Raw genomic sequence first — 121896 nt, 5'->3', positions numbered from 1 at the left:
GTACTGAGTCCATCTGCCAATCTGGGAGACACAGGTTCGATCCTTGACCCAGGAAGATCCCACGTGCCTCGGAGCAGCTAAGCCCCTGTGCTACAGCGACTGAGCCTGTGCTCCACAGCCCGGGAGCCAGCCACGCAGCTACTGAAGCCCGCCCCCCAGAGCCTGTTTCCACAAGAGAAGCCTGCGCACCACAACTAGGGAGAAGCCGGGGCAGCAGGACCCAGCAGAGCCAAAAATAAATAAAAATGTTAACAATAACAAAATGAATGCAAGACTTGAATCCTCCCTAAATCTTCTCTGTGAGATGGGCCTCGCGCACCCGCTGATCTTGGAGGGCCTTGCAGGTTTGTCTCCACCCCTTCCGCAACCTCGGTTTCTCCACTTCCTAGAGCAGCATTGAGGTCCAGAGGTCTCAACGATCCCCTCTGAAGGTAATGTTCTGCGTGCCCCGGGCCTGCCAAGCACGCCCCCACCCATGGGCCCCCACGGCTCCAGCCTGTAGACACAGGGCCCGAGTCCTCAGTCCGCCTAGAAGGGTTGTCCCTTGGAAGCGAGTCCAGCGCGTTGTGGGCCCCGGCGCTGCTGCTGCTGCTGTTCCCGCGCTTGTGACCTTGGGCCCGGCTCTTCCCCTCTCTTCGCCCCGGGGGTCAGGTTGAGGTCATCTCGGGGCCCCTTGCTGCCCGGGTTTGCACGCCAGCCCTGAGGCCACCTGACTCCTGCTGCCTTCCATCCGCTTCTCCTTTAGAGCGTGCCCTGAGGGCCGCCATCCCCGCCGTTTCCCGGTGAGGCTGAGTGGGAAGCAAGTTGCCGGGGCCAGGGAGGCTGTCGCGGGGGTGGGGCTAGCCAGCTGGATGGAAGATGGGGGGACCAGTGCGCGGCCGCGGGCAGGACGCAGGCCAGGCGCCTGGGTGCGGAGGATGCGCGCGCGGGCACGGCTTCCTCACCCCGCTAAACCCGGGGCGCCTTCTCCTTCCACCCTGCCCCTGCAGACGCGGACCTAAGGCGTGGGCTCCGCGTCCGCGTCGACCCCACCTGCCCCAGAAGTTGCCCCCTCTTCCCTGGGCGGGGGGCGCGGGGGGAACAGGGACTACCGTCTGGACCGCGGGGTCCCCGCCTGGCCCTGCCAGTCGAGCCGTGGAACCTAGTCCTCCCCTTCTCGGGTTCTCAGTTTCCCGGCCGGTAAAGTGGGGCGCAGAGCGCCCGCCTCCGGGACCTGTTGTCGGAGTGGGTGGGAGAGAGGCCGGGTGGGGACCTCCGCCGCGCCCGCGGCCCCGGCTCCGTCCGCAGTGAGGGGGGAGCGCGCCGGGAAGGAGGCTCCGCGGTCACGTGACGCCCCCCCCCCACCCCCGCCCCGAACTGCTGCGGCGGCGGCGGCGGCGGCGATCGCGGAGCCGCGTCCGAGCAGAGCTGCAGCTGCAGCCGCGGGGACCGGAGCACCGAGCGCAGGACGCCCCCGGCCCAGGCCCGCGGGTGAGTGCGCCGCGCTCGGCGGACGCGGCCCTGGAAAGGAGAAGGGATGGACGTGGCCCGGGCTGCTGGCGGGGGCGGGCTGGGCAGGGGGATGGGGGCCGCCGGCGAGGACCCGGGGGGCGGGGGGAGCGGCCAGCGGGGAGGGGGCGCAGGCAGGGGACGGAGAGGCAGGCCTGGGGTCAACCGGCTCTGCCCCCTTCCTCCCGGGATGCGTCCAGGCCGCGGCTAGTTGGGGGGCTCGGGTCCCACCCCCCTGCGTAGGTGGGGGGTCCGTGTTCCTCTCACCCTGGGGAGGGGGCGCAGAGAAGTGGGTGCGTTCTCTCAATCCCTAAGGAGGGGCCCGCCCAGCCGCGACACCCCCAGGAGGAAGCGCTCCGGTCCTCAGAGGAGGGAAGTGGGGGTCCGACGACCCCAAACTGAGGGGGCAGTGATGTCCTTGCTTCCCACCGCCTCCCCACCCCCGAACCCAACCTCGTCCTCAAGCCGCCGCGGAGCAGGGCCCCCGCGTCACGCAGTCGGGCGCCCCCTCGTCGCCTCCCCTGGCTCCGCGGGATCTGAGGACTCGGTGGGAATGCACAGGGTGGGAAGCCCCGCAGACGCTTTGGTGCCAACCGTGGGGCGCCAGGGCTTGGGGAAGATCTGTGTTCACACACGCACGCGCCCACCCAGACACCAGCTCAGGGGGTGCGCGCCCGCCCTCTGGGCCAGCGAGACCCCGATCTGTGCGTGACCCCGAGTTTTTGTCGGGGGTCCTTCCGCGAGCCATGGGGTGGGACCGAGAAGGACACGCCACCCTTCATTCGTCGGCGTCTGACCCATCCTGTATCCTCCTCCTTCTCCAAAGTCAAGGAGGAGGGAGCCCAGGGAGGAGCCGGGTCTGAACGGATCAGGGAAGTGAAGGAAGGGGCAGTATTTCTTCCCCAGGCTCCTAGTCCACCCTGCGGCGGGGCTGTGGGCCCTCCTTGCCCAGGGGGCGGGGAAGAAGAAGCCAGAGAAGGTGGGTGGCCCTGAGTTTCCCAAGCTACTGAGACAGAAACCCGCCACAGGGTCCCCTGAACAGGGGAAGGGCAGCAGCTGACAGGGAAGTCGGTGGTCATGCCCAGCACGCCCGGAGACATTCCCGACTCCTGCATCTGGGACCTCAGTCCGAGGCCCCCCTCCCCTGGCAGTTGGAGGGTCTGGGGGAAGCAAAGGGGGCATCTTAATGGCCTCGGAAAGGATTTCGGGGTCACAATTAATTCTCAAGTGGCAGAGTGTCTACCCCACCCACAGCAATATTGTTAAGGTGGGGAACTGAGGTCTCCATTGCACAGATGAGGAAACTGAGGCTCAGAGAGGCTAACTGAACCGCCCAAGGTCACAGAGCTGTCTCTGGCTGGCCTAGCATCAGCTCTCTGACTCCTGGTCCAGGCAGAGCGCCACAGTGGCGGGGTCGAGGCAGGGTGGCGGGATGGGGTGGTGATCCCCTCTCCCGTGCTGCCTGGGGGAGGGGGAAGGTGCATCTGGATGGAGGAGGCGAAGCTGGGTCAGATCCAGGAGGACCTCACCTTTCTTCAGGGTCCAGAACTTCCCCGCTTCCCAGAGCTCTCCGCCGCCCCTGGCTGCAGCCGTGATGGTGAGTGTCCCCTTCCTGGGACCTTCCCAGCTTCCAGCCTTCTGTGCTGGGTGCCTGCCTGGCAGGGGTCTCTAGAGACCTCCCTCTATCCACCCTCTACCGGCTGTGAGACACGATCTTTCTTTTGGCCTCTGGTCTTGGCTGGGCTATCTCTGCTGTTCGGACCTCACCACCGCCCCCCCAGCCAGGTCAGTACAAGCCTGGGGTACGGGAACCCCGAGATCCCGCTCCACCTCACTCTCCCCCTGGCCCCACCCCTGCCCGCTGTCCTGTTGCAGATCTGGAGGCCCTGTGCAGACCCCCCGGGGCAGGTCTGTGTCCCACACCACCTGTCTGTCTGTGGAGGCCTTTGTCCTGGCCATCAGACACCACTGGGCAGCCACCCGGCTTCACACAGCCAGACACAGGTGCCAACACGCTCCGATCCCACGAATACCCGAGAGCCAGACCCAGGCGGGCAGGCCCCGCACACGCAGGCCGAGATCCCCGCCTCTCGGTCCGACCCGCACCGCAGACGAGAGCCAGGCCATGCAGACGTGCAGAGGAGGGTGTTGTCGGCCAGGAGAGGCCCCTCTGGAGGTCTCGTCCTCAGGCAGATAAGGACCCCGTTATCTCCTCCAGGGCATACGCAGAGTGCACGCACAGAACGAGCACACCCTTAGGAGGAACCTGGCAGATAGGCACGGGAACACACCCACACCCGGGCCCCCGTGGGGTTCACATGCGTGCCCGTCATCAGCTTTTGATGCGGGGGACTTGAACTGGGTACCACCCCGGCAGGCAGCCGCCCCAGCCTGGCCTCCGCCCGTCTTCTTCCTTCTTTTCTGGGTCACGTGAAGCCTGGTCAGGTGACCCTGAGAATCAAGAAACCAGCTGGCGTGCCCCTTCAGTGGGCCTTCCTCTCCTGCCCCCCTTCCCCTCAAACCCACGTCCTCTGGGGCCAGAGGAGCCTCTCCTTGAGCTGCCCCTGGATGTGCTATTCCCTAGGGCCCCTCCCGAGGCAGGACACCCCACAGCCCAGGCTCCAGGCAGCTCTGGGGTCCCCTTTCCTTTGCCAGTTTTCCAGGAGACCTGGCCAAGTCCTGCTTTCTGCTTTGCCTTCCCCGCAAGGCTAGGGGCCAGCTGGGGTGAATGGAGGGGAGTCCGCCAGCTTGCCCTCTTCTCACCCCTGCCTGCCTGGGTCCTGGCACCCTGGCTGAGCCTCTGCGAGCCTGGCATCCCTGGGTGGCAGCTGCTGAGAGGTGCTTCTAGGGCTCGGATGTCTGCAGGGCAGCCTGATGTAGGCAGAGGACAGCAAGGGACTCAGGGCTTTGCCCTGCTCACTTGGGCGCTCACCCCGGGGCTGGCCAGGAGCTGGCTCTGAGTCCAGGCCTGGTCCTGCCTCTGGCTGGCCGTGTGGCTCTGGGAAGTCACTTCCCCTCTCTGGGCCCATCTCCAGTTCCAAGAGGCAGCTCCACCTGGCAAGGGAGTGTGAGGTGTGAGATGGCAGCCCTGTGCCAGTGAGGAAAGTTTGACTCTGCTGGGTAGAGTGGGGGGCAGATGGGGACCCCTGGCTAAGGACCTCCAGCAGATGGAAAACTCTGGGACCACTCTACGTCAGGCGGGATGGCAGCCCTGTGCCAATCAGGAAAGAAAGTTTGACTTTGCTGGGTAGAGGTGGGGGCAGGCGGGGACCCCTGGCTAAGGACCTCCGGTGGGTGGAACACTCTGGGTCCCCTCTGCGTCAGGTGGGGCTGGCAGTCCAAGGAGCTCCCGGGGCGGCCACTCTGGGGTCAGCAGGGGAACCCGAGGGCAGGGGTTGCTGCTGTGGTCTCCATCTGTGCATGTTTTTCTGTGTGCTCTATTTTTAGGGCTGCAGGCTCGTACAGGCAGTGACTCAGAGAAGAAGGGAGAGGAGGCGGAGGGGTGTCGGTGAGACACCCCAAAACAGAGGGGGTCTGCCGGGGCACCAGCCTTCCCCACGGGCAGAGAGTCGTCCAGCCTGTGATGCCCTTGCTGTGTGCTGGCTGGCACAAGGGCTGGGCCCTCCTTTGCACACTCGCGAAGCGTGTATTGAGTGTGCTGAGTGTGTAATGTGTCCCGGGGTCGGTAACAGACGTGAGCTGGGTGTGGCATCCTTCGGTCCCTGACACAGCCCAGGGTGGAGCTTCTGTGGACACAGCTCCGACGAGGAGGTGAGGCTCGAGGAGGTGAGATGACTCGCCTACTCCTCTAGTAAATACCCTGCCAGCCTGGGGCCACCCGCCCTGGGGTCCCTTTGGGAAGAAGACCTGAGTTAAAAATCTGACTTTGCCACCAGCTAACCACCCAACTGAGGGCCCTTTACTCCATCTCTTTGAGCCTGTTTCCTTTTTTCTTTTTTAATATTTATTTATTTTTGGCTGGGCTGGGTCTCCATTGCTGCCCTGGCTTTTCTCGAGTTGCAGCGAGCAGGGGCTGCTCTCTCTAGTTGTGGTGGGTGGGCTGCTCCCTGTGGGGGCTTCTCTTGCCACGGATCACAGGCTCCAGGCGCGCGGGCTTCGGTCGTTGGGGTTCGCAGGCTCTAGAGTGCAGGCTCAGTAGTGTGGCTCACGGGCTTAGTGGCTCCACAGCACGTGGGATCTTCCTGGGCCAGGGGTTGAACCCGTGTCTCCTGCATCAGCAGGCAGGCGATGCCACACCCAGCTCACGTCTGTTACCGACCCCGGGACACATTACACACTCAGCACACTCAATACACGCTTCGCGAGTGTGCAAAGGAGTGTGCAAAGGAGGGCCCAGCCCTTGTACCAGCCAGCACACAGCAAGGGCATCACAGGCTGGACGACTCTCTGCCCGTGGGGAAGGCTGGTGCCCCGGCAGACCCCCTCTGTTTTGGTAGTTCTTTACCACTGAGCCACCAGGGAATCCCTCTTCTTTTTTATTAATTTAACTTTTGATTTTATATTAGAGTATAGCAGATTAACAATGTTGTGATAGTTTCAGGTAAACAGCTAAGGGACTCAGCCATACATACACTGCGAAAGGAAAGGACCGCCCCCTCCAGTAGCCTTGCCTGAAGAGTCCCATAGACCAGGGAGCCTGGTGGGCTGCAGAGAGTCGGACACAACAGAAGCGACTTAGCATGCATGCATACACACACATGTAAACACTCTCCCCCAGACTCCCCTCCCATATATTCTATATACCGTGGGCCATACAGGAGGTCCCTGTTGATTATCCACTTAAACATTATCCATACAGCAGTGTGTACATGAGACTCTGTTTCTTTATAAAGTGGGGATCACCCATTTCATGTATCTGAGGGGGTTGTTTCGAGGGTTAAGATTAATGTAGGCCGACACCCAGGGCAGTGCCCAGCTTATCGTGGACATTTGTTGGGGACTCAGAGGAAATGCGCTGGGAGTTGCCAGGAGTTCAAGTCCAGTCTCTGCTGTGTGACTCTGCGCAAGTCACTGGCTCTCTTTGTGCCTCATTTCCGTCTTCACAGGACAGGAGTGATAAGGCCTGGTCTGCCTGCCTACCTGGGGGTGTTGTTTATGCAGATCAGATATGATGGCTGGGAGCTGCTCTCAGGAGATATGAACGCACAGAAGGAAAAACAAACCCTAGAAACATACGGAGAAAAAGATTTCAGAAAAGAAACTTCAAATATTTTATTGCAGCAAGAAAAAGTAAGCCTTTTATTTAACATCTGGGGGAGATGGGGGTGGGCAGTGGGAATTGTTTCCATAATCTCACATTTCCGAGGCAGTTGGCCTTCGCCTTGTCATGTGAGATGAGTAGGTCTCCCCCTTGGGGAATCAGTGCCTGGCACCTAGTAGGTGTTCGATAAGTGGTCATGGTGGCTGTGAGTGGAGTTACTAACCGCCACAGCATGAAAAGTGGCAGTCAGGACACCGGTTTGGCTTCACTGCGAGGTGTGTGTAGGGGTGAGTTGGAGTCAGGTTCTCAAGGGCCTTGAATACCAAGCTGAGGAATTTTCTCTGCAAGCCAATGGGAAAACCACCGGCGGGACTGACTGAGCCTTCTGTGGGCAGGCCTTGGATAGGATCTAGTCCAGCCCGGTTCTCTGCCCTGCCCCTGCTGGGTGAGTATGGCTCTATTGCCTATTTCTCTGGGTCCCCTTTCCCTCCTGTATGCAAAGGAGGGAGCTCCAGCCTCTTCCATCCCAGCGACACGAGAGAGGACCAAGGCACCAACCAGTCAGTCAACTAGGGGCCGTCGTCTGTGCCAGAAATCAGGAGGCCTGTATCCCCCTCTGACCTCATCCCACTAGCGGTGTGACCCTGGCCAGTGCTGGCCTCTGTGAGCCTTCCTTTCCATCGCTGCAATGGGTGGGTGCAGTTTCTGCCTTTGTACCGTGGCTCAAGTGAGGCGGAGAAGGAAATAGCAACCCAGTATTCTTGCCTGGAGAATCCCGTGGAGAGAGGAGTCTGGTGGGCTGCTGTCCACAGGGTCGCACAGAGTCAAACACGACTGAAGCAACTTAGCAGCAGCAGCAGCTACTGAGGCGGAGCTGGTGACCGTGCTCTATGAGCCTCAGGTGTGCCCTGTCGCTAGGGGAATTGCGCTTTCTTGCCACTATGCGTTCCCCAGGCTCCCCTGAGAATCTGGGGGTGCTGGGATCTGCGGGGGACAGTGGGTGAGAACAGACTCCTGCGTGGCCAGGGAGGCCATGACCTTCCCGTGGCCACATGCCTGCCGCAGCCAGGCCGTTGGGGCAGTGGGCAGGTGAGGCAGGTGGTCTGCCCCATCCCTGCTCAGAAGCGAGCCCTTCCCGAGACCCCGCTCCTCTGAGCTGGGACTTTGGGGAGTGGGTGGAGGGTGACCTTGGGGACTTCTCTCTGCTTGCACCAGAACTGTTGGGGCAGCTGCAGCTCCTCTGTTTGGGAGGGGCTGAAGGTCGAGGCCCAGGCTGATGGCAGGCTCACCTCTCATGCTGCTGCCGCATCCCCACCTTGGGGTCCAGAGAGAGGTCACCCACCCCAGCAGCCTCATGATAGCCCAGGCAGTGGGCTACAGATGCGGGAGGGCTGAAGCTCTGGGTCAGTGGCTCCAGCCTGGCCCAGTCTCCCACCTGCCTCCACCTAAGATGTGGGAGCTTTTCCAGGTGCATAGGGGTGCCCTTACGGCCCCTTTCCCAGGGCTTCAAACACCCCCGAAACAGGACTGCAGAGCCCCGGGGGACAAAGCACTCACCTGTTTCAGTCGCGGCCAGGGCCCCAGACCTCCCTGGCTGGAGAGATGTGGCCCTCCGTGGTTCTCTGAGGGGCAGAGAAACCTGGCACCCTTGCCTCCCACCCCTGTCCCCAGCTGCACCGTTGGGGTCTGCCCTGTGTTAGCCAGGGTGGGGAGCTGGCTGGCTGAGGGATTCCGGGAGCATTCCTGGCAGGGGAGAAGCAGAATTGGGGGTGAGTGATGACGGACGGTGGAGGGGGGGCCTTCACTGGGTGCTTACAGTCTGCTGGGCCCTGTGCCGAGCACTTTCCATGGATCTGTCTCTTTCATTCCTCAGAACCACCCTCTTTAGGCGCACTGAAGCTCAGAGAGGTTAAACAGTCTGTCCAAGGTCACCCAGCTGGCGTGTGGCTGGAGCTGAGACTTGAATTAACGGCTGTTGGATTCCGTTTTTAGCCACTTTGGTGTACTGCATGCAGAATTCGATGGGGAGGGGGCCTGAGGCCTAGTTCTAGGCAGGGGGTGGGGTAGGGCTCAAACCCTGGGGCTGCCCCACCTTCGGGACCTAGCCCTGAACCTCCCAGCTCCCTCCCATGCCCTGCCCTTTCCCTTCTGTCTGTGGGGCTCAGCATCCCAGGCTAGGTTGGGAGAAGAGGACAACTGGGGAGATTTGTTTGCAGAGGTTCCCAAGGATGTCCAATCCCACAGACCCTGGATTCCCCTGCACACCGCACCCCTGCCCCCCACCCTGCACTAGTCTGCATCAACTCCCAGCTCAGAAACTGAGAAATCCTCAGCATCAGAGCTGGAGAGGAGCCCGTGGAGATCCGCTGGTCCAGCCCCCTCATTCTACAGATAATAATTATGATGATTGCAGCCGATGGCGGCAATTCACAAAGGGCTTTCACTTCTGGGCTGCCTCCCATGTGCGTGCGCCGGAGCCCTTGGGGCTGGCGGGGCGCATGTGGCCTTTGTTAGCTTTCTCACCGTGTGGCCAAGGAAACTGGGGTTCAGGGAGAGGAAGAGATGGACTCCACCCCTAGATCTGGCTTCCTCTGAGCCCACTGCACCGTCCCATGTCCCCTGAGACCCACAGCCCACGTGGTGTGGCTCCATGACTGCATCCTGCATTGGGGACAGTGTGTAGGAGGTGCATTTGCTGGGGGGGGGGTCTGCTTCTGTGAGGTCAGCGTGGGCACCAGGCAGGTATCAGGTGTGGCTCGGGGACTCTCAGAGCTGCCCGCCCTCCTCCCTGTTCAGGGGAACACACACCCTCTGTCCAGGTGGAGAGTATACATTGAGGGCAGAGCTGTTTTCTAGGGGCCTCTCCAGGCTGCCCCCCCTTAATCAGACAGAGCAGGCAGCTTGGAGAGCCCTCCTTTCACGGAGAAGGGAGCTGGGGGCTGGAGGGGTGGGGAACTGCCCATGGTCCCGCTGGGGCAGTGGCAGAGCTGGACCCAGGTCCTCCTGACGGTCCCCTGTGTGGCTGTGCTGATGCAAGTCCCAAGAACAGGACAGCCTGCACTTACTGGGTGCCTACTGTGTGCCAGCGTTGGGTGCTTTACACTGAACTCTCAGAACAACCCCCTGGGGTAAGTGTTGACACTATCATTCTTTTTTTATTTATTTAAAGAGTATGGTCTCCCAAGCGTTCATTCAACAGACTGTACTTTTCATATTTTTAAAGAAAATTTTTAATTAATTTATTTATTTTAATTGAAGGCTAATTACTTTACAATATTGTAGTGGTTTTTTGCCATAAATTGCCATGAATGACGCTATCATTCTCATTGTTGTTGATCCGTCGCTGAGTCGTGTCTGACTCTTTGCAAACCCCCCATTCTTCTCATCACCGCCCCCTTTTATAGATGAAGAAGCAGAGGCTTTGAGAGGTTGTGAAAATGGCCCAAAGTCACAAACTAGGAAGTGTCAGAGGAAATAATTCAGTCAGGTCCACCTGACTCCCAGCCCACACTGATGTCAATCCCTGTATGTAGTCCGACAGGAATAAAATTTATTTTGTCCTTCCTTTTGTTCATTGCCAACCTAGGACCCCATTCATTCCCTGAACATTGATGGAGTGCCTTCTATGCCAAGGAGACCAGAGAGCTGATCTGGGCTCAGAGGCTGGGGGTTGAGGGTCAGAGGTTAGGCAGTAAAGTAGAAGGGTCTCCAGACCCTTCTAAACCAAGGATGGCCACCCTCCCTCTCCATCTGTCCCCATGCCAGCCACAGACCACATGTTGGTAACCTCTTTCTCTGCCCATCATTTTGCCCATGGTGTATGCTGTAGCCTGATTTTTCCTTTGTGAGAAATGGAGGTGTGACTCAGCAGGGGCTTCTGGATTTCATACACCTCGGAAGACTCTGTGGGCAACAGCAAGGCCAACCACCACCATGCTAACTCTTCATGGGCACAAGGCACCATGGCGACTCCTCTGCCTCTGTGCCCCACCTTGTATGATGGTCACCATCACCTGTGAGTCAGGAGCTGGTGCTCGCCCACTGTCCAGATATGAGAACTGAGGCTTACTCAGGCCTGGGCTGGACCCCACTCTGTCAGGCTCTCAAGCCTGTGTACTTATCCCTGGCTCACATTGCCCTGCTCTGGATCCAGACTCTGTGCCCAGGCTGTGTGGTTGTGCGTTTAGAAGCCTGGTTCCTAGAAGGCAAGCTTCAGCCAAATACATGTTGAGTGTGCCTTGGGAAGCGCTTTGTGGGACTAATGCTTGTGAGGATGGAGAGACTGGGTTTTGTTTCTTTGAGGGACGTGGGACCCCATGCAACCACCCCCACCTGCCCCCCTGAGGCAGAAGAGGCTTTCAGGTGTCCAGGGTGTCAGGGCCAGGCGGCGTGTGCTGTCTGAAGGGCTTTCTTCTTGGCTGAAATGTCCCTGAGACTGACTCAGAGCGGAGTCACCTTGGGGAGGGGGGGAGTGGGGGGGGGAGAGGTCTTTTTTATTCTATTTGACTTGGGTCTTAATTGGGGCTTCCCTGATAGCTCAGCTGGTAAAGCATCTGCCTGCAATGCAGAAGACCCGGGATTGATCCCTGGGTCGGGAAGATCCCCTGGAGAAGGAAATAGCAACCCACTCCAGTACTCTTGCCTGGAGAATCCCATGGACAAAGGAGCCTGGTGGGCTACAGTCCTTGAGGTCCCAAAGAAAGGCCTGTGGGTGTGGGATCTATCTCCCTGACCAGAGATCAAACCTGGGCCCCCTGTACTGGGAGCTTGCAGTCTTAGCCGCTGGACCACCAGCAAAGTCCCAACCTTAGGGGATCTTCACAGCTACTTCTATTTCCCTGGCCCTTGGGCAGGCAAGCCTCTTAGCCTCTCAAAAGGCCTGTTTCCTGGTCTGTGAACTGGGGATAATTTACAGGGTGGTCATGCGGACTGAACTAATCACAGTGCCGGGCACATGGCCTCAGGGACTAGCAGCAGCTCTTCCTGAGCTGGGATGCTCTGTGTGATGGGGGCTGAAGTCTCCCAGGAGAGAGGGGGGTGGGGGAGAGAGATGGGGGTGGCAGGAGAGAGCTGGCTCTTTGGGCCGGCCTCAGTTTCCCCATCAGCCATGGCTGACATAAAACTCTTGCATAACCAGCCTCGGGGGGGGGGGGGCTCTTGTGATCACAGAGGTCCCGGGGCGCGTAGGTGCGTCTCCATGATCTGCACACCCAGGGGTCGGCTCCGGGAGGCGAGGGGGCGGCGGGAACACGGGGGGGCGGCGGGAACACGGTGGGCGGCGGCACAGGTGCCACCATTGTGGCCCGCAGGTGTGTTATTGTGGGCCGGGAAAAGGCGCTGGCAGTTCGAGCCGGAGATTAGCGGGGAAAGCGGGTTCGCGGGCCGCCTCCACTCACGGGAAGCAGAGGAGGGCGCGGGTAATCGGCGCGCGGAGCGGGGTGCAGGGCGCATCCTCCAGGCCCCCTCGGGTCCCCGCCCTCCCCGGAAGAGATGCCCGGGGCGCTGTCCCTGGTCCTGGAGCCTGCCCGTTTCCGTGCTGGCCAGTGGAGGGCGCCCGGGACCGCGGCGGATGCATGCTTTATTTTCCTGGAATGGTATTCCCAGATAATAAGCCTACCCCCACACACAGTTTAAAAAAACCAAAGAACAAACTGCCCTCAGAGAAGTAAAAGCCCTCACTTCCATAGATAAAGACTCTGGCGTGATCACACCAGGGGACCTAATGAATTAACCAAATGCTTGCTTCTGCTTGTATATTAAAAAAAAAAGTTTGGATTTAAGGGTAGAAAATCTTGTTGTGGTGCCTGACTTTTAGTTCAGAATGGCTCCAGTTGTTACATCTCTGGGAGACTCAGTGTGTATTCAGTTCAGTTCAGTTCAGTCGCTCAGTCGTGTCCGACTCTGCGACCCCATGAATCACAGCACACCAGGCCTCCCTGTCCATCACCAACTCCCAGAGTTCACTCAGACTCATGTCCATCAAGTCGATGATGCCATCCAGCCATCTCATCCTCTGTCGTCCCCTTCTCCTCCTGCCCCCAGTCCCTCCCAGCATCAGGGTCTTTTCCAATGAGTCAACTCTTTGCATGAGGTGGCCAAAGTACTGGAGTTTCAGCTTTAGCATCATTCCTTCGAAAGAACACCCAGGACTGATCTCCTTTAGGATGGACTGGCTGGATCTCCTTGCAGTCCAAGGGACTCTCAAAAGTCTTCTCCAACACACAGTTCAAAAGCATCAATTCTTTGGTGCTCAGCTTTCTTCACAGTCCAACTCTCACATCCATACATGACCACTGGAAAAACCATAGCCTTGACTAGACGGACCTTTGTTGGCAAAGTAATGTCTCTGCTTTTGAATATGCTATCTAGGTTGGTCATAACTTTTCTTCCAAGGAGTAAGGAGCTGCCCTGAGGGGAGCTCTGAACATAAGCTGTCTCTCTTCCAGTTCAACTTACCACTTCTGAACATGGGCAGGGAGGGCCATGCTCTTAGCAGGGGGCAGGACAGACAGGCTGGCTGGATCCCAGCCTGTAATGTGTGGGAGGGGGTCTTGGCTTCCCCTCTCTTAGGGAGGCAGGAGTTCACACCACTTGATCTCTACCTCTAGTTCTTCCCAGTAGTTGGCTGAGCACTGGGGGTGTGTGTGTGTGTGTGTGCATGTATGCCTGTGTATATTTTGTGTGATCTGAGTGTGTGGGCCTTAGTGATTTCTCTGCATGAATCTGTTGTCATTGGTGAGTATTCATGTGTGTGTACAAACCCAGCCCTAGTCAGCGGGTGAGCACTCACCAATTTGGGACCTCTGGGTAGGAACTTGACTTGACCTTTGTACATGTGTGTGCGTGTGGGACTGTGGGGGCTGATGTTCTGCATGCCTTAGACCTTGATATGATCTCTACAGGCACGAGTTAGGCATCTCTGTGCCCGGTACAAGGACAGGCGGCACGTGTGACCTGGTGAGGTTTCTGTGCAGGTGTGCACAGCAGTCCACACAGACTCTGTCTTGTTCATCCTCTGCCCCTAGTTCCTGAACAGCATCAGACACACAGTGTGTATTTGAGTAGCCAGAGGTCTCAGGAACTCACTCAATGGGACGGGAGGCTCAGAGTCAGGACGGTTTGTTGGTTCAGTAACCTCACCAGACAGCTGCCTGGGGACAGGCATGCCCACTCCTCCTACCATCCGTTCCCAGGGCCTAGGGACCCTCCAGGAGACTCCCTTTCCAGGAGCTCAGGGTTAGCAGCATCTTAGGTTTGGGTGGGTGCAGCTTGGCTAGAAGGGCCATGAGCGAAGGATGCTTTGAACCTATGAAATTCTCTCAAGGCAAATGTATTTTTCCGTGATTATGTCTCTAGTCCAACAAAGTGAGAGTGATGAGTCAACGGAGACCCAGAGAGGAAAACTGGTTAACATAGGAGGCTGCCTGGCCAGGCAGGAAGCCAAGCACTGCCCTGCCCCCTGCTCAGGATGCTGTCCCCGCCACCTGCCCCCGGCAGATACCTGAATGGGAATGACAGGGGGCAGGGAAAGCATGGAAGGTCACTGGGGACCCACTGGGTTTCCCCGGGGGCTTAGATGGTAAGGAATCTGCCTGCAATGCAGGAGACTGCAGTTTGATCGCTGGGATAGGAAGATGCCCTGGAGGAGGGCATGGCAGCCCACTCCAGTATTCTTGCCTGGAGAATCCCAGAGACAGGGGACCCCAGCGGGGTATAGCCCACAGGGTCGCATAGGATCGGATGTGCAACTAACGCTAAGCCTAGCTGGCGAGAATCGGCCCCACCAGCCCCATCTGGAGCCCAGGCTCTTCTCTTCCCAGGAGGCTGCCCCTCCCCGGGCCCTCACGTGTCCCTGTGGAGTGTTGGGAAGGCAGCACTGGAGGCAGGGGGTGGGACTTTCAGAGTTCAGCCCGGGCTGAACTTGGAGAGGGAGCTCTGCGTCCCGCCACCCCTGTCTGCTTTCCTCCTCCTTCACACTGTCTGGCACCTGTTTGAACAACTAGGGTGCAAAATCAGGGTGGCCCAGAAGAGGAGGCTTCTTCTGAGAAGGAGGGCCTGGTCCCTGGAGGGCAGCCTGGCTCTGGTTTCTAGGAGAGAGGCTGGAGGAAAAGGAGGAAGGCGCTCCATCCCCCTCCCTCCCCCAAAGATGACAGTGACTTCCCCGAGCCAGTCTGCGAGCCCCAGCTCTGTGCTGCCTCCAGAGGACTGAGCACCCTGTCACAGGCGAGTGTTAGACACGATACAGGGAGGCAATGCCAGAGCCAGGCGGGGCACCCCCCTGCCCTTCCTGCCTCGTGCCTGTGTGTCTGTCTTAGACGTTGTTCCACATGCCCACACATAGATCCGCCCACCCACCTTCTTTCCAACAGCTGCATATACTGCATGGTGCCAAGGGACCTTAATTTACTTATCTGGTTCTCTCTGGATGGCCATTAGTTTGTTTTGGAACTCTTACTAATACATATTTCAGTTCAGTTCAGTCTCTTAGTTGTGTCTGACTCTTTGCGACCCCATGGACTGCAGCACGCCAGGCCTCCCTGTCCATCACCAACTCCCAGAGTTAAACTCATGTCCATGGAGTCAGTGATGCCATCCAACCATCTCATCCTCTGTCCTCTCCTCCTCCTGCCTTCAATCTTTCCCAGCATCAGGGTCTTTTCAGATGAATCAGTTCTTTGCATCAGGTGGCCAAATTATTGGAGTTTCAGCTTCAGCATCCGTCCTTCCAGTGAATATTCAGGCCTGATCTCCTTTAGGATGGACTGGTTGGATCTCCTTGCAGTCCAAGGGACTCTCGAGAGTCTTCTCCAACACCGCAGTTAAAAAGCAACAAGTCTTTGGTGCTCAGCTTTCTTTATAGTCCAACTGTCACATCCATACACGACTACTGGAAAGCCATAGCTTTGACTAGATGGACCTTTGTTGACTAGATGGACCAAAGTAATGTCTCTGCTTTTTAAAATGCATCTTTGCTAACTCAAAAAAGAAAATAGTGATTTCATGTAGTCCCGCCTAATACAGATGATGCTGGAGAGTTTTATTTAACAAATGCATTTGACTCAAATACTATTCTCAATGCTTTTAAAGTATTAACTTAGTTAATCCTTGGCAAAACCCTTTGAAGTAGGTACTTTTATGTTCATCATCAACCTTATTTTGCAGATGAAGAGATTGAGGCACAGAAAGATCAAGTGACTTGCCGAAGGTCACACAGCTGACAAGGCGGAGAGCTGGGATTTGAACGCTGAGGAGGGTCATAAAAATGAGGATATAAGCCCTTGTTTTCCTGTCCCTTGTCCTTGGCTGTCCGTCTTGAGAGTCACCTGTGCTCATGTAGTGGGTCAGTTCTAGGAGGTGCTTCTGCAGGTTCAGAAGAGGCATTAGGTTCTGCTGTGGCCAGAGGGACTGGGGCTGGCTTGGGGATGCCCTGTGCATTGTCGGCCGAGGGACCGTGACACCTACCCCACCCCACCCCAGCTCTTGCCAGTGAGCCAGCTGCAGCTGGTCAGCACCCAAGAGTCCGGGCCCACACTGGGCTCTTTGTCTTCAGTAGGAACGCTGCAGCCCCCACGGCCCCTCTCAAGGGCCCACTGTCCCAGCACCAGCAGGGCCTCCCGGGGGCCCAGCCCGGCTGGGAAGCTTGGCACATCGCAGGCCTCCTGGTTACCCTGCCAAGCAGACGCGCAGGGCCCTTCCCACTGAAGGGCCTGAGGACGCCTTCCCACTGAAAAGAGACTGGCGAGCGTGAGGGCTGTGTCCAGGCGGGTGCCGCACCCGGGATGGGGCTGGAGTCCCGGGTCCCGCCCTGAGGTTGTGAGTGCTCCTGTGACCCAGGCCCAGTGCCCAGTGTTTCCTCCTCCACCCCCTGCAGCTGTGGGGGTGTCCTGCCACTCCCACCACTGAGGAAGCAGAGACTTCCTCTTCGGGGCAATCTCAGTGCACCTAGGGTTGCCCCTCTGGAGCCGACCAGGCTGCCCCGTGAGGAGTGGGCTTCCCACTCTGCCCAGGAACCTGCAGCCCTGCCCAGAGCAGGAGGGGCCTGGCCCCAGCTCCGGAGTGCCCTGCCAAGGGGACCCTCCTCTGAGAACCCACCAAGGGGGTGGTTCCTGGATAGGGAAAATCACATGGGCCCTTCCCAGTCTCCAAACTCTCAGGGGGCTCTGGAGGGTTCTCCCGCCCACCGGTGTGGAGAGGAGAGGGGGTCCAGGGGGCGCAGAGAGGAGGGCTAGGGCAGGGGGAGTTCTCCAAGAGAGGGGCATTTGCTCTGAGCCAAGGTCTCCGTTTCTTCGTGTCTGAAAGAAGGAGATGGCTACACTCACAGCCCTGCCGGGGTGAGGCAAGCCGTGCAGTCTTCTCCCCAGAGCCACCGTTTCCCAGTGGAAAATGGAGCTCACCGAGCCGGGGCTCAGGGCCCAGGAGGAACGGTTCGTGAAAGGCCTTTTAAGAAGCCCACCACCCTATGGTTGTGCCCTTGGGTGTCCTTTCTCTTGTCTCCCCCCACTGCAGGCTCTTTGAACAGAAAGCCCCATGGAGGTTCTGGGGGCCTCCCTGGGTGTGGGATGGGGGGTAGGAAGCAGACTGGGTGTTCTGGGAGGGGTGGGTGAGTCCTGGGGCAGGGGCAGGCCCCCTGCCTCCTGATGCCTCTTTTCTTAGAGCGGAAGAGACAGCTTCCTGTGGGGTGCAGCCAGGATCATGGGCCCTGGGGGAGCTGCGTGGCGTTGATTGAATGCACGACCGGCTCGAGGTCTCAGGGCCCAGTTTGTCTCTGAAGGCTGCCGAGGGAGGGAACCCAGGCTGGATGCATGTTCAAGAAGAGGGTGGGTCCTTGCGCTTCCTGCTCTGCTGCTCTTCACCTGGGCACAGGGGCGATCCCGGGGGCAGGGGATGAGAGTGGGTAATAGCAGGGCCACTGGGGCTCTGTCCCCCCTCCACTCGTCTCGTTCGAGAGCAGACTGGCCCACAGGGCAGGACTCTCCCAGCTGGCTTTAATGAGCATTCACTGCAGCAGGCCCGGCCCTACAGTGCCACATCCGTGGACTCCTTCCTTCGTCACGCGGGCCCTAGGGGATCAGGCCTGTTCTGTTCTTACTGTGGTTCAGTCGCCCTGTTGCGTCCGACTCTTTGCAACTCCATGGACTGCAGCACGCCAGGCCGCCCTGTCCCTTACCATCTCCCGGAGTTTGCCCAAGTTCGTGTTAGTTGCATCGGTGATGCCATCCAGGCATCTCATCCTCTCAGTTCAGTTCAGTTGCTCAGTCTCAGTTCAGTTCAGTCGCTCAGTCGTATCTGACTCTTTGCCACCCCGTGGACTGCAGCATGCTAGGTGTCTCTGTCCATCACCAACTCCTGGAGCTTGCTCAGACTCATGTCCATTGAGTCGGTGTTGCCATCCAACCATCTCATCCTCTGTCACCCCCTTCTCCTCCCACCTTCAGTCTTTCCCAGCACCAAGGTCTTTTCCAGTGAGTCAGCTCTTCACATCAGGTGGCCAAAGTATTGGAATTTCAGCGTCAGCATCAGTTCTTCCAATGAATATTCAGGACTGATCTCCTTTAGGATGGACTGGTTGGATCTCATCCTCTGACGCCCTCTTTTTCTGCCCTCGATCTTTCCCAGCATCAGGGACTTTTCCAATGAGTCTTATTTTAAATAGGTGAGAAATTCGAGGTAGAGTGCAAACCATTTTGACTCTGGATTCCAAATTCTGGACCCAGCTCGCTCTGGGCTCCCCCCCCCACACACACCTCCTGATGACCGGAGAGGGGACAGCTCCGCTCCTGGTGGGAGGGGGTGGTGGACTAGAGTGTTGCCTGCAGAAGAGGGTGTGCAACCCCGGTCGCCCGGGGTCTGGGGATGGGGGCGGGGACGGGCCTTGTCCTCCCCGCTCCCGCCCCTCCGCCAGTGCCGAGGCCCCGCCCGGCCCTCCCGCCTCCCCGCCCCGAGGTCCCCGCTTGGAAAGTCCAGCGAATCCCCCGCGCCGTCCCCCCACCCGGCCCGAGGGCGGCGCGAACAAGCGGCCCTTTCTGTGCGCGGCTGCCCCGGACAGCTGGCCCGCAGCCCGCGGGGGCGCGGACAATCCCGGGGCTTGTGGCCGGGGGTGGGGCCCCGGGGGTTGCCAAGGTGACCCAGGCACGGGCAGCAGCTCGGGCTCGTTGCGGGCGGCACCATGAGCGGCCGGAAGCGCAGCTTCACCTTCGGGGCCTACGGGGGGTAGGTGCGCGGGGGTAGGGGAGCGCGCGCGCCCGCCGGTGTCTGCCTCGGGTCTGGGGGCGCCTGGAGCTGTGAACCTGTGTGGATGTGTGAGGTGAGCGGTCTGATGTCAGGGCCGTAACTTGCGATGTTAAGCCTGTGTTTGTGTGTGTGTGTGTGTGTGTGTGTGTGCGTGCGCTAGGATTGGATACCCCTGTGCACGTGCGCGGACGCAAGTGGCCGTGGGCATTTCTGTTTGTGTCTAACGCCTGGCAGTGGTAGGTGTCTGACTGTGTGTGTGGACTGGCAGGCTGGGCCTGTGTGTGTTCACGCCAGGGGTGTGCATATAGGTAGTGGGGGATGGGAAAAGGCAGGTCCAGGGGAGGCCCTGCAGGGGCCCCCCGACTTGGCTCCTGAGCCTACCCAGCCCCTGCCGTGAGGCTTTGGGAGGAGGGAACATATAAGCCGTAGCCACCCCGAACCCTGGGGTACCCCGCTGGCTGCCCCATCTCAGCCTGCCTGGCTTTCAGGAACCCTCTCCTCTGGCACTGCTGGCTGGAGACCTGTGGGTGGGGTGGGGGGGCTGGAGAGTCGAAGTGGTCCCTGGTCCATCTTGGGTTCACTGTCCTTCCCAACCCCAGGTGCCCACCCCAGAGGAGTGCGCAGGTGGGCCAGGAGGATCTGTGTCTTAGGCGGAGGTTTGGGACCTTGGAAGGGAGACAGGAGACAGACCAGCCTCTCTCCTGGCTGGCCAGGAAGTTGCATAACCTTCAGCAGGGCCTCCCTCCCGGTGGTCAGAGGGACACGGGGGACCCACCTTCCGTGTGCAGAGCCCTCGGGGCTGCTTACACGTGTCACGCTGCAGACTGTGGGCTCTTTGAGCTGTAGGGATGGTGTGCCCTCTCTAGGCGCCCATCGCCCCCGGGGACCCCGCAGAGGGAGACCGGAGAGCTGCCTTCCGGGCAGGGGGGCTCTGTGGGCCATCAGGCCAGCCCCCAGCGATTGGCCTGGAGCCTCCTGGTGCAGGAGGCTCTCCGCTGACGCCGGGAGGCAGCAGGGCGCGGGGCTGCGCTCTGTCGTGTGACGTTAGGCAAGTCCTGGCTTCCCTGGCCTCCCAGGCCCCACCCGCACGAGGTGGTCCCCGGGAGACCCCAGCCCTGCATCCCCAGTTCAAGTCTCCTGAGATGGCAGGTCCTATCTGGGGCCCCTTTCCCCTTCTCCTTTGGCCTCTGGCCAGGAAGCAGGGCTTGTTTGTTGTCCCAGCGAGGCGGGAAGGTTGAGCCGTCCTCTACCCCAGGGTGCCCTTGGAGGGTGGTGGGGGGCCCCAGGGAGGGGCGCTGCCTCTATACTCTCCCTGATGCTGGGTCTGGAGGGACTGAGGGGAGACAAAGGCTGAGGGTGGCCCCTGAACCCCGGGGGCTTGTCTCCTCCTGGCTCTGCCTCCCTTCCTGCTCACCCCACACCCCACGTCCCTAATGTGACATTAGAGCCCCTGCAACCTATGGCGGGCAGTCTCAGAGCATCAGTGCCTCCGCCAGGCCTCTGGGAGGTCCTGGGACCGTGTGGGTAGGAGTTGGGGTAGGGGTTGGCCTGATGTGCCGGGGAAGGCCTGGTAAGACGGGGCTGCCCCTTACCTGCCGCCGCTCTTGTTGTGTTTCAGGGTGGACAAGTCCTTCGCCCCTCGCCGGAGTGCGTGGTGAGTACTGAGGGCCCTCAGTACTGGGCCGCTTGGCTGAGATTTACAGACACTCCCAAGCCATTTGTTGTTGTTAATCACTAAATCATGTCCGACTCTTTGCGACCCCAGGGACTGGAGCCCACCAGGCTTCTCTGTCCATGGGATTTCCCAGGCAATGATACTGGCGCGTGTTGCCATTTCCTTCTCCAAGGGGTCTTCCCGACCCAGGGATTGAACCTCCGTCTCCTGCATTGGCAACTGGATTTCCTTGAGCCACTTAACCTGGATTTACCCCCGAGACACCTGGGAAGCCCTCCCAAGCCATCACCACCCCCTCTGATACCAGACCAGGCCCCAACAACCCTCCCCTCATCCTCTGCCAGCCTTGGATGGGCAGACCCTCTCACCAGCTCTGCCCCGTGTATTTTCCCCTACAGTTCTCTCCAGAGCTCAGCCTTGAAGTAAGACAAATCAGGTTAAATCTCAACCTGCCGCTGCCTGTGCAGCTGTCAGCAAGTCACTCATCTCTCTGAACCTCAGTGTTCTCATCTGTGAAATGGGGATTAACATGCCTCTTTAATAGAGTGTAAAGTTGTACCAAAAAAAAAAAAAAAAGGTCAAAGCAGGGCCTGGTATAGTGTAGGCCCTCAGTGAAAGGGTTTCCTTCCTTTTCTCTATGCCTCCCGTCTCGTGGTGGCTACTGGCTGGGCTGGGGGTGCCTTTAACCTTCCCACTGACCCTCAAACCCTCTCCCTTCTCCCACTCCATACAGAGCCTTAAGGACCCCCTCCTCCAACCCATTTCCTGTGTCTGAGGCTGCCTGTCTCTGGAGGAGGGCGCATCTGCAGCTTCCTCTACACTGTGAGCAGGAGGTGGGGGTGCAGCCACACCTCGGGATTCACAGCCCCCTGCCCAGCGCCCCCGCAGGTGGGTGCCTCCTGGCTCCCCAGGACGCCACTTCAGCTCCAGCAGGAGAGCCCCCAGCTGCTCTGGCCCCTGCTTTCTGCCCCTGCTGAGGGCTTCCAGGGGTTCCCCGGCCCTGCAGTGCCCCCCAGCTGCTGGATCTCTCCCATCAGGCACCATCGCCTTACCTGCTGCCAGAGCCCCCCTAGGGAGCCACACCTGGGTGGGAGGCACAGGGGGTGCCCAGGCTGAGCTTCAGGGCCTGCCCTTTCATTTTCTTTGGACATTCTCTGTGCCACCTAGAGTCAGTTACTTTCCCTCTCTGGATTTTCTCTCCTGCTGCTGGGCATCTCCTATGTGCAAAGTCAGTTGGAGCCTTCACCATGTGGAAGGCCATATGCCAAGCCCAGAGCAGGGACAAGGTGGGGAGAGAGACAGGTGGAGGTGAGGAAAATGCCTGTTCCTTCAAGGAGTTTAGTAATAGTGTCCCAACAACTGCCATTTGTCAAGCACCTACTGTACACCAGGTCCTGTTCGGTGCTTGACCTGCATCCTCTCACACGACCTTTACTGTATCTCTGAGTCAGGGACTATTGGCCTTAACTACAGATGAGATGGAGAAGGCAATGGCACCCCACTCCAGTACTCTTGCCTGGAAAATCCCATGGGTGGAAGAGCCTGGTAGGCTGCAGTCCATGGGGTCTCGAAGAGTCGGACACGACTGAGTGACTTCACTTTCACTTTTCACTTTCATGCATTGGAGAAGGAAATGGCAACCCACTCCAGTGTTCTTGCCTGGAGAATCCCAGGGATGGGGGGAGCCTGGTGGGCTTCCGTCTGTGGGGTCGCACAGAGTCGGACACAACTGAAGCAACTTAGCAGACAGATGAGAGCAATGTGCGCAGAGAGGACAAGCGGCTTCCCTGAGTTCACACAGCTAGTCGGTGGCAGCTGGGATTTGAATCTCCATCTTCCAGGCTCTGTGCAGAACTCAGAGTATCACTCGCTCTGCCCCTAGGACCTCCAGGCCAAAGGGCAGATCTGATAGATGCACTTGGAAGATTTGGAGATGGAGGAGTGACTCAGAAAGCTCATTCCAGGGAGGCCTGAATGAAGAGTCAGAGATGAAGGTCTAGGAGTGAGAGTAACTACCACTGTGTGACCCTGGGCAAGTCCCTTCCCCTCTCTGGGCCTCGGCTGACACATTTACAAAGTAGGATTCTGGAAGGACCAGGACTTACCCGTCATCCACGATGCCTTGCCCCACCCTCGCCTTGCGGGAGCCGCTGTCCATGGTGCTAGCCCCCAGGCCCTCCCTTCCCCCATCACCAAGCCAGCTGCTTCACCTCCAGCCTGTGCCTAGGCATAGAGTTTGTGCTCTGTAAACAGGCAGTCATTTTGACTATTGATTGTGATTTCCTGGCATTCAAGGCCTGTCTCCACCTCACCTTCCAGCCTGGGACCCATTTCTCTTATGCCTTGTGTTTCTTATTAATGAGAATATGGCCCCCATGAGCACCACCTCCAGGCTTTTGGTCACATTGCACCCTCTTCTTGACCTGCCTTTCTCTTGCATTTCCACAAGGCCTCCTTTAAAAAATATATTTATTTGGGTGCCTGCTTGGTGGCTCAGATGGTAAAGCGTCTGCCTGCAATGCGGGAGACCCGAGTTCGATCCCTGGGTCAGGAAGATCCCTGGAGAAGGAAATGACAACTCACTCCAGTACTCTTGCCTGGAAAATTCTGGGGATGGAGGAGCCTGGTGGGCTACAGCCCATGGGGTCACAGAGTCAGACACGACTGAGCGACCTCACTTTTAGCTGCAGCATGCGAACTCCTAGTTGTGGCATCCAGTGGGATCCAGTGATCGAACCTTCACCCCCTGCGTTGGGAGTGTAGTTTTAGCCGCTGGACCACCAGAGACGTCCCCAGCTCACCTTTATCACTGTTTGTTGAGTATTTCCTTCCTGATCCGCACACCCCCTCTCTCTCCTTCAATGCCTTTCTGCTGCTTACCTGCTTATAGAGCAGATGCTAGGGCTCCCTCCTGGGGCAGTGGGAAAAGCACAGCCTTTGGAGTCTGACAGACATGGGTTTGAATCTGCCTCTGCCACATACTAGTGGTGAGACCTTGAGCAGGTCGCTCCCCCTCTCTGAGCCCACTTGCTGCTCAACAGTATTCGCTGACTTGGATCTTTCAGTGAGGTGACCGCATATAACACTGTGCCACAAGGCAGGCTCTGAGGTCCTTGAAAACAGACGTTGCTTGAGTTACTTTTGACTTAGGCCCAGTTTTCAGCATGAATCCCCTAAAAGCTGGACTGTACTATGCTCATCTCTCTGTCCTCCACAGTCCTGCCCAGCTACCTGAACACAGTAAACACTTAATGAATGTTGGTGAGATTGAACTGAATGTGTCCAGAGTGTGGAACAGGTGAAAACTTGCCAAGTAGGCTAGGAGGGCTTCCTGGAGGAGGTGAGGTTTTCACCACCTATTTTTTTTTTTTTTAAGGTTAAGAGTTAGGAGCGTGGATCAAGTGAGCAGTGAAGCCTGTTAGAGGCCAGGTGTGATCATTGCTGGATTCCCCTACCCTCTGCCCCTCATTAGCAATCTGCAGTGGAGGAACACACGAGTGTGCAAATGTTGGAGGAATGACGCCCAGTGGGAGGATTAGGAGGCAGTGTAGTGGCTCTGACATCCAGCCAGAGTAGTGGATTAATCTGGCTCTGCAGCTGTAATGGACATTAAATATGGAGGCTTCTCTGAGAGCTCAGCTGGTAAAGAATATCCCTGCAATGCAGGAGACCCCAGTTCGATTCCTGGGTCGGGAAGATCCGCTGGAGAAGGGACAGGCTTCCTACTGCGGTATTCTTGGGCTTCCCTGGTGGCTCAGCTGGTAAAGAATCCGCCTGCAATGCAGGAGACCTGGGTCCTATCCTTGGGTTGGAAAGATTCCCCTGGAGAAGGGAAAGGCTACCCACTCCAGTATTCTGACCTGGAGAATTCCACGGACTGTATAGTCTATGGGTTGCAAAGAGTCGGACATGACTGAGCGACTTGCACTTTTTCACTTTGCACTTGCAGATGGTGGGGGAGGGGAGATGGCTAAGCAGGGCTGAACAGGGAAGGATGGTTCCAGAAATACCCTGGGAAGAGGGGAGTCAGCTTTAACCTTCAAGCTGGACCCTGGGAGGAGGAGGCAGGACCCGGCGAAACCTAAGTGCCCGTGTGTGCTGGGCATTTTGTTCTGGTGGTCTCATTAAGTCATGATGACAGTCCTGAAAGTTGGCCTTAGTGTCCCATTTTGAAGGTCAAAGCCAAGACTGAGGATGTTGAAGACTGGCCCAAAGTCACACAGCTGGCAAAGGCTGGATGGAGTCCAGCTTTTTCTCCTGCCAAGGAAGCACATTGGCCAGAAATATGGAAACCACAGAAATGAGAGAAATCCTGGTTATGGGGTGAGGAGGGGAGATGGAGAGTCAGATGATCCCGAGGACTTCCAAAACAGGGGTCACTGCCCAGCCTCGTGTGTGCCCCCCAGGAAGGCCCATCTGGTTCCTAAGATCCTGTGGCAGTCACGGTACCATCTGCTCCCATATATGAAGCATTTTCTGGGTCCCAGGCCCTGGGCTGAGAACTTCGTTTGAATTATTTCATTCTGTCCTCACACCAGCTTTACACTGTAGAGACTGTTACTGTGCATGTCCCATTTTACAGATGAGGAAACTGAGGCTCCAGGAGGGGACCTGGCTGGCCCCGGGTCACAGTCAGTGAGTGGTGAGCCAGGACTGGCAGCCCAGTCAGTCTGAGCCCATACATTTAGCCGCAGCTATCCTGGCGGCTGTGGAGTGGGGGGCTTGACTGGACGGCCCCCATCCTCAGGGGGCTCCTTTCTATAATCTCTGAGCCAGAGGCTCCTGGGGGCCTGTGCGCTGCTGCAGGAAGCACGAGGCTGGCCTCATTAGTGGCTCTGAAATGCCAGGTGGGCCCAGCCTGCTGGGCCTCCTCATCTATTATGTACCTGGTGGTCAGGCCCCTGGTGGGCAGCTCACAGAGCACAGAACAGGGGCTAGTCACTGCTTCCTGTGCCCACAGCTGCCACCACGGCTCTGGGCAGGGATCCCCCAGCCAAGGTTCCCAGTCTGGCTGGCCCTGCTTGCCACTATATCCCAGCGATGCTCAGGCTCAGTCCTTTCGTTCGGGAGGTGCATGGAAAGATAGGGCTTCTGTTCTCAGGCAGATCTGAGTTGAGATACCAACTTCAGCTTTTCTTCCTTGCTGTGTGGCCTTGCCCAAACTACTCTGCTTCTCTGAACCTCGGATTGTCCATGACAGTAAGAACCAGGCTGCTTACCCCAATGGAGGACTTAGAATGAAATAAGTTCATTGTGTGGGCTCAGTGGATGTTTTTCCTCTCTGTGAGCATTTGCATTTTGAGAGAAAAGACTCGTTAAACCAAAGAGAGACTCATTAAAATTTTTAATGCTCGAATTTTCAGCACTGTGGAGGTGGCTCATTTGAGAAGTGATTAAGGAGGAGACCTTTTTGATATCCCCAAATCTCACAAAGGCTTTCCTCTGCTCAGGGTCTCTCCCAAGACAGTCAGTCATTCATTTAGCAAATTAATTCAACAAATATTTAATGTGGGGATACCCTCTAAGGGCCAACACAGCCCTGTGCTGGACCCTGAAGTGATGGAAGTGACAGACAATGCCACGGTCCTCGTGGAGTTCAAGGGCAGGGCAGAGAATAAGGAAACAGCTCTGAAGGTGGGGAGGAGTGATACGTGTTGACGGGGCAGATGTGGGGACTTTCGATAGCTCCGAGATGCGCTCCTCCCCCACACCTGGGAATCGGGGAAGGCTTCCTGGAGGAGGTGACCCAGAAATGGGTCGAGAGGCAGTGTGTTGTGTGCGTGGTAGGGGAGGGAGGGCCACTGCCAAGAGGATGTTCCAATAAGAGGGAGGTCAACAACGTGAAGGAGAAAAGTGTTTGGTGGCATGTGCTGGGTACAGGACTGAACTGGAGCTGGTGGCAGAAGGTGGGCAAGGCCGCCACAGGGTCGTGTCCCTGCCAGCCCTGTTGGGACTTCCTCTGGGCACCCCAGAGGGTCTCAACCCCCAAGCCAGCATGGGGCCGCCCATGATCCACTGCCCTCCCCATGGTAGAAGCCACCTGTGCTCTGCTGTGAGTCCCGGGCTGTGGACAGCAGAGGATAACTTCTCCGGGTCTCATAAAATAAAGACAATAAAAGCACCTGCCCTGAGGATCATCGTGGGGGTTGAGTGAGATACAGCGTGCCAAGGTCAAGAACCAGAGTGATGCCAGCAATCACGGTCACTGCCGTGTTGCCCCCACAAGCTAGCTGGCCCTGGCAGTGGAGGCAGAATCACTCAGGGTGTGGACTCTGCTCTTTGGAAGTTCACCGCCTGCCGGGAAGCGAGACCTGCCCACACGTGAGCACACGCTCAGCCCCGAGCTCTGACCTTGACACTGACCCTGAGAATGCTGGCTTTGCAGCCAGCCAGGTCTGCACCGAGTCCTGGCTGGGGTGACCTTGGGCAGTGCCTCCCTGGCTGAGCCATGATTTCTTCCTGTGTGCAGAGGGGTTGTTTCTGTCCTGGTCTCGGGGTGAGGAGAGGGGGTAGGAGGTGCTTTAGAGCCCAGCCCAGCCTACGAGTGCAGCTCTGTCAGACCATGGGAAGCCGTGGTGACCTGAAGAATCAGTTCTCTCGCTCTCTGAGGCTCACTTTCCTGTCTGTACAATGGGAAGGTTAGCTACAAAACCCTCTGATGTGCTGGGGTTCTAGTGGAGTCAGATAGTTCCTTATCTGGACCCAGTGTGCTGTGTGACCTTGGGCTAGAGGCTTAACCTCTCTGAACCTCAATTTCCACACCTGTAAACAGGAACAGTATTCACCTCACCTTTCAAGGTGCCCACTAGCCACTTGTTCATTGAGAAGATACTTACCAAGTCCCAAGCATGTGTCGTGCAACATCTCAGAGCCAGGGCTGCAGCAGCAAACCTGATAGACCCGGTGTCTGGCCTCACGCAGGTCGCCTTCCGGGGCGGGAGATGCGCTGCTAGACAAATGATTGGGCGGGGGGCAGTGAGGGGCAGGGCGGGGAGGTGCCCGCCTCTGCTCAGGGTATCAGGGAGGGCCTCGCAAGGCCCGAATGGGAAGGGGCTGACTGGGAAGGGCAGGCCAGGCAGAGGGCAGAGTATGTGTCCAGGCCCTGAGGCAGGAACAAGATGCCTTCCTCTCCCCAGATCTGGAACATTCCAGATCATTTCCTGGCAGCCGGGGGTAAGGTGGCTGAGCCGGCAGCGGGGGTGGGAGGCCCATCTCCTCTCAGATCAAGAACTGCTGCTCACGAGGCAGGTGGGGAGGGGGCACCGTGGGCACTGTGGGCAGCCATGCAAGGCGAGGCTGGGATCGGGCCTCGGGGGAGGTGAGGGGTGTGGGCAGAAGGGCACAGGCAGGGGGCCAGCTTGGCCACCACCCAGAAGTGTTGAGGGTCGGGTCCAGAGATCCTGGGCCAGACTGTTTCAGGAGGGGTTTGCAGAGGAACTTGGGCAGGCTTTCTCTCTCACTGCAGCCCGCATGGGCCTGAACACCAGTCGGAGTGCCCCAGCCAGAAGTCCCAGATCTGGCCTCCTGTGGGCCAGAGGTTCTTTGAGACGCCACCCCCCCCTGTCCCCCCCTCCCACGCATATTCCCTGTGCACACGCCTAGACTTGACTCCAGTCCCTGCAGCTTCACTGCGAGCACACAGTTATGTACACATTCATTCACGCGGCAGACCAGCGTCCGGCATCGACGGCGCACCCGGCCCCCAGACAGATCCGGTCCGGGCTCGGTTTCTGGTGGGAGAGGCTGGGAGTATCTGATAATCACACTGTGACAAGTGCAAACTAGACTGACAGATCTGGACAGCCGGGGACAGGCTTCTGAGAAAGCTGGTCAGGGTAGGGGCAGGCCGACCCAGCCTGGGGAGGGGGCTCCAGAAAGACTGGATAAGAGTGTAGAGTGTAGGTGTGGGGTGGGGAGGAACCAGGCAGGGTGGAACAGGTGGAGGGTATATGGTGTGTGCAAGGAGGCTTCCCAGGTGGCCCCAGTGGTAAAGAACCCACCTGCCAATGCAGGGGACATAAGAGACGTGGGCTCCATCGCTGGGTCAGGAAGATTCCCCTGGAGGAGGGCAAGGCAACACACTCCAGTATTCTTGCCTGGAGAATCCCAAGGACAGGGGAGGCTGGTGGGCTACAGTCCATGGGGTTGCAAAGAGTTGGACACGACTGAGATGGCTTAGCATGCACGCAGAGTGTGTGCAGAGGCCGGGAGGGGGGACAGACGCTCAGGGCCTCGTGGGCCACGTGAGGCAATCGAATCTCCACCCTGCACATGGTGGAAAGCCACGAGGTGCCTTTCGGCAGGTGGATGGCGTGATCGGTACAAACACGCGCCTGCAGCCCACGCACGCCCCAGACACGAGCGCTTTCTCTCCCGCCCACGTTTCACGTTCCTGCCAGGCCTCCCACCCACGTCCTCACCGCACACACCCTGTCACACCACCAGGCAGCGCTGCAGGAAGGCCTGTGCCCCCTCCCCCACCACACGCAGGATCGTAACCCATCATCCTGGCACGTGAAAGGTGGCTTCTAGTTTAAGGAGTACTTTCACGGGCGTTATCTCACTGAATTCTCCCGGTAGCCAGCCCTGCATAGGGTATTTATCAACACCATTTTACAGCTGAGGCTCAGAGAGGTAAAGCAACTCGCCCCGGGCCACACAGCTAGAGCTTGACCTAGTCAGGACTTGAACTAAAGTCCATCTGACTTGTAGGTCTATCCACTGTCTATGTAGACTCAGGAGCACGCATCTACCTTCTCTCTAGGCATCTCCTCTCTAGGCGCTCGCCAAGAAGGCGGCAAGGGACCTTCGACCCCAGATTCTTCCAGAAACATCTTGATCGACTTGGAAAGTTATTTAGAGCCGCAGTGCGTGCCCACTGGCCTGGTGATGCTGAAGCCTTGGGGAGTGGTTCCAGGGGTGGGGTGGGGTGCCTGCCAGCCTGCTAGCCTGGGGCAGCTCAGGGCAGGGACCTAACTCCAGCAGCAGAGCCTGCATTTATTTGCATTTGCAAATGAGGCAGACAGCCTGGTCCCCACACAGGCTGACCCTGGCTGGCCATGCTCCCCTGACCTGACAGCTCAGTCCCAGGGAACATCCTGGGCAGCTTCTCTCCTGCCTTCCCTCCTCCCTGCCTGGTGTGGAGGGAAGAGTGTGAGCTTCAGAGTCAGCCAGAACGAGGGCTACAGCCCAGCTCTGTCACTCCTGCCAGGGGTGACCTTGGCCATCGTGGTATTTAACGTCCCTCGGGGTTAGCCTCTCCTTGGAGTGAGGAATATCTCCTTCTCAGGCTGACTGCGGAAAAAGAGTCAGATTCTCAGTGAGCTGACACGTGAGGCTCAGTGTTTTTAATCTGTTTTTTTTTTTTTTTTTCCTGATGGCAAAAATAATACGTGCTCACTGTAAAAATTCAAACAGTGCAGAGAAATGTATCCTGTAGACGACAGAAAGCCCTTGGTCGTCCTGTTTCCCAGAGATAACTCATGGGAGCTTTTACCTGTAACTGAACATTTTTCAAGGGAGATTTCTGTTGTGCTACTTGCTTTTTTCGCTTGACAACAGGCCTCAAATCCCCTTTTCCGTCAGGACTCGAGACCTCCTTTGTCATCGCTGCAGGTCTTCCGTGGCTTGCGCGTGCCGTGTGTGTTTGACCAGCTTCCAGATTTCAGCCATGGCAAGCCCTGCAGCCGTGAGTGGTCTCTGTCCACAGCATTTTGTGTCTTTTTTTGGTACGCGTTTCTGGAGGATGAATGCCTAGAAGTGGAGTGACTGGGCCAGAGTGCGCATTTTCCTCTTTAATGGGAGAGGCAGGCAATCCATGTGCCCCAGGACCCAGGGAAGTCCATTCCCTTGAAAGAATGTATCCACTGCCTCTGCCCTTGACCACAGGCCGGAGAGTCAAGAGGACTCGATTCCACACGTGGCCGGCACGTGGCCGGCGCCTGGTAGGTCCTCTAGTGAAGCCCTGTGCCTGCCTTCCTCCTCTGGTTCCCGTCCGTTGGGCCTTCCCCTTCACCCCTGCCTGCCTTTGCTCGACAGGCGCTCACTACCTCACGTGTCTCTAGTCACCACACTAGTTCTCACGTTGGACCCTAGTCTCCGTCTCCCGACTTTCACCCGGAAGCCCTGTCTCAGTCCGCAGCAGCCCACAGAGGAAGGGAAAAAAGGAAGAGAGAAGGGAAGGTCAGAAGGTGCTTGTGGTGAACATTTATGCACTTTACATGTATGAACTCATGTAGCCCTCATGTCAATGCTTGGAGGCAGACGTTGCTGTTATCCCCATATTTATAGATGAGGAAACTGAGGCTCAGAGAGTTTCAATAATTTGCCCAAGTCCCATAGCTGTTGCTGTTTTACTTATTTGGCCACACCAGGTCTTTGTTGCAGCATGTGAGATCCAATTCCCCAACCAGGGATCAAACCTGGGCCCCCCTGCCTTGGGAGCATGGAGTCCTGGCTCCTGGACCACCAGGGAAGCCCCCCGAAACAAGCTGTTAAGTGCCAGAGCTAGGATACAAACCCAGGCAGTCTGATTCCAGAGCCCACACCTCTGAGGTGATGCTCTCTGCCAGGAGCTTATTTATAATGTATTGACACCTGCTGTATACTCAGCTTCCACCCACCAGCGGCCTGGAGCCCATGAGGCAGCAAAACCCATTGGCTAGGAGGGAGAGGGTTGGATTTACAGGGCCTCCTCTCTGCAGGGTGCAGCGTCTGAGGGAGGCTACAGGGCAGAGAAGAGCTCTGGGCGGTGTCGCCGGACTTCGCTTTGAGGTGGGGGAGGCCCGGCCCACTCTCGCTCTGATACCACGCCCGGCACCATTGTCTGGCCCAGAGCGGGTGTCAGGATGGGAGTCCCAGGGAGTGACTAATCACCAGAATGTAGAGCACATGAGGGGGTGGGGGTGACGGAGCGAGCAGGCGAAGGGACGCCTGGAGATGCGGGCAACCCCCCTGGGCAGCAGAGGCTGGGCCAGGGCAGAGAGGGAGGCAGGTGCGGGTGCTGGGAAGGGCCCTGCGCACCCTCCCCTGGGAACTAAGGGGGGCCCACCACTCAGCTGTCCCATGCCCACGTGGGCAAGGAGGCGAGCAACTGGGTTGGGGCTTCAGGGGTGACACCTCGGGCAAGTCATGCCTCTGTCCCGCTTCCGTGTAGAATTGAGGTAGTGTTCCCTGCCTCCGGGTCCTTGTGAGGCTGTCGAGAGGGTCGGGAGCAAAGGAAGTCTGTAAACTGTAAAGCGCCGGGCAGGTCGAGCAGATGTTGTTATTCTGGAGCAGGATGAGGCCCCGTGGCTGGAGGGAGGAACCAGTCCTGGGCAGGCGGAGGGTCAGGCTTTGGGCCACTGCAGGCCTCGGGCCACCTGGGCTGGGGAGGCGCTGGCGGGCAGCTGGCGGATGGGAGGCCTGGCTCCCGGGTGCTGTGCCCCTGCGTGGGGCCTATCCCGTGACCTCCTCTCGGGGCTGCCAACCTGTTGTTTGCTCGGGAGGCCACCGCCTGGCGCAGCTCCGGGATCCGGGTGTCTTGGCGGTCAGCCAGCTCAGAGCCGGGGTGGGGGCCCCGTGTGCCTCCTTCCTGCTCCCCCAGGGCCCTGCCTGGAGCCTCAGGTCCTCTCCTCCCGCCCCTGGTGGCTGTGAGACCCCAGCCCGTCTGTCAGCGTCCCAAGCCTGTACTTCCTTGTCTCTCACACAGTGTGGCGATACCAGCCTCCATCCGGGTTTGTTGTCAGGATTACCGGGCATCAAAGCACTGGGGTCCCCACCCCGCACCATTCCCCTTGCCCTTGACGTGGCCTCCAGAGTCCCGACTGAGGTCAGAGGTGCCTGGGGAAAGGTGATCCAGGAGCAGCCACATCTGTGTCCCCGCTCTGTCCCCCCAGGGGCTTCCGGAGGAGTGGGCCAGCCTCTCAGAAACTCACCCACGGCTGCCCCTGGCCACCTTCCCTGGCACCTTTGGCAGGGCCAGGGGCAAGCAGTGCCGGATGGTTAAGCTCTGCAGACAATGGGCCTCTGTGGCCCCCGGGGGCGGGAGCAGTTCCAGGGTGGCCTCTAATCTCTGGTTTCGGGAGATTAGAGTCCCTCAGGCCTGATTCTGTGACTGGGGGATCAGGCCGCCTGTCAAGGGGCAGGGCCCCTCCCGAGGGCCCTGTCTCAGAGGTCTGAGGGTCTTCAGGAGAAGCCCTCTGCAGCTCTCCTCACAGTGAGGTCTGCACCTTTCCCCACTTGTGTCACCAGGCTGGTAGAACCAGCTGGTCTCATGGGCACCAGGGGTACCCAGGGAACCCTGACCTCTGGTCACCAGCAATGGGCTGTGCTGGGCTCCTTAGGCCCCCCACAACAAATCCATCTTGGCCGTATGTTCTTGGCTGGCTGAGCCCCTCTTCCGCCCTCCTAAGTCCAGCTTCCCAGCTTCTGTGCGTGCTGTCCAGCCCCTGCTTGGCTCCCCGTCACAGGCCTCCTGTCTACTCAGGGTGGTCCTGTGTCACCTGTTCTGACCCACCAAATTTCCCCTTGAATTATTTTTTTCCATTTATTATTATTATCTTGTATTGGCGTATAGTTGCTTTGTGATGTGTTTCTGCTGTACAACAGCCTCAATCAGGCATGTATATATATATCCCTCTTGAACTTTCCTCCCCCACTTCACAAACCACACCCCCCACCCCCAGGTCATCGCAGCACCGGTTGAGCTCCCTGTTTCCTTCCGCAGCTTTCCACTAGCCATGCATTTTACACGTGGTGGCATGTACATGTCCTCCCCGCCCCCGGTGGGACACATGTGTCCACCGGTGTCCGTTCTCTGCATCTGTGTTTCGACTCTTGCCCTGAACCTACAAACAGGTTCACCTGTATCATCAACTGAATTTTGAAACATGGATAGTTTATCGGGAGGAAAAGAAGGAAAAAGGAGCTCCCGGCAAAGGGCGAAGCCTGTGCAGAGGCTCGGCGGGGGGAAGCAGCGTGGCTTGTCTTTAAAAGCTGCCTGCAGCCCAGCCAGGTGAGGGCAGGAAGTGGGGGTGTGTGAAGATGAGGCTGGGCGAGTCTGCAGGGGCCAGGACCACCGTGGGGGGTGCGGGGAGCTCCATTTGGGCCAGTCCTTGCTGGATGGCCAAAGGGCCAAGTCCTCTTCACCGGATGCCCCAGCCCCCTCTCTGATACCCAGAAGGGCAGGGCTGTCTGGGACAGTGTCTAATAATAATAATAATACCACCACTTCTGCTGGGCTTAGTCTAATCCTTGGCTTAGGAGGTGGCTACATCCTCTCTCATTTTATAGATCAAAGAAAAAGACAGGACCCCCTGCGCCCCCCCAGCTCTCCAGCTGGTTAACAGGTGGGAAGCGACCAGGGCGGCATCTGGTCCCCTGTCCTCTGCCTTCCCCGTCTCCCCAGTCACTCTGGGTCTGACCTGAGTTTTTGCAGTGTGTGGACTTCCCCCCAATGCACCCCCCCAGCCCAGTGCAGCACCTGGGTCCCTGGACTGGGGGCGGCCTGGTTCTAGCTCCCCAGCTGCTCCTGCCTTGCTGGGTGACTTCCAGATGGCTGTTTAACCTCTCTGAGCCTCAGTTTACCCTTCTGGGAGTGGAGGATCCTAGTGACTGCCTTATCTCCTGCTCCAGTTCCGCTGAGACTCCCAGGCATGAGCAGATAAAGAGGGCTTTTGAAAAGTACAGAGAGCTGCACTCACAACACGACACAGCAATTATTATTGTTACCTCGATGTGGAGATAAGGGAGGGGGAGGTGGTGCAGTGACTGTTGCCAAGAAACCCGGGAGCTGTCGGCAGGCTTCCGGCCTGGCCCATCCCGCCTGGGAGCCCGCCGCACCCTTTCGCAGGGGGAGACGGGCACTCCAAGGGGGAGGGGAGCCGGAGCCAGCTGGCTGCAGGCCACACACCTGTAGGGCCTGAAGGTGACCCGGAATGTACCTGGCTGGGACTCCAGTCTGGCTCTGGCTCTCTGTGTGACCTTGGGCAAGTCACCTCCTTCCTGGCTGCTGCCTATTACTGTGTTCAGGAATGTCCTGTACCTGCAGGCAGGTGTCCAGGCCAGACAGGGCAGGATTGGAGCGGGTCCTCAGGAAGATGCTTGGTAGCGGCCGAAACCAGGGGCTGCTGTGGGGAGGCCGCTGGGGGCTGGGTGACACTGGGATCAGCCTGCCTTGAGAGCAGCGGGGGTGGGTGCAGTAGAAGAGCCCTGAACTAGAAGAGCCCTGAACTAGAGGGAAGCCTTGGCACTGCCCTTTCCCTGGTATGACCTTGGGCTTGTCCCTTAACCTCTCCGAACCTCAGTTTTCTTATCTGGAAGAAGGCTAATAATAATCCAACCTCAAAGCTGCCATGGTGATTGAGACAGTGCCTGTGCAAACTGTAGAGCGGTGTGCAGCTATGACTGCGGTCCTGGCCGGGGGGGAAAGGAGAAGTGGCGAGAGTTCCCTGTGTCCCCGGTCAGCCCCGGGCACCTCCCAGCTGCTGTGTGTGTGGGAAGAAGGTAAAGCATTTTTAAGCTGAGCCAGGGGGACTTCCCTGGTGATTCAGTGGTTAAGATGCTGTGCTCCCACTGCAAGGGGGCATAGGTTCAGTCCTTGGCTGGGGAACTAAGATCCCGCATGCCAGGTGGCATGGTCAAAAAATTAAAGAATAAATAAAAAATAAACTGAGCCAGGCAGGTTTTCAGAGAAGGGTCTGGAAGGTTTCCAGAGAAGTAGGGAGGGACAGAGACTGGGGGCTGCATGTGAACAAAATGATGGAGACCAGGAGGAGACAAGGGTGAGACGGGAGGGAAAGGGGAGGGACAGAGAGATTCAGCTTCATGAGAGGGACGAGGATGGCCAAACAGGAGGAGGAGTGCAGAGACCTCAGGCAGAGGAGAAGGAAGGGCGGGCTGGGGATGGGGGGAAGGAGTGTGTGAGAGGCGGAAGGACGGGAGCAGGAGCAGGAGGAGGAGGCATCAGGCCAGCAGAGGGGAGGCTAGCGGCTGGGTTTATTCATTTCTCCAAAGGTATTTACTGAGCAACGGCTGTTTACTGTGAGCGAGTGTGCTAGTCGCTTAGTTGTGTCTGAGTCTTTGCAACCCCATGGACTGCAGCCCACCGGGCTCCTCTCTCCCTGGAATTCTCCAGGCAAGAGCACGGGAGTGGATAGTATAGTGGAGCATGAGGACAGCGTCTCGATCCAAGTTCAGGGGTTCGGCTCCTCTGTATTTCGCTTACCGTCAGCCTGACCTTGGACCTGCTGCTTAACCTCTGTGTCTTAGTCGCCTCCTCTGAAAGATGAGGATTAAATGAGGGGATACGAGTGAAGCCGTTGCAGCAGGGCTGCACACGGTTGGTCCTGTATCAGCATTGGCTGCCGTTGCTGTTGTTACTGTTACTTCACTGACCCAACCTGCTGGGCCCACAGTGCTGGCCGCCCATGCTCCAGAGTCCGGATCCTTGGCTCCGGAGTGGCAAGCCTGGGTTCAGATGCCTGTTCTGCGTCATTAACTGTGTGACCTTGGTGAATTAGTATCCCTTTCTGAACCTCAGTTTCCTTGTGGTGCAAAGAAGCAGGTGGTTTAGAGGACTTCCCTGGTGATCCAGTGGTTATGACTCCACACTCCCAGTGCAGGGGGCCGGGGTTCCATCTCTGGGGCAGGGGACTAGATCCCACGGGCTGAGACTAAAGGCCCCATGTGCTGCAGCTGAGACCTGGGGTTGTTTTAAATATTTATTTAAAATAAATATTAAAAAAATAATAAAGCAGGTGGTTTTTGAGCACCTGCCTCTTCGGGCAGCTGTGAGGATTAAGAAAAATCACGGAAGGCACACAGGAAGGCTGAGGCTTTTGTTTTTGTGGTCTTTGAATCCCTGCAGGGCTGGGCTGGGTGGGGGCAGGCATGGCCGAGAGCCTCAGACCTCCTGCTCTGTCCTCGTCCCGGAGGCCTTCCCGGGCCTGGCATCTTAGGCCCCCGGCAGTGACCTTGTAGGTGGAGGAGTTGCCCGTGAGGGGGAGACTCAGGCCCGCCAGGAAGCGGAGAGCTGAGGGGCTCGGCAGAAGCCAGAGCCCACCTGCCCTGAGAAACCTACCAAGGACTGCACCAGTGTGAGCGGTCCTGTGTGAGAGAGGCTGCGGGACACAGGGAAACTGAGGCCGGTGCTGGAAGAGGAGCACGTTAGGGAGCTGCTGCCGGGCTGACCTGCAGTGGCCACAGCCGGAGCCTTGGGGTGTGGGAAGCATCAGACAGAAGCAGAGCGTCAGAATCGCTTGGTCGTGGACACACAGCTGCCAGAGCTCCCCGCACAGTGGTCCTCACAGTCAAGGGGAGCCGGCATCCCCTGGCTTCAGCTCTCGGACTTCCACGTTCTGCTCTCCGTCCTGCTGGCACTGGCCCTGATCGGTCTAGGGCATGGGTTTTAAATTCTGGCTCTGTTACCCGCTTGCTCGGCGATGTGGCTTCATCTCTCTGAGCTTTAGTTTTTCCATCTGTAAAAAAGGTGTGTGTGTGGTTTTTTTTTTTTTTTTTAACAAGCCCCTTTTGATTTACAAACCCCTGGTGCTTTAGTGGCTAAAGCTTCACGCTCCCAGTGCAGAGGGGGGCTCCATCCCTGGTCAGGGAGCTAGATCCCACACGCTGCAACTAAGAGTTGGCATGACACACTAAAGATCCCACATGCTGCGAGGAGGATCGAAGATCCTGTGCGCTGCCACTCAGAGCCAACACAGCCAAAAAAAAAATATATATATATATATATGTGTGTGTGTATATATATATATATATATATATATTAAAAAGGGAGGGATAAATAATGCCGACCTCCCTGCAGAGTAGTGAGGATATAATATGACTGACACATTTCCAGGCACTCGATCTATCTGCAGGGTCCCCGTGGCAGCCTCAGTGGAATGTGTCTGGACCATTTCTGTGGGCCTCTCTCCACCCACCCTTGCTTCCCAGTCTCTCCCCACATCACTGGGCCTTGTGATCTACAGAAACCCGTGCGGAGGCCATTCTTTCTCACAAACCTTTAATGCCTTCCTACTGCCAACATTCACTCATTCACCCACTCATCCGTTTAACAAATACTTAATGAAACCCTGATGTGGGAAGGCAGAGTTTACCACCGAGTAAATGAATCAAAGAAAGAATTCATTGAGTGAACACCTTCTAAGCTGCCCAGGCTCTAGGATGCATTTTTTTTTTTTTTCTGGAAACCAAGGCTGAGAGGAGTATGTCATTGATTTAAGGTCACGCAGCAGGTAAGTGCCTGGGCATACCTCCCCTACAACGATGTCACGGGCCTCAAACGCCACTGCCAACGTCTGTCCCTGTGCATCAAGACCGCCCAGTGCAGGGTCCCCTGGGAAGACGATAGCCCACCAGGGCCATGGACAGTCCCTCTGAGCCTTCCTCCCTGAATAGCTGGGCCCAGGTGAGCCGGGAGGGGGCTCAAGCTTTCTCGGGGTCTCCTTCCTGGGTCAGGCTTCCACAGTCCCTTCCCCTCTTGGGGTGTGGCGGTCTCAGCCTTGACTCAAGCGGGCTGTGGGCTGAATGACTCACCCTCCCAGGAACCAGCCTTGATTGAGGGACTGGGGTGGGGCAGCAGCCACGTCAGGGTGGCCCTCGGCGGTGGGTGGAAGCCGGGCCTGCTTGCCCGGCCTGGGCCACCTGGGTCCCGGGAGCCACTGGGTACTTCCTCCCCTTGACCCCAGAAGCTGCCTCCTCGGCAGTCTTTCTAGGGTAACAGGAACTGACTTCACCCTCGCCAGACCTGCTTCCTCTCCTCAGGAGGGTGTGGGTGTGGGCCGAGTCTGGGCTCGGAGTCAGTCAAGCATCACACAGATGCTGGTTCGGCCACTGACCAGCTGTGCAACCTCTGCATACCTCTGGGGCCTCACCTGTACACTGGGAATACCAGTGTGATGACTTCTTGTGCCCTCGGGCCTGAAAGAGGGTCTTGGCAGGGGGCCTGGCATGTCGTTGGCCCAGTGAGTGTCTGTTGTTGTTATTGTCATTAATAATAGCAATGGCCCAGGTGGCCTTTCAGCCTGAAGGCTACTGTCTCTTTAAAGGCTCAGGGACAGGTGTACCTTGCTTAGTCCAGAGGTCAGGGCTCAGCCCTATACAGCAACCTCCAACCCCTGCCTCAGTCTGCCCATCTTTAGAATGGGCTGTGGACATCCTCTTGGCTGGAGTATGGGTTCAGTTCAGTTCAGTTCAGTCGCTCAGTCGTGTCCAACTCTGCAACCCCATGAACTGCAGCACCCTAGGCCTCCCTGTCCATCACCATCTCCCAGAGTCTACCCAAACTCATGTCCATCGAGTTGGTGATGCCATCCAGCCATCTCATCCTCTGTCGTCCCCTTCTCCTCCTGCCCCCAATCCCTCCCAGCATCAGGGTCTTTTCCAATGAGTCAACTCTTTGCATGAGGTGGCCAAAGTATTGGAGTTTCAGCTTCAGCATCAGTCCTTCCAATGAACACCCAGGGCTGATCTCCTTCAGAATGGACTGGTTGGATCTCCTTGCAGTCCAAGGGATTCTCAGGAGTTCTCCAACACCACAGTTCAAAAGCATCAATTCTTCAGCACTCAGCTTTCTTCACAGTCCAACCCTCACATCCATACATGACCACTGGTAAAACCATAGCCTTGACTAGACGGACCTTTGTTGGCAAAGTAATGTCTCTGCTTTTGAATATGCTATCTAGGTTGGTCATAACTTTCCTTCCAAGGAGTAAGCGTCTTTTTAATTTCATGGCTGCAGTCACCATCTGCAGTGATTTTGGAGTATGCATTAGGGAGGTCTAATGGAGAGTTTACAGGGACACTTTGTCCATATCTCTGATCTCTGGGAAAAGTTGGAAGCCCTGCTCGCCTCCTGCCTCCTGGGGAATCCAGGTTCCCCTCCTTTTTGAAATCTGTTCCCCTAACATCCCCCAATTCTGAGAATGAGTCTTCCTCCCAAAGTTCACAGATCTCCCAACTTGGGGCCCTCCCTGACTTCAGACTCTTTTTCTCTTCCAGGAGGAGTGATGGGCAGAACCAGCGCTTCCCCCAGGCACTAGACCTGCCAAGAGTGGACTTGGTTCCCTCTCAGACTGCCTCATTCCACCCTAAGGTAAGTGCTCACCTCCCCATGGCCCCCGGTCTGGAGGAACCCCCCCCCCAGGGCCAGGAGACAGCTAAGAGTGACTGCTGTGCAGAGGCAAAATGTTTGGTAGATGGGGCTTTAGCCCCCGAAGGGGACACCACTCCTCACCCCTGATGGACCTGACCCAGTCTCAGAGGTTGAACCAGGGTCTGTAGCAAGGTTGGGGGCAAAACAGCTGGGAAGAAACTGGCTAAACAGCTCTTCCTTATCTTCATCATCAACATCACCATCCATTTCCTCAGCTGTAAATCGGATGTAATGAGAATATCCCACTTCACAGGGCTGCTTCTCAGAGGAGCCCTGTGAAGTGGGGTAAAGTGTGAAAAAGCGATGGTAAAACACTGCATAATATCTGGCACAGAGTGAGAGCCCTGTAAACGAGGCTGTTCTTGTTATCGTCAAAATCAAATGTTTGCCCGGCACATGACCCGTGGCAACTTTCTGCTGGGTGCTGAGGTGCCAGAAATCGATCTGACACAGACCCTGCACTCAAGGAGCCACGGTCTGGTTAGGAGATAGATAACTAAACAACTTCTGCAGGGGATCCAATACCAGTGATAACCACAAGCATTTATGGAGATTTACTATGGGCTAGGTGGGTTCTTAATGTTTTACATGCAGGATCTCATTTCGTCCTCAAACTATAACTACTGTGGACTTCTGTTAGTACTCTTCTTAGTCCCATTTTGCAGATGAGAAAATCGAAGCTGAGAGAGGTTAAGTTACTTGCTCAAAGACACACAGGTAGGATGTGATGGGTCCGGGACCAGAACTCATGTAATCTGACCAGAGTGCCTGGTCTGGTGGAATTTCTAATACCGAGGGTAATAAGCTCTCACTTGTGTAGCACATTTTGCAGACCCTAAAACGTGTCCACAGGTACCATGCTTCTCAGTCCTTTCATCAAACCATGGGTGGCAGGCATTCTTGAGATAAGGATCCAGGTGCCCAGAGAGGTAAAGTGGTTTTCCCAAGGTCATACAGCCAATAAATAGCAGACACAGGATATGCCAAGCTTCTCGCCCAGAACTCTGACCTGGAGCAAGAACCATGTACCCCTCCTAGGTCAGGAGGGGTATATGGCCAAGGAATAGTGTACTTTTCAGGGACCACCACTCCAAGGGGGTCCAAAGTGTGGGTCCTAGGGACTATATCAGGGGGTCCTTGAGATCCTCTCCTGCTCTCTGTGCCTGGGCAACAGCCCAAGACTGGGCCATGTGGATCCTGGGACTTGGAAGGGAGCAACTCCATGGCAGCTGGGTTCAGAAGTGAGATTCCCAGTCCTTGTCCCCCTAAGCATCTGGCAGGAGGCCTGGGCTCACTTCCCCTCCCTGCACCTCAGTGTTCCCATCTGCAGCAGCAGCAGCAGCAGCAGCAGCAGAGCCCATCTCCCTGAGTCCTGCCTGCTCAGGTTAGCTCTGGGTTGTCTCCCCCAGGCTTCCTGGCCTCTTGCCCAGTTCGGCTGGAAGCCTCCATTTGTGCCAACACAGGCTCAGACAGCTGTGGGCTCCAGACTGCCCCGTCCCACAGCCCACGCCCACCCCAGGATCAAGACACAGTCGACGGATTGTTCTCCTTTGACAGGAAAGGAAACCGAGGCCCAGAGAGACTGATCCCTCTGGGTCCCCAGCAAACCAGGAAGGGGTAAGGGGTCCCAGGTCTGTGATACATTCTCCGTCCCCCTCTCCCGGCTCTGCTCACATTAATAATGTTGATGGCGGAGCCAGTCTGAGGAGCAGGTGACCTCCGTGCGTCAATGGGCAAAGCCCTGCCCCTCCCTGGGCCTCAGGTTCTCGTCTGTAAAATAGAGGGGACAGTTTCTTCTCTACCCACCCAGGCCCGTTTGCCAAAGGGTGATGACTGTGAAAGTAATCTTGGAAAGTTGCAGTCAGGAAGTTGAGGGATGATTGGCCTCATTATGTTACCAGGGCAGGAGAGAACACCCAGAAGGGATGTCTCTCTCTCACTGGGAAGCCACATTGGCAGAGACACAGAGTACCCAAGGCACTCCTACCCTGTTCCCTTGTAGGGGTTTTTCTACTCGAGGATTTAGAAACCTGTACCTGTTTACATGTACAGCCTACCCACACCTGCATACATGGGAACATCCACGTGTCTGCAGACTTGCACGTGTACACATGCATGGATATACAGATACATGTGCACAGACACACCAAGGATGTCCACAAACACACAATCACATCTGCTCTCAGAGTCGCACACACACGGTTGCAGGCGCACATGTGCGCACTCTCCACTCCTGGCACACACACGCCTCCACTGATGCAAGCAGCTCTTGCCTCCTCCCCGTGTGGGAATGAATGTTTCTCTGGCTGCATTTTGATGGGTGCCCGGAAGCGCTCAGGCCTGAAAGTGCCTGCATAAATCAATATTTGCTGCTGTTAATTATTAAAAACAAAGCTACGCCGTGTCTGGAACACACATCTCCAGGGTTCCCGCCGGCTTCCTGGGCTCCAGCCTGACCCATGGCCAGGTCTAGGGGAAAGGAAGGTGCAGTGCCTTCCTTCCAGGAGCCCTTGGCCCTGAGATGGAGAGTGGTGGTGGGTAGCTGCCAACAAATCCTTCCGGAAGCTGAAGAGAGCTTGGGTACTGAGCTGGTGGGCAGCCCTGCCCTGTAGGGTCTGAAGCAGCTGGTGTTGACTTGGCCACAACTCAGGAAGCAATTACTGCTTTCCCAGCATCTGTCTGGGGAGGGGGTACTGCAGCCCTGCCCCCACTCACAGTGGCAGACACAGTGCAGGGTCAGCTTGGAAGGGCCTGCGGAGGCCTTGTATTTCACAGATGGGGAAGCTGAGGCCCACAGAGGCGGCAGGGGCTGACTCAAGTCTACTCAGCAGGTTGTAGCAAGGTCAGAGCCAGAACCCACAAATCCTGAAGTCCTCTCCACGCATGTGGCCTTGGCGGCCCCTGTTCCTGCCCTCTCCCAGGGTCAGGGGCAGTAAGGGACAGGTGTGGGCCTGGGGCCTGGGGAAACCAGGGTACCAGTTGGCCTGTCAGGCATTGGTGGGGATGGAGGTGGATTCCTAGTTCTGCCTTTTCCTAGCTGTGTGATCTTGAGCATTTGTTATCTCTTGGAATCAGTTTTCTCTTCTGTAAAATGGGGATGACACTCCTACCTCTTGAGTTGTAGGGAGAGGATCAGACTGCAAAGGGTTCAACATTAAACAGATGCTCAAGAAAACCCCTCTGTCTCCAAGCTAAGCCTCCCATCCCCACCGCTTCCTTCCCGATTTCAAAGCCCAGCCCAAGAAGCCCATCTCTGAGGCCCTGAGGCGCAGTCCCCAGGGGAGGCTCAGTTCAGTTCAGTCACTCAGTCGTGGCTGACTCTTTGAGACCCCATGGACTGCAGCCCACCAGGCCTCCCTGTCCATCACCAACTCCCAGAGTTTACTCAAACTCGTGTCCATGGAGTCGGTGATGCCATCCAGCCATCATCCTCTGTTGTCCCCTTCTCCTCCCGCCTTCAATCTTTCCCAGCATCAGGGTCTTTTTTAGTGAGTCAGTTCTTTGCATCAGGTGGCCAAAGTATTGGAGTTTCAGCTTCAGCATCAGTCCTTCCAATGAATATTCAGGACTGATTTCCTTTAGGATGGACTGGGTTAAGAGGAGTTAGAATAAGGACGTTACAGGAGGCCAGCTAGGGACGCACCGGACAGACCGGGTGCTCTGGTGTCCGCTCGGGCGCCGGCAAGAGCGCGCAGGCGCAGTGTCCCGGGCCCTGCGGGGCGGGGCCTCCCGTGTCCCCGCCCCGGATGCCCGAAGCCCCGCCCCGTCCCCGCGCCGCCCGTACCTGGCGCCCCGCCCCCTCAGGGCCCGGCCGCCCGGCGAGCCCAGCGCAGGCAGCGCGCCGCCGGATCCCCGAGCCGCAAGCGCGGAGCTCGGCGCTGCAGGGACCCAGGCGCGGCTCGCGCGGGCCGGAGCCTGCCGGGCCAGTGGGAGCGACGCCGGGGTCGGGGGGCCGGGGCCGGGCCGGGCTCGGGATGGCGCAGCCGCGGCCCCTGGCGCCCCTCGGCCGTCCCCGGAGAGGATCGTTGCCTGCAGGGGCCGGCTGGCAGGTGAGGACTGGGGCGAAGGCCGAGGGGTGTCCGCCAGAGACGGTTCGGCCCAACTTCTTCGGAGCCCGGCGGGCTCTGTCCCGGGCAGGGCGGGTGTGCGAGGCTCCGTCATGGAGGGTGTGTTCGCTTCTGGGCTGACACCCGGCCACCGCGGCCACAGGGCACACCCCTGCCCTGGGGTCCCAGGCCCTGGGCTCTTTCTGCAGTTGCCTAAGCAACAGAGTGCCCGTGGTGGTGCTGAGGCTCTGGGCTAGAGGGGCACTCCGTGTGTGTGTGTGTGTGTGTGTGTGTGTGTGCGCGGGTGCGCACGCGCTAGCCTTGAGACCACTTCGTCCATCCCCTCTCCCCTTAATGAGGGGTCTGAATGTCACCATGTAACTCTACTTGGAGCCCTGGGCCGCTTGGCCCCCAGCCTTCCCTGTGTGCATGAGTGAGGCTGTATCTGCCGTGTCACTTGTTGCTGTGTGTGCTCTGGGAGACAGTGTGCCATGTGTCTGTGTTAGGTGGCTGAGACTCCTGGCGCCTGCCCCTGGCCACGTGAGGTCACCCCAGGTGGGGTGTCCTGGAGGACACTGGCACCCCGGGATGGCTGGCGCTGGGCCTGTGCTGGGTCGAGGCTGTGTGGCTCATTTGGGCATACAACCGCTGTTGTTGTACAAGGTACAACAGACGCTGCGTGTTGTACAAGGTGTTGGTTGACAGGCGTGTTTGCCTGCCTGGACTGTGTGTCTGTGGTCTCTGCTGTCACTGCCTGTGGAATTGTCTCTTCCAAGCTCCCAATGTCAGGTGTGGCCTCGAGGTGTGCAGGTCACCCATCTCCTAGGGACACCTATCTTGCATTTTCCAGGGTGGGCATTTCTGTGGGCAGGCCTCACAGTGGGGTGCACGTGGGGTGTCTGTGTTTTGTGATCTTTCACAGAGCTCTGTCTGTGTGTGGTTGCAGGGGGCAGTTCAGACCCAAGCCCCTCATCCTTGGAAATTAAGCACTCCCCTAGTTATTGCCTGCTTTTTTTCTTTTCCTCTGAATGCTGTGGGATCAAGTCTGGCATGTCTGTTACACGGGGTGTGTGACTCTAATGGGGAGGGTGAGCATGGGGGTGGGGGGCTCTGTGGCTCCGCTTCCATGAACACACCTGCGTGTGTCTGCAAGCGCATGGTATTGCAAGCGCTCAACACACAGTCTTGAGAGCGGTCGTGTGGTGTCTGTGTAGCTTTGTGTGCAATTACTGGTGCAATTGTGTAGCTTTATGTGCAATTACTTGCGCAGATTTTCATATGGGTGGGGCTTCCCAGGGGGCTCAGTGGTAGAGAGCCCAGCTGCCACTGCAGGAGACCCTCGAGTTCGATCCCTGGGTTGGGAAGATCCCCTGGAGAAGGAAATGGCCACCCAACCCGCTTCAGTGTTCTTGCCTGAGAAATCCCATGGACAGAGGAGCCTGGAGGGCTATAGTCCATGGGGTCTGCAAAGAGTTGGACAGGACTGAGCGATTAAAAGGAAGCAGAGTGAAACACAGGGGTGGGCTTGCCTCTGTGTGTGTGGCTCTGGGGGACATGGACCCGTGTGTGTGTGAGGGAGCATGCTGTTGTGTAACGTAGGACACTGATATGTGTTTGTGTATGTTCGTGTGTAGCTCTGAGTCTGAGAAGTGGTGTACACAGACCTGGTGGGTTTGTGCGTGTGGGTTTCTGTGTGTTTGCTTTCTTTGATACAGTGAGACCGTGTTTAAATATTGGTGTGCAGGCCTGTGTGTGTTTGATCCAGAGAGAGAGAGAGAGAGGGCGTATGTGCTTCCTGGTGCACAACCCCATGGCACATGTGTGTGAGCTCCAGAGGTGCCCCCACTGGACAGCGGGAGCCGACTGAATCGAGGCCTTGAAGGTGCTGGGGGAGGGGCGCCCTCCTAGAGACTCCAGGGGCTTCCCAGGCCCAGCCCCCAGCCTCGCCAGCCAGCAAGGATGCCGCCTTCCAGGAAGGCTCGTAGGGAGTTGGCGCTGGAGAGGCCGAAGCTGCCAAGCACAGCTGGCAGATGGCTGGATTAACCCTGTGTGTGCCCAGGCTGGCCTCGGGAGAGCCCGGTGGCCATGTGAGGGGGAGGAGGCGGTGTGTGTGCACGCACACACAGGTAGGGGAGGGTGTATGTGCACTCACACGCAGGTAGGGGAGGGTGTGTGTGCACGCACACGCAGGTGTCAGGCCAGTGGGACATCTCAGCGTCCTCTCTCGGCCCCCCGACAGCCCCCAAGTCCACACTGCTTGGTGGGGAGGGTGGGGTCCTCCTTCCAGAGGTGGGTGGCACCACCGACCCTCCTCAGGATCCCAGCTGTGTTCATCTCTGGAGCTGCAACCTGGGGCTCCTCTGAGAGGCTCGTGGGCTGATTGTGGCACTTCCACTCTTGCGGTGACAGGGAGGAGGTGTGTCTCTCCCTGAAGGTCATGGCCCTCTCATCTGAGGCCCTCCTTTGGGGCAGATTATCAGTTGGGGTGGGCTGCCTGGGAAGGGTCCTGGACTCTGGGTGGACAACTCTGGGCAGCTGGTCAGACTCTGCCAGTCTGTGGCACAGAACCCCAGCCTAAACGGTGTCCCTTTTGGTCCCTCTTGCTGCTCGGACAGGTCCACAGGGATTGGTCAGAGCTGGAGGACCAGGAGGGCTGGGGTGGGTGAAGACACCTTGGGGACTTGCGGTGTCTGCGGGGCCACTCCAGCACTGACCTGCTCTCCCCATCTCTGTTACAGAACACAGATCTGTTTGAGATGATTGAAAAGATGCAGGTGAGGCGGGCTCTGAAGCCTGTTCTGGGGAGCCACCGAGGGAGCTGGGCTGTGGCTGGGGGGACGGCCCTTGCTGTTTTCTTCAGCCCGACACCTCTCTGAGGACTGGCCCGGGAGCTCTTGCAGACCGTGCCGGGAGGAGACGGTGATGGTGCCGCGTCCAGAGCTCCCCGTCAGGGTCAGAAGAGAGAACAGGCACTAATAACGCCCGGCTCCCTGGCTGACCCCCAGGGCCTAGGGTCCGCTTGGGTCTCCCCAGCTCCCATTCCTGTGGAGGCGGCCAGGCTCAGTACCTCAACCCACCCCTGCGTACACAGACCATCCCCCATCTCCCAAGAGCATCATAGGCTCTGTAGGACCCCCATGTGGAGTGAGAAGAGGGCACAGGGCAACCAGAGGCGGGGCTGCAGTGGGGAGGGCAGCCCCACCCACTCTGCCTGACCCCTCCGCTCCTCCACTCTGGTCTTCCAGGACCCTTGCCTGCTGTTTGGCTCGGGTAGGTGTTGGGAGGTTTGGGCAGGCGCTTGAACAAAGCTCAGGAGCTTGCTGAGCTTTGGTTCACCCTTCAGACCCTGTCCCCCGCCATCTTTCTGTTTCTCTGCCTCTCTGAGTTTTCTGTCTTTCCGTTCCCACCTCTCCCCCTCCTTCTCTCCCTCCGTCTCCCCCTCCTTCCTCTTTTTCTCCCTCTCAGCGGCGCATCTGTGTAGATGCCTCCCTCCCTTCCCAGCTCCTGCATCAGCCCTGCCCCCACTCCCAGCAGCGGCCAGCGCCCCCAGCTGCTGCCCGCCTCCCTCAGCCCCAGGGCCTTCTAGGAGGGCCCACCCTTCCGAGACGCCGGAGGCCTGGGTACCCAGCACCCTGCCCTGGGAGCCCCCACCCCCACCCCGCCTCCAAACATCACCATCTACCTGGAGGGGGTGCTGCCCGCAGTGGGGAGTGGCCCTGCGCTGGGCACGGCAGGGCTGTGATGGGCTGCGCTGCCTTCTCTTTGCAGGGAAGCAGGATGGATGAACAGCGATGCTCCTTCCCACCACCCCTCAAAGTAGGTCTGGACGCTGGTCCCACTCCACCCTTCTGGGGGCGGTCGGCTTCCCCAAGCAGTGCACTCCCAAGGGCTTGGGGATGGAAGGGGATGGGGACGGGGGAGGCAGGCCCCCTTTCTAGGGCTGGGAGAAGTGATGGCCCAGTGGAGCAGCCAGCCCAGGAGGACCCAGCATCCTTTCCTGGAGCGGTCTCACTGCCGGCCAGGTGCTAAGGCCAAGGGGGAAGCCGGGCACACCTAGTCCCTGCACTCTGGGAGGCCGAGATGCGGAGAACCCCTCGCTTGCTATAGGCCTGGGGCCCTGATTCTGCTCCTCCTCACCTGCTCTACTCCGCTGTAAACTCTCCATGCCTCTCCAGGCTTCCCCCTTCCCAGAATTGAAGCCCCATCCCTCACAGCCTGCTGTGAGAGGTTTCCCTTGAAGCCAGCTACGCCCAGGACCCAGGAGGCCCAAGACCCAGGAGGCATGTGCTCCTCCCAAGCCTTGTAGCCCCTGCCTGGGAAGGCTGAGGGGGACGGGGGCAAGAGATGGGGAGGGGGTGGCCTGGTGGCCCCCCAGCCTCCAGAGGAGACTGCCAGGAAACTCAGGACTGAAAGACACATATGGAGTTTCTTTAGACTCAGAATTTTCTTGGCATGGGAGCTGCAGGGCCCCTCCTGATAGGTATCGAGCTCTGTGGTGGGTGACTGGGGACCCCTGCCCTCCAAGAAGACTGGTTGGTCCTGTAGGAGTGGGCCCGGGGCTGCAGGGATGAGGGCTTTCATGGCTACAAGGCTCATGCTTCGTCCAGACCCAGGCTACTCAAAGTGTGGTCCTCAGACCAGCCGCGTCAGCGTCACCTGGAGGGCAGGTTGGCATGTAACTTCTTGGGCTCCACCCGAACCCACAGCCTGGGAAGCTCTGGGGGTGGGGCACAGCAGTCCGTGTAACCAGCCCCTCAAGCCATTCCCATGCACCAAGGGCCACCGGTCCAGAGGTGTGTCTCCCGGGGAGGCTATGCGCCTCCTTTTCCCCAGGGAGAGGGAGGCCTGGAAGAGGCGGCCAGCATTCAGTGAGCTCAGCCTGCCCCAGCCCCTACCTCGTGGGGTCACCCCCCAGCCCCCCACCATGGGATGGGGAGGTGAGGATACAGCCCCACCCACTCCTCCAGCCTGGGGGTGGGGGTGTGTGATGCTGGCGGAACCAAGGGCGTCCTGGGGAGGCTGGAGGAAAGGGATGACCTCTGCCCTGCCCTGTTTTGCAGACGGAGGAGGACTACATTCCGTACCCGAGCGTCCACGAGGTAAGCAGCCAGAGACCCCACGGGGCCAGTCTCCGCCCTGAGCCTGGGAGGCGCGCAGGCAGGGAGTCTGGACACCTGGGTCCTCCTCCCTGTCACAAGCCTGACTGCAGGCCTTGCTGTGGGTGCCGGAGCCTCCGTTTACAGGCCCAAGACTTCCGAGCCCACTCGAACCCTTAGGCATCTGAGCCCACACGCCAGCCTCTCGGCCAGCGTCATGCCCCACCCCCAGCTCTACCTGCCCCCACACCCCCATCCTCCGAGGCTGTGTGTGTCTGGGTCTAGGCCTGCAGGAGGAGGAGAAGGGTTCGAGCTAGTATTGGTTTGGCCAAAAAGTTCCTTTGGGTTTTTTCTATCCTATCGTCTGTAAAAACCTGAACAAACTTTCTGGCCAACCATATAGGTAGGAGGAGGCCCTGGATGTGAGCCCTGGGACCCTCAGAGGCTCTGGGCTATCCCCTGGTATCCTCAGCCATGGCAGAAGTGGCTCCGGGTCCGAGTTGAGGGGGGTGTCCCAAGGGCCCCCACTGAGGTGCAGGGTGAGTGACCCTCAGCTGAGTGCTCCTTCAGGTCCTGGGCCGAGAAGGGCCCTTCCCCCTGATCCTGCTGCCCCAGTTTGGGGGCTACTGGATTGAAGGCACCAATCACGAAATCACCAGCATCCCAGAGACGGAGCCGCTGCAGTCGCCCACGACCAAGGTGAAGCTGGAGTGCAACCACACCGCCCGCCTCTACCGGAAGCACTTTCTTGGCAAGGTGGGCTGGCCCGCTGGTCTGGGGGTGCTGGGCTGGGTAGGGAGGGGGTCACCGCCCAGCCCTGGGGGTGGAGGCTGGGCTGGCCAGCCATCCCGGGAGTCCAGGGAGCATGCGTTGTGGATTCACTCGTTCAGTCAGCAAACACAGATGGCAGCAAGGCAGTGTGATGGCGTAGTGGTTAGCAGAGTCTGCCTCTAACTACGTGGGACCCCTGGCAAGTGGCTTTCCCCTCTCTGTGCCTTGGTTTCTTCACCTGTACAAACGGAGAGGGTGGTGATTCCCACCTCATGCCTTCAACGTGATGCTATTTGTGAGGCGCATAGAAAGGCCTCTGGCACCAAGCGAGTGATCAGTCAGGGTGAGTGAGTGATGAGCACCAGCTGGGCGCCTAGTCCGGTTCTGGGTGCCAGCGATACAGCAGACCCAGGCTGTGCACTCAGGCAGCTTGAGGTGGGGCGATGGTAGTGCTGTGGGGTGACCCGGACGGGGGCAGCCCCTACGCCACCACCCTCCCCAGATCCGGGACCCTGCCCCGTACAGTGTGTGCTGGCATCACCCAGCTCCTAGGCAGAAACTGCTGGACGAGGCAGCGGGAGCTGGGTAGGAGGTCACACGCTGGGACCCCATTCCAGGTGCCATCAGTTACAAGTGAGGTGGCGGGATGTTGCGCCGGCTCTGGGGTCTCGTGACCTGGGGGCGCTTCTTGACTCCTCTGTTGCTTCGTGGCATGACCTTGGGCAGGTTGTCTAACCTTCCTGAGCCTGTTTTCTCATCTATAAAAATGAGGATGCTAGAAGTACATGTGAAGCATTGAGAACCACGCTTGGCCCCTAGTAGATGCTCAGTAAATTGTTAGCTGTTATTACCCCTTCATAATTAACTCTGTGACAGCAGGACTGTCCTGATTTTTCCAGAAGAGGAAACAAGAGGCTCAGAGGTAAAGTGGATCGGTTCAGGTCACTGAGCTCGGAGCTGGACCTAGCTCTGGCTGACCTTCCATGGAAACCTGCTGTGGGAAGAGTCTGGCTTCCCAGGTGGCGCTGTAGTGAAGAACCTGCCTGCCTATGCAGGAGACATAAGAGACGCGGGTTCAATCCCTGGTTTGGGAAGATTAGAGGCCTTGGCACCCCACTCCGGTGTTCTCGCCTGGAGAATCCTGTGGACAGAGGAGGCTGGCAGGCTACAGTCTATAGCATCGCAGAGTCAGACGTGCACGCACCGCATGGTCACGTTCCTGGCATTCGCTCCCATGCGTGTATGTGTGTGCGTTTGTGTGTGGTGTGTGTTTGTGCACATGCGGGAAGGACGCACAACTCTTTGAGGGGTTGAGGAGCTGCGTGTACTGAGTCTGGGTCCAGGGCGTTGGCCTGATGCTGGTGGGTGTGGGTGCTAAAGGGTGACGGGAACCAAACCAGCGGGCTCGGCTTCAGGAGCTATTGCCTGGGGACAGACCCAGAGCCGGGCAGGGGGTTGCACCCGTGAGTGGAGGGGGGCCTGCATCCCAGGAGCCCACTGTCTGGAGGCTCTTAGTTGGTGGGACCTGGGGGACTGTGTGGACTGAGCATACAGTTGGCGCTCAGAGGAGTTTGCTGATGGAGTGATGAGTGACAGCAGTGAGTGACGGAACGAAGGCGGAGCCTGAGCACCAGAGGATTGGAAGGGGTACAGGTTGGGGGTTCCTGGGGGAGGTATAATGACCAGGGTCCAGGTAGCAGCACAGAGAGGAGGGGCCGGGGGCCAGTGGAGAGGGGGAGGGCCGTTCACCTCTCCAGGCAGGTTGACTGGGGAAGCGGTGGGCCCTGGCCTGGCAGAGGTTAGGGTGACTTTGGCCTTGGTGCAGCCCTCCTTGCCAAGTGCTTGCCTCTCCTTTTCTGCAGATGGTGCCAAGCACTGGGGGTTTCCATTACCCTGTGCCCAAGCAGGGCTGGGAGGCCTCTGCCCCAGGTCCCCGCAGATGCCCCTGAGCTGTGGATGTGTAGGCCCGTCCCCTGGCCCCTACATTTTTTTCTCCTGTCCTTTGAGTGCAGCTGTTTCTATTTAAATCCCACGGGTGGAGGAGCCTGGTGGGCTGCAGTCCATGGGGTCACGAAGAGTCGGGCACAATTGAGCGACTTCCCTTTCCCTTTTCACTTTCATGCATTGGAGGAGGAAATGGCAACCCACTCCAGTGTTCTTGCTAAATAGGACTTCCTTCCTTGATGACTCCTGGCGTGGGAGTGGCTGGGGAGCCGAGCTGGCAGGAGAGCCCAGGGTCACGTGGGGTAAAATCTGGCACTCTCGTCCTTGGCTTTGGGGCCTCCCCACCTGGAGGTGCCAGCCCTGTCCTGCTCTCCAGGGGTCCCAGCCCTGCCACAGTTTCCCCTGGGCCCTGGGGAGTATTTCTTCCCAACCCCGCGGCTTCCCAGTTACAGCGGCGGGAGGATAGGAACCAGCCAGGTCAGCCGCCCAGTGTGTTCATGATGTTTCATTTCCTGATTTTCTGATTCTCATGGGTCCTGGCTGCGGGGGCCACAGAGCTACGGGTTGACTGTGTGGGCTTCCCAGATGGTGCAGAACCCGCCTGCCAGTGCAGGAGACAAAAGTTTCGATCCCTGGGTCGGGAAGATCCCATGGGGTTAGAAATGGCAACCCACTCTAGTATTCTTGCCTGGAAAATCCCATGGACAGAGGAGATTGGTGGCCTACAGTCCAGGGGGTCGCAAAAGAGTCGGACATGACTGAATGCATGCGTGTGCACACACACACACGCACACACAGATACTGTGTGCCCAGCTTGGAGAAGGGTAGGGGCTGGGAGATGCCATGTATATACAGATGTGGTCCTGACCTTGCTGAGGACTCGGAGAGCTGAGGTTACTACAGACATTCAGGAACCCCTTCTCTGCTTCAGGCACGGCCTCTCTCAGTCACTGCCGCCTTCCCACAAGGTAGTTGGCCTCACTCCCACTTTATAGACTAGGAAACGGAGGCACAGGGAGGTAAGGTGGCCTTCTCAGGTTGCCCAGCTGGCCAGCGGCAAAGCTGGGATTTAAATGCACGTCTCTTTGAGAGCTTCCCTGGTGGTTCAGACAGTAAAGTATCTGCCTGCAATGCAGGAGACCCAGGTTGGATCCCTGGGTTGGGAAGATCCCCTGCAGAAGGGAATGGCAACCCGCTCCAGTATTCTTGCCTGGAGAATCCCAGGGACAGAGGAGCCTGGCGGGCTCCAGTCCTTGGGGTTTGCAAAGAGTCAGGCACGACTGAGCGACTGACACACACGCGCTGTCTGAGGCAGAGTGTGCTGTCAGCCCGGAGACCTGCTGCTTGGGGAGCGACGCCGCCCAGGGGTGAACTGACCTTCTGGGCGGGTTTCTGGAAGCCTCAGGCTCAGCCTGGCTCGCTCCCTTGGCCCCGCTCCCCACAGGAGCACTTTAACTACTACTCGCTGGACACCGCCCTGGGCCACCTTGTCTTCTCACTCAAGTACGACGTCATCGGGGACCAGGAACACCTGCGGCTGCTGCTCAGGTGAGGGCGCGGGAGGGGGCCTGTGGCAGCAGGGAGGGCCACGGACTTGGGGTCTGCGAGCCCGTCTCAGTTTACCCGCTCTTCTAATGGAGGCCCAGAGAGGGCAGGCGATTTTCCTGAGGCTGCACAGCAAGTTAGCGCCTAAGCCAGGCCTGGCCCCTCCTCCCTTCTGGACGTCCCCGAGGTCTGCCCCTCCTGGTCTTACTGGCTGGGGCGGGGCTCCCGTCTCCCTTTCCCCCTTTCTTGCCTCTCAGCATGGGTTTTCTTCTCCCAGGACCAAGTGCCGGACATACCACGACGTCATTCCCATCTCCTGCCTCACCGAGTTCCCCAACGTGGTCCAGATGGCAAAGGTGAGGCGTCTGCCCCGTCGGGCGGAGCCCTGCAGGCAGCCCCTGTGGGCCCAGAGCTGGGCTGCAGCCTGGCCCCTGCAGACCCTCGGCTTTAGCCCCAGATCCTGGCCTGGGTGCTGCGGCCTGTCTCTGGGGTCCTGCCCCTTCCGCATTCCCCTGATGCCCGCACACCTGTGTGTTTGGGGCACTCTTTAGGGCACCTTTTGGAGACAGGGCCCCCAGTTCTGCCTACCTTATTCTGAGTGACAGTGAGCCCCCAGGCCTCCTTCAGCCTTGACTGCACGCCTCTCTGGTGTCCCGCTGTCCCTGCCACCCGACTTTGGCACGGGAGGCCCAGAGGGCCCACCCTCAGGCCTTCCCTTATCTCCTCCTGCAGTTGGTGTGTGAGGACGTGAATGTGGATCGATTCTATCCTGTGCTCTACCCCAAGGTATGGCTGGACCTGGGGAGGGTGGGTAACTAAGGGATCGAGCACGCATTAGGCACCCTCACCATGCAGGGTACTTTTCCCAAGTTCCCTCATTTACTCCTCACAATAATCCTGCAAAGTCTGCAGTTTGTAGAAGAGGAACTAGAGGCCCAGAAAGGTTTGGTGCCTTACCTAGGGATGCCCAGCAGATAAGGAAGTCCACATTTGAATACAGTGCTGTCTGCCTTGGAGGCAAGTCTTTCTTACCTCTGGAAACTCTCAAGTGCCATTTGGGGACCCATCTAAGGGTCATCTGTGCTCCCGAGCCAAGGCTCCACTGGCTTTGCTTTCTGACTCCGGAGGGGACCTGGGGAGAGAGTACCACAGGCGCCTCCTTAGGAACCACCCAGCAGATGGCAGTTGCGCTTGCAGCTCTGTTGCTGGGTGCTGAAGTCACTATGATAGTGTGGGATGAAGGAGAGGGGCTTCAATCTTCAGTAAGCCTGCTGCTGCTGCTGCTGCTGCTGCTGCTAAGGCGCGTCAGTCGTGTCTGACTCTGTGCAACCCCATAGACGGCAGCCTACCAGGGTCCCCCATCCCTGGGATTCTCCAGGCAAGAACACTGGAGGGGGTTGCCATGTCCTTCTCCAATGCAAAAAGTGAAAAGTGAAAGTGAAGTTGCTCAGTCGTGTCTGACTCTTAGCGACCCCATGGACTGCAGCCTACCAGGCTCCTCCATCCATGGGATTTTCCAGGCTAGAGGACTGGAGTGGGGTGCCATTGCCTTCTCCACAGTAAGCCAGTGGGCTTCTCAAAAGAGCTGGACCCTGAAAGACAGGTATAGCCTGTGGCTCTGACTGAATTCCCCAGCAAGGTGAGGTCCCTGAGAAGTGAGTGGTCCAGGAAAGGTCCCCTGAAGGAGGGGGTCTCAGTGATCAGGTCCCACCTCCAAGGTACAGAAGAGGACAAGAGGAGGAGGGGAACTTGCTCAAGACTCCACAGCTCAGTGGCAGGACTTGGTCTGTTCTAGAATGATGAGATGACTTCACAGAAGAGCCGGACATCAGGCCGGTGATAGAGCAGAGTTGGGGTGGGAGCTCGTGGGCAAAACTCAGGAGTGATGAGCTTAGGCTTTGGAATCCAACAGACCTGAGTTCAAGCCCCAGCTCTGCCATTTGGCAGTTGTTGACCTTAGCAAGTCAGTTCCTTCAGCTCTCAGAACCTCGGCATCTTCATCTGTGAAATGAGGGCAGTGGGAGTCCCTCACGGATCTTTTCCAAGGAGAAGATGAGATAATGTGTGTGGAGTGCCTGGCACAGTGCTTGGCACATAGAGCCATAAACAGCAGCTTGAAAACGCGGTGTGTCAGACTTTAAGAGAGTGAACTTATGGTTCCCATTGGGGAAAGATGGAGGGAAGGGATAGTTAGGGAGTCTGGGAAGGACATGTACATACTGCTATATCTAACCTGGATAACTGACAAGGACCTACTGTATGGCATAGGGAACTCTGCTCAGTGTTATGTGGCAGCCTGGATGGGAGGGGAGTTTGGGGGAGCAAGGATACATGGGTACGTACGGCTGAGGTGCTTTGCTGTGTACCTGAAACCATCACAGCATTGTTAATCGGCTATACGCCCATATAAAATACAAAGTAAAAAAAGAGAAAAATAAAAGCAGTGTGCTTCACCCATCACCCTTTCCCTGCAGGCCTCCCGCCTCATTGTCACCTTCGACGAGCATGTTATCAGCAATAACTTCAAGTTCGGAGTCATTTATCAGAAGCTCGGGCAGGTGTGCTGGTCTCCTCCTCCCATCTGCCCATGTACCTGGGGCCTCAGACCTTAGCCACGGAGAGCCCTTACCTGGGGACTCAAGCTCAGGAACCCCAGGGCTGCCAGAGGTCCCCCTTCCAGCCTTCCTGGGTGTGAGTGGAGGATGGCACCCCAGCTCGATGACCTCTACCCTCTGTGTGCCTGCCCCCCCGCCAGACCTCTGAGGAAGAACTCTTCAGCACCAATGAGGAGAGCCCCGCCTTCGTGGAGTTCCTCGAGTTTCTGGGCCAGAAGGTCAAACTGCAGGACTTTAAGGGGTGAGCCCCGGGTTGGGATAGGCAGACAAGAATCCGACCCAGGCCTTTGGGCAGGGACGGAGCCCCCACCCTGGCCCCACCGAGGCCTGGCTGGGGCTGAAGACTGAGCTGTGGCCTGGGGGTGTCCTGGGGCAGGTTCCGAGGAGGCCTGGATGTGACCCATGGGCAGACGGGGACCGAGTCTGTGTACTGCAACTTCCGCAACAAGGAGATCATGTTTCACGTGTCCACCAAGCTGCCCTACACAGAAGGGGACGCCCAGCAGGTAGCCTCCCACCTGTCCCCCCATCTACCTGCCCCTTCAGCGTCCACCACACCAGACTCAGTGGGCCCTGGGATAGAGAGAGGGAGACGATCCAGTCCCCTGACTTGTGGCCTCCTCTGGTTGGGGCAGGGTGAAAAGTGGCTGTGATGCCGTGGAAGCCTCAGTTTCCACATCTGTGAAATGGGGATAATAATGGCGCCTACCTCACAGGTGAGCCCAAGTGAGAGGATGCACACAGGGTGGCTAGAACAGGACGTGGTAGCGATGGAGCAGGAGCTCAGTAAGTGTGAGGAATTTTACCGGGAGTGAAGGGTTTTGTCAGGTCACGTAGGGGCACTTAAACTTGGCAGAGGTGGGAGTCAGGCAAAGCGTTCAAGATCAAGTGACTTTTAGGCTGCAGAGGAGGTGGGAGAGGGAGGCAGAGTGTTCCTGGGGAGAATGGCTCCCACCTTCTGCAGAGGCCTGGTGATGAGCTAGCTCAAGGCACGCTCCCCGAGCTGAACTCGGAGGTCTGTCACCCTGTCCTAAGCTTCCTGGGGGCTGCCTGCCTTCTCCCTGTGACCCCCACGCCTCCACCCCAGGCAGATGAGGGCGTCATGGGAGAAAAATGGAAACGTTTCTTCCTTACCCTTAATGTCTTTTCATTTTCTTTGAATAAGATTCCCTGTTCAATTTAGCAACTCATATATACCAAGCGGAACTTAACTTGTTCAGGAGGGGCCATGTGTGGGGTGTTGAGACAGGAGGAGGACAGAGGTAGGGCCTGGGGACCGGGGGCCTGGATCCAAGTCCCCTAGGTCACCTTACAGGCCCCTGCTCTCTCAGCCTCGGTGTTCTCCTCTGCCATAGAATTCTAAGAAAACAAAAACAACTTTAAGACCAGTTTCTCACCACATTTTTCTGGGGAGAAGCAACTCCCTAGATGTGCCCCTCTGCCTACCCCCAGCCCCCCTCCAGCCTGTGGGCACCCTCCCCGCGCCCCCTGCCAGGCGCTGAAAGGCTGTGGCCCTGTGTTCAGCTGCAGCGGAAACGACACATCGGCAACGACATCGTGGCTGTGGTCTTCCAGGACGAGAACACGCCGTTTGTGCCGGACATGATTGCGTCCAACTTCCTGCACGCCTACGTGGTGGTGCAGGCCGAGGGTGGGGGCCCCGACGGCCCCCTCTACAAGGTGGGTGGTCTCAGAGCCTCCTGAGGGCACCCTCCTAGCCCCGTCCTCACTTGCTGCAAGGCCTCTCTGAGCCTCGGTTTTCCCAGGTTTAAATAGGGGTGCTGTCCAGAGGGCTCTGAGCCCCGCTGTTGCCCAGATGATGGTGCAGGATTCCCATCCCGTCCTCTCTGCTGCCTGAGTCCCTCCTCTAAAAGAGGCTGCTTACGATCCTCCGCCCTTTAGTCTCCTCCTGCTCTTGGCCCTCATGAGCCTGGAGACCCTCCACCCCTCCTCACCACTCAAATTCAGGACCAAGGATGGAGCCGCTGAAAACATGAGGTCCACCCACCCCATCTGTAGTCACCGAATGTCCCCCGCCAAGGGGCAGCCCTGTGCCAAGCATCGGGCTAGGGAGGTGAATCAGGGGTCTCTGGCTGGTGTGGGGACCCCGCACGACACCCGCCCTCCCTTCCAGGTGTCTGTCACCGCAAGAGATGACGTCCCCTTCTTCGGGCCACCCCTCCCGGACCCCGCTGTGTTTCGGAAGGTGAGGGGCAGCCCCCAGCCCCGCCGTGGGCAGAGCAGGACTAAATGGGTGGGGGCCTTGGGGTGCACAGTGCGCTATACCAGGTCGTGGAGCCCCCAGGGTGCCAGGACAGCCAGGCTCCCCTAACCGATTGGCTGGGGCCCAGCTTTTCTGCCCATCTTGATAAGAACTGTGACTGTTTCACAAAGTCACAGAGTAGACTGTATCATTGCTTTACATTCCGCATAGCGGACTCTGTGGCCTTCCTTCCACTCTGCTGTCTTTTTGACAATTTCAGTCTTCTACAATGTTTGGGAGGGGCACACGTCTCTCACCTCTCAGAAGGAGCCTTGGCTCCAGTCTCCCAACAGATCCCCCAGACCGAGGCAGTGGGAGACCCCCAGCCCAGCTCTCCTGAGGGGTGGGCAGCCTTGAAGGGCATGGAGGGCTCTCACAGGCGCCTGGGCTGGGGCACTGAGCCCAGGGAGGTGCCCTTGCGGGAGTCAGGAGGACAGAACCCCGCAGAGCCCCAGCCCCTGACTCACTGGGTCTCAGCCCCTGGTTTCTTGTGTTCCCCTGGCCTCCCCCGCTTTCTCTTCTCCACGCTGGGGGCTTCCAGGGGCCCGAGTTCCAGGAATTTTTGCTGACAAAGCTGATCAATGCCGAATATGCTTGCTACAAGGCAGAGAAGTTTGCCAAACTGGAGGTGAGCATGGGCTCTTGGAGCTGGGAGCCACCACCCCCTAGAATTTCAGCCGAGCCTCCTGGGAAGGGAAAAGCCATGTTCCGACCTTGGCCTTAGGGAGGGCTGCCTGGGGGAAGGACGGATCGACAGGTGAGCAGGGCCAGAATCCAGGGAGAGGACGCAGGTGTTCCCACGGGATGCCCAGGAGGGGCTCGGAGGTAGGCTGACGGCACAGTTGGCGCAGTGGAAGTGGGGCGTGGGGAAGCAAGACCTCAGAGGAGCCTTGGTGAGACCCCCGGGGGCTGCTGGAGCTGCGCAGGGGCCCGAGGGAAACCGGCAGAGGCGTCCGGGGCCCAGGCCCGCTTCCAACTCAGAGACGGCGGCCGGGATTCCGAGTGCGGGAAGAAGGGCTGATCCCTGGGTCTCTCCTGACGGCCGGGCCCACAGGAGCGGACACGGGCCGCCCTCCTGGAGACGCTCTATGAGGAGCTGCACATCCACAGCCAGTCCATGATGGGCCTGGGCGGCGACGAGGACAAGATGGAGAACGGCGGCGGGGGCGGCGGCTTCTTCGAGTCCTTCAAGGTGAAGGGCGGGGGGCCACCTGCGCGCGGAGGGACAAGGCGGGGATAGGGCGGGGACGCTGTGGGGATGAGGTGCAGCGATGCGGGGCAGGACCAGGTAGGGGTGTGGCTAGAGGCGAACTCGCCCGGGAGGTGGAGTCGCTTGGGGGTGTGGCTCGGGGTGGAGCTAATAGGCGCGAGCTCGGGCCAGGTGGGCGCACACCTTGGGTAGAGTCCGGAGGACGGTGAGCCTCAGGGTGGACCCAGGTTTTAGCGTGGGCCTGCAGACTCGTGGCCGTGCGCGCGCTCTCTGCCCGGGAGCTGTAAGGTGCGCTCTGGGCTGGAGGAGGAGCTGAAGGTTGGAGGCGGGGCCCAAGCTTGGGAGCGGAGTCTGCCTGGAGGGTAGAAGGTTGGAGCGCTCTGGTGCCAGTGGTGGTGACTACCAGGTCAGGGCAGAGAAGAGAGGACCCCCGTGTCCTGACCCAGGGAAGGAAACCAGAGGTCCGGGAAGGAACGTGAACAAGGAGCTGATCTGCATGGCGTTAGCCCCGTGTGACCCGCTTTGGCTGTCTCTGGTTCCAGTTCGTGTCCAGCTCTTTGCGACCCCATGGACTGCAGCACGCCAGGCCTCCCTGTCCATCACCAACTCCCAGAGTTTACTCAAACTCATGTCCATCGAGTTGGTGATGCCATCCAACCATCTCATCCTCTGTCGTCCCCTTCTCCTCCTGCCTTCAATCTTTCCCAGCATCAGGGTGTTTTCCAGTGAGTCAGTTCTTCGCATCAGGTGGTCAAAGTATTGGAGTTTCAGCTTCAACATCCGTCCTTCCAATGAATATTCAGCTTAGTGGTAAAAGTATAGACACCCTGGTTCAGGTTCCAGCCCTTCCACTTATCTGCTTGAGCATTGTCTGAGCCTCAGTTTTGTTTTGTTTTGTTTTGTTTTAATCTGTTGTTTAGGCTTCTTACCTCATACAGCTGTTGAGAATTATTTGTAAAGCAATTTGATCAGTGTAATGTAAGTTAAGAAACAAAATGCAAAGCTGTGCCCATTTACCTCAGCGACTACCGTCCAGAGTGAGAGGCAGAGGAGAGAGCAAGTTCCCTTCCCCACCCCACCCCACCCCACCGCATGGCCTGGACCCCGCCCCGCACCCAGGCTGCAGGTCCCCAGGCAGTGACCCCTTTGCCTCCACCCACAGGAGGAGGACTGCTCGTCCTCCAGGCGCCCAGCCGGGCTGGCGGGGCCTCACCTTTACCCCAGGGCAGGCTACAGAGCTGGAGACGTGGGCTTGCATAAGAGGATTAGCCCAAGCCGCCCAAGTTCTGCCCTGGGCCGAGGCGAACTGACCGCCTTTGAGAAAGAGGCTTGAGGAGAACGCTACCTTTGCGAGGAGCAGACAGCGAGTGGGTGGGGTGGACGTGGGCCTGGGCTGTCTTCTCTGAGGGAGGGCTCCAGGGGACCCGCATCTGGTGGGCACTGGATTAAGTCACAGCCTTTCTCAGACAGCAGAGCCCACAGCCTAGGCTTTGGCTTTGGCATCTGGGTCCCAGACTCACCTCTGCTTTGGTTTCATCACATGGAGAATGGGCCTGGTAGCAGTGCCTGCCTCCTGGGGCGGATTGAGTGAGAGGAAAGGTAGAGAACCCTGGCCTGACTTGAATTTTCTGGGCAGGTTGTCTGAAAAAGGCAAGGAGGGGAGGGAGGGAGGAAAGAAAAGCAAGCAGGAAGCAGGCTCTAAGAGACCCTTAAAAGGGGGAAACTGGCGTTTCTGGGGCATTCTCTGCACACGCTTCGGGTCACAACTCTGTCTCCTGTGGTCCTTACAACAACCGCACGACAGGTCGTGAGGCTCCAAGGCTCAGCAGTGGAGTGGTTTGCCTGAGGTCACCCAGCAAGCTAGTGGCAGAGCCGGGACATACATAGCCCTCTGCACGGGTGGAGCTGACTCCTGTGTGGACTTGCAGGAAGGGACTTACAGGGGTCACCTAGGGTGGCATCGGTGGGTGGCTCCCAGGTTTCCCCAAGGGAGGGGGGCCTTACGAAACCCCTGCCCCACCTTTGCAGCGGGTCATCCGGAGTCGCAGCCAGTCCATGGACGCCATGGGGCTGAGCAACAAGAAGCCCCACACCGTGTCCACCAGCCACAGCGGGAGCTTCACGCCCAACAATCCCGACCTGGCCAAGACAGCTGGAATAGTGAGTGCCCTCCCCCGCCCGCCCTGCCCCCAACCCTCCTGTCCCAGGGCCCATCCCAGACTCTAGGCTAGGTCTCGCCTCTGCTGTGCAGGGGGTCAGGCGCCTGGGCTGTGACCCTGAGACCCTGCAGCCCCCTCTCCAGCCCCTTGGCGCCCCCCCGCCCTCCTCCAGGCCCCTTATTCAGCCCGGGCTTTCTGCAGCGTGTCAGCCCTCCATCACGCTCCTTAGGGAACACCTCCTGTCTTGTCGTACGCTGGGAGTGGGGCTGCTGTGGGACACCTCTGGCCAAGCTTTGAGTTTCCGGGAACACCTACTGTGTGTCAGGCTGTGGGTGCGCACTGTGTGTTGGACCTGGGTCTCTGTGTGAGCATCTGCTGTGTGTCTGGCTCTGAGATGCTGCTGGGCACCACTGAGTGTCCAGACCTGGGCTGCCGTGCGCGCTGTGTATGGGGGCCCGGCTGCTGTGTGGACTTGCACCGTGTGAGCATCTCCTGGGGGCCCGGCCCTGCGTGTCTGCGAGCCCCTGTTGTGTGTCAGACCCTGGGCTCCTGTGTGGACCTACCTCTGCAAGTGTCTGCCGTGTGCCCAGCCCCTGAGCTGCTGTATGAGAACCTACTGTGTATCGGGAAGCGGCCTGCTGTGATAAGCCCTGGATATCAGTGAATGCCCATTACGTATCGGGGAAGCGAGCTGTGTGAGCGCCCGCTGTGTGCTCACAGAGCCTTTGTGGTTGTGGCTGCCTACTGTGTGTCAGGAACTGGGCTTCTGTGTGAACCTCTCCTGAGTGATTACTTCCTGTCTGCCAGGCTCTGTGGGACTCTGCCACTAACACACAGAGGGTGTGCTGGGCACAGAATGAAAAAGGCCTTCAGCGATGGGCCTGTCCGCTTTCCACTGCCCAGCGGTCAACCCCGAGCTCTGCACCTGCTGCTTTGCTGTCCCTTCCCCATCCGTCTTTCCTTCTATCACCCATCCTTCCATCCATCCATCCATCCATCCATCCTCCCATCCATCATTTATTGACTGTCAGCTGCATGCCGAGCAAGCCCTGTGCTCAGTGCTGTGAGGCTGTGTCCTGTGGCAGGAGGGAACCCCCTCCCCCCGCCCCCACCCCGGCCCTGGGGTCTGGCCTGGCCAGGGGAGCAAGGCGAGTCTTTTGTTTCCCAGCTGTCACCAAGCCCACCGCCACGGGAGCCGCAGCCCGCCCTCCTCCAAGCCCGATGCCCCGGCCACTCTCTTCCTCCCCGCAGCGGGCCCAGCCTCCCACGGGTGGCTGCAGAGGGGGCCCCGGGAGCAGGGCCAGGCCAGTGGCGCCCGCCACGGCAGTAACCAGACCCATTTCTGTTTTTGTCTTTGCACAACTCTCCCCTCTCTTCACATGGCCTCCTTTTCCTTCCCTTTTTCTCCTCTCCCCTCCCGCCGCCCCCAACTTGCCTGCACTGTGCATCCTCTCCTCTTGCCCCTTCCTTTCGCCCTCTCCTCCGCTTCGCACCGTCTCCCCCCTGCTCTCCCTTTGTGCCTCCCCTCTCCGTCTCTTCTTGTCCATCTCTGTCTGTTTGTGTTTCGCCCTGCGCCCCTTCTCATGTGACTGTCTGTCCATCTCTCACCTCTCTTCTCTGTGTCTCCTTCACCTCTTCTCTGCTTCCTTCCCCGGCCTTGTCTCTCTGAACCTCCTGGCCAATTCTTCTTCTCTGTCCTCGTCTGTCTGTCTGTCCCTCCCCTCCCTGTCTCACTTCGCTATCTCCCTGTCCTGCCGTCCCTGTCTCTCTGACTCTCTGTCTCTCTCTGCCCCTGCCCTCTGCCGCTTGCCAGTCATTGCTTATTCCCGGGAAAAGTGCCAGTAGATTCGGACGCCGAGGCAGTGCCATAGGCATAGGAACCGTGGAAGAGGTTGTCGTCCGCGGGGCCGCCGGCTCTGGAGGCTGTCTGCACGCGCTGTTCTCTGCTCGCTCTCAGGACGGAGGCCATATTGGGGACGTTGCCCCCACCCCTGACCCCCCAACCCCCGGGACAGGCCCGAGGGCCAGGCGGGACACTCAGCAACCGGCTTTGGGGCCTGGTGCCTCTGCCAGAGCCAGGGCCCCCACCCACACCAGGGGCTCTGGCCCTGCCCTGGCCCCCGCGACTCAGGCCCAGACCCCGCCGGGATCTGGCACCTGAAGACCCCACACCCAGCTGCACGTCCCCCAATATCGCCGGGCCTGCATGGAGCGCCTTGCCCTCCTCTGCTCCCTTCCCGGTCCCGACTATGAACTGGCCTGGGGGCTCCTGCCCCTCCATCCCTCCCTGGGGACCCCCATCCTGCCTGCCTGCCCCAGAGAAGCCGGTGGGGCTGGGGGCCTGGGATGGCCCGCAGTAGTGTGTGTGTAAGCTTGAGCGGGCGCCTTTCACCTGCTGAGCTAGAGCCTCCCCCGCAGGGCTGGAGTGGGGCAGTGCCTGGGTGGCTGCGCCTGCTTTCTCCCCGCTGCCCTCCATTGTAGGTCCCGTAATGCCCGGGAGGCTGCTGCTCTGAGGACCTGGCCTCCCTCCCCACCCCAGCCCAGAGCGGCTCTCCAACCCCCAGCTCAGGCCTCTGCTGCCCTGCCCTAAGATCCTGGGTCCAGAGCTGCTGTGTGACCTCAGGGGGCCCCTGTGCCATCTCTGGGCCTGTTTTCCTTTATCTGTAAACTAGGTTGGCTCGCCTGGGCAATGGACAGTCCTCTGCTTCGGGGCCTGGGCAGCAGGGCCCCAGGGTGGCCTGTGGGGTGGGGGTGGGGGGCGGTCCCTGGAGCTCCGGGAGCAGGTGAGCACTGAATTGGGGCCTCTCCCCACAGTCACTGATTGTCCCTGGCAAGAGCCCCACGAGGAAGAAGTCAGGTCCGTTTGGCTCTCGCCGCAGCAGTGCTATCGGCATCGAGAACATCCAGGAGGTGCAGGAGAAGAGGTGGGTGGAGCAGCGGGGCGGGACGGTGTCCTGCGTCTCCTCTGGGTCTTTCTCCCCACCCCGCACCCCTGCGCTGACCCCCATTCAGCGGCGAAGGGAAGCAGACGACGGAGCTCCCAGCTTCTCCCCTCCTGTCCCCACCGGTGACTCCTGCACCCTCGAGGATCTGCTGTGCACCAGCTTGTCATCTCAGCGAGCTGCCGCCACCCAGTCCCAGCTCTGCTGGTCCCTGGAGCCATGGTCAGGGGAGGGCCTGGCCCGGGTCTCGAAGCTAGTGAGGGGCAGAGCTGGGGTCTGCGGAGCTCTGTAAGTACATCAGTGTGGGCGGGGTGTGGACAGCACCCACCGCATGAGAAGCAGGGAGCCCTCAGGGAAGTAGAGGGTTGTGAATCCGGTCTTCACCACACTGCGGCTGTGTGATCTCAGGAAAGTCACTGAACCTCTGAGCCTCATTGTCCTAATCTGAAAAAACAAAAACGAAAAACAGGGATAAGGACACAACCAGCGGCATGGGGCTGGCTGTGGGGATGCTTGCCGTGCATGCGAAGCCGGGCGCAGGCTCAGGGGAGAAGGCTGAGGTCTCAGGAGTGAGCTGGCCCTCCCTTCACAGGCAGGAGAGCCCAGAATCCCATGAATCCAGGGTTCACATCTTGGCTTTGCCACGTCCTGGCTGAGCGTCCTGGGCAGGTCTCTTCCCATCTCTGAACTCCGGTCTACTTATCCATAACGGGGGACACTTATACCCCCATCCGTGGGGGATGTCCTGTCTCTTTCTTTTTTTTTTTTTTTTTGGCCTCTCTGTGCGGCATGTGGGATCTTAGTTCTGAGATCAGGGATTGAACCTGAGTCCGTGGCACTGAAAGTGCCAAGGCCTAACCCCTGGACCGCCAGGGAATTCCCAAGGATGTTCTGTGTAGGCGCTCCCGCAGTGCCTGCTCCCCCCCGGTCAGCCCAGGGGCCACGGGGACCGCTCTGGGGCTGGCCCCTGAGGATGCGGGGTATGGGTATGAGGCAGGAGCGCCCGGGACCTCCTCTCCCCACCTGGGGCTCCTTCTACCCTTGAGGCCAGGCCTGGTGCTGAATCCCCGCTCTGCCCCCATGTGCCCTGTAGGGAGAGCCCCCCGGCCGGCCAGAAGACCCCAGACAGCGGGCACGTCTCCCAGGAGCCCAAGTCGGAGAACTCATCCACTCAGAGCTCCCCAGAGATGCCCACGACCAAAAACAGGTTGGGGCTCGGAGCATGCTGAGCCGGGGGGCTTGGGTGTGGCGGGCCCATTCTTTCTCCCCCGCTGTCTGGGCCCGGGGCTGCCCGGGAACGTGGACACGGCCACCCCAGGGCAGCAGAGGGGCCTGGGCACTCCTCTGACACACACCCACTGAGTGCTTTGTGCATGCCACGCTCTGCAAGACCGCGGTCAGCTGGACATACAGGCCCCTGCCTCGCGGAGCTGACAGTGCAGAGTAACAGAATCTAGTAAGCTACTTCCAGGTAGCGATGACAGAAGGAAAATAAAGCAGAGGTTGCAATGAGGAATGGCTGGGTGGGGGAAGGAGGTTAGCTCGGGGCTCAGGGAAGACGTCTCCTGAGGGGTGAGGTTGGAATTGAGAGCTGAGAGGGGAGTTGGCCCTGTTAGGATGGACTGATGGTGGCAGGGCAGAGGGAGGAGGGTTCCAGGTAAGAAGCACAGCAAGTGCAAAGGCCCTGAGGCATGTTTGAAGGCTTGGCAGAAGGGTGGTGGTGTTGGAGCTGAGTAAGTGAGGCTGGGCCCGCTCGGTTGTTGACAGTGGATGGGAAGAAGCTGAAGAGTTGGGCAGGGGCTGGGTCATGGCTTTGAGGGCTATGTGAGAACTTTGAATTTTTAAAATAGTTTATTTATTTTTGGCTGTGCTGGGTCTTCACTGCCGCACGGGCTTTTCTGTAGTTGTGGAGAGCGGGGCTGCTCTCCAGCTGTGGGGCGCAGGCTTCTCGTCGTGGAGCCTGGGCCGTCAGGGCTTCAGTACTTCCGGCACGCAGGCTCGGTGTCCAGGGTGTGCGGGCTCGGTGTCCGGGTTGCGCAGGCTGGGCGTCCGGGGCCCTCGGGCTGGGTGTCCGGGGTGCGCGGGCTCAGTGTCCAGGGTGCGTGTGCTCGGTGTTCGGGACACGCGGGCTCAGTGTTTAGGGCGCTCGGGCTCGGTGGTTGCGGCTCGTGGTGCTCGGGCTTAGTTTGGCGACAGCACGTGGGATCTTCCCGGATCAGGGATCAAACCTGTATCTTCTCTGCATTGGCAGGCGGATCTTTTCCCACGGAGCTCCCAGGGAAGCCTGAGAACTTTGGTTTTTATCCTAAGTGTAGCAAGGAGGCTTTGGAGGATTTTGTTGAGAGGAGTGATGCTTTCACGAGCTGACCGTGGTCACCGTGTGAGGATAGGCCCAGGAGTGGGGCCCCCACCCCCGCCCCCGCGAGGAGGAATCAGGGAGGGCCTCTTAGAGGAGGTGTCTCCCCCCAACTGGTGTTTGAAAAGTGAATTTACTTTTTAGGACTTGAGGGAAGGCGTGGGACTCCAGGCAGCAGACACAGATTGGCCCGCAGTGCATTTTCCTCCAGAAAGGGGGGAGGAAGGAACAAGTGGGTAGATGTTTCTCTCAGAGCAGAAGCTAGAAGGCAGGAACTCCTGTGCAGTGTTATGGGAGCTCCTCCGGCTGCACTGGTGACATTGGAATAATCAGTGTGGTACAGTGGTGATCGTGGGGGGAAAACCCCTTGGACGTGGAATGAAAGTGGGAGAGAGTTAAGGGAGGAGACTGTGGAGGTGGAAGGCCTGGGTCCCACCTGCTCTCCCACCTCGGGCTGGGTGACCTCGGGCTGGGTGACCTCGGGCTGGGTGCCCACCCTCTCTGTGCCTGGGTGCCTGCTCACTTGTGACATGGGTCTGACAATGATAGCAATGAAGTAGCTGGGGTCACAGAGTCATTCTGTACTCGCCGATGGTGCCGATGGTGTAACCATTAACCGATGGTGTATAAATAAATAGTTCCGATTGAACATACAGCCAAGAGAGTTGGGCTTCATCGGGGGCAGTGGGGAGGAGCAGGACTGGGGCCCAACAGGATCTCTGTGTTAGGAAGGACGGTGGCATCGGGGAGGCTCAGGGGCCCCAGGAGCTATAAGGTGCCACAGAGGAGCTTGGCTGGCTGCAGGCTGGGCCTTCCTGGGTGGGGAGGGCAGGGACCGAGGGTGTCGGCTCAGGAGGTGCCCAGCGGGGATGCTGGCTGACGGGATGTGTTCCATGGCAGAGCGGAGACAGTGGCCCAGAGAGCGGAAGTGCTGAAGGACTTCTCCCGCTCCTCGTCCAGCGCCAGCAGCTTCGCCAGCGTCGTGGAGGAAGCAGAGGGCGTGGATGCGGATGACACAGGCCTGGTGAGAGGCCCAGGAAGGAGAGGTGCCCCACAGCAGCGTGAAAGGGGTGTTCTCTTATCCCTGGAGATGATGCTCCAGGGTGAAGCGTGAGCCCGGCTGTGGCTGAGTTGTGATCAGGAGACCCAGCCCAAAGGAGTAGTGCAGACTGACCTTCCTTTACTCTGAAGCCTCCCATGGCTCCCCAGTTCCCCACGCAGCCCAACCTGTGAGGCCACTGAAGGTCTAGCCCCTCCCTCCCCAGCCCCGTCTCTTACCCCTTCGGCCAGTCTGCCCTCCTTCTCCAGCCAGTCCCCTGAACTAGTCAGGCTTACTGCTCTATCCCTGGGCCTTTGCACTTGCCATCCCCACTGTCTGGAACACTGCCTGCTCCCTCCTTACCCACTTTGTCTGACTGGCTCTATTCTTCCCTCTCAGCTCAGCCTCACAGCATCTCCTCCGGAAAGCCTGACTTTGCAGTCCCAGGGTAGGTTAGGAGCCTCTTGTACAGTCTCACTGGAGAAGACAATGGCACCCCACTCCAGTACTTTTGCCTGGCAAATCCCATGGACGGAGGAGCCTGGTAGGCTGCAGTCCATAGGGTCGCTAAGTCGGACATGACTAAGCGACTTCACTTTCACTTTTCACTTTCATGCATTGGAGAAGGAAATGGCAACCCACTCCAGTGTTCTTGCCTGGAGAATCCCAGGGACGGGGGAGCCTGGTGGGCTGCCGTCTGCGGGGTTGCCCAGAGTCAGACACGACTGAAGCGACTTAGCAGCAGCAGCAGCAGCACACTCTCACAGACCCTGGGCTCTGTCCTTGGCACGCTCCATCACGCTTCGTTCGACAACCCTTCAGTTCCCTGCCAGGCTCCGTGTCAGATGCTGAGCGTGCAGACCACTGAGCCCCCACCCCATGGAGCCTGGGATCTAGAACTGTGCTAGTCTCTTCCCAGGCTGTCTCTCCTCTTAACTTGGAGCTCTTGGAGGGCCAGGACCCTACTTGAGTTCTCTCGGGGGCTTGGCTTACGAGAGCCTCGGTATTTGAATGCACGGATGAGTGGAAGTGTGTGTGTGTGTGTGTGTGTCCGCTTCTGTTCCTGCTCTGCCCTCCTGGGGTCCCCTGGGGCAGACGTGGCTGGGCCCTCACCCTCTTTGCAGAGGGGCCTGGGTCGGGCGGGGGGTTGTGGATTATAGCAGAGGAGGAGGTGAGGAGGGGAGGGGGAGCCAGCCAGTGCTGTGGGCAAGGACTTAACCTCCCTCCTTCTTTCTTCCCCCATTCCCAGGAGAGTGTTTCCTCCTCGGGGACACCCCACAAGCGGGACTCCTTCATCTACAGCACGTGGCTGGAAGACAGCATCAGTACCACGAGTGGAGGCAGCTCCCCAGGTACCAGCAGGGCCAGCCCCCCAACAGGCATGGCCACCCCTGTGCTGGGCGGGGGCCAGGGCTGGGCACGGAGGGCCAAGACCCGTTTTCAGGCCCCAGGTGGCAGGTGTGTGATGGGCCTGCCGCTGACGTGGGCTCCGTGGGCTCCATGGGCTGGTCCTTATCCTACCTATTATGGTAGTTGGTGGCTTGGAGGACTGGTGGCTTCTAGAAGGGCCTTGGAGGTTGATGGGGCTTTAAAGGGGGTAAAGATGGGAGTTAAGGGTGGGAGTCCCCAAGGAAGAGGCTTGCTGGGGTTGGGGGACGCTGGTGCCGACCGCCCATCCATGCCCCCATCTCCCTGGTGCCTCCCCGCGGCCAGTGAGGTGGCTCCCTCCTGCCTCCCTCCCCAGGCCCCTCTCGGTCACCCCACCCCGACACCAGCAAGTTGGGGGACCCTGCGTGTCCCGAGATCAAGATCCAGCTGGAAGCATCTGAACAGCACCCGCCCCAGCTGGTACACGCAGCTGCCAGGGGCCTGGGTGGGGCTGGGACGGATGGCCTGGACACTGGCCCTGTGGGGGGCACCCCTGCCCCTGGGAGGGGGATCAGCTGTTGGGGAGAGGCCTCAAGTGGCCAGGGGTCCCCAGGGATGGCACTGGACCAAGACGTGCCCCCCCGCTCAAGCCTGGAGGGGTTGGGCTTGTCCAGCCTGGGCACAACTGCTGACTTCTGCTCGCCCGTGTCTCCCACCGTCCCCTGTCCTGGTGCCTGTATTGCCGCTGTTCTGACCACAGGGCTGTTAGCCACGCTGTCACTCTGAAGGTGACCCCGAGCAGGTCAGTCCCAGCCCTCAGCTCCTGTTTGGTCGGGAGGGGGGAAAGGGCAGAGGAAGGCAGGGCTGGGCCGGCTTCTCTTTCTCCATCGCCTCTGCCACTTAAGTTTGCTCGGTGACCCTGGGCCTCAGTTTCCTTATCTATACAGTGGGGCCAATAAATTCTGCCTCACCTCTGCCCATGAGTTGCTGGGAGAATTTGATGAGAGCCTGAAAGGGATTTGGGAATCGTTGGGAGGGAGGGGTCTTGGGGGTTCCCCGTTGGGTAGAAAGACCCAGAGCCTGCTGTCCCAAGGGCGGGACCCCTCCACATCCGGCTTCCCATTTCATGGCACGTCCGTCTCCCTTTACCCTGCAGACGAGGGTGCAGAAGCACGAGGCGAGGATGCTCCAGCAGATCTGGGCAGACGGAACCTCTGCCCCCCCGAGGCCAGCACCAGCCTGGGGGCCGCCCCTCGCCTGCCCAGCCCTCCTCCTGGCCCACATCCGGGCTGTCTCTGCAGGGCAGAGCTGGCCAGCCCTGGGAGCGGGGAAGCTGCTGGCACCATCCCCACCCCCTGGGCTGGGAGGCTGGCTGGGGCAGGGAGAGGTCAGTTGGAATAGGACTCCAGGCCTGGCTCATCCGTCACCCCTGGGTGCCCTTCTGGATTCGAGGGAGTGAGCTGGAAAGGAGAACTGAGGCATCTCAGTGCACACAGAGCCTGCCATGGAGGCGGTGGGTAGGAGGAGCCCTGGGCTGGGGTCCTGAGTCCTAGCCTGTGATTTGGGATCCTCTCTGCGATTCTAGGCCCTTCACACTCCCTCTCTGAGTGCCTCTGCTCTAAATGGACGAGGTCATTTCAGAGGTCGCTGAAGAGTGGGATTCTGCGCACCTGCGCCAGAGTGGAGGATCCCAGGGGTCTCCTGTCACCCTCTCCTGCTTCTTGGGGTTCCTGGGGCCCCAGGTCGGCTGAGGGACAGGGGGCTGGCTGTGGCCACGGCACCTCCTAGACCTGCCAAGGCCCTGCCCACCGCCTCTACATGACGGATGAGTGACCCCCTTGTGGGCGTCGGGGGACCTACCTGGCTCTCCCACCAGCCCCCGGCTCGACCCCCGGCATCTCCGGCTCCTGGCATTCCAGGCCGAGGGGTCTCAGCTGGCTCACCTTTGCACCACCCCAACCCCGCACAGAGCGGGCAGGCAGGCACAGCTGCTGTGAGTCCACATCCTCGTGTGTGTCTGTCCACACTTTTTAGGCACCACACCAAGGGGCAGCCTTCCGGCCCCAACACCTGTCTCAGAAGCCCCTGTGGCCGCGTGTGTGTGTCGGTAACAGTTGTAATAAATAAATTCTATTTATCGCTATTGTACCCCGAGTTGGACCTGGCTTCTTGTGACCCTCTCCCCCACAGCCTCAGATCAACCGCGGACAGATCTTAGTGGTGCTGTGGTCAAGACCAAGAGCCTGTTCACATCCCCACCCCCCCAACCCCCCCACCCTGCCATCCCCACCAAATCAGAGCTCCTGGGTCTGCAGACACCTCCAAGGCCGAGTGATGAGCTCTTTGCCCACCAGCTGTGGCTTTCCTCCCAGAGCTCTGCCCTTTTCCCACCCTGTTCGCTCTCCCCAGCAGGAGGAACATGGCTTTGAAGTCAGTTCAGTTCAGGCGCTCAGTCGTGTCCGCCTCTCTGCAACCCTGTGGGCTGCAGCACGCCAGGCCTCCCTGTCCACCACCAGCTCCCGGAACTGGCTCAAACTCATGCCCACCACTGGAGTCCTGCTACTGGCTTGGGGTGCTGAGAAACTTAGAAGCTCCTCTGAGCCTGTCTCCACTCCTGTAACACGGGAGTGGCAGCACTTCTCCCAGGGGTCCGTCCTGAGGATTCCTTGAGCGGGTGCAGCTGAAGCACCCAGGACAGCGTTGGGCGCCCTGTGGGTGAAGTTCACGTGTGTTTCCTGTGTGGCCACCAGGGGGCGCCAAGGGATCGCTTACCTGCACTGATGGGGGCGGGCAGCCGGCGCTGAACCTGTCCGGCTGGGGGAAGGAGCTCACCGGGTGCTAAAGGGGGGATGAGGGCCTGGGAGAGGGTGGGGTGGGGGAGACGTGGGAGGAGCCCCGGGGTCCAGCCTGGCTGAAGAGGGAATGGGGAAGACACTGTGGTGCCTGAGCACCCCCGGAAAGGTTTAGCATAGTGTCCTTGGGGAGGAAGCCACAGGTGCAAAGGGAGGAGGCCAGAGAGAGCTGCTTGCAGCTGAGAAGGGGAGGTGGTGGTGGTGGTGCAGGGGGCAGGGAGAGGGCAGGGGTCAGACCGGAGGCCACATGGCCTTGGATGCCGGGCCGAGGGCCTAAGGCTTTATGCCAGGGTCAGTGCGGAAGCCGTGCAGGATGGGGCACGGGAGCAGGGGCTGGCTGGCGGGGGCCAGCCGGGCAGCGTCGGTCCAGGAGCCCTTTGCCGAGGTGCCGAGGACATGGAGCGTGCCCGAGACAGTGGGGAGGTCTGGAAGGTGCTGGGAGATGAGCGTCTGGAGGAAGGGGCTGAGGGAGGAGCTGGAGGCGCTCGGGTCCAGCTGAGTGTTGGTAAATGAGGTGGGGGGGGTTCTCCTCTGAGATAGGAGTGTAGGAAGAAGGGCAGGTTGGGAGATTTGGGGCTTAGAGGTGGGTCCCTGGGGGGCTCACGATGCCTTGGCCTCACGCCCTCACCACCATCAGCCCCCATGCCCTCTCAGGGATGATGCTGGAGGCACCCTAGGGACTTCCTGACGGGGCCCTGCTGTGACCCTTGGATGTCTGGGGTGCCCCCAGGTGTGGTGACTCACTCCCCAGCTCCATCCACCCGGGTTTGGCCCTGGGCCACCCTAGACTCAACAGGTCCCCCGCTAACCCCCACTCCCCTCCTCTGCCTAACCCCTCTTCTCTAACCTGCCTGCCCCACCCTGGCCCTTGGGACCTGTCTCCTCCCATCCCACCAAGGGCCAGTAGCCACAGTCCAGCCCCAAGATCAAGAGTTTAGCTCTGAGTTTATTTACCTCCTATAAGCTCAGTAAGTTTAGGCGCACGGACCTCAGGGTCTTCATCTGTTCGTTGGGAATGCTAAGAGCCCCGCCTCTGGTACCCGGGTGGGAGGATTCAATGAGGTGATGCCTCACAAAGTTCTTGGTGCAGCCCTAGCATGTGGTGGGCTCAAAAAAATAGTGTGTGCATTGTGTAGGGGGTTGCACTTAGCCACGAATGAGGACATCTCCATAACCGACATCACAGGCCGTGGGGCCAGCTCTCTGCATGGGCCATGAGGTGGCTGGCCCGGGACCAGTGTTAAGAATGTACGATGATCAATTGCATCCCTGAACCCCAGCCTCCAGAGCTTCCCTGGGCTTGACGGTCCTTTCAGAAAAGAACTGGGTGTGTCCCGTTGGGCCCCTTTACTGGGTGCCCATCCCCGGCTCTGGCCCGCTGCCGACCTAGCGCAGAAGCTGGGGCCCAGCTGGGTGAGCAGCACCCACTTTGGCCCCCTCGGCCTGCCTGGTTGTGCCCGCGGCCCCGTCGGTGGAAAGGACCGGCTTCTGGGCTGGGTTTCAGCTGGGGCCCCCACCCCACCCCACCCTTCCAGGCTCCAGGGTGGGGCTGGGGGAGGCCAAGGACCAAACCGGCCTCTGTGATCAAAGCATCCAGTGCTGTTTCTCTTGTGCCCATGCCAGCTCTGTGCTCACCCTGGGTTCGGAGGTAGGCAGGGTGAGCCGGGACACGGACCCGAGGCTGGAATTAGGGCCTGGATGGGGGGCGCCAGGCCCCAGGAAGCCCTGAACTCGGCTTAGAAATGACTGTGGTGCTGCAAATGCCTGGCAGAGGTTGCTCCAGACCCAGGAGGTGAGAGGCCCCTGCAGAGGGACTTGGGTGCCTGGCTGACCCGGCAGCCTCATCTCCCCTGCCTCAGAGTGGGGACCTGTCTCCCCAGGCATCTGTCTGCCCACCTGTAAAATAGGGGCAGAGCCCTACCTGTTGCTGTGAAGAGGCTCTCGTAGCCTCTAAGGGACCTGGCCTGGACCCCGTGCCCAAAAGGAGGGGTCCTCCTCCCATCTCCCAGCCGCTGGGGTGTCCTTGGACGCCCATGGCTCACCCTGGGGCAGCTTTGCCAAAGAGCCAGCCGCAGGCCCAGGCCCGCCCAGCGCCAGGGTACTGCGACCTGGACGTTCTCTGCTGTTCAGGCCACAGGGGGTACTTAACCAGGGACCCTGGAATGTGGAGGTCCCGCCCTGCCGAGGGGACAGCCAGGGATGGAGCCTCCTGAAATAACCAGATCTGGTTAGCAAGGCTAATTTTAAACGCCACTCTGGCTGCCCAATAGGCCCTTCTGGGAAGCCGTGAATGTCCCTGTGTTTGGCCCCTGGGAGGCAGGGCGAGGGGAGAGAGGGCAGAGGGGCCCAGAGGACCCCCACCCCTGACAGCCGGCGCCAGAGACCCCAGGCTGTGTCCCCAAGCTGGCCCATCCAGGGCCCAGAGCCCTGGCCCCAAACTGGGGCTCGGGGGCCCAGCCTCTGCCCTGAGCCACTCTGAGGAGACCCTGGTGGGCTTTCCGGACCTCCGCCCTCTGCACTGGGCTCCCTGGACCGGAAGCTTGCTGTCGGTCTCTGTCTGAGCCATCTTCACAGTCTCCTGCTCCCTCACCCTGCCCCTTCCTCTCTGGGTCTCTGCCTCTCTATCTCTGATGCTGGAGTCTCTGCAGCGATGACTGTTCCCCTCTCTCTGGGTCCCTCATGCAAGAGGCCCCGGCTGCCTTCCTGACAGCCTGTTGGCTGGACTGTGCGTGCCAGGTAGGGGGCAGGTGTCCCCTTGGGAGCTGGGGCTGCAGGTGGGGCCCGCCGAGGGAAGGACAGCTGTCCCGGGAGCCAACAGGAGCTGTCACCGGGCAGGCAGGGGCTGTGTCCAGGCATGACCTGGGCCATCCGGCCCGGCCTGGCCGGGCACGAGCAGAAGGAATGAACTCCGCGGGTAAGGTTGCCAGATTTAGCAAGTAGAAACCCACGGAGCCCAGGTAAGGTTGCATTTCAGATAAACAAGGGAGGATTTTTTAGTTTAAGTATACTTCATGAAATGTTTAGAACACAGACTAAAAATCCTCCCTTGTTTTTCTGAAATTCGAGTTTGACTGGGCATCCTATATTTTGTCTGGCAGCCCTCTCCTGGGAGGCTTTAAGAGTGAGAGGGAAATTTTTTTAGCAAGAGCAGGTTTTAGACACCGAGGGCGCCCCCGCCTGGCGAGGATGCGGTAGCTATACCCTGGGGAAACCCCGGTCTGATATGGGAGGCACGACTCCTGGCCACAGGCAGCTTTCAGTCTTCCGGGCAAAGGGGCCGGGGCAGTCCTCGGGAGTTGGTGGGTGGACCTCTTCAGGGGAGCCACGGACATCAGAAGGGAGGGTCTCTCCTGAGCCCCTGAGCCTTACCCAGGGCCTGGCACATAGTAGGGGCTTCATCAATATTTGTCAAATGAGTGAAGAATTCTCCCAGCCCATGCCCACGGAAGTGGGAGGGTGCCTGGCCAGCAGAGGCTCCAACACTGACCTCCCAAGCTGCTTGGATCCCTCTGGAGGGTGTACTGCCCCCACCCCAGGGGACCCCCAAAGTGAGCTGCAGAGGAGGAGGAAGTGGGGACAAGGCATGGAGAGGTGATGCCAGCTTTTTGCCTACCCCGCTCTCACCTCAGACCCCAGCCCAAACTCAGAGTCCAGCCTGGGCAAGGGTACAGGTCAGGCGTGGGAACTGGGGGAGGGTGACCTCTGGCCCCAGCGACTGGTTGGGACTAAGGCAGAGGGCAGGCCAAAGAGGTGACTGGCTGCTCAGTGCTCCTTAGAGGGGCATTTGAACAAGTCGAGGGATTCCTGGAACCAAGAAACTTGAGAACACTTGTTTCTGGTGAGGTAAGATTTGGGCCTTTCCCTTTAGCCCACTAAGCTCAGGGGTCTTCCTGGAGGGGGCAGATAAGAGGAGGCCTGTGGCTCTCTTGCACCTCCACGACGGCAGAGTCCCTTCAGCGGCGTTCTGGCTCATTCATTCATTTTCTCACTTGCTAATTCCCCCCTCACTGTTACCATTCACTAGGGAGGCCTGGCTCTGTTCCCCAGGGAGAAAGGACTGTGGCATCTCACCCAGCCTGGCGGAACATACTTGTCCCAGTGCTGGCCCTGCTGCTGGCTCCCCGTGTGAGCTTGGGCCAGTCACTGACCAGCTGGAACCTCAGTTTCCCCATCTCTACAATGGGGATAAGGCTAGCCGCTCCCTCCTAGGCCACGGTGAAGGTGTGAGATGAGGCCAGCCTTTGGTGAGAGCTTTAGAAGGGGGAGCTGCCATGATTACTGTTGTGATTATCAGTAGCATTTTGAGGCCCCTGTGGGCTGGGCCGGGAGTGGGTGGCCCCAAAGTCCAGGGCCCAAGACTCGAGCCTCACTGAGCCATCACAACAGGCCCCTCCTCTCAGGGCTTCAGCCCTCTTGGCCCCCATCCCACAAGGTGCCTCTGGCTTCTAGATCGGCAAGACATCCATCCTTCGGAGCAAAGTGAGAGTTGGGGAAGGAGCTTGGATCAGCCATTGGCCAACCAGGAGGCCTGGCCCTCCGTCCCCAGCCTGCGGTGTGACCTGGAGCTGGTCCCACCTGCTCGGGCCTCGGTTTCCCCAGTCATACAGCGAGGGGGAGGGGCTGGACACCCCGCCTTGGCCCAGACGGGCCCCTGTGCATGTCACCCCATCAGTAATGGGTTAGCTCTGAGCCTGTAATCACTTCAGGCCTGGGAAGAACTAACAGTGTCCCTGTAAATTGAGTAAATTGAGCTCTAATTGCGGCTTTCAGTGGAGTCAGGTGCTCCCCCCGTTCCCCCGGTCCCCCCGCTCCCTGCAGCTCTGAATCAGCGAGGTTGTCCCGGCCTGCCCTGCCAGGCCCAGGAATCCCCCAGGATTGTTCTGGCTCCCGGTGAACCAGATGGTTCAGGGACTGAAGTCCTTCCAGGCCTACCGTGCCTGAGGCGCTGAGCCTGGGCGCTTTGCACGGAGCCGACTCCAGGTCACGTCACCACAGCTCCGGGAAGCCAGGGCGACTGCAGCCGTTGTTGCAGAAGGGGAAACTGAGGCACAGAGCAGCGAATTCACCGGCTGAGTCCAGATAGGAACCTGGATCGGTCTGATTCCAAGGCTTGGTTCCCTGCCTGAGGCCCAGGAGACGCCCCACCCCAGCTCAGCCAAGCAACCCCCCACAACCCGCCCCACTCCCAGGGCCTTCGAGCCCCACCCCCCGGCCTTCCCTGTCCGCATGCTCTTTCCCACTGGCGTTTGCAGATGAGGCCAGAGGCAGCTCCCCTCCTCGGGCGGGGCGCGGGCCTGTGGTTTCCCTGTTTGTTCTGGAGATCCCAGCTGCTTCCCCAAGGAGACAGCTAGTGGTTCCCAGGCCGCAGCCCCTCTCGGGCGGAGCCAGACCGCGACGGGCCGGCCTGGGAAGATTGCCCACCGGCCCTGCTGGGCTCCGCCAGGCCCTGGCGCTGGGTGGTCTGGGCTGGGGCCAGGGGGTCCCTTGATCCTGGCCGTGGGGCAGGAGCCATGCCCCGCAAGACTTGAGGCTACCCTGCCAGGGACTGGAGGCATCCTGAAGGCCGGAGGTGGCTGGACTGCATAGATGCAGGCCTGGGTAGGGCAGGGTAGAGACACAGCCTTGGGGGGAGCCCAGGACAGAAGGCCCTAGGCCCCAGGTCCCCCTGAGGGCTCAAGAGAAACATCCACCCCCTTCAGGATTATCATTTTTGGGTGGTTCCAACTCAACCATTGAGTTGATTCAGACAGGAACCCTTCTTAGTGGTGGGTGGAGGCACGAGGGGTGACAGGTAGAAGACCTAGCATTCAGTCCTGTTTTCCTCTGGACCTCAGTTTCTCCATCTGTACAATGGTCACAGGTGTGGACTCCATGCTCAGCAAGAGCTCCACCAGGCTGTGTTGGTGGGGTGGGCTGCCCAGGCTGAAAGGATCTCAGTTGTTCCCAAATTCATTTCCAGGGCCGCCTTCTTGCCCCCACTGAATCTTGTAGCCCACTCCCCCATACCCCTGTGCCTCCGTTCCCAGTGGTGATTGCCTGATGGAGTGGAAAGGTCTCCCGTGGGCTGTGGAATCTGACAGATCCCAGCTCCAGTCCCGGCCACTGGCTCCCCGTGACGTTAGGCAAGGTCCCCCCTCTCCCTGCCACATCGCTTTAAGCGCCATAGTGGTCCTTGTCCTTCTGTCTCCAGCTCCTGGGCTCCTTGCCTGAACTCCAGAATTTTTCCGACTTCCTACCAGCATGTCTAAAGTCCAACAGGCATCTCCAAGCTAACGTGATCCAAACAAACTATTTCCTCCCAAATCTGCCCCACCATATCCACAGATGACATTTCACCTAGGTGCTCAGACGCTAAACTCCAGGTGCATGGCTGATTCCGCTGTTTCCTCTGCCCCCAGGGTTCAGTCCACAAGCAAGCCCAGCTGGCTTCAATTCCCAAACGTGTCTGGGATCCAGCTCCTTCCCGCCACCACCATCTTTAGCTGGTCCAAGCCACCACCACCTCCACCCGCAGCAATGGAAAGGCCTCTGGACTGCCTTCCGGCGTCAGCTCCTGGCATTCCCGGTCGCTGCCTGGCAGCCGGAGCGATCTTTCCAAAGCATAAGCTGGGTCGGGTCACTCGCTGCATCTGACCTTCCCCTGAGACAGAAGATGCAGGTACTTCCTCTTGTTCCCCGTGGGACACAGTTTCATCCCACCTTAACCCACCTGCTGTCTCCCCCTTCTCTGGGCTCCAGACACTTTGGTTATGTCTGTTGCTGAAGCATATTAAGCTTATTCCTGCCCCTGGATCTTTGCACTTGCTTTACCGCACTTGGAATGATCTTTCTTCCAGCTCCTTGCAAAGCTGTCACCTTACCGACTCGGTCACAGCCTAGCCTCCTCTGGTCTTCGCTGACCACCAGCCATAGCAGGGCCCCCAGTCACTCTCTGGACCTTCATTTAAGAGCTGACTCATTTGGAAAGACCCTGATGCTGGGAAAGATTGAGGGCAGGAGGAGAAGGGGACGACAGAGGATGAGATGGTTGGATGGCACCACCGACTCAATGGACGTGAGTTTGAGTGAGCTCCAGGAGTTGGTGATGGACAGGGAGGCCTGGCATGCTGCCGTCCATGGGGTCACAAAGAGTCGGACATGACTGAGCAACTGAACTGAACTGAAAAGGAGAGTCAATGCCAGTGCCCTACCTAAGAGAGCAGGAAGAGATGGTCAGGGAGGAGGGGGTACTGAAACGCCAGGCGGAGGCAAGCACTGGGCCCCTGTGAGTCCTCCGCTCTCCCTGGCACCCGCAGTGCCCAGGGGTCAGGGGATGGTGAGGACCCTTTGCCGGGGGTTTGCCCCTTGGCTGGGGTCCTCTGCCCATTTTACTCTGTGACCTCAACCTGGTGCCTGACCCTCTTTTGGTTACCTTCCTCTCTGGTGCAGAAGTCAACTCCAGCCCTGAGTTTGTCTGGGGATGGTCCCTCAGGAGTGGAGGGCTCAGGGCCAAAGACCTCTCCAGCGATGACTCTTGCCTCGAGGGTGGGCACAGTACCCTCATGCCTTGAGAACAGGCAGCAGCTACTCAGTTCTTGACTCTGTAAGGACTCTGGGAGAAGAGGGAGTGATCACACCTCCAACCTGTCCAGGGACTTCTCTGGTGGTCCAGCGGCTAAGACTCCACGCTACCAAATGCAAGGGGCCTGCGTTTGATTCCTGGTTGGGGAGCTAGATTCCACGTGCCACAGCTAAAGATTACGCATGCCGCAGCTAAGGCCCGGGGCAGCCAAATAAATAAACAGGAAAAAATGAAACCAAAAACCTGTCCACACCCTGCCCCAGAGCCTCTTTCTCATCCCAGCCCAGTCCCGTGTCATCAGGACACGGCCTCTTAGCTGCCACTGTTCCCCAACCAGGTCACCTGAGTGGCAGGGGTGTCTGATGACAAGGCCCTTCAGCCAGCGGTCAAGCCCAGGCTGACCTCAGAGAGCCTGGGGCCACCTGCCCTGGCACGGGCAGGTGGAGGCCCGGGTTCTGCCCAAGGCTACTGGACGCTTCCCACCAGGACACGGGCACAGGCCCAGGGGGTCAGGATCTCCTGACTGACACCGGCAGCTCACTCCCTTGAATCTCTGCAGGGTTACAAGCCTGATCCTCGTTTTTGCCCCTCACCCTGCCTAGTGCTTGGTTAAATCTCACACCCTGCAGCCGCACTGTTTGCCTTTATAGTGAAGTCGCTCAGTCATATCTGACTCTTTGCGACCCTGTGGACTATAGCCTACAACCCTAACCGTCCATGGGGTTTTCCAGGCAAGAGTACCGGAGTGGGTAGCTGTTTCCTTCTCCAGGGGATCTTCTCAACCCGGGGATGGAACCCAGGTCTCCTGCACTGCAGGCAGACAGAGGCTTTCCCGTCTGAGCCAGCAGGGAAGCCCAATTTTGCCTTTATATTCTCCTCCATATCCTGTTAGTTGTGCGACTTCACCTAAGTCATCAGATTTCTCTCTGCATCCGTCTCCTCATCTGTAAACCAGAGACAGCAGCGGTCCCTGCCCTCTGAGAGTGGTTGGGAGGGTGAATGGGTTAAGCACCCTGTGAGGCACTCGGAAGAGTCCCGGGCACTCGGGGAGCCCCGTGGAAAGGTCTGGGCTCTGCTGGCAGCGGTGTATCCACCGCCTCAGCAACTCTAAGCCTTGGTTCTCATGGGCAGGGAGGGAGATGTGGTACTGGCCGGTTGGCCCGGCCTAGCCTTGCCGGGCTGGTGGGTCATGTGTGTGCCCCCCATCCTGAGGTTGGGGGCAGATGACTGAGGAGTCAGAAAGGAGCCTGGCACCGTGATCAAGGCGTCACAAGGAGGCCCTGGGAAGCCACACAGGAGCCCAAATCCTCTTCTGAGAACTTAATCCCCCTACCCCACCCCCAGATTGGCTGGGGCTAGATCTTGGTGGGAGGTCTTGGGGGTGAGCCACCAGGGCTAATTATAAACGCCACTGGTTTGGGGCTCTCACCGCCCCACTGAAGGGCTTCTGCGGTCCATGGGGTCTGGGTTGTTATCCTTGGAGAGATGAGGGCCTCGGAGGGAGTTGGGGGAGGTGGACTCGGGGGTCAAGGGTTCAACTTGCAGCTGTCACTTAAGAAACACGGAACAGGTCACTGTGCCCTGCCAAGCCTCAACTTTCTCATCTGTAAAATGGGGATGACAGTGTCACCGGATGGTGGTGGGCTATGTGGATGTGTCCAATATACCGCTCCCCACTCCGAGGACAGCAATTTCACCGCACGTCTTGGGTGCTTAGTAGGGTGTGTGGTGTATTGTAGGCCTCCTGCTCCCTCCTGCCTTCCCTCTCAGCACAGTCAGTCTGCTGACCACCCGCCCACTCACACGCTGGTCCGGTTTTCCTCTTCATAAGCAGGACTGAGACCCACAGGCGCAGATCTGGGGCCTGTTTCTTCCTGCCTATCTTCATGGCCCCAGCGTCCCCTGCCTGGCCTCCTGTAGCAGACTTCTTGCTGGCCTCTCAGCCTCTAGCTCTTCTCAAAGCTGCCCTTAAAGCTGGCAGCCAAGATGGTCTTTTGAAAGCGATGCGCACATCCAGTTCCAGAACCTTCCGTGGCTCCCCAGGGTCTCCAAGGTCACCCCCCAGCTTCTTGAGATGGTGTCGTAGACTCCCACACTCATGTCTCCCTGAAGGGTCCCCTCTAACTCCGCTCTGTGGCCTCAAGCCCCGCCTCAGTCCTCTCCTAGTCAAGCCCCAGCTCATTCATTGCCTTGTCTCTGTGCCCATCCCACCCGTGCCCCAGCTGGTGAGGTGCCCTCTCTATGCCCTCAACGGAGAAGTCCTAGAGAAGACTCTCAAGAGTCCTTTGGACAGCATGGAGATCCAACCAGTCAGTCCTAAAGGAAATCAACCCTGGATACTCACTGGAAGGACTGATACTGAAGCTCCAATACTTTGGCCACCAGATGCAAACAGCAGCTTTGGGGCTGTTGGGGCTGTTTCTATCTCAAACACCACCAGATGTTTGAGATAGAAATGAACTCACTGTGTTAAATTCTTGATTTCTCTTTAACAGAAGACAGTGTTAAAGACTCATTGGAAAAGCCCCTGATGCTGGGAAAGACTGACGGCAAAGGAGAAGAATGCTGCAGAGGGTGGAATGGCTGGATGGCATCACCGACTCACTGGACATTTTCTGGGAGTTGGTGATGGACAGGGAGGCCTGGTGTGCTGCAGTCCATGGGGTCGCAAAGACTCGGAGATGACTAAGCAACTGAACAATAACAACAGCTCTGCCCCCACGTTTCCTTGAGTCCCCATCGCGTGGGATTCCCTCTGGCCTTCTCTTCCATGAGATACGAGCTTCCTGAGGACAGGAAGCCTGTTCACTGTCGTCTCCCAGGTGTGGCCCAGAATAAGGCAGAGGCCACATGCCCAGTTTCCACCATGGCCAGACAGGGAGCATCAGTCCACAGGGGCTTCCTGCAGGAGGACAGACAGGAACGCTGGGGAGTGCGGCAGGCAGGAGAGGTACCCCCTTAACGGGCAGCCGTCTCTCAGCTCTGACTGACCACTGCCCTGCATACATGTGGGGCAAAGCGAGCAGACCTTCCAATTTTTCAACCAAACCAGAACTCCAAATCTTTTGCGCAAGTTCCCAGTGTTTTAAAACACAATGAGGATAATCAGTGACATCTGGGGAGCATATGAGTGGGAGGTGCCCTGAGCACACGTGAAGCTGAGACGAGACAACCCAGACTTCCACACCCCTTCCTCACTGTGGAGGAAAGGGCTCAATGGTGGGGGGAGGGGTAGTGATAGACATCTCAGGAGGAGGGGCTGGGGATGCTGCTAACCCTCCTACCACAGAGAGACATCTGGCCCCAAGTGCCAAGAGTGCCCAGGCTGAGAACCAGAAAACTAAGACTGTGGCATCTCGTCCCATCACTTCATGGCAAATAGATGGGGAAACAATGCAAACAGTGACAGACTTTATTTTTTGAGGGGCTCCAAAATCACTACAGATGGTGACTGCAGTCATGAAATTAAAAGACGCTTGCTCCTTGGAAGAAAAGTTATGACCAACCTAGATAGCAGATTCAAAAGCAGAGACATTACTTTGCCAACAAAGGTCCGTCTAGTCAAGGCTATGGTTTTTCCAGTAGTCATGTATGGATGTGAGAGTTGGACTATAAAGAAAGCTGAGTGCTGAAGAATTGATGCTTTTGAACTGTGGTGTTGGAGAAGACTCTTGAGAGTCCCTTGGACTGCAAGGAGATCAAATCAGTCCATCCTAAAGGAAATCAGTCCTGAATATTCATTGGAAGGACTGATGCTGAAGCTGAAGCTCCAATACTTAGGCCACCTGATGGGAAGAACTGACTCTTGAAAAGACCCTGATACTGGGAAAGATTGAAGGCAGGAGGAGAAGGGGACGACAGAGGATGAAATGGTTGGATGGCACCATCACTGACTCGATGGATGTGAGTTTGAGTCAACTCCGGGAGTTTGTGATGGACACAGAGGCCTGGTGTGCTGCAGTCCATGGGGTTGCAGAGTTGGATACGACTGAGAGACTGAACTGAACTGAAGAGTTGTTGGTGGGAAGCGTCTGCTCAACCAAAGACTACATTTCCACCTCCTTTGCATCCAGGTAGAATCATGTGACTAGTTCTCACCAATGGTCTGTGAATAGGGGTGATGAGTGTCTCTTCCAGGAAGAAGTGGTTAAAACGTGAGCTGTGAGCCCCCCTTCCCCTCCACCCCTTCCATCATCAGTGTGCTGGCCAGATGGAATTTAGATGGATATTCTGGTTAAGATAGAACCTCTGGAATTTAGAGGAGGGCAGAGCCACATGGTGGAAAGAGCCTGGGTCCCAGGCACCTGACCAGAGGCACCCCCAGATGTTTGAGATAGAAATGAACTCATTGTGTTAAATTCCAGATTTCTCAACAGAAGACACAGTTATCTGGATGACTAGAAGAGGATTTGTCAGCTTAGATTTGTTCTTCCTCGCTGAGAAAGTGTCTTCCGTCACCCTTAGCCTCTAGTTCCATGGGGGATGGGTGGAGCTGGGGCTTCTGCCTGGACCCCTGGCCTGGATTAGGACTCAGAGCCACCAACAGTGAGCTGACGGTGCATGCGGGGCCCAGCCTGGGTAAGGGAGGCCCTGGAGCAGTCTGAGCACCCTTGATTCTTCTTGAACCACACAGGCATGAGCCACAGTCTGGACTCGTGCAGGAGCTCCTAGTTCCTCGTGGGATCCTGAGAGCTGTGTGTTCAGCTATCCCAGTGCTGGGATAGTACATTCAAATGTTAGGAATGGAACATCAGCGAAGTTAAAGAACTCTCCTGAGTTCATGGAAACGAGAAAGTGATGGGAACCCCTTCGTCTCTGACCGGCGGCAGCCCAGGCTTTTGAACCCCATCCCAAAGTTTAATAAATGATGTTGGTGCTTTGCTTGTATCCTTTGAGGATTTACTGTCCTGGCTCAGGCTTTGGGGCTTGTTCTCAGCCCTTCCAAGGGTGGGTTGGAAGGGCCAGGGTGTTCATTTTTTTCAGGAACAGCTCTTAGCCAGTGAGAAAGGAGAGGTGAAGAATAAACCCCCAGCTCCCTCACTCCACAGTGAGATAACCCTGAGATGCATCTCCCTTGCGTCCTGGAGGCCCACAGTGGGACTGAGCCCTGGTTGCCCATGATGGTGACCTGTTTAACACACATCCTTTCCTTTCCCGGCTCACTTCCCCACTCTGCCTAGTGCTTCCTGGGTTCTTTTTCCTAACCCAGGGATTGAACCCGCATCCCCCTGCATTGGCAGGCAGTTTCTTTACCACTGAGCCACTTGGGAAGCCCCTTTACAAACTGTATTCAAATCCTTGTCACAGGCTGTGCCTCTGAAGAACCCAACCTAAGACACAAAGTGTGGTTTGCACACCCCAGTTGACTTTGGGTGGTACTGGTGAACTTTTAAAGACAGACTGCTCAAATGTGAATTTAAAGAAGTGTTTAGGAAATGACAATAGAGACATGGCAAAAACTTATGAAGATGGTATGAGACCAACAAATGAAAATACTGCACTGTACAGTTAAAGGTGAGGTGTCTGTCCTGGCAAGAATGTAGGCACGTAGTTTACTATCCCAGCATCAGCTTGGCTGTGCCCCTTTTGCCAGGACTGCTGGGAAACTTAAAGAAATCTTCTTAGCTGCGTTTTTTCTTTTTTTTTTGTATTTTCATTCTTGAAGGATGCCTTGCTTCTAACATACAATTTCTTGCCGAGTTCATTTTTAACTAGTGTGTGTTATGAGTCATTAGTACCGGCTGCCTCAGAGCCTGGTTGGCAGGAGGCTGGAAATGCATTATAAATAAAGGATGTCATTAAGTGTGGGAACTTTGGAATCAAACCCCAGCTCCACAGCTTGGGGGACCTTGGGCACTCATGTCACTTGCTGCACCCTTGGTTTCATCACCTGTAAATGTGAATGGACTACGGGGGCCTGCTTCTTAGGATTAAATGAAATGAATTCACATAAGCATCAAGCTCAGAGAGCGGCAGATAGTAAATAATCATGATCGAGCCTTTCGTTCCAGTAAGGCGAGAGGAGCAAACTTGGGGACCTCTACCCCAATATCAGGTGTAACCCTGAGTCTGTACCAGCCTTGACAATCAGGACAGATCTCCATCCCTGTCTAGGCTAAGGCTCTGTGAGGGCAACCACTAAACTCTGAGGACCTGGTATGGTGCCTGGGGCATCCTCAATACTTGCTGAATGAATGGATGAGGGAGTGGGTATGATGGGCCACGGCGGGCAGCTGTTTGAGGGCACCACACGGCAAGGGTGTCCCGGGGCACTTGAAAGCCTTCCTGCTGTGGGCTTCGGGGCCCAGAGGCACTGTTCTTTAATCCTCATGGCAGTCCTGCAGTGGGCTGCCTCCCATGTTCCAGATAAGAAAACGGAGAGGCAGAGACGCAAAGGGCTCTGTCCACAGTCACCCGGGTAATGCGTGGTGAAGCCCCCAGGTCAGCGGGAGACCCTTCTCCTCCCCGTGCAACCCCACCTGCATGTGCTCCCGGGCCCTGAGTCCAGTTCCCCCAGAAAAATGAGCTCATTTCAGTCTCTTCCTCACTGACCACAAAGATTCAGTCCTGTCCTCAGAAATATTTGGAAAGTTTTATTTAAATGTTTTGTGTTCCCTTTTAACCAACACCAAAAAGAGAAAATTTTTTGGCTGTTTCGAACAGGAGCGTCCCTTCAGAGAGAAGCTGGCGTGTGTGCTTAGAGACGGGAAGCGTCCGCTTTGCCAGGCTCCTCTTCCCAGCCTGGGTCACCCGGGGCTGGATGGCCAGTCCTCGGAACCGACTTCCTGGGAGCCCCGGGGCGACCTTGGAATGAGTGAGTGAGCAAACCTCCCTCCTGAGGAGGACCTGGTCTCCCCTGCAGTTAGGGATGGACTTGGGGAACAGGCCATGAGCCTGGTGGGTTCCAGAGGGACAGGGAAGGGACTGGGGGAGGGTCAGATCCGGAATGTTCCATGGAAGTTCCAGGGCCTCTGGGTCTGCAGCAATAGAGTTGCTAGAAAAATAAGAGGCTTTGAGAAGTTCTGCAGTCTATGCTCTCTGCCTGCCCAAGAGAAACCTACCCTGTCGGCCAAAAGGGGGCAGCGGGTGGCGGGGGAGGCTGGAGGCCAGCAACTGATCTGGCCGCAGTGGAGGATTCCAGAGGGGAGCCAGGCGGGCGGCAGGCAGACTTTGGTTTCCTGGGTCCCCTTGCCGGCAGCGGCAGAGGCGGTGGGGGTCTCTGCCTCCCGCCTCTTTGAGGTGTGGGCTGCCAGGCCGTGGGCAGCACCGGCCATCGGTCACGGGCTGGTGGGGGCCCGGGCCCTGGGCCCTCAGAACAGGCCGCCCAGGGGCAGCAGGGCCAGCAGCAGCAGCAGGGGCCCGGGGGCGGGGCTGCCGGACGAGCTGGCCGAGGCACAGTGGTCGCGGTTGGCACCAATGCAGGCTGCGTAGGCCATCACGTGGGGGATGTAGTTCTGCTCGTGGACGCCGTGCAGCAGGTGCGCCATGGGGCCCTTGGCAAAGACGGCCACGTCCTCGCCGCCGTGGGTCTCGTGGCGCAGGGGCACTGCGGACTGCGCCTGGTAGTTATTGTGAGCTGCGGGCCAGAGAAACGCTTGCTGAGCGCCTGCCAGGGGGCCTGGCACGCTGCAGCAGCTTTCTGTGCCCACTTCCGGGCTGGCTCAAGTGCCCTCTTCCCCTATTTTTTTTTCAAGGGGGGAGCCCCTCTGTGCAGCAAATGGGATCCCAGTTCCCCAAGCAGGGATCGAACCTGTGCTACCTGCATCGGGAGCGTGGAGTCTTTAACCACTGGGCCACTTGGGAAGTCCCGAATGCTCCCATTTTATAGAAGAGGAAGCTGAGGCTCAGTGCGGGAAAGTTGTTTCCTACACCAGGCCACAGGACTCAAGCCTGGGTCTGTTTACACAGACGTCTGCTCTCTCAGCCCACAGATCTCATCTAGGCTGTCTGGGTTAGAAGGGAAGAGCCAACCCAGGAAAAGCTTCTGATCCTTAATTGTGCCATTAGGCCCCCAGGCGGGTGCTGGGGACATCATGAGCAAATATTCAACAATATGGAATCAGATAAGCAAACTGGGAAGGCACACACACATTGAAATACTATACAGCCAGGAACTGGGACCTGAATGTGCTAGGCACCACACTGAGCTCATCAGACCCAGCTAGCCCTTCAGACAGCCTTGGGAGGCAGACCATTCTTCGGAAGGAAACTGAAAATGAGGAAGGTGAAGTTATGTGCCCAAGGTCACAGAGTTGCTAGATTTTAGGAGGGGATTCAAATCGACATTGTTCTGACTCAAGTCCTGTCTATTCTGGGACACCTCGCTCCCGGCCTTAACCAGACGACTATACTGTTTCTGAGCTCATCCCTGAGGGGGTGCCCTGTCCCCTCCCAGCCCCGGGCCTTGTGTTCTCACCATAGTCCACCATGGAGACATTCTCTCGCTCACCACCCACCACCTTGTAGCCAGGCCCATTGCCGTACAGGATGGCGGTGAAAGGCTTCTTGTCTGTGTCACTCACCATGGGGGCCAGACCTGCACAAGGAGGCATTGGTCCAGGGGTCATGTTGGAGTACAGGATTCCTGGGTCCCCTCCCAAGGAAGCCACCTTCCAAGCCCAATTTATTTCCAACCAACCATCCCTCAGTTTTGATTGTGCCCATGTCCTCCTATCTGTTGGTCCATCCTCCCCTCATCCATCCCTCCATCCCTCCATCCTCTCCTCTCCCCTGTCCATTAATCCATCCTGCCTCTCATTCTTCTACCTATCAATCATCCCGGTGGGCACCCATGCACCCAGGCATCACTTCCCTCCACTTCCCTCACCCTCTATTCCCCCACCTGCCAGTAACTTCTCTTCCCTCCCCAGTTCCGAGTCCCACATGTGCCAGGCCCTGGGCTTGCCAGCTCTCCTCCCCTACCCCCGCTCCCGGATGGCAGAACCCTGGGAGTGCCCAGTGCCGACCCCAATGGAGGCCTACCTACCAAAGATAGAGTTGCCACGGGGGGTGTACCCGCCAAAGGTAAAGACGTGGGAGTGGTCAGCGGTGACAACGGTCAGCGTATCTTCTATGGAGGTCATAGTGCCCGCCTGCCCAATGGCCTGGTCCATCTCCACCGCCTCGTGCAGTGCCTGCTTGGCTTTGCCCTCATGGTGCCCGTGGTCAATCCTGCCCCCTTGGGACGCCAAGGCAAAGGCCTCTGGTCAGGAGGCAGGGAAGGAGGTGTAATCCCCGATTCCCATCCCCCTGGGTTAACTGCCGGGTTAACCTCTTTGATGGGAGCTCCCCTGGGCCAGGCACCATGCCAGGCATTTAATACAGCTATTCAACCTTCCCAGCAGCTCAGATGGTGAGTCGCTGGACCACAGGCCCACGTGTGGACAGAGCAAAGTCAGGTTTAAACCAGATCCACCACCCCACACTGCTCCCTGAGCTGTTTCCTTAGCTGCTCAGAGTCCCTGAAGATCTCAGAGAGTTAGGGAAAGGGCCCAACATGCCTGAATACCTACTAGGTGCCAGACAGAACAAGCTGACGTCTTGTTCCCCATTCCTGACAACTGTGGGCAGAGATGGGTACAATCAGCCCAGTTTACAGATGGAGCAGCTGAGGCCGAGAGTGGGGAAGTGACGTGTCCAAGGTGAGATCTGCTGGGCTTTGAATTCAGATGACCCACTCTAAAGCCCTATTTTTCCATCTTTGAATACATCCCCTCTGAGTGTAAAGTGAAAGTGAAAGTCGCTCAGTCGTATCCAACTGTTTGCGACCCCATGGACTATACAGTCCATGGAATTCTCCAGGCCAGAATACTGGGGTGGGTAGCCTTTCCTTTCTCCAGGGGATCTTCTGAACCCAGGTCTCCCGCACTGTAGGCAAATTCTTTACCAGCTGGGCCACCAGGGAAGCCCAAGAGTACTGGAGTGAGTAGCCTATCCCTCCTCCAGGGGATCTTCCCGACCCAGGAATCAAACGGGGGTCTCCTGCATTGCAGGCAGATTCTCTACCAACTGAGCTCTCGGGGAATCACTCCAAATTACCGAGTGTGAAGCACACTCTTAGAGGGGAAAAGCCCTCGGTGCCTGGGCAGTGCCCACAGCAGGCTTCCATACCGGCCTGGAAAAGCCTGCACCCCATGGTGAGCCGCCTCCCCCAGGTGAGCAGAGGAGGCCTGGCTCAGTGAAGCCTGGCTTGAAGATCACAGCTGAGACTGACTGCAGGGAGCACCTCCCATCTCTAAGAGGAAGATGATGCCTGGGTGGACACTCCCAACTCTGAGGGTCCGGAGCCTGGGCGCCTGGCCGCCCTGCCTTCCTGCTGGCCTGGGCTCACCACGCAGGCCTGGCCGGCTGGCAGGGTGGGTCCCTCCTTTGTTGTGGCTCTGGGAGCAGCTGGCCTGGCCGGCCCGGTCCTGGCCCTGCTCACAAAGAGGACCGCTCCCGGGGGAGCTCGTGCTCGCCACCACTGGTTCCTGGCTGCTTCCTCAGCGTCAGAGGCCCGTTCAGGGCCAGGCCGAGACCGCCGTGCTTGAGTGGGAACCCCAGGGTTTGGCAAGAAGGCAGCCAAGCTGGGTTGGCGGCCACTGGCCTCTGGAGGGGGGAAGGGCCCGAGTGTGTGTGTATGTATGGTGGGAGGATGTGTGCAAGTATGTCCATGTGTGTGTGTCCAGGCAGAACATGAATAGTTGTTAGAACTTTGGAAGATTCCAGAGACTTTATCATTTCCTCTTACTTTCTATTGTGATCGCCTTAGCTATTGGGCAATCATAATAATGATAATAATAGAAGCATTGAGGATTTATTCTCTGCTGGGCCCCCTTCCAAGTACATTACGTCTCTGGACGCAATGGATGCTAATAGTCCTTCTTGGAGAAGTTACAGCAATGCACAGGTAACAGTCACAAAAGCCAGTGGGTGGCAGCACTCAGACAGCAAGTCCAGGGCCTTAAGACAGCACTGAAACCCCAGGAGTGTCGGCAGACAGCACTGCTGCCTCCTGAGGGTCTGGCTCTCCCAGCCCTGGGGCCCCTGGGACACACCCGGGGGCTGCCCTGGGCCTTCTCCTCTCTGACCTTGGCCCCACATGGGCCTAGTCACAACAGAGGTCCACTGTCCAGCTGTGAGGGCATCCACAGACCAATGGGCATCTGGTCGACCCTGGGCCGGTGTCCTTGGGCCCAGCCAGGCAGCTGCTCAGGGCACCTCTGACTACACGGGCTTGCAGACTTGTCTTTGGGGAGGAGTGAAGCTGAGGGGCCTGCACACTCCTCCAGAGACAGGCTCTGGGGAGGAATTTCCAAAAGGAAGAAACCTGCCTCCTCTCTCAGGAAGCCTTCCTGGACTGGTAAGCCGGATGTGCCATCTCTACACCCAAAGAAGAAGAGCTTGTTGGGCTAGAAGCTTCAGCACCACCACTTCTCTCCACCTCTCTCGTTCATGACCTATCCTCCCCAAGGGAATCTCCCTGCTCATCCCCAAATGGGACAGTGCTCTCTGAGAGCTGACCACCCGACCCCTGAACCCGCCTAGATGCTCCCAGGGATGCAGCCCTGCAGCCAGGTCTGGGCCCCCTACCTTCCACCAGCAGGAAGAAGCCTTTGGGGTTCTTGTTCAGGATCCTGATGGCCATCTCTACCATCTCGGAGAGTGAAGGGTCAGTCACGTTGTTCCTGTTGAGTTCATACTGCATGTCCCCCGGCTCAAAGAGACCTGAGGAGGAGCCAGGAGGATGTGGGTGTCTCGGGGAGCAGAGGCTTCTCACACACGATTCGTCCTCTCAGCCTCGCCATGGTGAGGGGGGCACTGTGTCCATTTCACAGAGGAGGAGACTGAGGCTCAGGTGTTCCGTAACTCGCTACGTTCAGCTGCTGATGGGAGACCTGGGATTCCACTCTATCAGCCCATCCGAGCCTTGGAGGGCCCTGGGCATGGCAGAGGACTGTGTCCCGACCTCAACGAGACAGCCTGGGTGTGTGTTTCCATGCCAGGTTTGAAGGGCTCAGTGCTTATATAGTGAAACAGAAGAAGGTTTGGGGTCACTGTCTCTGCTATTCCCTGAGTGTGGTGTCTTTCCCCTCGTGAAACAAGGAGAGAGATCCATTCCTTGCTCATCTCACAAGATTCCACATGTCCTGGATTGCTGTTTTCCAGTCCTGGACGTGCTTCTAGAACACCTTGCCCTTCCCTGCGTGCACGCAGCCTAACAGGAGCTCCAGTGAAGAGATGCTCACTCTGGGCCACATGTCATCCTGCGTGCTTTGGAAGCACCTGGGCCCCAGCCTCCGAGATGTCGCCCAATAACCCTTCCTCCTGGAATTCACACTCATGTGCCCTCCCTCATTGACTTGAGCTGGCCTGTGTATCCAACAGAATACTGTCCAGACAACAGCGTGTGACTTCCAGGCCCGAGTGTAAGACACTGTGGCTTCTGCCTTGCATACTCCTACCTTCTGGGGAAAGCCAGTCACCATGTTGTGAGGACACTCAAGCAGCTCAATGGAGAGGTTCATGCAGTGAGAAACTGAGGCCTCCTGCCAATGGCCCATGCTGACTATTAGCCATGTGAGTGAACCACCCTGGAAGCCCCAGCCCCAGTCAAGCCTTCGGGGACCGCAGCCTCCTGAGAGACCTAGCTAAACCACTCCCAAACTCCCGACCCAAAGAAGCCGTGAAGGAGTAAATGTTTGCTCTCGTTTTAAACTGTAAAGCTTTGGGATACTCTGTTATGCAGCCACAGAGGTAACTTATACATTAGCTCATTTAATCCTCATGACAACACTGAGGCAGGCCCGATCACTGTACCCGCTGTACAGAGGATTCGTTGTCCTCATTTTATAGAAAACCGAAGCATAGAGGGGAGAAATCACTTGCTCAGAGTTGCACAGCTCATGAGTGCTAGGAGCTGGATTTGAACCCAGCAACCTGGCTCTTCAGCCATACATGGAATTTTTATGCTCCGCGGGTAGAGGCATAATCCTCTACAGGCAGCGTGGGCTGTGGGGCCCAGGCGAGCAGAGAGCTGGGTGTGTCGGAGCGATCCTCCGGGTGCCCTGCTCTAAGCCCAGAATCTCCGAGGACACGCCCAGGACCCAGGGGCCGTGTTCCCTGAGAAAGGCTTGCAGGGGACTTTGCCACCACCTGCTTGGCCCAACAGCCAGGAGGGAATGGGGACCCAGACGTCTGCATGGTGGTACTCAGGGTCTCGTCCCACCTCACCTGGAGCTGCCCCTGGTCCCACAGCTGTTACCCAGTCCCTGAGGAGGTGGGGGCAAACCGCCCCTCTCAGTCAAGATCAGTGGAGACAATCTAGCTGGCTTCTGCCCTGGCAGTTCCGCAGGGCTGGCTCTGGGTCCCCTGGCTCCACAGCCAAGGATTTAAGTCCCAGCGCCAGCTAGGGTTCAAATTCACCTGGACTGTGTGGCCTGCCAGAGCAGGCCCCTTCTCTGAGCTCTGTTTCCCTTTGTGCTCAATGGAGCTCTTCGCCCTGCACAGCCAGCAAATTTCAGATCTAATTCTATGAACCAGAACCCCTCCCTCAACCCTCCCAGATCCTGGAGCCTGGGACAAAGGTCCCTAAGGACTAGGGGGTGGTGGTGGCTGGGGCCTCGTCCCCCAGTGCTGGCTCACACAGCCCTGGCCCCAGGGCACCCAGCTGGATGTCCACTCCACCCCTTCCACTTACCCAAGAGGTAGTCCACGGTGTGGGGGTCAAGGGCCAGGAGATCAGTGCGGTTCCAGACATAGTGAGAGTGCTAGAAGGAAGGGCCAGCGTCAGTCATGCTGGGACTGGGGGGAGTCAGCTGGTCTCAGAGTCTGGGGCACACATGTGTCCTTCAGTCATTTAACAGTTCCTCTCTGAGGACCTACCATCCCTGCCTTCAAGAAATGGCAAATAAACAGGTAATTGTAATGCGAGGTGATGAGAATTCTGAGACCAGGGGCACTGTGAACCTAGAGACAAGACCAGGGAGGGCTGCCTGGTGGTCCTAATAGGGACTTGGAGGACAAGTAAGAACTGAACAACCTGGAGTCAGGGAATAGAGTTCCAAGCAGGGGGAGGATTGTGGAGCAAAGAGGAAGGCACAGGTTACCAGGGGCCTTGAGCACTCACTGAGAGGTGTGGGCTGTGCGTGTTCTCAGAGCCGGGAAGGGAGCAAGGCCCTAGCTCTGCCTGGGGACCCCAGCTAAGGGGGTAGTAAAGGAAGTACAGCTTCCCCAGGGCACAGAGGCCACGGGAAGGGACTGGCCAGCTTGCCTGGAGAGGGTGCCATTCAGGCCTGGACTGGGGGGTGGGGTCCTGAACTACCAGGAATCAGCTGTGTGCCCTTAGGCGAGCTCCTCGCCTTCTCTGGGTGATGGCATCGGGATCCGAGGTTTTTCAAACCTTCGGGGCTGCTCTGGGAAGGAAGGTAGGAAGGCTAAGAAAGTGGGGCTTCCCCGCCGTCCCTCGCTTCATGCCCAGGGGGCCAGGTAGAGAGACAGCGGCTGGGGATGGCAGTGTCTCTCAGGCTTGGGCCGGGGAGGGGCTCTGGTCTAGCCAGAGCTGACTCAGAAGGCACGGGAAGAGTTCAAAGCAGCTGGGTCCTGCCCCTCACCCACCCCAGGGGACCATTTCCCCATCCCTACCCCCACCTCAGTCTTGGCCCAGCCCCATCCCACAAGGCCTCCCCAGGGACCAGGCCTGGAAGCCTCCGAAACCCAACCCCAGAGTGACATCAAAGCGGCTGCCAGGCTGCTCCCCACTGTCTTCAGCTCCAACCACAGTCATTTCCAGACCCCAGCTGCCCCAGGCCCTGTGGCCGGCAGATGGATTTCACGGGCCGGAGTTGCTCTCAGGAGCCAGTGCCCAGGTCTTCCCACGCTCTGGCCTCCCTTCCCTAGCCAGCACGTGCCCTGACTCTGGCCCCTCCCTGCCACCGCGGCCTGCCAGATTGCCCCCACCGTGGCCTCCTCCTCCCGCCCCTGTTTCGGGGTTTCTCAGCCCCTCACTTGTGGTCTGTCCCCTCTGGGTTCCCGTAGGTCCTGGGCATCTTGCCATCCAAGCACAGTGTTCCACGTTTCCTTGACCATCTGATTCATCCTTTGCATCCCAGGCCTGGCCAGGGGCCCCGCACTCAGTAGGAGTGCAGGTGGGCTGCATGTCCACGCAGGTCATTCCTTGACCCACCCTCTTCCTCACTGCCTGAAGGAAGGAATCAATGGGCACCTACTATGTGCCATTCAGACCCCTGTAAGGTCCTCTGGGCCTGAGCTAAGAATTACAAACCCATTCTACAGAAATGAACAGATGCAGAGAAGGACGCCCCCCAGCACCTCCCCACCCAGTTGTCAGGCCCCTGGACAGGCTACCTTGTGTTTCGGTTTGAAGCTCTTCCAGATGTCGATGAGGTTCAGGCCGTCCAGCCTCGTGCCTCTGGCCTTCTCGTCCAGCTCATACTCCACATCGGTTCTGTTCTTTGGGAACATGTACTTCCGGCCGCCCCCCATGATCACCTAAAGGGGACACAGCCATCAGTACCCCGGGGGTGCCATGCCATCTGGAGGTTCCCAGAGGTCCGCCTGGAGAACTGGGCTCCCCAGGGGACGGGCGGAGTGGACGCTTCCCTGGCATGGTGAATCCTGGCTCCGTGTGCGCTCCTCTCCCTAAGCCTCTGCGCCTCTGGCTGGGCCGGGAATGAAATCACGAGTCTACTGGGATTGTGGTTTGGGCTTCAGAGTGCAGTACTGGCACTAACCTCCCTTACCTGGCTTTCCAGAAGCCCAATACCAACTTAGGCTGGCGTGAGAGCAATAGCATCTTACAGCGTGTGTGTCGGGCACTGAGGACTTGAGACTGCTGCTGTGTTTCGCCGCTAAGTCCTGTCCCACATGTGTGACCCCAGGGACTGTAGCCCGCCAGGCTCCTATGTCCATGCGATTCTCCAGGCAAGAATACTGGAGTGGGTTACCCGTTTCCTTCTCCAGGGGATCTTCCCGACCCAGGGATCAAACCTGAGTCTGCTGCATTGGCGGGTTCTTTACCCCTGAGACACCTGGGAAGCCCTAAAGGACTCGAGATACCTGATCTTGTACAGCATCACACAAGGCTGCAAGGCTACCCATGACCCCTCTTTTCCAAATAAATGGGTGCAGAAATATGATTTCTTTCCCCTAAGGCCACACAGCCTCCTCTGCAGAGGACAGAGCCAGGATGTGAACCCAAGGCCCTTCCAGCTCCTGCTGTGTCCATGGAGCGGAGGATGGGGACTCCAACCGAGAGCTGCCTCCTCGCCCCCACCCGGGAGGCGAGAGGCCTCTGCCAGGGAGGTCTTGGGGCAGCCCAGCTGGGAGCCTGGCAAACAGCGGGCCAGCGCCCACGTCTGTGTAGTCACCGCCAGGCTAATTTTACCCACCGCGCTGACCCACGCAGGCAGACGGGACGCGGGGCTGTTTGTTTTCCTTGGGAGTCCATGTTTGAAGTCCTGACTATTTTTAAAACGGGGGCCAAGGGCATAACAGCCGCCGCCTGTGGTGACCACCACACCGGTGTCCTCCTGTTACCGCAGGCGGCAGCCCAGGCCGCTGCCCCTGGCTGACACCTCGGGAGCACAGAGTCCAGTGAAGGCCGGCCTTAGACCCACCGTCCCCGGGGCTGGCATTTCACAGGCAACCTCCTCAGAACCCAGGCTCCACCAGGTGGACAGGGAGCCAGGAGTCCAGGCTGGGGGGCAGGTGGTGGATACAGGGCCATCCTGGGTCCGGGGAAACCAGAAAGGCCTCTGAAGTCAGACTGGAGTTGGAATCCTGGCTCTGCTGTATCTTGACCAAGGTCCGGGCGCTTAAGCTCTCTGGCTCCATGTGTCCATCTATTAAATGGGATGGACAGCCCACGCACAGGACTGTCCCAGGAGGAAACGCAGTGGCGAGCAGTCCAATCCCAGGTGCCCCCTCCCCGCCGCCGGGGCTGGCTTCCCCTGCAAGACATTCTCACGGCCAGCAGTAGTGGAGCTCAGGGTGGCTCCGTGAAGGCAAGCTTCTCACGGCCAGCTCTGGCCGGGTGCTCTGTGGGGCGGGGCAGGCTTCTGAGAGAAAGGAGAAGGGGACCCCGGGTCACTGGCTCCCTGCCCCCCCAAACTGTTCCCACAGAACCTGACCCCTTGGCATTTTCAGAATGGAAAATGAAGGCCCCAATCTTCTTGCCGGGAGCCTCGTCATTTCCAGCCCCGGCAGGGACTTCACACACTCATTAAACTCCCAAATAACAGACTTGCTGTTTGGCTTTGGGGTTTAGGTTTGTGTCTTTCATTTTTCTTTTTCTTTCTTTTTTTTTTTTTAGTAAAAGATATTTATTTTCAGGGCGGACACCAGCATTTTTGTTTCGTGTGCAGCCTGGGGGTGCTGGGTGGGGGGCTCTGTGGTGGGGTAGCAATGGAGAAGCAGAGGAGGACGGGGGGGCTGAGGGAGGAGATGGGGGTCGGGGTGGGCCTCCCAGAGGCCGTACCCCCTCACTCAGGCTGGGGTGCAACCCCCGCCCTTGCATCCTCTGCCAGCAAAGCCTTCCTTTAAGCTCCTGTCCCCTTGTCAGGCGGTTGCCGCCAAATCTCTCAAGAGCAGTCCCGTAATTACCCCCTGCACTTGTACAACAAATGTTCTCACATCCATGACCTCATCTCGGCCTCCAGCAGCCCCAGGAGGCGGGGTGGGGGGGTGGGGGCGCGCTCTGCTCTTGCTACACAGGTGGGAACACTGAGGCTTGGGAGAGGGAAGCAACCCGTCGGGTACCCGCAAAGTCAGAAGGGCACTTTGCCTGAGATACTCGCTCGCTAGAAGCTGGTCATGAGGACTACACATCCCGAGAAGCGCAGCTCAATCCACAGCTCGGAAAAGAGAAACGAGAGGTTGAAAGAGGCGCAGGTGGCACTTAGAAATTGGGGGGATGGCATGGGGGGTCTGGGAGCCAGGGAGTTAGTCTGGGGGGGCAGAAGCAGATGGAGCAGGAGGGGCCTGGGGGCTCTCTCTCTGAGCCCCCCTGAACCCCCACTCTAAGCTCAGGGGCTGAGGTCCTCTCCTCCTCACCAGCACTCCCCCCAACAAGGTAGGTAACAAAACCTCGAAAAGGGAACCAACTAGAGAGTCTCATTTAAGAAACAGAGGCTGGGGGCCCATCTGAGCGTCAGGTGGATGATACCGGGGCGCGCGCTAAGCCTGCTCCATACGTCAGCTCGTGTTTCAGGGCAGGGACACACGGCTGCTCCTGTGTAAACGCTACCACCTTCTGAACACTCATGAGGCGTCAGGCCCGGCGCTAAACTCTTACAGGGATTATCTTATCTAGATCTTGCAATGGGCTTATAGGTACATTTCACAAAAGGGCTGTAGAAGGGAAGGCTCAGAGAGGTTAAGTAATTGACCCAAGGTCACACAGCTAGCAAACAGCAGGCCAAGGACGTGACCCCAAGTTTTAAAGTAAGAGCCTGCTCCAACCACGGCTTGCACATCACCTTTTCTCTGGGTACACTGCCTGAGTGCACGGGACTCACTCCTGTCCATGCATGTGGGAACGTACGGGGTGGGTACTCCCTTCAGATGGTACTGTGTCACCCCCACGCTCCAGGGCAGCGCCAGTTCCCAATGGACAGAATAATCCCTGGGCGCCTGACTCTCGGGGCACGGTGGCGGCCACCTCAGGGTTCATCCCTCAGTCCCACCGTGGTGAAATCCCACAGGCCTCCCTGCCCCAACCGCAAATCCCCTAATGGGCCGGGAGCCCTCCCAGGTGAGGGCAGAGCCAGGCCAAGCCACTTCTCCTGGGCCAGTCTGGGCCTGAGGCCTCAGGCCCACCAGGGCCCCACCTCACCCGCCCTGCCCCGGCTATACTCCGCCCCGCACTTGCCTCGATGTCCTTAACGTTGTGCATGAGCTGGTAGGCGATGTCCTTGCAGCCCTGGCTCAGGGCCTCCGGGGGCATCTCGTTGTCCGAGTACCAGTCCCGGTCAGCGGAGTGGGCGTAGGAGGCGCTGGGGGTGGCGTGGTTCACGCGCGTGGTGGTCACGATGCCCACGGATTTCCCTGAGGAGTTGGGGAGGAGGGGTTCATCGGGACATAGTGCTGTCCAAGCCAGCTGTCTTCTCTTTCCCTCAACTAGCTGAAGACGGGCCAGTTCCGCTGTCGGCCTGGGCCCCAGGCTCCGCACCGGTACTGAAGGCAGGCTTATGCGTGTGCTCAGCCACTCGACTCTTTTTGACCGCATGGACTGTAGCCTGCCAGGGCCCTCTGTCCATGGGGTTTCCCAGGGAGGAACACTGGAGTGGGTTGCCACGTCCTCCTCCAGGGGATCTTCCTGACCCAGGAATGGAACCCAAGTCTCCTGCATTTCTGCGCTGAGCTACCTGGGATGGCAGGGTGGGTGGCTTCCAAATAGCCAGACAGCTCAGACCCTCTGCCTCTGTGACCCTCCCCACTCCCGAGGACCCTTGAAGCATGAGCACCTAGGCGGGAGCCTCCCCTCCACCAAGGACCCCCCCAAGTCCTAGCCCTGCAGGAAGCCCGCTGGCTGCCCTGCAAGAACTCAGGGGCCCCTCCGAAGGGCTCTCAGATGGAGTGTGGCTCTGCCACCTGCATCAGCCGGGCTCACACCACGATTCCGGTGTCGGGGGCATCCTGGTGCCTCCCAGTTCCAAGGAGGAAAGGAACAGGGGTAGACAGCTGCTGGACTCCCATGAGACCAGAGCTGGGCTAGACCCCTCACCTTCCTCACGCTGAACCTACGAGGGGCTATGTTTTCAAGCACATTTTAGAGTCAAACAAATAGACTCAGGGAAATGAGCTGGGAGCAAACCCACACTGAGTAAGCCCCTAAGCCGCGAGACCGCTGTCACGGAAGAGAGTCCCTGAAGAGCTTGCGGAGTCCCAGAACATGGGAGCTGGGAGGGCCCTGGCGAGCCTCTTTTTCTCCTCTCTCCCCACTGTATAATTGGAAAGACTGAGGCCCAGACAAGTCACAGAGCCGGGCCCCGTTCCGCACAGCTCGCCCCACTCACCTGCGTCCTTGGCCCAGCGCAGGATGGAGGTGACCTCGTTGCCCTGAGTGGTGTTGCACTGCGAGCGCTGGGTCGCTGCACTCACCCCCACGGTGCCCTCATTGGCCTTCACCCCGCACAAGTAGGCGGTGGCGGTACCTGCGCTATCGGGAACCTGGGCGTTGGTGTTGTACGTCTGCAGGTGGAAAAGGAGGGTCAGGAGACAGCCCGGCCTGGGTCCACCCTGCTGCCCCCCACCCCACTCACAGCACGGAGCCTGGACATGAGGGAGACAGAGGCCTCCTGCGGTCTTGGCTGAACCCTGCTGCCCACCGAGGTCCCCCCACCCCTAGAGCCAGCAGATCCCCTAGCTGCCTGCCTCCTGCCTCCCTCCCCACACCCTGGCAGCCAGGGTAACAGGAAGGGGCAGGAACGCAGTGTTCTAGCACATGGAGACTCGTTGGGCAGAGGGTGAGACCTGGGTCAGCTCTCCCTGGGTCTGGGGCTCCCGGAGCCAGCAAGGGGTGGAGGAGGCAGGTGAGTGTGGAGAAGGGAGAAAGTTCTTGAAGGAGGGAGGGAGGCTGGGGAAGGGGAGGGAAAGTGAGGGGGAGGCAGGATCTAGGAGGAGGAAATGGGGAACCCCTTGTTCAGACTTCCCTGGTGGCTCAGACAGTCAAGCGTCTGCCTACAATGTGGGAGACCGAGGTTCAATCCCAGGGTCAGGAAGATCTCCTGGAGAAGGAAATGGCAACCCCCTCCAGTACTCTTGCCTGGAAAATCTCATGGACGGAGGAGCCTGGTAGGCTACAGTCCATGGGGCCGCAAAGAGTTGGACACGACTGAGCGACATCACTTTCCTTTCCTTTTATTCAGACCACTGATGGGGACCCTGAAACTATCTGCCCACAGCGTCTAGAGGACCCCCAGCATTACCAACGACAACCCCCGTGACAGAGCTACCAGCTTCCATCTGAGCCGCCTTGGGAGAAATGAACATCACAGAGCCCCGTGCAAAGAGTACATGCAGCGTGATTCCATTCTCATCAAGCGCAAAAGCAGGAACAGCTGATCTATGGCATCAAAAGTCAGGAAGCAAGAACTGGAGGGGACTGGGGGGCAGGAGCCCCGGCTACCATCACGTTCAGCTTCTCAACCCCAATGCTAGTCACACAGACACGTGGAAAGTTGGTGGAAAAGTCACCCTGCACACGTGTGCCCTTCTCTCTACACTTGTTGTCGTCAATAGATCTTAAAACCAGGGAGCTGACATCCTCAAAGTCTTAGGAAGCAGCTACCACTGTCCTTTCTCCACGGCGGGGCCACGGAGTCCCCGGGAGGGCTGACCACCTTGTCAGTGGGCTTGAGGGGCCCAGCGGGAGCCAGGCCCCTGCCCTTTACTCCCTGGTGGCTCGGAGGATAATGCGTCTGCCTGCAATGCAGGAGACCTCGGTTCAATCCCTGGGTCGGAAAGATCCCCCTGGAGAAAGAAATGGCAATCCACTCCAGTACTCTTGCCTGGAGAATCCCATGGATGGAGGAGCCTGGTGGGCTACAGTCCACGGGGTTGCAAAGAGTTGGACACGACTGAGCAACTTCCCTTCACTTCCTCCTGGAAGGTGGAAGGCTTGGGGCTAGAGCTCACCTTGGAGAGGGCCACGTAGGGAAACTTGTCCATCTCCAGCTTGGTCTCCTCTCCAGGGTTGTGGTGGAGCTGACCCTTGAGGATGCGGGCAGCTGTCACGGTAGAGACGCCCATGCCTGTGGTGGAGGTCAGGGGGTTGGGAGCTCAGGTTTTCGGGCCCCCAGCCTCTTCAATCAGGTCTCTCAGGCCCCCAACAGCCCCCCAGCCTGGGGCCGAGGCAGGTCGGGCAGGGGGCACCAGAGCATGACCTTCCTCCTTCCCTCCTTAGACCTTCAGAGCCCACAGCCTGCCCCCCGCCATCCTCTGCAACATGCCCCCAGAGCCCGAGCCTCTACAACACAGCCCAAGCCTCTACAACACAGCCCCCTTCACCTCTGCCTGGCCCCCCAGCACCCCCACCCGCCCCCAGACCTCACCATCTCCCAGGAACATGATGACATTCCTAGCCACGTTGGTGTTGAGAGTCTGAAGCCTCAGGGCATTTTTCAGGGTCTGCTGAGCTTGGTCTCGCCAGTACTTGGGATCTTTCTCTTTCTCTGCAGAGACAGAGAGGCAGGGTTACTCAGCAGGAGCGGGGCAGCTCCCCCAGCCATTACAGACCCCAACTTCTCATGGTGATGGCAGGGCTGCCTGCAGTCAGCACAGCAAGCAGTTGCTGCCCCATCCCAGACAGCCATCTTGAGGTCTGCCAGCCTCTGCCAGGCCAAACAAGCCTGAGGACTCTGGGTCTTCTCCCCACACCCGAGAGTGGAGGAACCAAGGCTCAGAGATGCCAAGCGACTCGCCCAAGACCACACAGCTCTGGCAGACACTGGCAGAGCTGGGCTTCACTCCAAAGCCCACACTCTTTCCTTCTACCCAGTGGAGAGACATTGTACTCAGGCAGCAAATGAACAGTGCGCGCACAATCAGGAGGGTAATGTTTAACCTATTCAAGAGAACAAGCTACTTCCAACAGCAGGAACTCCCAGATATATCCCAGCTATCAATTATAAACTTTGCTTGGCTTATTCATTAAAGTAGGCTCGTCAGGAGCCTGACTCAGCAACAGCTATTTAGCAGGGCTGGAAAGTAAGGCTTGCCTTTCTGTTTACCGTAACAAACTAAAAGGAGCCAGGTACAGCCTCACTCTTGTTAGCGTAAACTGGCCAAGAAGATGCTCTGGGTCCCTCATTCCTGGGAAAACCAGGAATGTCTTCTTTTCTCTCTCCGTCTCTCCGCCCCCGCCACCATGTCCATGGGTTAAGTAATCCATTTTCCAGTGGAAAGAACACCCCAGTGCCTGACAGCCCTCGCAGAGCAGTTGCTGTGCGGAGAAGCCGAGCTCCCTGGTCCTCAGTCTCCTCCCCGTCAGATGTGGGTGTTTGCACCCTCAGGGTCTCATGAGGACAGGATTAGATAAGGCAACACACGGACCTATAGGAGAGGATCAACACCCCACTCCCAACAACTCCACGCCAGACCCGCACTCCCCTTTCCTTCTAAGAAGAGGCCCCAGATCCCTGTCCACAGGGGTCAGGGCCCTCCCACCTCCTGTTGGTTTCTCCTCTGTGCTTGGGCCCCACCAAATCTGCCCATCCAGGCACAGAAGCCTCGAGAAGGGCGCTCCTTGGGGATTCTCTTTCAGTGGCCTCCATTGCCCGGAAGGAAGGCAGAGGCCATGAGAGGTGGGAGGGTCGTGTTACACATTCACGGCTGAAGACACAGGCCTCAGCCCTTGGCCCAGCTCAGGCCCAGGCTCGTAGTGCGGGTGAAGAGCACAGCTTTCCCTTCTTATGGCTGTGCTGGGTCTTTGTTGCTGCACCTGTGCTTCCTCTCGTTGCAGAGTGCTTCTCGTTGGAAGAAACCCGCGTGCGGAATCCTCCTGCATGGTCCTGAACCCACGACCCCAGGGACTGAACCCATGACCCCCGCGCTGGCAGGGTTCTCAACCACTGGACTACCAGGGACGCCCCCACAGCGCTTCCTTCTTACGCACGGCGCCCAGGCTCGTGCCAAGTGCCTCGCCCTCCCCAGCAGCCTGACAGAGAGGCTACCATTACCTCCTCCACATTGTGGAATGGGGAAACTGAACATCCTGAGATCTGAGCCGCAGAGGAGCCGGAAACCCACACTGCGTGGCAGTGCTCTTGCGTGGGGCAGGGACACGGGAGGAAGCCGTTCTCACCTCAAGCCTGGGAGCCATCCGTGCCCCACTCCCCTCCAGCGGGCCCATCCTCACCCCAATCCCTTAGCCCACCACCTTCACGCCGGCAGCCTCCAGCACCAACCCTCTCTTTCGAAGCTCCCCAAGTTCAGACCTCCCGGCTGGAGGCTCCTGCTGAAGCCCAGAGACCATGGTCCTTCCATCCAGCTGAGCGCATTTATGTAAGTTCCTGTCACTTGAATTTCTGTTCCAGGAAAACAAGAGGACAGAGCTACTCACGGGCAGTTCTAGGACTGAAAGACGTAAAGCCTGGGCAAGTGCCCTTGGCCAGTGGTTTTGTTTTTTTTAAACTTGGATTTTCAAATAGAAGTTGTTGTTTTTTCTCAATTGAAGTATAGCTGATTTACCACATTGTGTTCACTTCTGCTGCACACCAAAGTGACTCAGTTCATTCAGTTCAGGCGCCCAGTCGTGTCCGACTCTTTGTGACGCCATGGACAGCAGCACTCCAGGCCTCCCTGTCCATCACCAGCTCCCGGAGCTTAACTCAGACCCATGCCCATCGAGTCGGTGATACCATACAACCATCTCATCCTCTGTCATCCCCTTCTCTTCCTGCCTTCAATCTTTCCCAGCATCAGGGTCTTTTCAAATGAGTCAGCTCTTCATATCAGGTGGCCAAACTATTAGAGCTTCAGCTTCAGCATCAGTCCTTCCAATGAATATTCAGGACTGATCTCCTTTAGGATGAACTGGTTGGATCTCCTTGCAGTCCAAGGGACTCTCAAGAGTCTTCTCCAACACCACAGTTCAAAAGTATCAATTCTTCGGTGTTCAGCTTTCTTTATACTCCAACTCTCACATCCATACATGACTACTGGAACGAACCTCAGTTACTGACATATCTTTTTTCTTTCCATATTCTTCTCCATCACAGTTTATTCCAGGATATTGAATACAGTTCCCTGTGCCATACAGTAGGACCTTGCTGTTTATCCATTTTATATGTAAGAGTCTGCATCTACTAACTCCCAACTCCGCGGGCTAATGGTTTTGATCAGGGACCTACTAGTTGTGGGCGGGTTTCAATCTCCCTCCTGCCTTCCTCCCACATATGACCACAGTGCCGAGGCTTTGGTCAAGGAGCTTCTTTGGCCATTTGGGTGCCATCTGGGTGGTGATGAACTTCTGCCTCTCCTGCCCTCCCCCCCGGCCCCTGGCACACGCCCTGGAGCCAGGCTGCACTCAGGCCCCCTGTTGCCATTGCTTCTTCTCCAGGTGAGCCCTCTACCTGTTTGCCAGTTCCCTGCTCTGCCTTCTCCCCGGGGCACTGGGAGTCTGGCGAAGGCACAGCCCTTGTCTTTCTCACCAGCGCTATGCCAGGGTCCAAGAAGGGTTTGGTGGATGTCAAACTGACTTCGTGGTCTGAGGACTGGTTTAAGCAACGGTGGCTTTGGACAACTGAGCATCAGGAGGCTATTGTTTTCGGAGACCATTAAAGGACACTCGGAAATCCTTGTGCTGTAACGAATGCTACATGAAGAGTACTTATCAGTACGTACTATAGGAGTCCATTTACATGAAGCCCCAAAACAGGCGAAACTCGTCTAAGGTAGCAAGAGGAAGCCTAGTCATTTCCTCTTCCCTGCTTGGGGCGGAGTGGGGGGTGGCACAGGAAAGCCCTTGGCGTCCCATGACTGGAAATGTCCTTTGTTGATCTGGGTGATGGTTACATGGGTACCAAAATATGTCAAAACTCATCAAGCTGTATATTTAAGATTTGTGCTCCTGCTGCTGGTAAGTTGCTTTAGTCGTGTCCGACTCTGTGCGACCCCATAGATGGCAGCCCACCAGGCTCCCCTGTCCCTGGGACTCTCCAGGCAAGAACACTGGAGTGGGTTGCCATTTCCTTCTCCAATGCACTTTGCTGTAAGTTACACCTAATTACTTTTTTAAAGATTTTTTTTTTTTGATGTGGACCATTTTTAAAGTCCTTATTGAATTTGTTACAATTTATCACTTGTTTTACAGCCTTGGAGTTTTTGCCCATCTTAGCTGGTCAAGCTTAGCTAAGCTAAGCTTAGCTTGCTCCCTGACCAGGGGTCAAACTCACACCCCTTGCACTGGAAGGTAAAGTTTTAACCACTGGCCTGCCAGGGAAGTCCCCTAATTTTTTTAAAAAAGGAAAAGGCCACAATGTAACACTACTACACACCCATCAGAATGACTAAAATGAAGCAGATACGAAAAATTAAAGAGCTGAATATTTGAAGATTTTTCATTTTGTTGCTTTTTCATCTTCTCATGTTTCATCCACCTGCTCGTCTTTCACCCAAGAGGGCTGTGAGTGCTGAGAAAGCAAGAACTCAGTCCTAGAGTGACCTTGGGCCCCCAGCAGTCACACTGAAAGGCATCATGCGATCACAGCAGGAGCAACGGCCTGGAAGCCTGGCAGCTCAGGTTCAGTCCCCAGGCCTGCTGCGGACGTGCTGTGTGACCTGGGAGGGCCAGTCCCTTCTCTGCCCCCCAACTTCCTCATCCGTTGAAATATATTCTGCCCATGAGGCCCTGCTCCCTGCCTGACACTGTGGCTGTCCCCTATAATTCCCACAGCAGCCCTAAGGAGGAGAGATCAGAATCTCCACTGAGCAGATGGAGAAATCACGGCTCAGGGAAGGCAAGTTGGGGGACTCCCAGTCACATGATGGAGTGAGCCAAGGAAGACTCCCCCTTCTACCACAAGACACTGAAATGCTGAGGGGAAAAACAATTGAGCATAGCGTACAGCTTGAAAAAGGAAGGCAGAAGGGGAAAAAGGCAGAACGCAGAAAAAAGGGGCAGAAGGGAAGTTCCCAGGAGGCAGAAATTAAGACGGGATTCAAAACCATGAAGGCAAACACGAGCTGATATTGAGGGGCCCTTGGAGTCCCCGAGCAGACACAAAACAGTTGAGACTGTTTTCAGGTACATGTTTTGCCTGGGAGATATGGAAGAGTTGGAGAGAGAAAGCCAGTCATGAAATGTGAACTCAATTCCAAATCTGAAGGACTTTTCTGGTGCCACAGTGGATAAGAATCCATCTACCAGTGCAGGGGACACAGGTTCGAACCCTGGTCTGGGAAGACTGCACATGCTGTGAGGCAACTCAGTCTGTGCACCACGACTCCGAGCCCGCACTCTATAACTAGAGAATTCCCATGCAAAGCAACGAAGACCCAGCATAGTCAAAAATAAATCAAATTACAAAATACTCCAAATCTGAGCCTGAATTAAAAGTGCAAGAGCCCCAGACTGAGAAATTAACATAAACACTCTTACAGGATTGATTGAAGAATTAAACAGAATATACACTGTAGGAACACTTTCATGTGAGTTTCCAATAGGAAGCATAAACTGCAAAAACAAAAAAATGAATAAAACTCCTTGAAGGTGAGTTTTAAAGCAAGAATTACAAAATATAAAGAAATGTTCTATCAGGGGTTTATAGACGACTTTATAAAGTAAAAGTTCTATTTCAGATTGCTAGAGATAAGAGAGACTAGAAACAGCAATTAAAGAATAATATAAAAGGAAAAAGACTGACTTTTCCAGCACAAACACATGTAGTAGCTGGGATTTCCTGTTCTGAACATTTGTTTCCAGCTCTTAAATACTGTGGGTAACTCTACGACCCTGACCATAGACACTGCCCTCATCCTATCCCAGCAATACCAGGCCTCCCCCTCCATCCACCCTTGTCCCCAATCCTACCTGGCACTAAGGAGCTGGCAAGACAGGTACCAATAGCCAGCACTAAGAATGGTGAAATCATGGCGTACTCCAAGACCTGCTTTCTCTCTGGAGCCCAGAGGTGTGATGGATGTGGGTGGGAAAGGCGGGCTGCCAGTGGTCAGCAGCTAATTGATGTTCCAATCCTAGAAATTAAAAAAAAAAGAAAGGCATGAAAGTCACAGCTCCAGAGGTCATTTGTTCATTCACTTATTTGTTTGTTGACTCATTCATTTCCCACTTATTACAGGAGGCTAGCATTAGGATGCCAAATCGAAGTGGTCCCTCCCTCAGAAAGCTTAACCACACAAAGAGCTGTAGAGGCATAAATAAGTTCTGTGCTGCCAGCTGGTCCCTTCTCATTCCTCAAGTGAAGGCCCACTTTCAACCCATCTGAAGCCCAGAAGCCATCAGAGTTTAGCTTTTCTGTGTGGTGCTCCTCAAGCTGCAGGATGCATCAGAATTTTCCAGAGGGCTTGTTGAAACAGATTCCAGTACCCCCAACCCTGGCCCGGAGACCCCGATTGCATTTCTAACAAGCTCCCAGATGCTGCTGAGGCTGCTGGCTCATGGACCCTTCTGTGAGAAGCTCTGTTCTGGAACATCTGTCTTCAGCCTTGAATTACCCATGTCCCAAGTACAGACAAAACAAAGAGTTCACCTTTTCTCATAGGGACACCTACATTTGCTCTTACAGGACAACGATATTTGCTATGATCTCTTCTATAGCTTGTTATTTACGGCAAGAGATATAAAAACTATACAAGCGCCATACACGACAAGATTGGCTTACAAGTGTGATCATTTCTGGATAGTGACATTTTAGATGACTGATTATTTTTTCATTGTTGTTTTTCCAAAGTTTCCTTCTGTGTTGAGATGTCACCTTTATAATTTTTTTAAAATGTAATTTTTAAAAAAGGACTGAAAGGAGACATACCAGAATGTTCACTGTGGTTTTCTATGGGTAGTAAGATTGTGAATGACTATTTCTGAGCAGTGTACTAACTCTGTTGAGAAATGTACTAACCCTGTTGCGTATACATGTTACTGGAAGATGAGGAATTTTAAACGGCAAGAGTTGCACTGGAAAATAATGTTACTATTTTCACCAAAACCAAGATAAAAATGATTATTTCATTTGTTATGGGAAACAGCACAGCATTCTACCACAACAGTGGCATGTGACATAAGAAACCACTCTACTCCTGGAAAAGGGATCTTGATTCTTGATTCAAGCCTAAAAGGGTGCATAGGGGCAATTCCCTGGCAGTCCAGTGGTCAGGACTCTGCGCTCCCACTACAGGGGACATGGGTTTGATCTCGATCCCACATGCCCCTCAGTGTGGCCAAATTGAATGAATCAGTAAAAGGTGCCTGGGGCATTCTGGTGCCCATAGACAGGGCTCACCAGCTCTCCGTCCCACAGAGCACCCAGCGTGCATCAGCCATGTCATCCAGCCGGATAGCCTGTGCTGGGGCAGAGCAGGGGGAGGCAGCGCAGGAAGGGAAGCTCGGGGAATGAAAGGCAATGTCCTCCATCTAACAGCACTTAACTCTGAGTGGTGGGATTTCGGATGACTGTCAATGCTTTAAGTCTGCTTTAGTTTCCAAACATTACTAGAGTCTGTTCTACCATCAGAAAAAAAAAAGTAGTTAAATTGATATACAATATCAAGACAATCATAGCATGTGCTTCTCTGCTTTTTTCTGTTTTGTTTTTGATTTTTACAGGAGTATAGTTGCTTTACAATGCTGTGTTGCTTGTACTTTCTGTTTTGAAAGTAATTCCTTCCTGGTCCATGTCACCCACCACACAGAGCGCTTCTAAGAGCGGGGACCTTGCCGTATTTGTTTGTACTCCAGTGCTTGGTACAGTATACATTTACATCAGTTGAAACTCAGTGATCTAAGAGCTGGAGGTAGGGAGGAATCACCCTCAAATCCTCCCTCTTTGTGTGCGGAAAAGTCCAAGTGTTGGCAAGGGATTGGGGTTACGAGAGTATCTGTTCACCGCTGGTAGGCATAGATTGGTACAACCACTGTGGTAAACCGATGGTATCTATCAAGGGGACACCACACATACGCCCTCTGACCCATTTAGCCTCAACAGAAATGCACATGTGTTCACCAAAAGACGTATGTAAGAATATTCACATCAGCCCTGTTCATAACGGCCTCAAAACTCTGTCCATCTTTGGTGAGATGCATAGATGCACCGTATGGGTTCATGAGAAGGAAATCTACGCAACAATGAGAACGAATGATTGAGAAGAATATACATCAACAGGGATGCTTCCTGTGAAGGTGAGGTTGAGTGACGGAAGCCGACCCGGGAGTATATATCGTGACTCTTAATGATGGTTGTTGCTGTTTAGTCAATAAGTCATGTCCAACTCTGAAGTTTAAAGCATACTGGCATGAAGACATTTGGAGAATGGCTGGGACTGGGACTGGGGAGCAGGGATGAAGGGAATATGAACAAATAAAACAAAACCTGAGCTCATGATAGAAGCCCGTACATTGAGGACTAGGACTTACTCAACCGTCTGCACCACAGGTCCACAGCATACACATCAATGAGGAAAAAAGAAAGTGAAGGAGGCCCCAGGAGCTCTCCAAGGCTCAGCCGGCCCTGCCTGGCTATTCTTGTCTCTTTCCTCTGCTGGCCTGATGCTCTGTAAGAGTGAAGACCCATCTCTTCCCCATCCCTGACTCCCAACCTCGTGCACACAGAATTGGCTCTGTAAACACTAAGATGCAAAGTCTCACGATTCAGGATGGAATGCTCTGAATTTTGGCCCCAGGGCTGTGGCTTTGAGAAAAGTCTGTTCTGAAGACAAACAGGTGCCTTTTCCCCATTGCCTCAGCCTGGGAAGGAGAGGAGGCAAGAATCTAGGAAACCAGGGTTCCCTAGGAAACCCCAGGGCCAGCCGCCCGTGTTGGCTCCTGCTCTCGGCCCCCACCCGGACTCAGAGGCTCCAAGTCCGCTTCCGGGTGGGTGGCCCTGGGCGATGGGCTCCCTGGGGCTCCATCCACGGCTGCAGGGACCCCGGCTGCCCACCACCCTCTGCCAGTGCTCTACCAGTTCAGAATGGAGCCTCGGGGTGTGTGCCAGGTCCCACACCACCCCCGCCCCCCACCTCCCCCCCAGACCATCTCTGCCAGGCTCCCAGCTACGTGCCCTGATTATGCACAGCAAGCGTGCAGAAGCCCTGGCTGGGCTCGGCCCTGCGGGAGGAGCAGCTACTTGGTAGGTTAGGGGAGGAAGCGGAGGCTGGGCTTTGGCCCTGAGGACTGACTCAGCATCCTGGGACAGAGGGCCCTGGGGCCCCTTGAAGCTGGGCAGAAAGCCAGCTTGGATCGGGCCTCAGAAGGTCAAACGACAGAGTAACAGGACTGATACAAATCACTAGCGCTTCTTGGGCACTCGGATCCAGCCCTGTGCTAACAACAGTGTACATCTGTGTTCCCACTTAACAAGTGCCGTTAGATCCCGTTTTACGGTTCAGGAACCCGAGCAAAGGCTCTCAGCTAGTCCGTGGCCAAGCGCGATTCAGTCTCCAGCGGACTCAACCTCTTGGGGCCTTGGTTTCCCCACCACCGAGAGGGAGAGCGACCCACCCTTCCCCCCAACAAGAGCAAACAGAAGCCACACGAATCTAGGGCAGGATCTCTGGCAGGGCGGGAGTCAGCCTGGGGCGAGCCCTACCTGAGGGGCCGGGCCAGACGGGTGAAGAAGCAGACCAAGGCCAAGGTCAGCACCAGGAGGAGGAGGCTGAGGACCGCTGTGAGGACCAGGTCCAGGGTGGGGGACAGCAGGGCCATCTTGAGCCAAGAGGCCCCCACAGAGCAGCCACCACAACCCGGAACACTCAGTCACACGAGCCCTGGACGCCTGCTCCAAAGCCCTGGGTCAGTGGCCCTGACCTGGCTTTGCTCCTTGGGGTTAATCTTTGGGGATTAGCCCAGGAGGGGTGAAACGGGAGGAGGGACAATCCCCGAAGCTCTCCTCCTCCAGGCTAGTCCACCCCGACTTGAGGCCTGGCCATTCCTCCTTCATGCCCAAACATTACTGAGCACCAGCTAGGTACCTGGCTCTATTCAAGGTACTAAGGACTCAGTGGGGAACAGAACAGACACCTTCTGTTTTCCTGGAGATTCCTGACCAGCTAGGATAGGAAAAGCACCTACTATGTGTCTGTCATTGTGCTGGGCACCTTGTGGGATAAAAGCACAGAAGGAAAGGAACCCCTACCTGGGGTCATGATCTTTTTTCTTTTTTTTAAACACTAATGTATTGGATAATTCTGCTTTGCCAAAAGATAATTCCTAAAAACTTAAAAAGAAATGTATAGCCAAGACATGGTAGCAACCCAAATGTCCATCAACAAATGAATGGATAAAGAAAATGTGGTACACACACACACACAGGAATATTACTCAGCTATAAGAAAAATGAAACCGTGCCATTCACAGCAACGCAGATGGACCCAGGGACCATCATACCAAGTAAAGCAAGTCAGATACAGACAAACACCATCAACACTGCCTACAAGTGGAATTCAAAACAACGGTTCCAACGAACCCACCCACAAGACAGAAACAGACTCATAGACCCAGAAAGCAAACCCACTGGTGCCAAAGGGGAAAAGGCCATGAGGGAAGGACAAATTGCACAATTGTTTTTTCCCAGCACCAACTGCTGCTCCAACCCATTTCCACGCCCAGGAACCTGTGTCTGCGCTGAATCAGCCAGAGAGGTGAACCCATGTCCAGAATGAGAGCAACTGTTCTTACTGAGCACTTCCTGATGAAGGAAAAACAAGGTCAGAGGTGTAATGATGGAGTTGGAATTTGAACCCGGATCCACTGGCCATCACAAGCTGTAACCCCAACCCCAGCACTATTTCAGGTCTGGGATTGTACCAGCCCTGCAGGGCAGCAAGGAGGCTTCAGTCAAGCCTCAGCCAGGGGTGCAAACCCAGCCATCACCAGAGAGGCAGCACACACAGGCTGGAGGGCGCTAAACCGCCACCTGCCTAGAGGGGCCTTTCCTGCTTCCCAAGTGTCCCCAACTCCCTTTTCATTTTCCTTTGGTGGTGGTGGTTTGGTTGCTAAGTCGTGTCCGACTCTTGCGATCCCATGGATAGAGGAGGCTGGCAGGCTACAGTTCATGGGATTCTTCAAGCAAGAATAGGGGTGGGTTGCCATTTCCTTCTCCAGGGGATCTTCTCAACCCAGGAATCAAACCCGGGTCTCCTGCCTTGTAGGCAGATTCTTTACCAACTAAGCTACAAGGGAAGCCCTTCATTTTTCTTTGGCTTCCGACAACCTCTCAAGTCAGGATGGTGATTATAGTTCCCGGCTTATAGATTCAGAAGCTGAGGTCCAGAGAGGTGAAGCCACTGCACACCCATGGGGCCTGGGTGCCTGAGAGACCAGGCCTTTTCCAATTATACGTCCAGCCTCCTGGGACACCTCAGATTCCATGGAGCAAAGCACCCAAGGTTGGTGGGGGGAGATGCTTTTACCCTCTTGTTGCCAAGGGAGGGACCCTTCTCCTGGCGACAGAAAGCCCCTGGGCTCACTATGAATACAGGAAACCCATCGCATTACTCCCTTAAATCTTTTTCTTTCTCACTTTGCATCAGATCCTCACCACACCCTAATGATATAGGCAGGGTAGATGGGGGGAAATGAGGCTTATCAGGAAAGCCGTTCTGAGCTGTCCCGCAGCCAGCAAGTCTGGTTCAAGTCCCAGCTCCATCACTCCCCAGCTACCTGATGCTGGTCAGTTCCTTCATCAGAGAGCTGCTGCCTTTTCCTCCTAACGCCTCTCTCCCATTTAGGAGACCCCAGAGGCAGGCCAGGCACTGAAATGTGACGTACCTCATCTCGCCTGTGTGCACTCAGTCGTGTCCGACTCTCTGTGACCCCACGAACTATGGCCCGCCAGGCTCCCCTGTCCATGGGATTCTCCAGGCAAGAATACTGGAGTGGGTTGCCATTCCCTTCTCCAGGGCATCTTTCCAGCCCAGGAATCGAACCTGGGTCTCTCAGATGGCAGGCAGATTCTTCACTGTCTGAGCCAGCAGGGAAGCCAAGAGTACTGGAGTAGGTTGTCACTTCCTAGTCCAGGTTAGCTTCCCAACCCAGGGAATGAACCCGCACCTCTCACAGCTCCTGCACTGGCAGGAGGGCTCTTTACCCCTGCACCACCTGGGAAGCCCATACTTGACCTTACTTTCATCCTTATTAACTGAGAGCTAGATACAATCATCCCCCTTTCCAGGTGAGGGAAAAAAGGCGCAGGGGGCCGTGGTGAAGAGGATCCAGGGTTACACCGATGGGAGGTGCAGAGCCAGGCCTTCACAGGGCTCCACGTGGGCCCTACCCAGGGGTCACCCCTGTTCCAGACTCTTCCCACCGCAGCTCACCCAGGAGCGCTCCCCACCCCCACTGAGCTCCAAAGCCCGAGATACCCTTTATAGCTCCCCTATTCACCAGCCTAATAAATCAGTATGAGGCCTCAGGAGTGTCACTGTGCACTCCCTAGCAGTGATTGGTGCTGGCAGTTTTTCGTCCTCGGGAGCCCCCAGTCTAGAGGTCACAATTCAACAATGTCTGGGCTGGGAAGGGTTCTTTGACCAGATCTTCCCAAATAGCCCAGACCACAAAAATCACTCTGGGTGATTGCAGGAAAAGTCCTGTTTCCAAATGGTACCCAGGGAGGTGCACAGCCTGGCAAGTGTATGAGGGAACTTTATGGGGTGATGGAAGTATTCTTTACAGTGATCTGGGAGGTAAAGTGTATAAACACGTAAAAATTCACCCAGGGGCCAATAACCCCCACCTTGCCCAAATTGTTAGGTGAGAAAGGTCTGTCGATATTTGAGTTAAGGAAACATTGGGAAAGAAAAGGCGTCCTGGGGGTGGCTGCATTCAAATTTTTAAAGAAATTAAAGAGACATGACAACCTCCCCCACCTAATTAATTCTTAGCGCCCACCCCCACCTCAAACCTACTCAGAATCTCCCAGGGCAGAGCCTGGCAAGTCATCCCACAAGCAGATTAGTTTGAGAAACATTGCCTTAGAGATGATCCCATCGCCCAGATGGGAAGACTAAGGCCTAAAGAAGATAAAAGACTTACCCCGGGTCTCCTAGCTCCTCCTCCCCATAGACATGCAATGAGATCAGTCAGAACCAGCCAGTGCCTCTGGGCTGTCAGCTGGGCCTTCTTGGCTTTTTCAAGGAACTGTGGCCGAAGAGAAGACCTAAATGTTCCAGGTGCTTCCGGGGGCGGGGCGGGGGCAGTGTGGGGAATGGGATGGGAGCTGGAGGGGGTCTGGCACCACCAGACGGGGCTGCAGCAGCTGCCTGGAGAGAGGGAGCCACCGAAGATAAGCCTAGGAACATTTCAGCTGCAGGGTCAGAGAGAGGGGACATGGAATTGCTCTCGCAGCCAAGCCCAGCGTCTCTGGCAAGCCTTGCTGGCTGGGAGTTTATTCATTCAGGACGGAAGTTATTTATGGTTGCTGCCATAAAGCAGCCTCGGGGTGAAGGGCTCTGGAAGGAATGTGTGGTGGTCAGAGTGGGCTGCAGGTCAGACCCAAGGACAGACTTCCTTGGGAGGGTGGCAGGCCAGGTGCTGGGATAGAGTGAGACCTCTAGCTGCTGCTGACAGCACCCCATCTTGGCAGAAAACAGACATAGGAGTGCCTGGGGAGGCTTGGTGTCAGCCTTGCCTGCTGCCAAGCCGTGGCACCCTCAGAGCTGTAATAAGATGCCAGCTGTCTCTCCTCCACCATCTCCATCCCCCCAACCCAGGCACCTCCAGCCTCAGCCCCTCTGCACACTGCGTTCCCTGGTCTGGAACAGGTCTCGAATGTTCCCTGCTGTCCACCCAATGAAGTCCTCCCATCACCCTTCCCCCCTCGGCCTCAGCTCTGCTGGGCTGCCCAGCACCCTGCCCAGGACCTGGTGGCAGTTATAGCTCCTCCCCTAGAAGCCGGGTGCTCAAGACCTGGAGCACATTTATCAGAGTCTTACAGACCCACGGGTGGTCGCTCCTCACCACGGGGTGAGCTCCTAGCGAGCAGGGATCTTGTTCTGTGGACGGCGGCCGCCCCACGGCTGGCAGAGCCCAGCGCACAGCTGGCCGGCCGGGCAGGAATGTGGGTAGGTGGGTGGGAGGGTGGCAGGTCAATGCTGAGTGATGGAGGAGGCGGCTCGGCAGCAGGAAGCGAGCCCTGGAGCCAGGGCTCCAGGTTCAGATCCCTCCTCTCAAGCCAGGGCGGGGGGCGCTCAGGGCCACTGAGCCCACCCCTGGAGCCTCAGGAGTCTCATCGGCAAAGTGGGAGGCAACAGAAGCCGTAGGGTCATTGTAAGGATTGTATGAGTTAGTACACATGAAGGCTTAAAACAGAGCCCGGGGTGTGGCAAGCGGGCAGTGAGAGTCACCCGGCAGCCGCGGCCACTGAGCAGCGCGGGACGGACTTGGAGGCGAGTGGGTCGGCAAGAGGCTGGCGCCGAGAATGGACAGACCCTTCCCTGCCCACTCAGCCGGCGGTCATTCCCCCCGGGCGCACCACAAACCTACCCGCCCGGGAGGTCCAGGAGTCCTTCCCGCTCCAAGACTCCAGAATCCGAAAAGCCTGCCTGGCTACTGGGCACCTCCAGCCGGGGGAGGAGTTAGTTAAGATATGGAGGTTCCGGTTCCTAGAGTCCTAGGGGTGCCTCATGTCCTGAGGGCCAGATCCGTCTGTCTCTCTCTCACAGACAAACCACCCAGCTGGTGGCCTGCCACTTCCTTTTCTTCTTGAAGAAGGAAGAAGCAGACCACCTTGGGTCAGCGGGGAAGCTTCCATGGAATGGGGAGGAGGAGAGCCAGGCTGGATGGATGGTGGGGTTAAAATGAATAGAGAGAGAGAGCGCTCCGTACAGGGGAACCCAAAAACGCAAAGGCAAGAAGGTAGCAATGTGGCATATAGAGGTCCGTTGGTGACAGAGGACAGTCAGCCAGGACAGACCACACAGAGGGCTTTGCTCCCTGAGGTCAGCAGCGTCAAGAGCAGGCGCTCGACAGGCCCCACCTGATTTACATGCCTTCTGTTGACCTTTCACAGATGAGGACTCTGAAGCTCAGATGGTCTGCCGCTCGCCCAAGGCCACACAGCAGAGCTGGAACCGAAAGCCTCAAGGGTCTGAGTTCTAGAGCTGGAGGTTTTTCTGTGGCTCTCTTGGGCGCCTGGCCCAGTCTAGGTGCCACACACTGGCTCCGCGGGCAAAGGACTGAAGCCAGTCAAGGTTCAACTGGAGAGAGGCGAGCTGGCAGCAGGGAGGTGGGGGAGGGAGAGGGCAGGGCCCAGAGACGCCGTGCCCGGGCGCCTGGGCAGAGGAGGGTCCGGGATGCTCCCACACAGGCTCCCCCCTCCCACGGGAAGGACATGCTCCCAAGCCACCTTGCTTGGGGCCAAGCCTGGGAGCTGAGTGGCGTGGGGAAGGGGGAAGTGTTTTACATCCGAGGTGTTTGCCATCTCTTGCCCTCAGGCATCTTACTCAGCACTCTTGCAGCGGGAGCCCCTCTGGTACCAGGAGATGAGCTGTCCCATGCTTACTCTCACAGCGAACAAGAAACAAAAGGCACAGAGAGGGTGTGCAACCTCCCCAGGGCCACACAGCAGTCAACAGAAGGAACAGGCCTCCCCACCAACCAGCTAAGATTTCCAGCACTATTATGGGAAGCGCAGGGCAGTCTGTGAGGCACAGCATGGATGCCAGTGTCTTGGAATTCCAAACGTTAGTGGTTCCTGTCAACTGAAAAGAACATTTCAAATTGAGCCTATTCTAGAAAAATCCACATACTTGGTCATTATATCTGTGATAAAAATAGCATATCTTTTCATAGCTCTTACTGTGTGCCAGACATTGTTCTAAGCACTTCACCTATATTAATTCATTCAGTCTCCACAATAGCTTACTAGGTAGGCGCTATGATTACACCCAACTTCAGTTCAGTTCAGTCACTCAGTCGTGTCCGACTCTTTGCGACCCCGTGGACTGCAGCACACCAGGCCTCCCTGTCCATCACGAACTCCCGGAGCTTGCTCAAACTCACGTGCATTGAGTCGGTGATGCCATACACCCCACTTCCAGGTAACAAAACATAAGCACAGAGAGGTTAAGCACCTTATCCAAGATCACACAGCCAGAAAGCGACCAAGTCAAGAATTCAACATCGCTTGTGGAGGCTCCTGTCTCCCGGGGCCAAGTGTAAACTCCTGAAGCAATCAGTAAGGTTAGAAACAAACCACATCTTTCCTACCTGCAATGTGTACGTGATGTGTGTGTGGATTAATGGAATAGACACAGCTACCATTTGACTCACACTCATTATATGCTCTTACTGAATGTGCACCTCAGCCCCTGCGGGAGGGCTTCTTACCCCGACTTCATCAAAGACAGGTGAGATGACTTGCCCCAGGTCACACCGAGAGAGTGGCTGAGTCCAAGTCTTTGATCACAGGAGGCCTGTCCGGCAGAGGGGACCACCCAGGGTGTGCAGGGTTGGGGGGAGGGGAGGACCTCGGTTGGAGGCCCGACTCCAGCGCTGGACACACCCTTCCTCCCCCACCATCCCCCACTTTGGCTGGCCCTCCTGCAGGACCCTGGACCACCGTGGCTGCCCTCCCCGCCTGCCCCCACTGCGCCACGTGCCCTGGCAGCCTTCCCCGAGGAGAAGAAACCTCCATGCCACAGACGGCCCACACAGGCCCTGCAAGCTGGGGGTGCTGAGGCAGCTCTGGACTTCAGAGAAATGGGCCATGAACTAGTAACCTTCTGGGTGGCAGCCAACACAAGCAGTATCCCTGGTGGCGTGTGTCTGGTTTCTCGAATGCCCAGCTCCCGTCGGAACAGGAAGGGCACGGATGTTCCCAGAGACAGGTCTCACTGCCCCGGGCCCACAATAACAGCGGCTCCTCACATTCCCAGGGAACCTTCCAGCGGATGGAGGCTCCTGGCACTCCTGCATTTGATATCCCTGCTGACTCTGGGAGGGCGGGAATGCACCCTGCACCTCGGGCAAAAAATATGGGCCTGCAGAGGTAAGGGTCCCAACCAAGGGGTGCACGGCTGAGCAGAGCCCCCATCGCTTGCTGGCTTTGTGACCTTGGGCACGTCACTTGCCATTTCTGGGCCTCAGTTTTCTCACGGGTCCAATGGCAACCATCACAGTGCGTACCTGTATCACTGGGCTATCATCAGAACGAATTTCACAACAAACAGTAAGACAAAGACCCAGGGCTTGGCCCATATTAAACACCCAAAGTAAATGTTAGCTAGTAGAAGTGATAACAAGGGTGCCAGGCACTAAGCGCTTTCCAGGCCTTCCCTCATCTAATCCTCACAGCACACAGTACGGGCAATTGCTGCTCCCACTGCACAGAGAAGTTAAGTAACTCAGCCAGGGTCACACAGCTGTCAACAGGAGGACCACTGTGAAGAGGGAAGGGGAGAAGCTCAATGAATGAAGCACCTACTACGCACCGGGAGCTTTTTGTTCAACCTTCCAAGAACCTAGCCAGGTGGGAATTACCAGCTCGGGTCAGAAGAGAAAACTTGAGGCTCAGAGAGGGGGCGGGGGGTGCAGGGTCACACTGCAACCACGTGGGAGAGCTGGGATGCAGGCCAGGCATGTCTGGCTCCACACCCAGGGCACTGGCTGCCCCAGCCCAGTCACATGCAGGACAACCTCCATCAGAGGCACCATCACGGACAGCAGACGCCGATGCCTCAGCCACCCCCAGCACAGGGAGCCCTGCGTCAGTGTGCCATGTGACATGTGGGTGTATGTGCGCGCACGCGCGCGTGCAGCAGAGTCCTGGCAGTGAGCAAAGCAAGGCTCCCATTGTGCGTGCGTCCAGCCCCATGACCAGTCCTCACGTCAGGCTGTTGCCTCTGTCCCCAGACTGGCTCCTCCTGGGCCTCCACCTGACTGCAGCCTCCTCGGGACCTCTTCTATCTGGAACAGGCACTTAAGGGAGGGGTTTCAGTCACACTGGCCCCTCCCTCCCGGGTCAGCCCCTTTGGGTTTATAAGTTTACACAGAAGATGGAATAAAGCAAAAGATGGAATAGAGAGATGCAGAGAATCTGAATCTTTGATGACATGGCTTGAGCCCCTGGATACAGCCATGCCTGAAGCCTACCTCTGAACATCCAAGTTATATGAGCTAATTACCTTGGATTTTCTATTATTTGGAACATAGAGCCTAAGCTCAGAACTCTAGTTTAGCCCATTTTTCTCAGCTACTTACATTGTAAACAACCACATCGTGTCACTCAGCTAGTTGTCTCTATCAAAGGAAAAAATCTTGCAAACGAGTTAAAGATGGATCAGTAAGTTTCAAGCGGATGATAAAATGAGGCCAACCAATACAAGTTAGGTCTTTGTGGACTCTGTTAACTAGTAGAATTGTACAAAGTCCATGGAGAGGATTTGCCTAAAAACTCTTCTACATGCAAGACTCAGACCCTCCGCTTCCAACAGGTTGTTGTCAGTTGAGTTTAACCACTCTTTGACCACCTGGTCCAAGTGTCTACTACATGCCTGGTCCTGTGCTGAGGGCCACAGGTACAATCAGGCTTCTAGGCCCTTTGGTCTAATGATGCTAGGTCACCAAACACATTTTCACTATATTTTACACAAAGCCCTAGGAGGCTGGCCTACAAGGGGAAACTGCTGCACCCATTTCACAGAGAAGGAAATAGAAACTTAGAGGGGAATAGTGGCTCTCCCAACTGCTAAAGAGGGGCAGGGCCATGCCCCTGGATCTGTGTGACTCCAATCCCAGTGCCTTCTGGATGATAAGGACGGTGCTGGGATTGGCCTTTCTTTGAGGTAGTTTGCTCCACTTAGGGGCAATCAGAGGGCTTCGCAGATGGCCCAGTGGTAAAGACGCAGGAGATGCAGGCTTGATCCCTGAGTTGGGAGGATCCCCTGGAGGAGGCAATGGCAACCCACTCCAGTATTGTTGCCTAGAAAATTCCATGGACAGAGTCACTGGCAAGCTGTAGTCCATGGGGCCACAAAGAGGAGGCCACGACTGAGCAACTGAGCATGCCTGCACAGGGCAATCAGAGCGGTTTAAAAAGCTAAAGAAAGCAGGGAAGCCTAGCATCGTGGGCTTCCTGTTTGCCCTGTGGGTCTTGGCTCCATGAGAAGCCCCAGTACTCAGGCCCATCCGGCTTTACAGGGCACTCCTACAGGGCTCACTTCCTGCAGGCTGTGGCCAGAGAGGGTCCAGACACCACCCTAAAATCCAGGCTCCAAATGCTTTCACAGGCAGCCTGTGGCATCCCAAGCGAGCTGTCCTGCTGCCTCTGCCCAACATCTTTAAGATCCAACCGACACAGCCTCAACATCCCCTATATACCCTAGGGCCTTCCCTATACGTTATCAACCAGTCTTCATTTTACCACTGCTTACTGAGCACCTACTATATACCAGGGGCAAATCGCTGCTGGTGGGGAGAGCAGACAACAAGAAAACAAGTAAAATCAGTAGGATAATGCAGGAAAATAAGTGAAATCAGTAGGTAATGGTAAATGAGATGGAGAAATAGAAGGCAGGGAGAAGAGGTGGTATTTGCAGGGAGTTTTTGTTGTTGTTTGGGTTGGGTTTTTTTTTTTTGCAGTTTTAAATAGGGAGATCAGAAAAAGTCTCACCAGGAAATCGTCTCACCGGAGCCTTGCAATAATCCCACACAGCTGAGAACTGCAAGCAAGGAAACCGAGACTTCAGGACTAAAGTCCACACACGCCAATCTAACCAGCCGTGGAGCTGAGATTCTGGTGCACTGATACTTCTCCCTTACCAAAGGTTACTAGCAGCCCTTTTACAGTCTCTGAGAGGTAAAGCCACATGTTCAAACCTGCAAGAGTAAACTACAGGGCTGGGGTCAGCCCCGGTGCCACAGTTTGGAACCGCCTCTTAGGAAGACCTACAACCCGCAGGCCTCGCTCTCCAGCATCAGCTCCGGGCTGGTTGAATCTCAGTTCTCTTCTTTGCAGACTCCGCCTCCTCCAAGACTACTGCTCTCCTTCCCAGAGCCCCTCTGGCTCCCTATCTCAGGTCACTTGAGCCCCTAATTGTCCAACCCACACTCGTTCTGTCTCCTCAATTAACTTCTGGCCCATCAAAAAACCTGTATTTGCATGAAACCTACAAAAGACATCTTGTGGAAGGCCTAGGGCAGGCAGACAGCTGGCGTATGTGTGGAAGGGGGAGGGGGCATTCTCACCAAGCTTTCCCATCTGGATTTGTTCAATGAGCTCCCAAACCCCAGACTAATCTTTCTGAATATGAGGCAGACTGGAAAGGCCTTGGCCTTGGAGAAGCTGGATACAAGGTTAAGTCCTGGCGGTACGGCTTTGAAAGTGATTTTATGTCTGAGGCTGCAGTTTCCTTATCTGTAAGACAGGGTTACAGGTTCTCATTTCCCAAGGTTGTTTTAAAACATCCTGATTTTTCAAGGCTGTTTTAAAGATGCAATGCAATGGAGAGTATCTGTTAGGCAATATTGCGTAGAATTTTTAAAAATTTAGATAGAGCCTGGCAGGCAAACATCAAGATTTTATGGAGTGGAATGAAGAAAGGTCTGTGTGATGGTGAACCACCACCATCAGCACAGCGACAGCTGCATTCATTCGGCTCCTATACCCTGAGGTCGGCACCCTTAGGATCAACTTTATTAGACAGAAGTTGGGGGGAAAAGCATAGAGACTAAGCAGCTTGCCTATGGTCACAA

The 121896-nt window shown here is 57.4% G+C and overlaps 2 protein-coding genes across 18 annotated transcripts in view; one reads left to right on the top strand and one right to left on the bottom strand.

Moving 5' to 3' along the window:
* Positions 1-302: 302 nt before the first annotated feature.
* LOC120855011 (RAP1 GTPase activating protein) lies at positions 303-71270 on the top strand. Of its 14 annotated transcripts, XM_040229523.1 has the most exons (27): positions 18861-18919; positions 20559-20594; positions 39612-39705; positions 46550-46585; positions 47580-47627; positions 48419-48478; positions 48872-48910; positions 49478-49663; positions 53067-53170; positions 53445-53523; positions 53900-53953; positions 55642-55725; positions 55923-56023; positions 56159-56288; positions 57307-57462; positions 57917-57988; positions 58587-58673; positions 59100-59237; positions 61284-61415; positions 63228-63305; positions 64229-64338; positions 65450-65563; positions 67613-67736; positions 69001-69103; positions 69496-69599; positions 69880-69921; positions 70276-71264. In XM_040229523.1, the coding sequence occupies exons 1-26, from the start codon at positions 18876-18878 to the stop codon at positions 69886-69888; spliced, it is 2322 nt and encodes a 773-aa protein (XP_040085457.1). In that variant the 5' UTR covers positions 18861-18875; the 3' UTR covers positions 69889-69921; positions 70276-71264. The 14 variants fall into 14 exon arrangements, 12 of the variants coding, with proteins under 12 accessions (XP_040085451.1, XP_040085453.1, XP_040085461.1 ...); XM_040229517.1 differs by lacking the exon at positions 18861-18919 and adding an exon at positions 303-431 and having other exon boundaries at positions 69496-69921; positions 70276-71270; XM_040229525.1 differs by lacking the exon at positions 18861-18919 and adding an exon at positions 1452-1470 and having other exon boundaries at positions 69496-69921; positions 70276-71270.
* A 14830-nt stretch (positions 71271-86100) lies between these two features.
* The window catches only part of ALPL (alkaline phosphatase, biomineralization associated), a 65148-nt gene continuing 29352 nt past the window's right edge, over positions 86101-121896 (bottom strand). For 3 of the 4 annotated variants that reach the window (XM_040229513.1, XM_040229511.1, XM_040229514.1), the window contains exons 2-12: positions 107065-107228; positions 101585-101704; positions 101169-101284; positions 99548-99722; positions 98401-98576; positions 94878-95021; positions 93211-93280; positions 91104-91238; positions 88519-88710; positions 87949-88068; positions 86101-87108 (exon numbers count right to left, since the gene is read on the bottom strand). In XM_040229513.1, coding sequence (XP_040085447.1) covers positions 86843-87108; positions 87949-88068; positions 88519-88710; positions 91104-91238; positions 93211-93280; positions 94878-95021; positions 98401-98576; positions 99548-99722; positions 101169-101284; positions 101585-101704; positions 107065-107125 — 1575 coding nt within the window. In that variant the 5' untranslated portion in view covers positions 107126-107228 and the 3' untranslated portion in view covers positions 86101-86842. Of the gene's footprint in view, positions 87109-87948; positions 88069-88518; positions 88711-91103; positions 91239-93210; positions 93281-94877; positions 95022-98400; positions 98577-99547; positions 99723-101168; positions 101285-101584; positions 101705-107064; positions 107229-114237; positions 114343-121896 lie in introns of those variants that run through there. The other variant, XM_040229512.1, reaches the window with a different exon arrangement.

Source organism: Oryx dammah, unplaced genomic scaffold (assembly GCF_014754425.2).
Source record: "Oryx dammah isolate SB20612 unplaced genomic scaffold, SCBI_Odam_1.1 HiC_scaffold_27, whole genome shotgun sequence".
NCBI classification, from domain to species: domain Eukaryota; kingdom Metazoa; phylum Chordata; class Mammalia; order Artiodactyla; family Bovidae; genus Oryx; species Oryx dammah.
This window is presented reverse-complemented; position numbering and strand designations above follow the sequence as displayed.

What these genes read in the sequence shown, in the direction of transcription:
- LOC120855011 (XM_040229515.1), top strand. Translation starts at nt 18,876, where the DNA reads ATGAGCGGCCGGAAGCGCAGCTTCACCTTCGGGGCCTACGGGGG. An exon ending in CTGCCTCATTCCACCCTAAG is followed by an intron (nt 39,706 to 46,549) that starts GTAAGTGCTCAC and finishes TCTCTGTTACAG; the next exon opens with AACACAGATCTGTTTGAGAT. An exon ending in TTTATCAGAAGCTCGGGCAG is followed by an intron (nt 55,726 to 55,922) that starts GTGTGCTGGTCT and finishes CCCCCCCGCCAG; the next exon opens with ACCTCTGAGGAAGAACTCTT.